The sequence below is a fragment of the Scleropages formosus genome, chromosome 8 (assembly GCF_900964775.1).
Source record: "Scleropages formosus chromosome 8, fSclFor1.1, whole genome shotgun sequence".
In the NCBI taxonomy this organism is placed as follows: domain Eukaryota; kingdom Metazoa; phylum Chordata; class Actinopteri; order Osteoglossiformes; family Osteoglossidae; genus Scleropages; species Scleropages formosus.
In genome coordinates this window covers 24,869,146-25,013,324 of record NC_041813.1, presented here as the reverse complement: position 1 = coordinate 25,013,324, position 144,179 = coordinate 24,869,146, and the positions used below count along the sequence as shown (strand labels likewise).

Here is a 144,179-nt window from a genome sequence, read left to right as displayed (position 1 = left end):
GTTGTAAAACAAGGACTACCTGCATTGTATCCGTAATATTTGCAACTATAAATCTGTGCACATGATAGAGACAGTGAAAGAATTCAGGGAAAAGTGGCAAAGAAATAGCACTCTGTAGTTAAGACTTTGCCAGCTGAGTCTCACACCGAGATGTACCGATCAGGTCGGCGCTGCAGGAAATACTCATTGTTGCAATGCAAAGTTGCTCACTTTATTCACTGGAGGCCCCTGGATCCATGCTGATTTGGTGACAGTGGGGTACAAACACCAGGAAGTGTTGCACACTGAGATGCTCTAGCTGAAGGCTGCTGTAAGATCCTCAAGGGCACTCCCATTTCAAGAACTAATTACCTGAAGTGGCGGAAGAGCACATCTTGTTTATACCAACAGTTCTCAAGTCAAGGGGCTCACTTTTACTATTGTTCGAGTCATATGAAGCACCTCTTTTCAAAAGTTTGTTTGGAATAGAGAAGGGAAGAATAGTGTTCAAGCACAATACAGTAAATTTGTCCTTACAAGTCATTAAAGTATCGAGAAATTAGAAAGAAAAAAAAAAGTAAACATCATCAACAGGTATTCACCCTACTTAGTTGTTGTTTGAACCACTTTTGGAAGCTAGTAGGCTTTTGGGTAAATCTGTATTAATGAGTGGGGGCAATATTTTCTTATACCTCCTTGCAAAAGTGAGGAAATGAGTCAATAAGGAAAAGCGATCGAGGTCTCGCCACACATTTTCAATGAGACTAAGGTCAACAGTCTGTCTGGGTGCACTCAAGGACATCTATCTTTCTTCATTTTAAGCCACTCTGGTACACTTTGGATCATCGTCCTGATGAAAGACACACTTCTTCCCTGGTTTCAGCTTTTTGGAAAAGAATAACGACTTTAATCCAGGATTTATCTGTAACATCCCCTTTTCATCTTCCCATCGATCCAGATGACACTGTCTGTCCCTGCTGCCGAAAACATCCGAATAACATGATGCTGCACTGCCACACGTCACGGTGTGAACAGTGTTAAGAGGCTGGTGTACAGTGTTCATCTCTGCAGTATGTTATAGATGCAGTTTTGCAATTTTTTGGCAGGAAAGTGTGTCTGGGTACAAATCACATTTATAAGTCATACACCCTCAATTATCATAAAAGGAGCACTGGGGGACATGATCCCTCCTTCGCTTTTTGAGAAAAGGTAAGTGGAATAAGTGAGTGTCCTGGGGGTGCTGAAAAGAAAGACAACGCATTCACAAAAGAAAGTGAAAATAATAGTGCAGCAAGAAATTATTAATGTGTGAAATTAGCGAAAAAATACGACAAAGCCCTATTACACAACATGACGTTTGTGCATGTTTATATATCGTTACGACCCATATAATGCATTATAGGAGATTTTCAACGAGTAACAAAGTTGTGTAACAATGAGGTGGTCTGAACAGGACCCTGTCAGAAGTGGAGCACTACCTGTATAGAGACTGAGAGAGAGGTTTTGTGGATTGCTGACTTTCTGAATTGAGACTTTACGTATTTCTTTATCTCCAATAGAATTCAGCCACTAACTTCTGTGCTCATTCTGCACTACAGTTGGCTTCACAGCAGCTTCTCCAAAAAGTGCCCTTTTTGCCCAGCAACCTGATCCAGTGAGCATCTCTGTGCTTTCATGCTCTATACATACACTTCTGTACCATGGACAGCTTAAGCTCCCAGGGCTCCTCAGTGCCTTTGCCAAGGTCTTGTACCCATCCCCAGATCTGTGACTCTCTTTAATAACATCTCTCACTTCTGTAGAATTCTGTTTCATCCTTAGTTTGAATCTTTTCTTTGGAATGTCTGCAACGCTCCAGGACCTCACAGACAGAGGTGTGCTCATGTTTTCAGAAAGAAACAAACAAACTGTCACATCCCACGGGGTCACTGCCCCTCCTGGTCAGAGGCGGCGCCACTCAGTGCCGCTAGCTAACGCTTACCTATCACCTCACAGTCTCGTAGGACATGGAGGTATAAAAGGAGCCAGCGGAGCAGAACTAGTCGCGGATTCTTAATCAGCAGTTCTCTTGTGCTTCGTTGGCGATTGGTAGTCTCTTGTTCCCTCAGTTTGTTTCCTAGGTGTGCATGTTCCAGTCCCGAGTGCCCGTCCCGTCAGTTCCTGCCTCTTGTTCTTCAGTCCTGGTCCATCGTTCCTGTCCGGTATTTCGTCACGTCTCAGGGTTGCGGTCAGACTCACAGATTAGCGTTTCACTGTTCACCGTAGTTCCAACACCGTGTGTGTTTCCTGGTCTCGTGTTTCTTGTTTCACTTCCACCGAGTGTCTTACAATACGCACCGTACACGTCTAACCTCACACTGCACGTGAAGTCATTATATATTTCGTCTGTGTTTGGACGTAATAGCAACGCGCGTCCGTGTCGGACTCCCGTCCGGACGCTACAGAAGAATCCGCCTGCTAATATGACTTCAGCGGAATGGCGTGAGCTGGCGGATCTGACAGAGGCGAACCAAGAACGACTCCTGGTTTGCACAAACGCCGCTAGCCGCCTCACAGATCAGTTCGAGCAGTTGACACGACTCCTCAGTCATGGTGGGCGGGGCGCCGATCCGACCAGTTCGCAAACGCATGATGATTGGCGGACATGTCTTTTTGATCGTCTTTATGCTTCCTCGGGTCCTCGCGCGGAGCCCACGAGCCCTGTGCAGACCAATGGGATCAGCGCTACTGAGCAGCTGTCCGTTCCCTTCCAGGAGGCTTTGCAAGGTAGCAGAGGTGAGAACCAGAATTACACAGAATACTCAATCCCCAGTCCAGCCTCTCTGTTCCCAGGGCCCTACTCTCCTGAGTCACCCCCTAGCCCAGACAGAAAGACAGAGAGACAGTTCTTCCCCAGCACCAGGAGTTTTCAGGTGCGTTCCTGGTCTCCAGTGGAGAAGACATCCAGCCCCCGATTGTCAAGACCACTCTCTCAGGAGTTCTCGCCGGATTACCGGAGCAACTCCGGGTCCAGCCGGACCCCGACGCCGCCAGGGCAGCAGGTGCCCTACAGCCCTGTGGACAGTGAGCCGGCTCAAGCACGCAACCTTGTCAGCTGTGCAGGGCTTGAAGAACAGTGCGTCAGACAGGGAATAATACGACTCAGTAACGGGCGTTTGACAGAGGAGGAAAGGAGGCGCCGTTTTCTGCAACGCTTGTGCTTTTACTGTGGAGCTGCGGATCACGTTCAGGTTTCCTGTCCAGTGCGGCCACCCCGTGGACCCCAACGGACCGACTTACTGGTGAGTGATGTATCTCTCCATACCTCCCTGTTGACATTACCAGTTACAGTATCCTGGGGTTTCCAGCAGCAGCAGACGAAAGCTATGGTAGACAGTGGCGCTGCAGGGAATTTCATGGATCATGATATGGCCGCGTCCTGGGGCTTGCCCTGTGCCCGATGCCCAAAACCCCTGGCTATTAAAGCTATTGATGGCGCTCCAATCGGGTCGGGGCGTGTAGAACAGCGCACAGAGCCCGTTACTATGCAGGTAGGGCCACTCCATAAGGAACAGATATGGTTCTATCTGATTAAGTCCCCTGATAACCCCATTATTTTGGGATATCCATGGTTATGCACCCATGACCCTATTATCTCTTGGAGTGAGGGGAAACTGCTGTCTTGGGGACAGCAGTGTCCCAAACACCTGGAGACGTCTTGTAACTCCACATCCATAGAGAGCCCTAATGCAGATCTGCCCCTGCAGCTTCCAAGGGAGTATGCAGATCTAGTGGCGGTGTTTAGCAAACACAAGGCTGCAGAACTGCCTCCTCATAGACCTTGGGATTGTGCTATAGATCTTTTTTCGGGCACTACACCCCCTAGGGGGCGGGTATACCCTCTTTCTCAACCTGAACATCAGGCAATGGAGGCTTATATAACGGAGGCACTAGAAGCCGGATTCATCCGGCCGTCTACCTCTCCAGCTTCCGCTGGCTTTTTCTTTGTTGAGAAAAAGGACGGGGGTTTGCGCCCCTGTATTGATTATCGGGGGCTAAATGCCATTACTGTGAAGTACCCGCACCCCTTGCCTCTTATCACGTCGGCCCTCGAACAGGTTTCCGGTGCTACCATCTTTACGAAACTGGACCTTAGGAGCGCATATAACCTGATTCGCGTTAGGGAAGGGGATGAGTGGAAGACCGCTTTTAGCACCGCCCTCGGCCATTATGAGTACCTGGTCATGCCTTTTGGCCTGGCGAATGCACCTTCCGTATTCCAGGCTTTTGTTAATGAAGTACTCAGAGAGCTAATTAATCGCTCAGTATTAGTGTATCTGGATGATATCCTGATCTTTTCTCGGTCCCGTGAGGAGCATATTGGACATGTCAGGGAGGTGTTGCAAAAGCTGGCAGCACATAAGCTGTACGTGAAAGGGGAGAAGTGCCAGTTCCATGTGCACTCTGTGGATTTCCTGGGGTACATCCTAACACCCAACGGGGTCACGATGGATCCACAGAAGGTCTCGGCAGTTCTGTCATGGCCCCAGCCAAAGACAGTAAAGGACCTGCAACGGTTCCTAGGTTTTGCGAATTTCTATAGGCGCTTCATAAGGAACTTCAGTTCCGTTGCAGCCCCGTTGACTGCTCTGTTAAAAGGAGCCCCTAGGCGCCTGACCTGGACTCCTGAGGCGAGTCAGGCCTTTGAAGACCTAAAGAAGCGTTTTACTTCTGCCCCAATCCTGAAGCACCCTGATCCCAAACTGCCCTTTATTGTGGAGGTTGATGCTTCTGAGGCCGGGGTAGGGGCAGTGCTCTCACAGCGCCAGGGAAGTCCCCTGAAGCTCTATCCATGTGCGTACTTCTCACACAAGATGTCGCCTACTGAACAGAATTATGATGTAGGAAACAGGGAGCTCTTAGCCATAAAGATGGCCTTGGAAGAGTGGAGACATTGGTTAGAGGGGGCTACGCACCCATTCTTAGTGTTAACTGATCACCGGAACCTGGAGTATCTGCAGAAGGCAAAGAGGCTCAATTCCAGACAGGCGCGGTGGGCCATGTTCTTCACCAGGTTCCGTTTCACGGTGACCTATCGTCCTGGCTCCAAGAACGGCAAGGCCGATGCCCTGTCCCGTTTGTTCGAGGTATCGCCTCAGCTCTCCCCACCAGACACCATCTTGTCCCCGACGCAGTTTGTGGCTCCTATCCGTTGGGCTTTATTGGACGATATCCAAGCAGCCCAACGTCAAGAACCCGGTCCCAACGAGCAGCCCCAAGACAAAGAATACGTCCCGTCCACTGTTCGGTCCGAGCTCCTACACTGGGCCCATGATGGTCCAAGTACAGGACACCCAGGGGTCAACCGAACCTTGAAGCTTCTCGCTGAACGCTTCTGGTGGCCATCCATGAAACAGGACGTACGAGACTTCGTCCTTGCCTGCACCACATGTGCCCAGGCCAAGGTCCCACGGCAGCTGCCAGCAGGGCTTTTAGAGCCACTCCCGATTCCCAACCGTCCATGGTCCCATATAGCGGTGGACTTCCTTACTGATCTTCCGTGTTCTGATGGTAACACCACCATATTGGTCGTCATAGATCGCTTTTCCAAGGCCTGTCGACTGATTCCTCTGAAAGGTCTACCTACAGCCCTGGAGACCGCGGAACTGCTGTTCCAACATGTCTTCCGGCTGTATGGCCTGCCAGAGGATGTCGTCTCGGACAGGGGACCCCAGTTCACCTCAAGGGTCTGGAAGGCCTTCTTTGCCCGCTTAGGAGTCTCAGTCAGCCTCTCCTCTGGTTATCATCCACAGTCTAATGGGCAAGTGGAACGCCTCAACCAGGAGGTTGGACGTTACCTGCGGAGTTACTGTGCTCAGAATCAAGCGGATTGGAGCAGATACCTCCCCTGGGCAGAGTACGCCCAGAACTCCCTGGTCCATTCGTCCACAAACTTAACTCCTTTCCAGTGTGTGCTCGGTTACCAGCCTCCGCTGTTCCCGTGGACGATGGAGACCAGTGGGTTGCCAGCTGTGGACGACTGGTACAAGAGGAGTGAGTCGGTGTGGGAATCCGCACATGTCCGTCTCCAGGAGGTGGTATCCCACCAAAAGGAGAAGGCCGACAAAAGGCGTAGGACTGTATTGTACCAGCCAGGGCAGAGAGTATGGTTGTCCACCCAGGATCTCAAACTGCATTTGCCCTCGAGGAAGCTTGCCCCCCGTTTCATCGGCCCCTTCAAGATCCTGAAGAGGATCAACCCGGTTTCTTACCGTCTTCAGTTGCCCTCGCATTATCGTATCTGTCCCACGTTTCATGTTTCGCGCCTCAAGCCCCATTGTGTTTCCGCCCTGCAGAGCCCAGCAGTTTCTCCACCTCCACCGTTGGATGTGGATGGTTCTCCTGCCTACTCCGTCAGGGCCCTCCTGGACTCCAAACGGAGACGGGGTACGCTGTACTATCTGGTCGACTGGGAGGGCTATGGGCCGGAGGAGCAGTCTTGGGTACCAGCACGGGACATCTTGGACCCAGCTCTTATTGAGGACTTCCATGAGTGTCATCCAGATCGGCCTGCTCCGCGACGGCGGGGGCGACCGCCTACCCGCCGGCGTTCTGCGGCTGGAGCCGCCCCTGGAGGGGGGGGTACTGTCACATCCCACGGGGTCACTGCCCCTCCTGGTCAGAGGCGGCGCCACTCAGTGCCGCTAGCTAACGCTTACCTATCACCTCACAGTCTCGTAGGACATGGAGGTATAAAAGGAGCCAGCGGAGCAGAACTAGTCGCGGATTCTTAATCAGCAGTTCTCTTGTGCTTCGTTGGCGATTGGTAGTCTCTTGTTCCCTCAGTTTGTTTCCTAGGTGTGCATGTTCCAGTCCCGAGTGCCCGTCCCGTCAGTTCCTGCCTCTTGTTCTTCAGTCCTGGTCCATCGTTCCTGTCCGGTATTTCGTCACGTCTCAGGGTTGCGGTCAGACTCACAGATTAGCGTTTCACTGTTCACCGTAGTTCCAACACCGTGTGTGTTTCCTGGTCTCGTGTTTCTTGTTTCACTTCCACCGAGTGTCTTACAATACGCACCGTACACGTCTAACCTCACACTGCACGTGAAGTCATTATATATTTCGTCTGTGTTTGGACGTAATAGCAACGCGCGTCCGTGTCGGACTCCCGTCCGGACGCTACACAAACAGGTGGTCCACAATATTTTCACAGAAGCAGAGACAACTAACATTGTGAATTTTGAGAAACAGATTGAAAGGCTGATTAATTTTAATCAATCTATTAATATTTAAAGACAGCCCAGAAACTGAGAGCTGCATTCTGACTTGATACAAAACTAACAGCACATGTAGTTATAGGGAAATGTTGCTGGATCAAGTTTTGGGAAGCAAGGAATTATGTTACAATTATTTTGTGTCAATACTGAAAAAGCGAATGTGATTTAAAAAGAACCCAATCTATGAATGTATTTATGTCTTGCTTTCAAGTTATTTACGTTTTCTTTCAAACTGCAGAAAATTTAAAAATGTGAATGTACAGTATGTGGTGTGCTTCTGCTTTGTAGCTTATGTGAGTTTACAGGGGACTGTTTTAACACATCTGTCGTATTCAATAGATTACCTATATTAATGGTAGATATACACTGGTGGTTTGGTAGGTAGATTGTTCCTCATTTCTTTTTGTGGATGCTTCCTCCATTCTCTTTCTTCAGGCCTCAACACACATGCTCAGTAACCATGGTCTTTGCACTCCATTATCTCCTTGACAAAAGAGCAGACAGTAAGACAACACGGTCATGTTTGGGAAAGGTGAGCAAGATACAGGGAAGGAAGGAACTTATGAAGTGTGAAAAGGGAGAGGTGGTGAGGGATAAGCAGCAGTTGGGGATGGAGGCGGCAGTGCGGTGGCAGTAAAGAGAGGGGAGGCAGAGAGGATGAAGGGGTGACAGCAGCGAGGATGAGCGAGGTGAGAGGAGCCCCTGTTTGCCCTGTCTCCGTGCCGTTAAGCAGATGAAGACAAATGAGGCTGCGCGGCGGCTGGGCACTGTTCTGTGGATGCACAGCACAGAGTACTTATTTAATTCTAATTATCATTAGCACTGCCAAAGCTGCTCAGCTTCTCCCTTTCAGCCACACTCTTTGCTCTTCATCTTCTCCTCATCATACTTTCCCCACATTACTGCTATCACTCCCTGACCAAGGGAACATGTTAATTCCCTTCAAACAGGAAACGTAAAGGCCTACTGGAATTAGGTTTAAAATTAAATCTGTGGGAACTGACAGAAGTGCTATAACAATTAAACTTGACTGCTCTGAAATATGCCTAGTATCTCAGATACACAGTAGGCTATTCTTTATCTAGAAAAGAAGTTAGAAAATATAATACATACTTGCAAATGTCGAGGAAAAAACTGTTCCAATAAGTGTTGGATGCTGTGAAAAAACTGAATATGAGCATATCTAGGGCAGCACTGACAGTTGTTACTCTATTTGTTTATTACAATACAGAATAAAATTGAGAAACGGGTGTATTTTGGCAACAGGCCTTCATCAGCATGTGCAAACATTACAAAGATATGTAAATAAATAACAACCAAACAAAGCAATGTAACATATAATTACTTGTTTATGTGTATGTATTAGAAAGAATTTCCGTATGAAGAGGCATAGGATAAAAAAAAGTTGAAATTTTAATAATCTTAATATAGCTTTTCCTGAAGTGTAAAACTACAATTAAATTAAATGATTGAAGAGTATAGATTTAGCCTGCAATCACTGACATATAATAGGGAACGGCTATTTAAAGCAAACCGAGCAGAGTTTCAACAAAGTTCTGCTTCTCGAGCAGGACGGGGATTTGTCCTAGATTATGAATTCCACACCAGTATCGATTTCAAATGTCTGGAAGTCCTTAGCTAGAAAACACTGCTCATCAAACAAGCACATGGCATTTGTGAATACTTTTTAATTTTATGATTTGAGCTGCGATCAATTAGTTGGCATAAAAAAATTATGGGAATTCAATATTAGTGTTTTGGGGCTCAAGAAGACATCTAATACATTAATGTGTTGGACAGCAGCTACAATAAAAACAAGGAATATAGACATTCTGACGTGTGCTTGTTTGTGGGACTCTGGATGTCTGGATTCAGTGGTCTTTATGGTGGAACTCTTAAGCTGGGTGAGGTGTCTGGGGAAAAGCATCAAAACTGGTCTAGGGCAAGTCTTCTCTCACTGTCGACCAGGAGCTGAAATAGGGGAGTCATGACACAATGATGTTTGTTACTGGTAAGAAGGTGGTATCGTTATCAGCACGGTAAGCAGCTGTAGCTGTTGAAGTGTGAGCATAATGTTTCACATATAATAATGGTAATACATTAATCAGCTCCATTCTGTATGTGCGTGTTGTGTTCTGGATACTGTATATGTGTGCATACTGTCTTCCCGCATATCGTAGACTTGAACCGAGAAGTATCAAGCTTCAAATCATTACTGCTGTTGTGTCCTTGGTCAAGGTACTTTCCCTAAATTACTGAACCAGTGTAAGCCGCTTTGCATAAAAAGCATTAGGTAAGCAACAAATTAAATGTGTGTCCACAAAGAGTATGTACAAATACATTGTGTTAATATTTCTGATAATTCTCTTCCAGAGGTCCTTGGCTGCACTCGTTCCTCATTGGTCCCAGATATCTCCGGTAATCTTGGTCACGACTACGGTTCGGTGAATAGCATCAAAACTGAAAAAATAACTGTACCTTAGTCAAGAAGCTGTCTGCAAGGTGGAGTCAAGGACAAGATCATCTTAACCTCCAAGCCCATAGGAATACTGCATTGGCATATCTATTTTGGCACTACATTTATTGAATTTGTCTTCAGTTTAAGACATTTGTCTTCAAGATTGAATAGGAAAAGTGGATTTTATTTTGAAAGTTAGCCAAGTGTTGTTAATTACCATTACAAATTAATCCAAGACAAAATTAATCTGAGCATCTTTTGGCCTTCTTTTCCTGAATGCAATGATGTAACAGCTCAAAGGAATGCATTTAGTAAAAGAGGTGTGCTTTTTGGGGAAATGATGGTAATCTAGTCTCTTTTTGCTAAGGATAAAACACTAGCAAAAGAATATTATATTCTGACATTACCAGATGGAAGAAATTAGGCTGCATATTCCCTTTGTGTACCTATGCATGTGTAATAATTGTAATCCTATAAGAACTAATAAACCCTGGATTTGCAGAAGGAGACAACAGATACACAGAAGTATTAAGTCTTTATATTAACGGAGTTTTCTGTAGATTTAAAGATTTCTCTGATAGTTTTCCCCCCTTTTTCTTCAATATTCCTTCAAATTGTGTTTTTATTTTGTAAACTTTCTCTTCTTTTGTTTTCTTTTTATCAAGTGGGTTAGCTGAGGGAAAGACGTAGGCAATCTAGGATCATGGGTGTGGTTGAGTGAGGATTATGCAAAACTCTATAATGGAACATCAAAGCTTTGTTTTTGTCTTATCTACAAATTCTTCATGCAGTCAGAAGGGTAAAATGACTGTGGTAGACCGTCATTTATTACTCTTCTACACTGTTTTGAAATCTTTCTTGGTGACATTCTGACAAATTCCGCTTTGGAATCAAACAGATACACTTTGCAGACTCCTGAAGAAAGTCATCATCTTGTTATCCAAGAAGAATCCCCAGACAGTTACTATGAAAATGTAGGACACATATGGACACATTTCAGCCCAAAAACCCTTCTTAAAAACATCTATTACTAATGGGTTTATAAAAGAATAAATATAGAATGTTCTCTTACTGAAGGCTTCATGAATGTCATGTATGATCAAAATAAATGCATTACATTAAAGTAAATACTGTTTTAACAATTTGCTTCAACGACTTCTGAAAATAAGTTTATTTGTAACATTACATTTACGGTTTAATTTACTAGAAAAAAGTTGATTTTTTTTATCAGAAACTTCAACTGTACTGCAATTTGCAAATCTCTTTTGAATTCTATGTCATACTTTGAATTACTCCACTTTTACTACATATGATATAAACTTTTGCTTTCAATGCACTTCCTGAAATACCTTGAGTACACAGTCTGTCAAAGTTGTATCACAACGATACTTCAAGATCAGCTTGCAGTGTAAGGTGTTGTTTTACACTTATCTGATGCTTTTCTCCAAAGCAACTTACAATATTAAGAAACCTAGAAATACTAACCCTTATACAGCAGGGTAACTCTCACGAGACCAATTTCAAGTAAATACCATACTCAGGGTTACTACAGCTGTGATACAAACCTGCAACATTAGCTCCAAAGGCAGCAGCTCTAACCACTATGCGACCAGCTACCCCTATTGTTTGGTTAATGTACTTTAAGTAATAATTGTACTGCGCAGTCCTTGGAACAAAACATCACTGCACGCAGCACATAATGGACATATGTTTATTGGGGTAGAATAACCCAAAGTACTTAACAGACACAGGAAATTAACTGTCAGTTAGAGAATAATAAACCTTATGTTAAACAGGCTTAATTTCAGTATAATTGCTTGGTTCCTGTAGTGAATGAGGCATATCCAGTGAGAGTGAAATATTTTAAAAATGTAACACATGCAGTGCTGTGCAAGAAAAAAATAGAACTCTCAGTGTAGACACTTTTGTGCATGAGCAAATCATATTTAAAATATCGAACTGAACTCACTTTCATTAACTGCTTGTCAGAATCACTGTCAGGGTCACAGTGATTCAGAGCCTATCCCCGGAATCACTGGGTGCAAGGCTGGGGTGCACCAACTCCCCTGGACAAGATGCCAATTCAATGCAGACTACATGTACTCGGGCATAATTTTTCATATTACTCATCTGAATTATCCGGATATCTGATCAGTACATTTTTGTGAGCAGTTTAAGACTAACTAAATAACTAATTAACAAAAAAACAGATGTGTGGATTTGTGTGTCAGGTTCTTTGAGGGCTATTAAAAAGCAAATTAAAAATTCTAAGTGTGCCTAAGGAGTAGCTTGCTGATCCCTGGCAAAAGAAGCCTTCATTGAAAGAGCCATATCAGCTACTAAATTAAAACACTGTACAGTTATGACCTGTTACAGGGTGAAGGCAGTAACTGTAATCCAATTAAAGTTGCTCATATTAAAAATGCACTTTGGATGAGAAATGCATTTAATTAAGAAATCCATGCAAATAAACTACTGAAGGGCAGAACACTGTAAAGTATAGAGTGGAAGAACTGTAGTAACTGTACTAATTGTTCCTGGATCCTCTGGTTGGTCTCAAAGCACCAGGCTCACCGAGAATATTCCCCAGTATTTCACCCCTCCATGACAGGTGGCAAGCCTCCTACACATTGCTTTTTTTTTTTTATTTTTGCAGGCTCTTTCTCTGTGTCTTTCAAAAAGAGGGTAAAAGGCTTTCTTTAGCTGCACTGTAGACAAAATTATCAAGCAACTCAGTGCGAAACCTAAATTCAGTACTGGAGGGTGGTAACACAAGGTGCAATGTGTACGTACACTGTATGTACCATACAGACACTACACACTGCAGTATGTAGTAAGATTATTATAGAAATTATCTGTTTGTATTCAATAATTGGTTACCAGCAGAAAAGAAGAGAGTACCTAAAAAGTATCAGTGTTCACTTTAATGGAAGACAAACACTCCTGATCCATTTAAGACATTTGTCCTGAAAATAAATGAGATTCTGACATTGTCAGCATATGTTTGTGGAACTGAGATTATTGCTGAATTTCTTATAGTGAACAGTCATTTATCTAGGTACAGTAAAAGAAGGCTAAAAGAAAAAGGGGTTAAAAAAAAATCCCTGACCTTAGTACCTTACTAGCTTTTCATGACCCGGACAAATAGCAGTATTTTGCTAATAGTAACAAGAAATGACTTGTTGGATCCTCATGTATTTAGCCTCTGTCTGCATACAGAACATGTTTCGTTCCTGTGCCAAGAATTCTACTGTTCCCTGTCTAAAATAGGTAAATACTGTTTTTAATTGTGAAACCTTGAAATTGCCGGATTTTAAGATTGCACTCTCATATCTCCTGACATTCTTTGGAGCGTCTAGCACTCCTGTTTCTTGACCGAGTCTTATCTTTCAGACAAAAGGGCCCTTTAGACATCAGAGTAAAAACTCTTCTCCAACATAACCCATCAATAACTGCGCCACACTGTCACTGGTCATTAGTGCCTCCTGCTGGACTGTACTGGTACTGCTTTATATAGCTATGGCTCATCAATAAACTACTAGTCTTTCTGATCTAATTATATTGAATACTGGATGTACATTATATATATAGTACATTGTCATATTTGACAAAACCATGGATGTGTGAATGGTCACGAATGTTTTTGCAAAGTGAAAAATGGTCATGTTAAATATTATTTGGTAAGCATTTAGATGACACAGATCCCTCACGACCTCAGCACAAGCGAATACTACAAACCTCGTAATATTAACAATGAAGAACAACGGGCATCTTAGAGGAGCTTTTACAAACAATGTAAACCCTTGTCATCGAGGTTCAGCTGCAAATGAAGCCAAAAGTTTGTCTTTTTACAGCTAAACCACATCCGAAACGGTCATCACTAAGAAATTAAGCATAAAATAACATTCTTGGGACGTGTGGTCTGTCTGTTTGCCTAATATATTGAAAAGCTTAAACATGTTTTCCCCTACAAGTAAGCAGGCAGATTAGACAGACAGACAGACAGACAGATCTAAACATCTAAATTCCATAATGCTTTACTCAGTTTAAAATACATCAAGATTAATAAGAAAAAGTAAAAAAAAAAACTGGTGTATTAAATTAGTGAAATATTAAGGGATTGAGAAATATTTTTATTTCTCCAGAGTATATTGCATTGCTGTTTTTTTATTTGTTTTATTTACTTCTTTTTTAGGAAAAAAAGCTTGACACAATACATATATATATATATAACACCATCTTTTTCCTTTTCATTTTTTTGTCATTGTCTCGGGGGGTGGCTTTTCATGTGCATGGAAGTGTTCTCATAAACTATTTAAATTGAAGCATTACAGTGTCTTCTGATGTCTGCAACGCCTCAGATACAAGAAAAAAAAAGCAGCTTTAGAAAGAATATTTCTGAGTCCAGGTCAATGACACATGGAACGGGAAAAGAACACATGAACCGCGAAGTAGTGTTACTTGGGAGGTATCCTTCACTCCTATTTGATATCAAGGCACGTGTTTCTTCAAGAAGCTACAGGACCATCATCACAGTGTCACAGATGTCAACTATGTCACAGCAGGGGAAAAAATGCAGAACAGTGTTTTGGAAATCCAATTTTCTTTTTTTTTCCCCCAGTTTTTGTCCCAGTCTTTGTATCTCACCTCTTGGATCTGTCTGTCTGCAATCTCCACTTCACCTTTCCCCGCAAAAACAGCCCCTTTCAATCTTCTCCCTTCTCAATTCTTCTGCGGATAAGAAGGGACTATCTCTCACGTAAGATACCCTGCTGGCAGCAACTGTGTCCGCAGGATCCATCCCTGCTAATCTGTGTGAGGAGAAACAAACAGCTAAGAAATGGATAAATTCTCAAAGCTATTTATTTTCTCAGCAATCCTTCGGAAAGCATTAGCATCTTGTCAATTTAGTGCAAATGCACTGAAACCCATATACACCATTCCCTTGTCCAACATGTTCATACAATGAAATTACACTACAGAGACTGCTGCTTAGCCCTTGCCACCTCTCCCTTTTCACACTTCACACTACAACAGGCTTCTTATTCAGTTCTTAACAGCACAATGCCCATTTAATTTCCAAAACAGGTATTTTACTCACTGCCTACCTGTCTTTCACCTTAGAAAATACACAAATGCTAGGATTTTCCCATATTCCCTGCTATTTAGTACCTACTTCCTGTCACATGACAGTGTGAACCAATCAGAACATCAATTAAAGTAAACCCAACTCACAAGTGAAACAGCAGATTCATTGCTAGATTTTTCCAGTAAACTATCAACATATAAACGTTAGCTCAATTGTTTAAATCATGTAAACAGCAAAACAAAAACCCCTACACTCTCATAAATAAATAGTTTCTCTTGCAGTTTACCAGAACCCAAAGGTGACACTAACAGTCCAGAAATTATTCACTCTCCTGTACTACATTTTCTATGAGATGTACGTTGCTTTGGATAAAAGCGTTTGCTAAATGAATAAATGTAAATGTACCAGTTTTAATAATATAGATAGTATAGATTAGAATTCAGTAATATTAGTTAGGTTGATATGTTAGTCTTATCATTGGTCAATATAAACAATACTATTTAATTTTTCATTTTAGGTAACATATTTTTAATCTTGGAACTGATTATATTTTCCAGTGATTAATAATGATAAACTAACATTGTAATAATTCGAATTATAAATTAATACAAAATTAAAATATAAATTTATATACAGCCACCCCCTGCCAAACGGGGTTTATTTGTTCCATGCACACAGCATTAGGTGAAATCAAAGACTGATGCGTACATTTACACAAAACGGTTCCATTTCCAGTGAGGTACAAGCAAATTTAGGATTTTGCCTTAATTCAGCTTTTGAGAATTTTATTGGTTTGCAAGCATCCAAATAAGCATGTGAGGAGAAAGGACTGTGCGGCTGTGTAGCGTCGGCTGGGGGAGTGTGTTCACCTCCAGTTCTGAGGTCACGCGTCCCTGTTTTCCAGGCTCTGTTAGAGCTCCGCTGCACCCTGCCAAGAAGAATGAAAACACTTCATCCAACAGGTGTCTTTACTACACCCTGAATTATTCACCGGGTACTTTCGCCCGAAAAGGAGTGTCGCAAATCAATTATTAAAAGATCTTGTATTTTTTACTGCGATCTGATATTTAATTATTTAGAGGCAATTTAGGGGTTGGCAAGAGGTTAACAGGGCTTTCTGTGCCTTAGTGCTCGAAGGCGTATTCAGGGGTGCCCGTGGCAGATCAGTGACACAGATCGCCTAAGGAGTCTGAGCACAGCAATGCAAGAACATTGTCGAGTGAGGCGCTAGGAGGGAGGGAAAGAGAATATGGAATATAGAATATGGTCACAAGGAGGGATGATCGGGTTAGCAGTGCAGCCCAGTGGTCTGAGGTGTGTGATTCGCAAAATGTCAAGCACACATTCCTTCCCCACACTACCGTCACATTTGGTTACTCTCCCAGGCCTTTACCGGCTCCACACTCGCGCTTGAACATCGGCGACGTCGTCACAGGTGACTGCAGGAAAGTCCGCACACTTGCATTTGAATCAACCTGGCCAAGTATTACTAGTCATGCTAAGCCTCCCAACAATGTTTCGGACCCCACTCTAATCAGTTCAGTACCATTCTGGACCCCTTCTTAGCTACAAAGCAAATATTCGACGCACTTTTTGTATTTGTGTGTATGAACAAATTTCTACAGTCAGAGCCAAAACGGCAGTGTATTTGATTAGAAAAATACACACCTCATTTCACTTATACCTTATTACTTTTGCAACACCTTAATCAACCCGAATGATCCGGCATGTCAACTTTAAGAAATGCCACAGCGCCCCCTAAAGGGTCAGAGCATCCTTCCATTAGCCAAGGGACTCAATTCTTAAATTTGGGGCTCTGGTGCACCAGTGAACTACAGTATATAGTCATTCCCAGATGCATTTCAGACACATTGAACAGGCTGCCTTTTATAAATAATTTTAGTTCAAAATCCGCTAGGTCCTTGACCACGTCTATACCAAGTCATGAAATATGTATGAATGTAGCTGGCAATCCCTCCTCTAGAAATACGAGGAGAACAAATAAAATCTGGGTTAGGGCTGAATAAAAAAAAAAAAAAAAAAAAAAAATCTAAGCATAATGCTGGGGCTTCTAAGTTGGTCAGTCTCTAAAAAAGCTAATCCCCAGGCCTATAGCCTAGATGTCACTGGTGCCGGTCAGGTCTATGTTAACAGCTCACTGTCACCGGGACTAGTTGAAAACTGCTCTCCGCACTTAACACAATTGGACACATTTTTGAAACAGTTTAGAACACTTGCTTTAGGGGAACAGCAGGACTCCATTGGGGAATTTAATTCAATTCAGTTCAATTCTCCTTTATTGTCATTACACAAATATAAGGAAATTCGGTTTCTGCAACTCCACAAGTGTGACACAGCAAATAAACAGTGTAAAGAACGGCAAAACACAAAAGATATAAATACTACAATAAAAGCAAATGTAAGCAGAGGTTAACTCCAGTATTTACTTGGTCCAAGTCCAGGCCTCCGAGCACTACTCTACCTGCTGCTCTCCTGCATACATTAGAAAACTATCGTGAACATGATTATATAAACTATGAAATAATACGTTGCTGGACTAACTATTATAAAATTTCCCATCGGTATTGTGTGCTTGTAAAACGACATAGGACACTGAGTGTGGTGTGTGAGTATTTCTTTTGTGTGTGTGTACATGCACACACACACAGATATATATATAAAAGTGTGTGGATGCTTGTGTGTTTTTAATTTCATTTTCAAATTAACCTTCAAAGTAACTAAAACCAGAAATGGGCTGGTGTAAAGGCACTTTTAAGTAGTTTATTGAAAGATTTTTTAAGCAACTGTCCTTGCTGAAACAGATAATTGGGGGACCAGATAAATCAAATGCAATCTTGGTTTATTTCTGAACAAATTCATAAGGACACGTGTGAGGTATGCAAGTGAATACACTTAATGTCACTCCATACCCTATCCCCCTTTCCAGTATTAAACAGAAAAAGAAAGGAAGAATGAAGAGGAGAAACAAAATAATGGCTTGGGATAATGTCAAAGAAACAGAGACAATACGCAGAGGCATAGAGACACGTCCGTGTTGATAATCTTCCCTTTTGGAGGAACATAATTTGTCAACATGTTGCTTTTAGCCAGAAGTTCAGGGTTTCCCAAATGGCAGCCAGCTTGTAATTCTGGAATTTCTCAAAGTTAAGTACAACCCTGACCCCTAAACCCAAATATTGGGATGCAGAACATCTGAGAAAGCTGGACACAGTTCAGTGAGCGAAGGCTGCAGTGAAGCCGCTGACAGCTTCCTTCCAACACTTTGCAGAAGACATATCCAGGATGCAGCTACATCCCCACTGGATGGATGAAAATGGCAAACCAGGTCAAGTAAAGCAGCCTGCCTTGCATTTTGAGCATTTTCAGCTAGCAGAGGACAAAATCAATACTACACAAAAAGATACAGGTATAACACACAAGAAAAAAATCAGTGCTTTTTTCTAAACAGAATGGTTAAAAATACATTGTGAACCATAATTTATTAATATTGTTCTGAATATTGCTGTACTACAGTGTTTATAGCTGCTGGAACTTATCTCAAACAGTATGTTGCTTTCCATGCTGCTCCTTTCTTTATGTGGTCTTCTCTGCAAAGCTGCTCATTTTGACAGCTGTTTCTCCCCAGACACCCTCGGTAAACGACAGAATGTGTCAACGTGCATAAAGCGCTGACATGTTTGTTCGATATTTATTTTTTTTAAATTTAAAAGCTTGCTCCATCTGCTGCTCTTACTAATTGGACAGCGCTCCTTGTTGTTTCAGACGGAATTAGGCATAAAATTAAGGCTCATGAATCTGCACAAGAACTGAAGTAACATTTATGGTTTAGTAATGCTTAATTCTCTTATCACAGAGCAGGTCCAGTACAAGCTTAGAAGTTGCTATTAGTTATTATTGCTTATTACTAATGGATCTATGCTGTCAAAAGCAGACTTTTGCTTTTTAGTAAAATTTTATATGAGCTTACAAACATAAGAAAAGTTGCATCATGGAATTCCAGTGAATAATTGTTATTCTTGTTCAATACCTTCTTCCTCAAAGCTATATTTTAGATGACAGATAAAGGGTGAAGGGGACAGTAGATGTCTTAGTGGTTAGAGCTGCCACCCTCTTCTTAAATGATCGTTCTTTGAATCCTTCCACCTGCTGTGGGATCCTTGATCGAGGTACTTACCCAGGAATGGTACAGTAAAAAATTACCCAGAATTTTTTCTGTATAAAAGGGTAAATCACCATATTTAGCTTAATACTGGAAGCCACTTCATAGGGCACACACACACACACAGTCTGAACCCCTTGTCCCATTAGGGGTCGTGGGTAGCCGGAGCCTAACCGGCAACACAGGGCATAAGGCTGGAGGGGGAGGGGATACACCCAGGACAGGATGCCAATCTGTCACAAGGCACCCCAAGCGGGACTCCAACCCCAGACCCACCAGAGAGCAGGACCCGGTACAACCCACTGCGCCACCGCGCCCCCGATTTCATAGGACCTTATCCAATAAACTAATAAATGTAAAAGTGAAGAGGGGCTGAAATGTGGCACTGAAACATTGCCCACATTCCCATTGGCTATGTGAACGTGACACCTTTCAGAAAAGCCCATCATTTCTCTCCATTGCAGTCCATGGCCTTGGCTCTGCTCACCGCTGGAGCCATAAATGGCACCACATTAAATAAAAACGTAGGAAAATGTATGACAAAGTGAATGGCAAAACGTAACTCTCAGATATGTTGTAGGCATGCTTTTACATACAACTTAGCAATTTCTAATCCTCATTTACAACTGTACTAATGGAATAATGAGTTAGTGCTAAAATTCTGGGGCAGCATATGGGGCAACAGGTAGGATCATAAATCCAAAGGAACAGCAGCAGGAGGCAACAGCAAACACGTCTTTTCACTGCTATATAAAAATCATGCGGTGCTATACTATAAAAAATACATACTGGTCCCATATTTTCTTCAAAAACACCATTAATAATGATACAAGAAAAAACATTAAACAAAAAACATAATACATTTTTTGTTGATTTCAAAAAAAAATGTATCCTACTCAAAGACATTTTGCATTCTTCTGAAGTTCTAACACTATGTTTTATAGGTAAAGGTTAAAGATATGATCACAAAGACGGTGTGATGTATCCCGGAAACAATATGTGGGGGGTGTGATTAAGGACACTGTATGACCTTTTGATGCGCTGCATCATTTGAATCTTTGAATAGCGGAAGAAAAGTCATCACCATTCCCAGAGTGCTGGGGTTGATGCATGCAGTCCTGCCATGTTTGTGTTTTATGAGCAGCAGTGTGGCACTTAAGTTATGATGCTACACAAAGGAATCCAGTGGACTCTTATGTGGATTTACACCACATTTCAACATACTGCTTCAAGGATGACTTTAAGCTCTTCTGCAGGCCAGGGTGCTTTAAGAACTTAAGTAGCTTCTGCACACCAGTCAGCATTTCATGTCATTTTTGAAAACATGAAGAGCAAAATCATTTGACAGGCAACATATAGTATGTGGGCATTACAGCTGAACCTGGTCTAGTCTGATATAGCCATACTTTGTGTGTGTGTGAGATAATATGACGTATATATCATGCAGAAACCCTATGACATTCTGCAGCTAAAGGCAGAACAGAAGAGGGCAGGAATTTTGTCATCAAAAAAATGTGAAATAAGTCAGCCATTACACAGAAAGAAATTTTGGAACAAAAAAACTGTTTTGGTTTCATTTATATATTTGTTTGTTTATTATGCACAGTGTAGGGCTATTAAACTTTTTTGCATATGGCACAAAGATAATTTGCAAGATAATCGTAAATGTTTACCAGTAACATGGTATTCCATATTTATTTTGGTAGACGTGTTCAAGAGGTCATCGACAAAATAATTATCTCATCTTTATTAATTAGAAGCGAGCTTGTGCTGATTTAATAATTATGTTTCAAACTGGAGTTTTTACCAGGGTAATTTGAGGGAAAGCACTGACATGCTGCATGACAGTTTGAAATGGAACAATGCACCATGCAGCAGGATGTGCTAGAAATGCACAGGTCCTGTTATGCCTTTGGGAAGAGGATGGCTTCAGGATGCTGTGGAAAAAAAAAAAATATAACACTATAAAGAGAGAAACACATCACTTTTGCATTCTTAGCACAAAGAAAAAAACTCGTCTTCATCAATACTGCAATGATCCAAACCTCGTCGCACTTAAACAGTGCACATTCTGGAAACTATTGTCAATATTTCAGGGGGCAAATGGATTTTTCTCAATATTCTCAACTATTAATCTGATGCTTAGTCAACAATTTTATCCAAAGAAACTACCAGTATTCAGCTGATTTGTATAGTTTGGCTTCTGCAGCGGAGTAGTGTAGTTACCTTGCTCATGGGTAAAACTGCATTAGCAGGGAGGGGGCTTGAGTTGAAAGTTCATGGCCTTCATAACTACCTGCTACCCCCATAATAGCTGAAGTGGTGCTCTAAATGATATATGTGCACTTTCGTGTCCAAAAATGATTGCATCGGCATAGTGAGCTAATGATGGACTGATCTCCTAGTCAGCTTGTATCACGAGTTTTTTACTCCAATTTGAGGAAACCGAAGACAATGAAAAGACCCTATCAGCATTCCATATATGCAGCCAAGCCCTGGACAAACCCATTCAAGCTACAAGAATTCGACTTTACGAGGAGTTTTATTTTACACCTCCACTTTAGCTTACAAGGCACACCTTCACATTTAAAAGCACCACATTTGGATTTGGCACCTCCTAACAGCTGAAAGGTGCAAGACCGAAGCTACCATGTGGTCTTCTTCTATAATTTGCCTTGTGCTGCATTACGCTCTTAAATGCTATTCACCGTCATTTGCTGTTTTCAGCTGCTATAACATGTCATAGTGTACATAATCATGGGCTATCCAAACCATGGCCTTTTTTGTGAGAATGAATTCATTGGCAATGTTTTCATTCATATATTTTGTCTGTACTGTTCATTTTTTTAATTAAAGGTTGATTCTGTCCAACGATTCTGGAACAGGCTCCCGCTCATCACGAGCCTGCTTAGTACAAGCAGTTATTGAAAGTGGAAGGATGGAAGGAAATTAAGGGCTGAAATAATAGACGACATTGAGTATCGTCTATATCTGTGTTTTGTTTTTGTTTGTTAATTACGTCATAGCTACGAAAGAGCTGAAGAAAAAAATGAAGACAGCCATACAGTATTACAGAGTAACAAATGAAAACGAACTGCTTTTTTATATTGTGCTGTGATAACTAGTGTTAACTACTGAAGTAATTGTGTCCGTTGATCATATGGTAAAGAAGCAGGTTATAATCATTATATGTAAAACTAGCAAATATCAGTGTGTTGAAATAATATTTGGAACACTTCAGTACCTTTGATAAAGAGCTGTTATGATGGATTCAGAATATTTATGTGTACAGTTATGTATGAAGTGACAATGGTCAGTAGCAAGGATGGTGCTTCCACGGTACGCTTTTCTTGGGACCATTTTGAATCCAGGCTGCTTCGGTCAACAGTTTTGAACTAGATCCAGGTTTAGCAGCATTACATGAACATGCCATCTAGATTAATAGCTTGTGCTGTTATCATTGTTATTATAAAATGCTGTAATCACATTACTAGTACTGAATCTAACTCTCCCTGAGCTTCAAAGACGAGCCAGAACACATGAGAATTGGACAAGTTGGCCAGGTTACTGAGTGGGACGTGGTGATTGAGAACTATAAGCCCCATTTGCAAAAGGGCACAAGAGGGGCAGCTCAGAGAGGGGAGTGATGAGTGAGTGGGGGGAAATAAATAAATATATAATAGAAGAATAAAAGGAAGGAAACACAGAGAATGACAGAGAGGTGAAGAGCTCCTCTTTTCATTCCCCAGATCAAACACGCTGAATTGAGGGGGTCTATTGTGACTGTGAAAAAAGGAGGGAGGATGCTGATAGAGGCAATGGGGAAAGGTTAAAAAAAAAAAGAAAGAAAAGAAAAAGTGACAACTGAACATATTTGTAAAAATTCTCATTAGTGTCTCATCTCATTAAGAGATGAAGAGCTGGTAATGGATTGGGGAAATGCTGGAACTGATCTTTTTGAGACAATTCTTGGTTTTTCGGTGAGTCACTGGCAAGACACAGTAAAGCATAAAGATATTTTATTTCTTCATTTTCTATTTTTCAATATATTTGTTTCAGCATAGAATTTCCACAGATTTTAACCGTCAAGTAGATCCACACAAAACACTTTGGATGTACATGTATGACAATCTGTTAATACACCCCAAAACTTACTTGTTATAGTTGTGTTTTCCGAACAAAAAGCATTTCAAGTTCTTTCAGTCTCATATCCCTACTGGTTAAAAATTACTAGTTACAGGGATGCTTTGTCTTCATATTTAGAACTTTCAAAGGTAGTGCAGTGTCACATCAATATGGGCATTATAGCAAAATAAATTGGTACAGAAGGAAAGAAATGCATACAATATAAGGAACAATAATAGTCTGGTAATTGGCTATAAATAAAAAAGTACATAATAAAATAATAATAAAAGATGAATAGACTACCAGACAGGAAAAAGGATTTGTAGTCAATGATACATGCAGCATTAGAAATCTCAGCAGTGTCCTTATGCTCCGAATCAGTAGTGTCTACCTAAATGGTGAAGGAGTTCAGCAAAATGTCTTGCTCTCGCTAACTCTTGTGTTCACAGAAATAAAAACAGGACATAGCCCAGTTCATTCACGTCACCTATCTGAGATTCAAGATCTTCGCCAAGCCTCACAACAAGTCAATGGAAAGATTGTCCACCTGTTGAAAGCCAGCTCCCTCTGTTAATATTGCTTCAGTCTCCCACAGGTTCCATTTTTGGATTTAATGGAAATGGGGAAGGGAGGTCGAGACAGAAGGGAGGGAATGTTGGAAGGTGAAAGGATAAACAATTCCACTCAGCATCTCTTTACTGCTTTGGCCCAGACCTCGAGCTTCTGTCTTAGCAGGGAAAACTCGGCACAATTTACAGACTGTCAGACAGCCACCAGCAATGTGAACAATAACAAGAACTAGCTGAACCAGCAAAAACCTGCAAGGAATGTTTCCGGGGAACTTTTAACACCATTTTCAAGGTATGAAATGGTTGAGCCTGTGAGTCACACTGCAACTTCTAGCACTGATGTCTGGGCTTATTGGTCCCTCCAAGAAAACTTGACACTTTGGGGATTGTGGGAGAAGAAGGGGGAGTGATCATTCTTTATACATTCTGTCCATTTGTACAAACACTTAACATCGATGGCCACCCACTTTTCTTGCTTTGTAAAAAGAATTTGCAGACTGTTACAGAGCCTTGGGAAAAAGTAAATCCACAAATTCTTTCCATGTGGGAATGGGGGTAGAGTTTGGTATTGAAGTTTTGGAGGGAAATGCTCATGAGTGTATTTTACATGATAAATTAATTGTTTTCTCTTTTTATTTTGAGCCTGTGTAGCAACAGCACAGGTCATAAGTGTAGATGTGCAAGGAATGCTATAAATGACTGATTGAAATGCTCTGGTCAGTGTAAAGAGAGAACCTTCTTTAAACTCTTTTGTAAACACACTGTGGAAAGCACAGCAGATAAAATGTAGATAGGTCCAAGGGTCCCAAGAGTTTATCTAGGCTTGGTAATTTAAAGCAGGATTTCATGATTATACAATTTATTAATTCATATCTCATTTTCTTGCATGCTAGTGTAAACAATGATGTTTTCTTCGAGAAAAGACATGTCACGTTCCCTTCATTCTTGTGTTTGTCCTCCCAAATACAGACTTTAGTCACAGATGGCACTCAGTCCCAATTTACACAATTCCTCTCATAACAAAGTCTTTCAGGTCTTTAGAATGCATTGTATGCTATCAGTGGCAAGGCTATGTCTGCAAAGTTTGATCCAAACAGCAGTTTGTCATGGACATGGTTAAAATTCAGTGGGGAGAGATAAATTTACATACCTTATTAAACATCCAAAGTGGTGGGGTTCATAAACTGATGAATACCCTAGTCCTTTATTAAAAGAAATGAATGAAATAATATCATTTATTTTGCTTTCTGTAACCAGCATCTGCTTTCAGCATCACATGATAAAGCTTGGCCCACATTTTCTGAAGAAGTTTTCTCATATCAGTTAATGACACCTTCTCCAGAGAGGTTGCAGGGCTATGACTAGAAATGACACCGGCATCCACATCAAAGTCTCTGAAGACGATTGCTGTCCTTTAGCAGCTTGTAGATGATGTCACTGGGTCTCACATCACCGCGGACAAAATCCTGGAAGCCGTGCGGCCGTTCTCCATTTCACCGTGGCTCAGAACAAAAGCAGTGATCCCTGAATGTCTGCATCTTGAATGCTCATTTTCAAATCACTGATCAATCAGAAGTAGTCCTGCCGGGCAGCTTTCTTTTTCGATTACCACATTATTCACTGTCACAGTTTGTAGTTCAGCAGTTTGCTTCTGATGTTCTTCTGTCAGTTTCCTAATGGTCTCTCTCTCATCAAACTCAGTGAGAATTTTAATCTGTTTTTACTAGTAAATTCGGCAACAGCACTGGTTTTTAAATTCTTTACATCTCTTACAAAGGGTAAAAAGGATAAAAGTATATTACACGAACATTGTACTTACCCTGAACTGCTGCAGTGAAAATACCTCATGCTATAAATGGATCTAACACTGTAAACCTTTTAAATAAAATGTTCAGCTAAGCAAAAAACTGTGTTATAATAATAATAATAATAATAATAATTTTATTATGACAATACTGTGTATAATAATATTGACAAAAAAAAAAAACGTTTAATCCAGAAATGCACATTTTGATACCCCAAATGCTACTTTTGCTCTGTTTATGTGAAGTTTGTTTGTTCTCCCTGTGTTCAACCCATGGGTTTTGTTTAGGTAGTTTGGATTCATCCCACAACCTCACTTGCAGACTTCTGTATATACTACTTACTAGATTAGGCTTTATATTGCCACGATCCTAATTTTTTCCAACTCAGGTAAAATATTACTCTTGAAAAACCTATCTATGATATAGAATTTAAATAGAAGTTCTCCAGCACTGTGTTTTCGAGAACACAATATAGTTTTTGCAGCTGAAAGTCAAACTGAAAAAGTGGATTAAAACTGAAGTATATTAATTACAGAGAAAATAGGAGAAACAATCATCTATATTTTACATAGCTTTCTCTATGAAATATTTGGTGTGTCCTGCAGATTTTTATTAGTCTCTGGCTATAACTTGTAAATTTTCAGATTTAAAAAAAAAAAAAATCCTTAGAGAAGTAATAACAGACATGTTACAATACTTTAGCAGCCTGGTATCGCAATGTCATATGCTTTACTTGATTAAATTACACAAGTAAAGAATTATTTGAGAGTGTAGCAAAAGTACAGAAAAACATACATATAAAAATATAAATGGAAGCAAATAGAAGCAGTTCAGAAAGCAACGGAGTAAAGGCTGTTACACTTTCCAGCTGCAGTTTCAGGAAGTGCACACGAGCAGAAGCATGATTAATGCATTTGGTTCATGAAAGCAGACCGCTTGTTAAAGTCAGGAGTCTGGATGTAACTGGAGCCCAACAGTGTCTGACCCACTGTCTCCAGTAGGATCTGAGAGAATCCCTCAGGAGCAGTGCACCAAGAGCAATTCACAGAGTGACAGCTGGCATAATACTGCCAGCTCTTTGCATTACACAGGAACTGGTTACACTGGCCAGATCTGGCACTCGGGCACAGTAGTTGGTGTGCTTTTTAAGAGTTTAAAGCATTGCAGCTTCATCATCATCATCATCATCATCATTATTATTATTATTATTATTATTATTATTATTATTATTATTATTGCAAGTTTGAATCCCACCTCCAGCTGTAGTACTCCTGAGCAATATATTTACCCTAAATTGTTCTAGTAAAAAGGCCCAGCTGTAGAAATGGGTAAATAATTGTAGGTACCTTAACCTTGTAAGCTGCTCTGAAGAAAAGCGCCAACTAAATGAATAAATATATTAGTATTGTTTTTTGTTCATGTTCTTTTAAACTTTAAGGGTATAGATCTGTTCAATGTTTTTTTTGTACAATTTTTAAAAAAAAAAAAAAAACAATAAAGATTCCTATCAAAAAAGTCATTTTGATTATCTTTATATCTTCTATATTACCTATATTATGTCCCTCACTTATATTCAGTTAGTTACTGGGTTTGGTGTGTAACGCTTTAACGAAGAAGACAGCTCAGTTTTGGTTTCCTTGTTAGCACAATATATCAGAGGTATATCTAATATATCCAATGTACACATAAATATTTTATTTTGGTGTTCCCAGATGAGATAATGTTTTTGAGAAGTAGAAGTAGACAGAAATGTGTCTCTTAAAAATATGAAGATGAAAATACATATTTGTTTAGATGATGATGATGATGCTATAATTATTTTACTGGCACCTTTGTCTAAGGCAACTTACAACATTTGGTTTGTTTAAAAAAAAAAAAAAAAACACACACAAATACAATACAGAAGGGTTTAAAGGACTATTATAGCTTGTGATGACAACACACTTGTCAATATTAATGACAATAAAATATAACAAGAGGCAAGGCCCAGGTGACTAGCAACAAAGTCAAGTTTGATGTTCAGTGGATTACTGAAATTGGAATTTTTGGTGTAAACATGTAGTTACCAAATAAGGGAAAATCAACATCTTGAAGATCAGTGATCATCTGAACATCAGACTCAATCACCTCAGCTGCCAAATATATTTCTAATGGCAAGCTTTCACAAAGAAATAGGCCAAGGGACAAGTCGAAGTACTATGGGAAGTAAGATGTTTAGACTGTTCCAAGATGATGAGTGAAGAGTCTTCCAAGAGTGGCAGAACCTCAGAAGACTGGTAGCACACCTGACATTGAGTGGAAGCTCATTCCACAGCCTGGGATTCAGGAAAGGTTCAGATTAAACACTATCTTAAACTGCTGATAAAAATTACTTCTCTCATTCATTCCACTTCTATATTAGTCAAGGAAAACAGGAAGTATTTATATATTTGAAAAGTCTCAATTAGAAAAAGCCAAGCTTTTGGGCTCTCTGTGCTTCATTTTGTACAGCCATCACTGTCCCTGCTGCAGAATGCCTAGAATGAACTTTCCTGAACTGCCCTTTCTCACAATGCATCGGGCATCATCAATGTCTACTTCACTCCTCACAATACACTACTTTGACAGGGTTTAACAATCCCGTCATTGAGCCCTTGCATTTTTTTCTTCTCCGGCTTCAGACTAAAATATTCCTGGTATTTTCCAGGGGAGTGACAAGATTTAATAACATGTAAAAATAATTCAGATTTATTAAAGGCAGGTTAATGAACATTTGGGCTCCTGTCAAGAGGTCTGCCAACTGTACGCTTTTTTCCCCTAGTGTCACAGAATAATAAGCTTTATAACTTAAAAATGTCAATCTTCGTATAATAAATACCTCTATTTTCTGATCCCTATATGGCTGAGTCAAATTATCATGTAGCCACCCTTGATTTCTAATTACTTTGCAGAGGAAGAGTTTTGTATAAAAAAAAATAATACAAACAAATGTTAAAATCAAAAGAGGATTTCTGGTGAAGTTATTAGGCATTGCAGTTATTACTATTATCATTATTATTAAGTACCTAAGAATTTGATGCTAATCTTTTACAGAGATCTGAACTGTCAATTTATTTTGACTGAATTTCAAAATGAGAGCCACGAAAGTCACAGGGATTGCGTCCCAGATTCCTTCTCTCGAAACCAGTTTGGCATAGCGTGTGAACGATGCTGGGATCATGACTTCACATTTTGGGATGGTCCCTTTCTTCCTTTCTCCAGTTTCCTGACAGGATTAGAGGGGCTGCATTTCCCAGGCCCCTATCAGCACATCTTCTTAGTCATCTGGTGGAGAAGGACGTTCTTAAATTGTGCATGCTGTGATGGGAAAAGTCTGCTGTGGATTTCTGGGAAGTGGCGATTTGTGAAATTTAACATTGTTATGAAATAAAATCCTAATTTTTCCTGATAACTGTTAAGGCAATTTAATGGGGGGGGGGGTCTCAAATGCTTTGGCTTCAAGTAAGTTTTGTTTCTCTACCCTGTATTAAAAAAAGAAATCTTGATACAATTATAACATCACTAAGTCCATGAGGCTTAAAAATAAAAAAAAATAAATAAATTTAATTGAATGTTCTGAGAAACAGGAAAATGCTGACATGGCAAGTTTAGGAGCAACAAGAGAAGATTTTCAGCACGTTGTCACCCACAAGGCTCCGATTCTTATACCGCTGTCCAGACGGCAACAATTGGCTCAACCCTTGATCTGTCCACATATCAGCTTTCTGGCAGGAGGGTTAACAAGCTGTGAAGGGTGTTTATATGAGGAGATTTACTATAAACCTGAGCAATAGAAACTTGCCGAATAGACCTTTCTTGGCCAACTGAGGACCGCCAGTGTTTCGTAATTCAGTTGGTATTTGTGTTTTTGAGACTTGTTTTCAGTTTTGCCTTTGTCCCTTCTGTACCCATAACAGTCCAGTCCAACACATGTTTCTAGCCTTGCTCCTTGTTCCTAACCAGCTACGATTAGGAGTGGGTAGTGAACAAAGTGAAGACTGACATTTTAAATTCATATTTATTCATTTAGCTGATGGCTTTCTCCAAACTAAGTTGCAATGTTATTCTACTAACAGTTATTTACCCTTTCAAACAGCAGAGTAATTTTACTGGAGCAACTTGGGTTAAGCACCTTTCAAGGGCACTACAGCAGTAGGTGAGACTCAAACCAGTGAGTTTCGGATCCTAAGGCAGGAGCTGTACTCAATATGTTATGAGCTGAATTTTGATGTCTTTGAGAAGCGATTTGAGTATGAATTATCCTAACTGTTATGAAAATAAACCGGGGTCCGTGAACAACGCAAACAATGCGAAGATCTCAGTATCAGCGGACCTGACGAAGGCCATAGTGTCGGCAACAGCTGATTGACAAAGGAGTGTTGAAAAAATGTGATGTATTGATCTGCTGATATTTAGAAACCTTACCCAAGCAACCCAGCAGACTAACACTCTGTCGGGCATGCATACACACTCCCCCATCATCTCCTTCAATTTACAATTTCTTTTTCAGTTATCAACTCCAGTGCACTTTTAAACACTCAGCACTATTCTGCTGGGCTCGAGCCAGAATCTGCAGTTCATCGAGGGGTCATCACTCACTCAGTGCCTCTCACTCACACTGATTCATTAGTTCTTCAAGAGCCGTCTCTGCGCAAACACCTCACTGGAGCTGAAAATCTGGGGAACACACCGTCATCTAGTGGACAGGAAGCAGTACAAGAACTAAAGAGTCATTTATGGTTCAATTATTTATGAATTAATTTTTAAACCTTTAATTATGATTAAGTATTTTCTCGTTATAATTTAGCAACATAATTTGGTTGAGAAACAAAGCAACTTATGACCCATTTTTCCACTGAGGAGCAAAAGGGTGACTAAGCTCGCAAACAATTAGTTTGATTTTTAATGAGTGACAATCACAGTGCACAGCACCTGCAACTGCCTTGATGGAACAATCAAACAAGTACGGAGTATTGAATTCCAACAGTGCTCAGTGATGGAGATGTAAACAGTGGACCAGAAGGCACCAAACCAAAATGGGGCACTGACTGAAAATGTTAGTAAAAATTTGACTCCTGTTAAGAAGAAAATATTGGTTTCTGTACAAGCATTACCACAACTCAGATTTCTAGGTATAAATTCAATAGATTTCCATATGGATCAGTATTATATGGATTGGGATTAATGGGCTGGCAAAAGGGAAAATTTATAATTTCAGCACTGGAAAACTAAAAATGAATATATGTGTGTGTGTATATATATATATACACACACACACACACACACACACACACACACATATATGAGATACATGGAGTCTGTACTAGTGCAATACTGAGCAACCGTACTGTACAGTTAACTTCCTTAGTTTGCCGATGGTGTCACTGCCTTTTAATTGGAAAGTTGCTCAGCAGAACCTGACAAGTGTGTTTGAGAAGTTGTCAGGAAACGCAGCTGATTAGACATGCTGTACACAGGCGCGGTAGATACGGCCTGACGGCTGCCAGGCATGATGTCCAGCAGTGCATGGCTAACACACACAGTCCAAGATAATGAATGCACATGGATCAGCTGCAGCCAGGTACGCCTGTCCTGCCCAAGTGGACAGTGTGGGTGTTACTGTGGGTGACACTGTGGGTGACACTGTGGGTGTTTTGTCACTTCCCTTTTTTGTTGGCTTGTCATCTTCATGCGACAAGCGTGAAGACGTTGAACTATGGCACCACAACAATGCCTCCGAACGCATACAGTACATATAATCTAGCAGACGCCTAATCTCTGGAAAACAGAATGTATACATAAAAAATGTGTTAGTGATTATATGTATATTCTGGGAAAACTGACAAATTATTAATTTTAGAAAAACCGCAATTCTCATTGAGAAAAAAGTAAAATTTCAAAAAGAAATGTTTCACTCAAATACTGTCAACATCAGGACTAAATATCCCCTTTCCATTAAGGGTAATAAATAAATAAATAAATAACATGTCAGTTCCAACACATATTCTGCATTTTACTAGAATTCAAGCTTAAAGTCATTTAAAGTAACTGATTGAGTAATTTAAAAGGGAAGAATTAAATGACACTGAATGTACACAAACACCTTTGGAAAAAGTGCATTTTAAAAATAAACAACCATTATACTGTAACTGTCAATAATGTTCTACAAATACTTACACCTGATAAAGTAATATAAAATTGTGTATTCCTATGTAAATACTTTAAAATTTAGTGTATCTCACATTTCTCTTTTATACATTGAAAAGAGAAAAAAAACAATGTTTTGTTAATGTCAAAGGGAATATATATTTCCATATCATTCCAGCAAACCTCAAAAGATAAAACTGTCAGAAAGCACAACCTTTCTGATTGGAATTTTCATATTTTTCCAAAACAACAAAAGCCACTGCTCTGATAAATCTGTTAATTAAGAGATGTTTTTTTTTTTTTTTTTTTTTTTTTTACATGTTCTAATTCAGAGTTATCGAAACAAGTTAATGATTTAATACTTTGGCATGTAATTTTGTAAAATAGTATTCATATATTTATAATAACAACAATAACAATATTAACATTGGTAGTAACAGTACACTTTTACATCCAAAATTTGAAAATTCTTTAGACAAAATACTAAGTAGGATATTACTTGGAAATTTAATTGTTGAATTATTGTGATCAAAATAGTGGTCTACATGTTGATGTACAAGGTATATGTTACTTTGGAGAAGCATATCCATCGAAAGCATAGCTGTAAATGTAAAATATGAACGTACTGTTGCAATAACTTACTGGGGTTGAAACACACAGCAGAAAACTGCCATACTTTCATGTATGGTTTCCAGCTGTCACAGTTGGGACTGCAGTTGTATTCTGACTGTGGTAAATTCTATTGATTTAGAAGTATTAATATAATAGGAAAAGTACAATCCCCGCATTAAAAAAAATACTGGATAAAAAGGATAACTCTTTCTTATTCTAAACAACACAAAATGAATGTGAAGAGGCAGGTCTGCGGGGAACCCAGTTTCTATCTCCAGTGGGCACAGCTTTCCTTCATCACTGAGGAGTATTAAAGGTCAGGTTAGTGGGGCACCAGCTCTAATCCTCAGTGAGAGGCCGAAGTCACGACCGTAGGCTTTGATTCAGAAAAGCTCAGCACCTGCATCGCTTTCGGAACCCCCCCTCCCCTGCGATGGGGAAATCAGGGTGAAAAGTTCAGGCACCCGGTTCTCCACTTCCTGTGTTCACACTTAGAGTGTGGGGTCAGGGCATCCCAGGTAACCATTTCCCCATCACCACGAGGAAACAGCTGTGGCCCAGTGGTTTACCAATGGCTCATACATAATGGGTCAGCAGCTCAACGGGTCAGCAATGTACACTGCCCATTTTGGGAGGGTAATTCAGCTAGCTAGAGAGTAGAAGATTCTGGAATGTATGCTTCAAAGCTTCAATTCCCACTTCCAACTTTAATTACTGCTGCTTTACCACTTAGTCAGAATATTTAAAAATATCCTTTTCATGGTCATCCATTAAGTTGTACTCATCGTGGTTGACATGGGCCACTGCAAAAATGGTCTCATGTTGGCAAATGATTACTATCAAGTATTAATGTGTCTAACAGAGACATGGAGACAGAAATGACCTTCTGCTACAGTCTAGAAGTTGTAAAGAAGACATTACAAAACACTGTTTCAAAATACTCTTTTGTCTGTATTAGAGTCAAAAAAGATGAAAAAACAAAAACTGAGTGATATGTACACAAATTCAAGATTGTCTTTAGAAAAATATATCTATAACTACTATAATTAGAAATGAGAATAGAATTTACAAGCCATGTTACTATTATCATTCCATTAATTCCATAAACCGGTAAAAAATGATACACTAGACACAGAAAAAAAAAAAAAAAAAAAAATAAAACATGAGAATTTCATGTGTCAAATAAGAAATAAAAACGACTATAGCTACAGTATATCTAAGGCTGGATAAAATAAATCGCACATGACACTTCACCCAAATATTAAAGTAATTAATTCACAAGTGGAAAAGAAGTTGAATAGATTAGTCATTTAAAATTAAAAACAAATTATCAAAATATGACAGTTATAAAAGTCTACAATCTGAACATGAATACTTCAGCTTCTAAAGCAATGAGGAAACAAAGTTCAAATGGGGCCATAACTGCAGGCACATTAGAAAAACTGCTGTTATGTAGTGTATCAAGAGGAACATATTTGAAATTCATCATAGCATACTATATTAAAAATTGTATCAGAAAAGTTCAGAGCTCAAAACAGAAGTGAGAGGTACACTCCTATATGCCAGCCAGACAGCTATGCTTCTCCACCATGGTGGTCTGACTCAAAAGAGGTCCGAATTAAAAGTCTGAAAGTTCTCCTTTCTGGGTCTGGTGCGGTTGAATGACTCCCACTGTCTCTCAGAACTGCTGAAACCCTCTCAATATTCAAGAAAGGTCTCGAAACACATCTTTTTCAAACTCACATTCCTTTGGTTCTATCTTTTCTGTAAATTTTCACAACATAATGTGTACGTATATTATATGTATCTTTTCATGTAATGTACGCTGCTTTGACGGTGGTATTGGAACTTCTGCATCCATATCTGTTTGTCCAATGGTGAAATGCACTTTTGTTTTCTCTGAGTTGTACATCACTTTGGAGAAAAGCATCTGCTAAATGAATAAATGTAAACATAAAAAAGATTCCTTCTTGAAAAAAAGTATATTATCCCACTAGAAACAGCATCACATGACAATAATGTATAGTGAAATTATTTATCAGACTGATTTATATGTGGGGTGGGTCTGGGGTTCGAGTCCTGCTTTAGGTGCCTTGGGGCACACTGGCGTCCCATCTGGTGTGTGTCCCCTCCCGCATCAGTTTTGTGCCTTGTAACGCCGGGTTGGGCTCCGGCTCACCGCAGTCCCGCTCAGGACAAGCAGTTGTAGACATTGTTTGTGTGTGTGATTTATATGTGGGGCATGACAGTCAAAAAACAGAAAATATTTTAGAAATATATATTTATTTATATGAGGGGGTGCGGTGGCGCAGTGGGTTGGACTGCAGTCCTACTCTCCGGTGGGTCTGGGGTTCGAGTCCCGCTTGGGGTGCCTTGTGATGGACTGGCGTCCCGTCCTGGGTGTATCCCCTTCCCCCTCCGGCCTTACGCCCTCTGTTGCCGGGTAGGCTCCGGTTCCCCGTGACCCCGTCAGGGACAAGCGGTTCTGAAAATGTGTGTGTGTGTGTGTATTTATTTATATATTTTTTTTATATCTAACAGAAAAAAATAACATTAACTTAATGACAAAGCAGCCTGAAATACTATGTAAATGTAGCACGATATATGCATATTACTGTAATAAGAAATTTAACTTTTTAATGCAGTAATGCTTTGTAAACTATAATAATAATCATCATCGTCCTTTATCTTTTTTCTATAATATTATGAAAAAAAACTATATAAATCTATAAACTACGATGAATTAATATTTTTAAATTATTAGCATTGATATCCGGCTTCATGTACTAATATCCTATGTTTAATGAAAGCCCTGAAAAAATGTTAACTTTATTAATGTAACGAACTCTTAAATTCTTATTATACAAGTCACCAATTTTGTTCCAAAACACATTTTCATGGGTGAAAAGAAAAAAAAAACTGATAAAATGTGAATAACTCAAGAAAGTGTTTACATGCACTAACTTAAGATGGTGTTTTGATAAACTTAGTAGATGTTGAGGACAAGTGTAACAGCCACTGTTCTAGCTACACTGAGAGAGCACTGGTAGTTGAATGTACCAAATCAAATTATTTGTATCTATTATGTCTGTTTTTTGTGTCAAATTAAAGGCATACTAATAATTGAAATTTTACGGGGGAGGAAAAAAAAAAAAAAAAAAAAAATCCTACCACCGTCTAGAAAGACCAACCACGATTGTGACATTTTGGCAGAATTAAGCATAACAAAATCAGAAGAGATGTCAAATCCAGTTCAGAATTAAAATAAAATCTTAATCAGTCCTAATTAATTAAACAGAGTCAGTGGCCTCATAGGGCAGAAACAGCAATCACCAGAGCTTATTAATTTAACATACATGTAATTTCTGCCAAATTATCGACTGCACAAATTGCAATTGCAATTAATTTGGCAAGCATGTCAGTGAAATCCCTACTTACCTTCAATGTGGAATTGTCTTTTAAATATTCACACAATTCTCAAATTAACAAGATCTGCTGACAAAGTATTCATTATTAATAAAATAAACAGGTGAAGACACCAGCAAACAGACGTAAAGCTAATGATTTAATGACAGTTAATCTAAAACAAAATGAAAAGTGCATTAAAGTATAATTTCCTAAATTATTGACATATGTTTACATGTTGTCTACGGAACATCAGACAACTATCAGCAATTATCTTCCTTGACTTCAGTTTGTTTTATTCCCTTTCGGGTTTAAAGTTAACACGTTTTTTCTTAATTATTTCAGCAAAGTCCTGAGAACAGAGCAACAAAGATGCCTCTACCAGTTGTGTGTCTGATAAGAGTAAACAAGGTCTTTCTTCCCTCATTATGGATGGAAGTCGCTGTTGAAAGGCCATGGTTTCCAAAGTGCATACTGTCACCCAAGAGCACCACAGTCAAATTAAAAGCTTTGCTAACTGGATTTAATGAGTGATTTAACAACACACCACTTGCATATGAAACAAAACTGCTAATGTGCCTTGTGCTTAATCCCAGGTCAAGGGTTTGTAATGGCAACAGAAGGAAGGACCTCCCTCAAAGATCACCCAAATCCCTCTTCCCTTCCATTCTCCATCAGTTTCTCTGTCAAACCACATTGATGCATGTCACTGTCACCTATCCATATATCTATCCATCCATCCATCACTGCCTTTCCAATCTGTTTCCCAAGCCAACAGTATACCTCTACATGACTGTAACACAAAAGCTTTTTGTATAAAAAAGATCTTTTAAATAAATTATCCATAGGTAAAGGTGCACAGTGACATAATACACATTGAATCTAGTCTAATTTATCTCATGCATTTCACTTTTTGAAATGGTTAATTGAATTATGAAACATCTACATTATTTGAAATTATTATTTAATTGAAAGAATTTTTAGCTTCATTTCCAGAAAGCTGATTGCAAACCTAAAATAGGAAACTGCTTAATCATGATTTTATATTAATCTCAGAGACCAGAAAAACCTCAGAACTATGGAGAGAGGTAGTGCATGGATAGGGAGCTCTTCCATGTCAATTCTGCAATAGAACTTTTTTCCAATGAAAACTTAATACTTCCATTTAAACTGTTTTCAAATTAGTATTTCTAATGTTCATTTACAGATTGAATGTCATGCAAATATATTTTTATACTTTAAAATTACACTTTCAGTAAACAGTAATTCATTAAAAAGATACTAAATAAGCACTGAATCAATACTGCTTCATCACATTAAAAATAACACTGGACTGAAGTTGAACACAAACTGGACTATAGAATTTAATACTGAGACAAGTACTACCCTAGCCAAACATTACTCAGCAAACACTTTAAACATTTTAAACAAAAACCAAAATTTCATGAAGGAATTTTGAAAATATTTATCTGCTAATAATCTAAGAAAAGCTTTCAATTTTTTGTAACTTTTGTCAGCAAAGCAGCAAACAGTATTACCCTGCCAAATGGTTTCTGAATATATTTAAATTACATAGTATTGCTTGAAAATATGTGGATGCCCGGTGTCCTTTATATTTACCACAAAATGGTTACTGAAAGGGGGGCGCAGTGGCGCAGTGGGTTGGACTGGGTCCCACTCTTCAGTGGGTCTGGGGTTTGAGTCCCACTTGGGGTGCCTTGCGACGGACTGGTGTCCCATCCTGGGTGTGTCCCCTCCCCCTCCGGCCTTGCACCCTGAGTTGCCAGGTTAGGCTCTGGTTCCCCGTGACCCCGTATGGGACAAGCGGTTCAGAAGATGTGTGTGTGTGTGTGTGTGTGTGTGCGCGGTTACTGAAAGAGAAGCAGTGTTTCTCATGTGACATAATAGGTGTATAATGACCAATTCCATACTGTAAGTTGGTTTAAAGGAAATCGTGTATAGTAGAGAAATGGAAGTAGTGCAAGTGCAAAAATAAGTGAACCCCCAGTTGCACTGGTTAAACCAAGCAGATACTTAGAATCAGTAAATCAATCATTTATTCATTTTATAACTTTAGGATGTAAACTTTCTAAACTTATTGGTTTATACAATATTGACCATTCATACAGGGTTCACATACCTTCAAGCAGCACTGTATTTACACATACATTTTTACATTTTTGATACCACCATGTCAGAGATCAGTGTTTTGTCTTATTTGTATGTATCTGTTTATGTATTGTGTATTTGTACTGCATGATATTATATATATATATATTATATATATATAAAATAGATACATAAATGAATGATAAGTAGAAAGGCATTGTAGCTGAGTGCCAAAAACTTGATTTCCCAGTTTACGTAGGCATGTCTCATCAATCAGTCACCAGCTTCTGTCAACATAGGGTGCTGGTATCATGGCCAATATATAACTGAGCTATGTTTGCTGTGTGGCAGGTAATTCTTTTGATTAGTTTCACTTGAATTGACAAACTATTATTAATTTCTGTAAAATCCAGTGAAATGAAAATAAGAAAAAGGGCACAGAACCCTTAAATGAGAAGTGCTTAGGTTGATGAGAATTAGTTTTTTTTTCCTTAACTAATTACGTAAGATTTTATTTTGTACAAAATGACCAGTGGAATAAACGAAGGACAACTGCATCCCTGCAGTCTATTTGTCACATTCCTTCCCATTCTCTACTTATTTCGCTAGCAGCGAAGGCCACAGCGTGCCATTACAAACTTGTCTCAGTTTGCCTCCTTCCCTCCCTGCCGCCCCCCCCGCCCGCCCGCCCGCCCCATTTCTGTTCGGTTCAACGGCAGGGCAGTGGGTCATGCCGCGCACTTGATTTTCACACTGTTCCTCCACTGAACGCCACATCAAGTTAATCAGGGTTAACAATTGCGGTGCCTCGTTGAGCACAGCTCCCATCGGCTTAGCACTCGCGCCCACATGCACTGGTGACACAGATGGGGCACTAATCTGGATGCCCACAGGGAGGATGGCAGGGGAGCTAGTGATGGTGCTCCGCCACCGTTAAGAACCAAAAGCCAGGGATACTGTTTGTATTCTAAAAAGGATATTTGTTGCCATGATCTACCATTGTCTGTGGCAGTTGAGCACCTGTCAGCAAGTAGGATAATCCAACAATTTTGTTAAGATAGGATATGGACAGGTCCAATTTTAAAAATAAAAGAACCGGACAGAGCATGTAGCTTTCTTTAATAACAATAAGAGAAATGTTAGTGTTCAAAGTGACAGAAAGAGCTAACAAGAAAACAATATTGTACTGTAGCCTGTAAGCACTATTCCACTGTTCATGCAACGCCTGATATTTTCCATCATTTCGATGAAATTTTAATAGAATCGATCCCTGAATCACGTAACATAGCAAGAAAAACCACCACCAAACCTGCAGCCATCCTGACAAAAACACAGCACAAATCAACAACTCGATTTTCTTTATCTGATATTTCTTATCTCTTATCCTTTTAAAATTACTGAATCTTTCCTTAATTACTTCCTTCACCAATAATTTTTCAAAATCAGATAATCCTTGCAGAAAAATTACAAGTTTTTTTAAATTTATTAATTAAGCTGATGCTTTTGCTCTAAAGCAATGTGAGTCTCAGAATAAACAAAAGCGCATTTAACCAATAGGGAGAGAAATAAAGATGCAGATAGTGACTCTCAAAGTACAGTGAGTTTGTCTGCTATCACCATTTAAACTAGCTTACATTACATGGGTAGCAGCATATAGAGCTGGCAGAGAGAACAGATAGTATTAGTAATAACATTACATGAGCTTAAAAGACTGATAGGAAAAACAAATTAAAGCGATTTCATGAACGATGACAGCCACACCCTTCAAAACAATTTAAAAAAAAAAATTTAATTTTGGAATTCCAGCAATCAAGTGATAATACTGGATAGCACTTAGAGGACAAAGTGTGATCTTATAAGGGTGGGGGGGTGAAATGCTATATTTACCAAAACTCAATGAAGTGAACATAATATAAATTTTGTTGATAGTCGCTATATTTCCACTTTTTTTATCGTTTCCCTTCCCATATGTATTAGATAGCTGAATATTATGTAAAAATGCTAAATCCTCCCAATACAGGGACGTGAGGAAAGCAAAATGGCTGGCAAACGTTGTCGTTGCACAGAAAGTAACATGCTCTGTTCAACAGAAACCATGTCCCAGTCTCCACGAAATTCCCTTGCCATCGCTCTCTGTAGGTCAATCTTCGGGCATGCTACGGGGATGAGCTAGTGAAAAAAACAACAGCAAAAAACAAAATATTGTGTTCCAACAACTCTTACATATTTGGCCTCATTTTAACTCCAGCCCCCCCCAACCGAAAATAATCGAGTTCACAGAAAGTTCACCCGTCCACAATTATACTTTCACGATATTACAATTACAGCTTACGTCTTGTAACCTGGTTTTCGATAAACCCCTCCCATGACTATTACGTCGAATCAAACACGTGACCATTTCCTAAACTTCTGACCCCAAACACGGGGTCATCGCGCGGTCAGACCTCTCCTCCTAGCCACAGCCGGTTCAGTAAAACAGAATAAAAATACCCTATATTGCTGGACTTGTGCCATACTCTCAGCACTCCTGTCTACCCCCTAGCACTGATCGAGTTCACAGAAAGGGCACGCTAATATTTTGTGTTCAACACTCGACATTTTTGTAGCGAAGGGGACTTTAGGAATTAGAACGTCTTTCGTCCCCCATTAGCTCAGTCTGCATCAGGAAGTATTGGAGTCCTTTGGGATTTATATGGATGTGCAACGCCCTCTATTGTTTCAAACAACAAGACTTCGTGAATTAGAAAACCATTTTGTGCATATTACATCTTTTAAATTTAAATTAAAAATTATCTTGTTCACTTAAGGTAGGACGCAAAGTATTTTTGAAACAAATCTATTAAATAAGGCAGTACTGTAGAAGTATTGTAACGGATGCAATTATTTAAAATAACTTGATTTGTTATTTAATACAATTTCCACTAATAAATACCTATATAACATATTATTAAAGTGTTCTATTATTACTAAAAGTCTAGGAATGACCAAAATAAATAAGTAAAATTTTATACTTTAAAAAAGTGACTTCAGCAAACCCATGTTTATTTTGTCAATTATTTTTGCAGTTTGTCTCTATTTTTGGAATAATTATAAAACAAAATCCCGAAAAGGAATGTACAGTTGCGAAAAAGTATTTTCAACTGTAGTAAAATATTGTTAAATAGCCTGAAAAACAAGCACTACATTATATGAGAGCCGTTCGGTTTCAATACGGGTAATATATTTAAGATTTTTCAAAAAAAATTGCTAGAGCCTGCTTACTGATCATAGAAACAAAATTACTTTTTGATGTGAAACTTTTAAGTTAATAGGATACTATATTTTTTTTCCCCTTGAAAATCCATTCAGCAAAACTAAATAAAAAGCAGGGCTAAACTTCTTACAAAATAAATATGGAATGGCATGCTTCAAAAGTTCAGAAAATATTAGCCTACAAAGAGTAAAGTTATAAATTAAAATAAATGTTATAATGCACTGTATTTTAATGTATTTCTCATTACTTCAAAAATGTGATAAATCATGACAAAAACTGAATAAAAATGAAAGAATAAAAAGTTGCAATTATTAATATTCTACTATGACACTGAAAAAGTTTACCCTTTCTGAAAGTTATGTACTAGTTTCAGTTGAAATTTCTTTAAAAAAAATAAAATTGAAAAAATTTTATTGCAGTAGTGAAAGGTAAGACCAAGGCTAATCGCTTAATCTTGGTACATGTGTTACTCTATTTTCGTTAAATATACCATTTTCTGTACATTTAGCATAGTAGAAAAAAAACTACAGGATTTTATTGTAGTCAGGATATTAAAGTATCCTTGTACAAGTATAAATTAGATGTTTGCCACATCGGAATAATATCTTAAACCAAATTTTGTAGGCAAGTTCATAGTTGTGTTATTTGAGTACAGTGTAAGAACTTCTTTATTCTACAGTTAAGACTGGGACATGTCTGTCGCAAATCAACTGGAGAAAAATACTAGAGCATACCGATTTGTGACACCGTTTTTCCTCTGAACACATTTTTTTAGCTTGTTAGATGACAATTATTTCAACATATACACACACACTGAAACAGCTTGTCCCATTTCAACATATGAATAAATAATAAAAGTGATTTAAATGTGAATTATTCCTATGAAATAAAATAGATGCAATAACTTAAGCATTTCATACATTAGTGAATAAATGTGACTTCTGAAAAGATGAGTTTACCGTTTACAAATCAGACCTTCAGTGAAGATACTAGTGCTAAATGTAAGGAAAAAAGCCAATTTGTCTATTTTTAAAATGTTTTTTTCCCCTCATTTTCCAAATTAATTTCACATTTTGAACAAATGTGAATTTTCCTTACATGAATTCATTTAGCTGAAGAGAGGATACTGAAATATTTGACACCATACCCATCACTATTGCTCTTGCTAGCACTATAATAGACATTTTATTTTTATGGTGTCCTGTGCACACAAAGCATTTACTGTAGTAGATAAAGTTCCAGTGCTCCTCACCATATTCTTTAGAGACTTCAAATCTTAAATCTGTTTTCATGTTTTAAAAGAGAACTGTAAAAAACTGTTAACGCGCTAATACATCATGTTACGAGAACTAGTGAGAAGAAAGCGAGATGATGCACTATGTTTCCTATAACAACAGAACAATGGCCCCCTCTTGTGATCAAAGGAAGCACATTAAATACACTTCTAAAAGAACAAAATGAAATTAAGTATGATTTACAGGTTCTTAACTTGGCAGGACATGAGCAATAATTATGCATTTTCTAGGTAGAACACAACTGAACATCATAGTAAAGTTTTAATTAACATTATACTATCCGTGGGAAAATGTGACAGAATAAAATATTCACTGCTTTGCAGTGCAAATTTCTGGTTTGTTGTAGTTGCCACCCCTTACCTTTCTTGCCTTCCGTTTTACCCACAATCCTCTGAAATGTCACCATGCTGTACAATACGTGGTTCTACCAGGCGGTTGTAGGAGAAAAACATCATAACCTGAAACAGAGGCAGGGACAACATCCTATAAATGTATATAAGAAAAACAATAAGCTATTCAGTTTAAAGATAAAGTTTTTCAATTTTAGAAAATGTAAAAGCTTACATTCAGTACACTGACTGCTCAACATATGAACAAGCCACATTCAATAAAAGCTTAACACAGATGGTTTTTGAATTAGGTACTGTAAAAATATTGGACAGTTATAGTACAATTTCTGTATTATTTTCAAGATAAACTAATATAAAATGGGGGCGGACTAAAATGAGATGAGATTATTAAAGTTAAAATAAAACTTGATCACTACAAATCCCAGCTGTTGATGGATTCATTCCATAAAATTTGCCAAACGTTTGCCTCGTAATGTTACCAGCAGTCACAAACAAGACATGAACTGCAAACACTGGAAGCAAGCTGAATTAGATGAGAGTAACCCATACAACACGTCCTTCTAACAGCTCAACGGGAAACACAGCTCATATCTGTTCTCTTCTAAACAGAAGACAAAAAGACAAACTGGAAAATATCTGCAGCTTTGAAAACATGTAGCTTGATTGTTTGAGACACAAGGAGCAAGCGTAGAAAGAAGTCGTACATTGATTCTCTGACATTTCACATAAGGAGAACTTACAGAGAGCAGCGTGAGAAGGCCCATCATGACCCCTAGCATGATGTAAAGGTTCCCTGTAAGGCCCCCAGCCCAAATGGGTCCTAGAATAGTGGCCAGTCCTCCTACAGAGCGACGAATGCCTTGGCTGAACCCTGAAGAAATTAGGTTGATACTACTGTGAAATTTAGTGCCACTGCATTGCCTCACATGACACCAGGATTTCCATGTATACTGTAAAAAAATATTTCATATAGAAAGTTTCTTTAGGCATCTTAAAATGCAGTATAACTACTTAAGACTTTCACATTATGCATACACAAAATTAAGACAGTAGTTTTACATAAATACAAAATACCTAATGCAGATGTCCCTAAATTTATTCATGGCTTAGGTTTCATAAAAACCTTGGATAAGGTTATCATGAATGAAAAGACTTTTTTATTTGTTCTATTTTCATCAACCCCAGAGTTGTGCTCCAGCCTTTACATGAAAACACTGGATGTGAAGCAGGTTCTGTTCATTCTCCACTTTGACTGGTACATCTCTTTAGTCTGTCTGACCGTGTTTTACTGCCAACTAAAGGCTGGGTGCAAGAACAGAAGTTCATTCACTCAAACAAATATTCAAAAATTGGCTAAGGAAAAAATACAACCATAAAATAAATCAACTAAAAAATTTGCCTTTGAGTGTTCATAATACGAGAACACCACATTTTCTGTAGAAAATAGAGGTATTTCATACAGAAGTTAAAAATGTATTTCATATGAAAGTTGGACAGCTTCCAAAAGACAAAGTATTGTATAGAACCCTATATATAGAAGTTCTTATTATCCGCCAAACTGTTGTTAGGGTAGAGCCATGATGGAGTGATGCTGCTCACCTTGGCTCTTCTCTGCAGTTATCTTGGAGAAGAGGGACACCAAGGAAACACTAACAAAGGGCAATCCTAGTACCTGTAAGAACACCCCAATTATGAACTCTGTTAACTGCCATCGGAACCCACCTGGGAGGGAGAGAAAAAAAAAAAAAAAACAAAAAAAAAAGGCTGAAAATGTCAAGTATACCAGTTATGACATAAGAGTAACACCCCCCCACCCATTTTCAAACTGACTGTATGCGGGTACATTTGTCTGGATCACAAAGCTTTTTGTAATATTTAGTCTATTACTTGAAGCTTCTGTTATATTTCATCTATATTATTTCTTCTCTCTCATAATAATAATATATATATATATATATATATATATATATATATATATATATATATATATATATATATATATATATATATATATAAATAATACACACACACAGTCACAATTTGTTCACTTCAACACAAGACAGCAGAACTCACCCTGAGGGTTGGTCAGGAAAATGAGGCACCAGACACAAGAGATGTTGGAGACTATCAGTCCTAAGGCCAGAACTTCACGTTCAGCCATGCGTCCAGTCAGCCAGCGCAGGAAGAAGAACGTGATTATCACCTCCAGTCCACAAATGCAGTACATCACGCTGTTCTCCAGCTCACCAAAGTTGAAGTACTTTTGTGTGAGAGGAGTCACCATGGCCTGTGATTCACAAAGGAAGCCACAACAGTTATCCATGTTTTCATGTCATTGCACACTACAACGCAATAATAAGAGGGAAAATTCTACAATTTTAAAAGATTCCATTTGTCTGACATACTTATATATAAAGCAACTAAACAAAACAAACTATAAAGAGATAAATAAGATGATAAACCTGTTTTTAATAACCTGGGTGAGTGTGGAGTTATATTTAATGGTGAGTCATTATACAAATGGCTACTGCTGCATCAGCCTTGAACAAGGTAATTACCCTGAACTGCTCCAGTAAAAGTGGCCTAGCTTTATAAATAGATAAATAATTGTAAGCAGCTTAACAGTTTAAGTGAAGTGGAAAAAAGTATGAGATAAATAAGCAAATAAAAATGCAAATGAGTACAGTTCACATGGACACAACTCAGAATGATACTACACCTCTAAGGCAGTCTGGTTGAAGAGTGTGATGAACTGGGCCATGAGAAGAACCATTACCTCTTCCCTCAGAAGATCTGTAGAGAGAAAGGTCACTTAGGAGAGCTTCACAATGACATGTCTGAATCTGAGAAAAACCACAGGCTACAATGTCAAGAAGAAGTGAAGAAAGTCATGTGGATATTAAAATTGAAAGGAGGCAAGAAGGGACTCACCCCCACTGGTGCTCACATTCTTGAAGGGGTTCAAACGAATACATAGCGGCAAGGGAGAGGGGGGTGGGGGAAGACTAGGTGAATCAGTGCTGCATCCTGCAGTCGGTTGCAACTGCTCTGAAGAAACGGTGCCGTAAAACCCAGAGTGCTCTTCAGAGCTCATCAGAAGTTTCTCCTCATCGCTCTCGCCCTCCTCCTCCACCTCCCTCACCAAAACATTGCTGTTACTGCCTTCTTGTGGAGGGAGGTCCCAGTACATCAGCAGCACTGCTAGCTCAAGCAACGTCCAGAGCAGGCACATGAACAGCTGGAATGGGAGGGAGTGTTCTTATTTTCACCTGTCCTCAACATCTTATAAATTGGGAAGAAGTTTATTAAAAGAAGCATTGTACAGTCTCTCTCCACCTTACAAAAGGAATTTTTTCCTAAAAAACCCTTTGTATGGTGAATTCTAACTCATAAAAAGTATGAAATGTATAAATACAACTACCCTTAGTTTCAATGGAAAAAGTTATGTATTCCTGAGCCTCAAAAACTGACACCCACATATACTTAAATATCATGAAAACCTATGAGAAATGGACAACACAAATTAACATTAATCACTATAACATAAAAAGGCAGTCTTTCATTAACTACTCTATAATACTGTATGGCTGTCCACCTTTGCTCATTCAGCTCATTTATATATCTGTATATATGCATTTATCCTGCTGAACCCATTTAGAATTTACCCCTAGAATTAATGATGCTTCATTCATTCATAAAACATACTAAACATGATGATACAATTATTTTTGAATTATTTGTAAAAAAAGAGATAAAGACCAATAAACCCAGAATAAGTACCCCCCTAAACATCCATCTGTGAGAACTTCATTGTTACCAGAATTAACTGATTATAAACTAGTACTGCCTCCACAGATATTGCACATTGCAGGCAGACAATTACAACACAGACCAGCAAAGCTGCAAGCAGGAGTCAAATTATACATTACACAATAATGAAGTATGGAATAAGGTTTCCAAAAGATTTGCGGATAATATCATTGATAATTGAATTAAACATTGAAACAGGAACATTTCAGAACCAGTAGCTAACTCAACCATTCTTTGTATGTTGTTCACAGATTTTTTTTTTTTTTTTTTCTTTTCGGTTAAATATGAAATAGCAGAATCAGGCATGTTGACTCCTTACTCCTGGAGCAGTGTACTTGTTCACAACAAATGGACCAAGCTGGAAATCACACAACCTTAGGAAGATGTTCAACCCTGGACCTGTGATTTGAGAGGAATTGAACATATAGAAAAATACATGAGAACAGGGGAAGCGTGTGTGCGCATATTTAAGTAACATTAGGCCTGAATGTCAAACTGCTTAAAGAAGACAGCGAACCAATCAAGAGCCCAGCCTGCCGGGATGCCATCACAGCTGCAAAGACAATAGCACGATCTTCAAGGGCTGTGCTGCGAGTCAGATATCCAAAAATGGATGAGCCAGCACCTGTACCAATACCTATAAATGAATATGCAAAATTTGTTACACTCAAGACATGCAATTTCCTCATTCACTACATATTTACTTATCATACACAGCATTAAGCTTAAAATCTGTCATTTGCTCAAAGTTTTTGTTCAGATTCCCAGAAAGTTTAAATCGTATTAAACATGTTTCTTTACCTGCTACAAAACGACTGGACAACAGCAACCACTTTGAGTAGCCCATGAAATACATAAAGTTCCCTGGGGATTAAAGAAAGAGAGGTGAGCAAGAGTGTTGTCATGTTCATTTACATAGGCAGTATGTGGACCACTCATGACAATTCCAATAAGGAAAACCTGGATTTGGCTACTATGTGGTGGAGAGAACTCCCAGTGTTCTTCAGGACTACTGAATCCCACTCACAATTAAAGCGTGTGAAAGCTTATCTTTCAAGCCCACTTCTCTTCCAATCTCCTAACTGCTCCAAAAACTTAAATCACATCATCTATCACAATCTGCTCCACACTTCCAATCAACTCCATACACGACAGTAACTTCCACTCCAAAATATGCAGGAACACGGGTAAATTGAATTACATCAGTTGGCATGTCAGACTTTAAACTATTCTAATGTTAAACAATGTGATTGATAAATGTCAAGAAAAATTTTTCTCTTCAAGCATCTACAAAGAAAGAATTACATTTTTTAAAATTTAACTTTAAAGTTTTAGTGCAATTAATGTCTCCTTACTTTTTTCTGCCTTTTACATGTTCTCCCTCATTCATAGGCCCTAAAATTTTCATAGGCACTGTCAGAAGCCACAGTTGATGCTCACCCACAATCTCAAAAAGGTTTGCGAACAGAATAATGCCCTTGGTGGAGCGAGTCCTGTCAGACCAGTAGCCAAACAGGGGTCCCGAAAGGAGTCCGCTCAGGCTGAACGCTGACAAGCCAAGACCCAGAAAGTATGGTGCTGCTTCTAGAGTCTGAAGATACCTCCATATGGTTGGCAGGATCACAGCTGAGGGTGAAAATGGGTATCATTTTAATAGCATCACCTGTTTTTTGTTGGTCATACCGACCGACGGATCCTTGTGCCCAGTGACCCCGGGGTAGGCTCCAGACCACCACAACCCAAACAGGATAAGCAGTTAGTGAATGGATAAATATGTGTATAAATATGAATAAAAAAAAATTTGAAAAATAATTTAACCAAATAATAAGAACAATGAGAAGAAGTTTAAAAATCAGGCTTTAACATAAACTCAGTTTAAAGTAGGGATACAGGTAAATAGAACAGAGAACAGTCTAACAAACACCTGTGCATCCAAAAAAAAAAAAAAAAAAAAAAAAATTTCACTAAAAAGAAAATAATTATTCAAAGGTAAGAATCATTATTATTATTCATACGTGCGTGGACACACCCACGGGAGCACACAGATTCCCTGTTCTGTCCTGAACATACTGGAACATTGTAGATGTACTTAAAGTTAAAATATAATAACATTCGAGGACTCTATTCTTAGAATACGCGGGGAAATGGAACAATTTTTTGAAAAAGAGTTCGGAGTGAAAAGAAGCCACTTTTCTCGCTCAAGTAGCGCCCTGCCACACCTTGACACGTAAATCGCCTCAGAAATGGGGTACAGGAGCGCGCGCGTCGCCGCAACGGGCGTCTTAAAACGTCATCGGGACGAAGGCGACTCACCGTACTCGACTCCACTAAGAAGGAAGATTAACAGAATCGTGACAAAGGTCAGCTTCTTCTTCCGTCTATGATCCATCTTTTTTTTTTTTTCTCCTTTTTCAAACGACGCGGTCTAATTTGTACACGGAAAATACGGTTGTGTTCATAAAAACAACACGTGCGTATGAATCCTGCTGAGATTTTATACTTCGCATCCAGACCCCAGCGCTCGCTCCATTTTTCCTTTTTTTTTTTTTTTTTTTTTTTTTCCTTGTCTTATCAAATGAAGGACGAACCGCCGGCAATTAGGAGCAGCACCAGTGCGGGGGCCGGACCGGCAGGGGGCGGTAACGGGGAGGGAACGCCCTGTTGGGGGTCTGCGCGAATAGCCGTGGACGAATAAATTAATATTCCGCCTAGAAACCCAAAGCGTTTTCTTCTGCTAAACTTAGAAATCAAGTTATATCGTCAGAACGGATGTGATTTCCGCTTGTCAGTACTGCTAGCACCCTTTGTTTGCCTGAACAAATTTAAACGCAGAACAAACTTCTTCGCTGTTCAAATCAGCCTTTTTTTTTGGCTTTGTAACAGTGTGGTCACTGTGATTTTTCATTATTATTTTAGACTGTTCATCCATTTTCTACAGCAGAGTATTTCTACTGAGTCTCTTTAATTAATACCCTTGGTATTTACCCCAGAGTAACACACAACTGTAAATATGAAGAACACAACAGCAGGATGGGGCATGCAAACCGGAGACCTTCTGACTGTAAGGTGACAGCCTTCATCGCTGCGTCCGGAACCTCGGTCCGGATGCCATGAATAAAAACATTTTCCGCACAGCAGATGTGCAGTGGAGTGGCATCCTGTGCGGGGAGTGTCCTGTGTTTCTGGGATAGGCTCTGGACCACCATCAGCCAGCCTTAGGATGAGCAATTATTGAATTATTGAATGAGAACTTATAAATTTGTTCAAATTTACAAATATGTAAATAAATGTGTTTATAATAATTATTACATACACACACCATCTGAAACCACTTGTCCCAAACAGGGTCATGGTGAACCGGAGCCTAACCCAGCAGCTCAGGGCGTAAGGCTGGAGGGGACACACCCAGGACAGGACGCCAGTCCATCGCAAGGCACCCCAAGTGGGACTTGAACCCCAGACCCACTGGAGAGCAGGACCCGGTCAAACCCACTGTGCCACCCAACTAATAATTAATTTCATGCAAATTTGTTGTACTCTGTCTCCACATTCCCTTATTTGAAAATATCACAACAGCATCAATTTATCCAAAACACCCAGATTCCTCTTAAAGCTAAAACTAAAAAATTAAAATGTCAGATTTTAGCTGTGCACATACATTTCTGTAATAACTAATGTTTTTTTCCTCTTCCAGTATCATAAGTGTTTTTTTTTTTTTCTTTTCTCCTCTCATTCATAAGAGGTTCATCTCACTGAGGGCCAGAGCCCTGTGACTCTTGTTAAAGCAGAAATACTGAGGGCTGTTGTTCTGCATTCCTCTTCACATTAAATTAAAATATACTCAGTGCTAGCAATACATTTGCTCTGCCATGTGCTAAAGCACTTCAGGTCAGTTAAGTTTTTTTTTTTTTCTTTGTCAGCATTCATGGAAACAAGTGTGTAAGCTACAGACAAGTGGTATTTAGACTTCTACAGGACTGTAAATAGCATTTATGTATATAAAGACTCAGCTTGATACTCAAGTGCTCCACAGTTATGTGTGAGAGTATTGTAATGGTGCAGAACCCATCAAGCATTTATTTTTGTGTGTGTGTGTGTGTGTAGTGATACCACCACTTAGAAATGTAAGCTTGGATCAGTTGAGCTCAAAAGAATTTGGGGGATGAGCAAATCCAGCAGATGATCTACTTCTATTTTACATTGTGTGGCAACAGGGGTACTGACAAATACTGGTTTAGATTTTCTGCAGGTTTACTACAATTTCCTTCAGTTTTTTTTTTTTTTTAAATAATTTCATATAGTTGTGTATTTTGCTAGCACAGTAAAGAGGTTACTTGATCAACATCAAAGAATGAAATGACAATTGAAATAAATTTATTTGTACATAATTACATGGCACTCAGTATCGGACAGCCAGATACAAAGTGATTGTTTTCATTGCACAACACAGACAGTTGTAAATGGGGGAAAATGTGTTATTGGGTAGTTAAAATGTAATAAATGGTTATCAAGAGTGCAGTCTTAGGCCAAACCTATTGTATAGCAATTTCAATGTATGGGAAGGGGGAAAAACTGCATGCATAACACTCTGCGTCATCTACATTTGGCCAATGATACAATAGTAGTAGAAATAGCTAGAATAGTAGTAATAGATACAAAGTTATGAAAATTTATACTTAGTTTTGTCAAATGAACAAACATAAATTCAATACTTATCCATAACTGTACAATACCCATTTCATTTTCTTTCCAGCAGTATACAGTAAGTGCCAACTCAGCATCATAAATAGGATTTTTTTTTGTTTTATCCATTTAAGGTTTGGCCTAAGATTAAATAAAACTAGTGTCACTAAGAGCATTGAGAGATCTGCTTGACCAAGGAACTGAAACATTCACAATCGGTATGAAATTGCCTAGGTTTACTAACCTTCAGTGCGAATCTTTTACATACAGAAAAAATGGTGGTGCGCAAAAATGAAATTCAAGTACAACTGAATCTTGGAATTTAAACTGGTGATTAATACATCAGGTGGAAAAAATATGTAAATATGATTTACACTTGTTTCTTTTTCTTATTATAATGAGCATTTGAAATGGGTCCAGCCCAATGGTGTCTGTAACCTGTACAAACGGAGCAAAGAGGAGGAAGAGGGAGCGGGGGGGGGGGACCACTTGACAATCATGCAATAAATGGCACTCACCACTATAAGCTTTAAAAGATTCAGACCCATTACCAGTAATATAGGGTGAAATGATGGCCCTTAAATAAAAAATAATAAAAAAAAGTACATACTACATACTTCAATAATGATTGTTTAGCTGTTTCACGGTGTGCTGCATATCAGAACCAGATGAGTATACAGAAATTTAGGACCTCAAGTATCTCACATGAATGCAAAATTACAGAACAGCGCAGTTACACATTCCTCCTGCTTTGAGTAATTCCACCGACCGGTAAATAAAGGGGGGGTAAAAATCAGTAGCTTTAGATGCATGCCTTACATGGAGGAGTGACAGCATGACTGTTTTTTTGAGAGCCAGATGGGGATATAAACACGCAGACACCGGAGGAAAGACACCTGGACAATTCATACAAAAACTCCAGAACTTTAAGATTCTGTTACTGAAGTCTCTGGTGCACTTGAGTTCTTGTTGAACTGTGGCCTATACACTAACACTCTTAATGCTACCAGTTCGGAAGAGTAGCTGGCTGTGGGAACCATCAAAATGGAAATGAAGGAAAAAGAAAAAAAAAAAAAAGCAGCTATTTGTTTATATTAACAGTCTTCTGTGTTCAAACCCATGGTACCATCCCTCCTTTTTAACTCCTATACAACAACTTTTGGTGATTTTTTTTTTTTTTTTTTTTTTACAGAAAGGAGGATTAGATTTAGAAATGTGAGGTTTTCAGTGCCTTCCCATTTCAATTATAAGTAACCTTAATAGAGAACTTGTTCGAGAGCCTCTGCTTCACGTTAACTTTGTCAGTCGAGAGTGTCAGCTTCATTTTCCAGTATTTCATTAAAGACTAAATCTAAAATTCTAATTACTGTCAGAATGATAAGCAAGCTTTTAAACACAAACACTAAAAAGTGAGGAGGAGATATAAAATGGGTTCATCATTATCTATGCAGATAACAGCGATTAGTGCTATGTAACAGACCACATTCCTGAATATAATAATACACAGTTAAATCTTATTTACAATTTTAAAGATTCCCTTTGTGAGCATCCTAATTTACTACAAACTGAGTGTGGCTGGTATATTTAAGGCAGCCCAGGTGCTCAGAATTATGTACTGAGGTTGTCGTGGAATGATGACGTCGTTCCAACAAATTCCATGGAGAGGCCCTGGGTGCTCCTGCAGTGTACAGTACCTATACTAAACCAAAACAGTCCAGATTCTCCTAACAAAAGCACTTATTACTCAAGTTAATGCACGGCAACCGAGTCATTTGCATTCCTGCCTACAGATTAAGTAGCTCTTTGCGTCAGTGAGTACTCTTCATTGTACCTTTAGGACTAGTGTACAAATACCAGCTTGTGAGAGTTACAGTACGAGGCAGTAAATGCTGTGTTTGGAAATAATGTAGATAACATAAAAAAAAAAAAAAAGGTAACCCGATACTTAAATTTTAAAACGTAAACACAAATCCCTTCTGGCAAAAAAACTGTTCTCCACTTAATTTAGTGTATTAGGCCTAAATTAAGTACCTATAGTTTTCCAGCGTTTCTGCAAATCAGCATTCATGTAGATGCATATCAGCAAAATGATGAACAGTTTCAAACAATCGCTATGTCTGCCACTAGACCAGGGATCGGTCCTTCTTACATTAATGTACTTTGAAACATTCACTACAGCAGACATTTGACAGGACACGATGGATGGGGTGTGTGTCCTGCCGACGAGGTCTGTCGGGTCAGTCTCTCTCTGCAGCGCGCTGGACGTACTGGGCCTTGGCGTACTCTCATTGCACATCAGTTAAGGCTTAGTTTCTACACAGCAAGTGTTTAAATAGCACTTTCAGCATTCATCTCCTTCACTAAATCTTCACTGTGGGCTCAGAAAGAGAAGCACTGACAGCTTGTGCTCTCACGAGTGGTGCAGAACCGGACAGCAGCACGACGAATGCAGCCCACGCCGACTGTCGACAGTATGTCTCTTAGTAAAGAACTCTGTATACGACCAGCATAGTAATCCCACATCTGGGCACTTCCGTTGTGTTTTTTGGGACAACAAATGGGCCAGTAACTTAGAATAACAAAAGTATACCCTGTTTTGCTCAGGAGTATGTTTTCTGTGCATATTTAAAGGCATTAAAGTTTTAGGAAGACATCTGTACCCCCAGAGCTTCTTAAAATTAAAGAGGTAAGTGTTTCTGTTGTATTCTTTCCTTGTTTAGCTGTTTATTTGTTACAAAAGGCCATAAATGAGAACACAGGCCTGGGTGAAACCCAGGTAAAAGCAGCACATACCTGGGGAGTTGGGGGATGGGGAAAGAACGGACAACACCCTCGTCTTCAAACCACAGGCAAAACCAGTAACCATCTGCCAAAAATCTACAGGATGAGATTCTCTTTTCCCAAGAAAACAGGGTTTTTTGTATGTTCAGATTGTGGACTGAACATTCAGCATTCCACCGTTGGCTTGGTGTCATCCACCGCTTTGAGAGTTTGCTTGCGCCACCTGCGGCGGGCTGCCTTCTGCAGTCTGATGGAGTCCACGCTCACGAACACACCTCAGTTCAGAGCATGCTGCCGGATTGTGTGGAAGATCCAATCCATCTTGGTTGTCCAACCGCCATGGTGGGCGTCATTCATTTGCTTCATGAAGTAGTCCAGAGCTTCTTGCTCTGTCTTGTCCAGTGCCAGAGTTTTCCGGATGTAGGCAATGTCATCAAAGGACTGCAGTTCAGGCATGCCGGAGCCCAGCATCATGGAGAAGAGGTTGATGAAGAGGTTTGCATGCTGTCGGATGGCAAGGTAGGCTTTGTAGCACATCTCTTGGAATCTAGATGGTCCCATATGGGAGAAAAATAATTTGGTTATACAGGCCAGCAATAGACCAATTTCTGCCTATATCATCGAACAGTATGAAAAACTAATAAATACAGTCATACCTTGCTGATTCAACATACTGATTTGAGTTACGCAAACCCAACTACAAAGTTTCATGACAATACGGTCTTTTCTGCAATTGCAAGTTGCTAGTTTCACCCGTTTTAATCTCAGCAAATTAGTGTGCATTTATTTGCATTGTTTTCTTTTGTCTTGACCTATCTTTTGCATTAAAGGTTGGACTCATAATAGTTGAATCTCATGCATATGTACGTTTTGTACATACTAGCTACAAAAGAATGAGCTGCACAGCCATACAATGCTACAGAATAATCATGGAAAACTGCCTAGTTATGTTATGCTATCATAATTTATGTTAACTATTGAAGCAATTGTGTCCATTTTAATGGAATTTGATGGTAGTTTAGCAAAAATGGGTGTCAGCTTTGGGGCTAGGAGCAAATTAAAACTTTGACCGTTGAAACTAATAGTAAATACGTATTATGAGTTATGAGAATTCACCTTACAAAGGGTTTTTCAGGAACACATTACCTACTCAAGGTAGGGGATAACTGCATAGAAAGAAAAATGAATACCTCTCAAATTCTCTGGTTTTAGTGCACTCCTGAGATCCTTTGCTTATCACTATTAAAAAGTCTTGTGTGAGGACAAATGGCACCCGCTCTCGTTTATAGCCAAATTTCTTCTTTTTGTGATCCAGAAAATGGCCAAAATCAATGTGGAACAGCTGTTAAAAGAAATAATACAGAAGGTTAGGTTTTCACTTCCACAAGGTAAGAGCCACCAAAGGGAATAAAGCGATGTCCTACCTGTCCATCATCCTTCACCATGATGTTACTATTATGTCTGTCTCCAATCCCAAGGATAAAGGTAGCCACGCAATATCCGGCACAAGATCGTGTAAACAAATCGATGGCGAGATCGTACCTGACAAAATAGCATGTTCCTTCTGTTAAGATCAGATAAACTATTTCTTCCCGACATTATAGCATAGCTACAAAATATTTAGAGATGACTTACATTTCGCCTTTGTTTTTGTCCTTCAGCCACTGATGAAGTGTGTGACTGTTGAACTGCAGAGCCCCTTTCAGGCCACCTTTGCACTGGATCTGCATGATGGTGTGAGAATTCCTCACCACCTCAATGAGTCCCACGCAGTCTCCAATCGACAGACAACCATACGGAAGCATTCTTTCACAAACAACAACAAAACAAAGAACAGACTGTGACACACTGTGCATTTCGGTTAACCTTATTAAGTGGGATTGTCACTGCATGCATTCATTTGCTATATTTCTGTGAAGGTCTATGATTACCTCAAGTCAAGGCCCTGGTTCTGCCAAATGCTTTCCATTATTCTGATGATTTGGAGAGTAAGCATGTCTTGCCTTAAGTCTGGAGGGTTAAAAAAAAGAGACTACACTGCATACTCAATTTTAAAATGTTTTAAAATAAAATCTAACAATACATTCTTTTAACACTTGGCTTAAAAGAATTATTCATTTTAAAATAACTGTGCATAGTCACTTGTATCAAAATTTGATGTAAAATATTTCAGGACTCACCATCTCCATTCTTGAAAATCATTTCATTGTTCTGGAAAAGAAGCTCTGACATGATATCAGGATTTTCCCAGTTCAGCCACAAAGGCCTTTTGGCAGATGACATGATTCTGCACTCCTCTAGCCTAAGGAAGGGAAAAATGGGAAAAAATAATATAATTGACTTAAATTATTTTTCTTCAAATAAAACAACATCTACAATGCAAAAGAGTTCTTAGGTTTGGAAGGTGGAATTCTAGTAATGTACCGCAGGTTGCCCAGCTGGTGTGCAGGGTTCAGTGGAGATGTGAAGTTTTGTAGGGCATCCATGTAATCAGGTCTTCTCATCTGCTCGACCAGGAACTTCATTTGTACCTACAGAACAAAATGAGTGTTCTCTGAGGAAAAAACATGAGGAATTTTGACCGTAGCAGGTAAAATAGTGGTTAAAACAAGTCTCTAGAGGCTCCAGTTCCAGCAAACTTTTCTAATGTTCTGATGTGAATTGCTTCAGTATTCAGCAACATGAATGGGTAAAATTATTAACTCTTTCAGATAAAATTATTGGCCAAGCAACAAAAAAAATTACCAAAAAACTTTTCTATAGGTCACCAATCACAGGAGGACAAGAACCAATGAAAGGGGAAACGAGATGGGCTTAGTCTATATCTGATATGTCCAACCATGTATTATCCATAACCATTTGTACAGGGCAGGGTTGTGATGGTGCAGGGCCTCTTCCAGGGGCATAGGCCATGAGGTACAATGCACAGTTGCTGTGTGGGTCATCAATTCCCCTGAAGTGCATTTCTGGAGTGTGGAAGAAGCACCCGGACGAAACCCACGCAAACACGGGGAAAGCCAGATTCAAACCCACCACTGAGTACACAGCCCAGGAGCTGTGAGGCACCGGCACTACCAGCAGATTCCCCATCATGCTGTCTGTAACTAATGAGCTCAGTGATTCCACACTAGGGCAGAACATGAGCTGAGCTACAGATAAGTATCCATTCCTTCCCCTGTGCTGCTCATGAGGCTGGCTTACTTTACCTTCTGTGTCTCATCTTTCTTTTCCTGCTTCAGTATATCTGTGAGATTGATGAGCTTCTCCATGGCTTCTACTTGTCTGCTCAGGTGTTTCAGGTACATTCCGCAGGCTCTGCAGTATGACTCCAGCAGCAGGCCAAAGCGCTGGCTTACCGTCTTGTTGTGCATCTCAGACCTAAAACAAAAATATATAGCACTGAACTTATGTACTCTTAAGTCCTTACGGCAGCCAAAATATAGTTACTATAAAATTTCATTATTGGCATTTCAGGTATTCCTGTAACTGTCAAATCAAAACAACACATTCTTTACATTTATTATTATATATTATTTATTTATTCAGTAAGCTAGCACTTTTCTCCAAAGTAACTTACAATGCAAAGCTCCTTACAATGATTACCTGTTTATATAGCTGGGTAAATTTTCCTGGAAATTTAGAGTAAATTCCTTGCTCAAGAGTCTTAAAGCATGAAGGGGGGATTCAAACCTGGACAACAAACTACAGAAATACACTTACTTCAAGTGCCAGAAGAAGAAGTGTCCTATCCTCTGGTTAGTCAAAGCCTTTTTAAGCAGAAAACGAACCAGTGGATTATCTAAGTACTGCTCGTATTTAAGGACCTAAAACAAAATAAACGTGTTTCAGTACAAAAACCGTGCAAGTAATTTAAGTGCAGCTGTAACAATTTTATATCAACATATCTATTTGACAATTATTAATACATCTTGACTTCTGCCACAGGATTTGATATATTATAGCCAATAATTAAAGCCATTAAACACTTTGTTTAAGGGTAAAACAGCAGTGAACTATCTGGAACTCCATGCTGCCCAAGTTTACTGCAATGTCCTTTTCATTCACTCCAGGCAGGCCAAGGAGTTCATTTTTACCCTCTATTAAAAGGTTAGTAAACTTGAGAAATTCATTCTACCTGAACCAGCTGAATGAGGTACTGAGACAGTTTGTCGTCTGTCAAATACTTCTCAAGGCACCTAACAGCAAAATCCCGGATCATTGGATCTGGATAGTTACAGTCCAGCAGCTCCATAGCTTGCTCTGGCTTTATTGCTGGCCACTCCTTCAGAAGGTAATACATCTTTAAAAAAGAAAAAAGTATTATTATGTATTAACAATATTAAAAATATTGTTAATACATAATAGTTATTAATACCAATACTTTTGGTGCTCATGGGTATTGTTATCATATAGGGCCGAAAAAGAACACTTTTGCTACCTGTGCTACTTCATCTCTTGAGTTCCACTTTACTGCAAGGAGAATCTTGGGCAGAATTTCTGGTATATTTACACAATAATGTCTAAGGAACACAATAAAAAAGAACATTTAGTACTTAAGGGTTTTTCTGATGAGTTATGCCCCCAGGAAAAGATAATGCAGGTGTGCACAGTACCTGTGACGCCACAGGAAGTCCTTCTCCTGCTCAGTGATCTCAGAAAGAGGGTCTCTGTTACACACCAGACGGAGTTGCTCCAAGTCACTGTCCATAAGAACATTGTCCCGTGCCAGTCTGTTGCTCTGCAGGAGCACATTTTGTATAGTCATATTAATGTGATTATGCCTACCAAGCAAATGTGTGACTAGTTTCCTGCTAACTGTAGTTACTGCTACATAATGACATTATTACTATTATTCATTCATCTGAAACTTTTGTCCAAAGTGACTTACAATGTTAATCAAAGTCAATAAATTAACTAACTTAATGGAGGAAGCATTTCAATTAAAAAAAAATAAATAAATAAAAATAATAATCACATCCATGATTTACCAGGCCTGACTGAGAATAATTGAATCCCAGCTCTCTGGAAATAATCCAGTTGGCATGATCCTCAATGGTCACCACATCCGGGAATTTTACTGGACAGCTGAAATAATCAAACTCCAGCTCCAGACAAGGAGTTTCCTAAACACAGAGTCGCATGCCATTAGACTGACTCGACGTGTATTAATTTTCATATCGCATCACTCAACTTCTCTTACCTTGTTAGGATTGGAACCTGTGACCCCAATTGGATTAAGCAGGTCTTCAAGCCCATGGGGTACAGGCCAAAGGTTAAGGGCCATTTTCCCAGACACTAGAGTGTGTGTGTAGTCAAACAGATTTACATTCCCCCATGCCAGTGGACAGTGCTCCTAAAAAGGGGGAAAATAAGACACATTTTTAATTTCTTACAAGGTCAATTTAATAATGGTTTTATGACTCTAAGCTACTGACTTTTCTGTCAGTTACATCACCAACTTAACCCAGTCCACAGGTAAGAATCACCATTTTCATACACATAAAATGAAAATAATAAAAAGGTTTTAAGCGGTTTATTGGCACAAATAACAACCACAAAATTAAGTGGAACTGAATACAAGTACTATTTACTGTCCTCAGCTGAAGCTCTTAAGCACCTCCCTCACTAAAGGGACTGCTATTGAAAGAAGAGCAAGTAGAACAATATTCACCTCTTTTGCTCCCTTTCTTCCTTTTACAGAGCAGATGGAGAGGCAAAGGCGAGCAGCACAGGGTATGTCAGGAATGTACATGTCATACTGCAGCCACTCATTCCACCTGCATAGGCAGCACAGGTTTCAGAGCAAGAAATACTAATGAGCTTATTTCAAAGAAATATATAAAGAAATAAATAACCAACATACTGCACTTCTAAAGATGTAGTATGCGGTGTTCCGAGAACACGAATCAAAAACAAGTTTAGAGTATGGACAACTTATTGCAGCTCCTTGTCTGATACCTTGGATTAGAGCATGGCACACGCTGTGTGTTTACATTGTCACACATCTGCTCCCCTCCATGGTATATACCTGTCCGCACATAGATCTGCAGATAGTAAAACGGAGGCAATTCAAAGATATGATATTTACATTATTACAGCATCTTTATGAGAATCAACATATTGCCAGTAAGAATACTACCGTTGACAGTAATGAATTTAACATTACACCTTCATGAGTAAAATACTTTCACTATAAGGTTTAGTAATTTAAACATCTTATTGTATACTTGTCTAAACCTTTGACTATAAATGTCTTTTCAAATTAACAGAAAGAAGAAAAAAGCAGACAATAATAAAAAGTAACTAAAAAAGAGAAAATATGATAAGTACCTTATCTATGTCTCGAATGTTTACATTGACATATGTTGCACACAGTATCCTTATCCTCAAAGTGCCGTTGATGGTCCACAAGGACTTAGTGGAGGCCTCACCATTCATGTATGGTGTGGCGGTGGAAATACGGCGGGCATAGGAGGGCATCGTGAAGTTATCCATGGGTAATTGGGAATACAGACTCTCCTTTGCCATCAGCATCAGGTTCGGCATCCGACCCAGCATAATGCAACTCCTTATGTACTGAGTCAGAAAAAGGCAGCATCCCATAATGTAAAAAAATAATCACTTCCACAATGCTGCAGAGTTTAACGATGAACACAGAAACTTGCAAATAAAGACATCATTAGCATAATACAAATATTTTCACAATTGTTTACATTATTCCAAAGGGGGCATCAGCAATTAGCCACCTATCACCTATAGATACAGGTAATGTGGAAGAAAAATATCTTAAGACTCATGAGAATTCCCCTTACTATGGGTTTTTCTGGAACACATTACCTTCATAAGGTTGGGAAGACTTCATTTCACTCATTCCTTTGTTTCAAGAACAAAATGAACTGACCAAAATGTAAGCGTTTTCCAGTTCCAATAAGTGCAATTATTTCAAACTTTACACCGCTTGCAGACATCACTAATTAGCCCAAAAACAGCTGCACAAACATGAATAAGATGAATAAGAGGTCACACAGTTATGTAACAATGGATCAGCTTCTGTAAAAACAAAAATAAAAAAAACATGGCCTACCTTATATTGACTGAGAGGGTATTTTTCCAGCAGATACTCATCACAGCCACACACTTTGAGGATGTACTTGCCCTGGTACTCCTGAACACACATCTTGAGCTGCTCTGGTGACAGAAGCATGCTCCTGGTCTTCTTACGGATGGCTTCTGCTATCACCTGCTCAGGCACGCAATCATGGTTGATTTTAAGTGTGTACTTCTGTTTGTCATTGTTGGGGCTAACTATTACCCATATGACTACAATTATCTGACCTGAAAATATAACAAAAAATAAAACAAATGTCCTTCAGTGAGAGATGCCATGCTAATACTATGTATTAAATAACAAGTATAACTTAGATTCACTTAATATAAAGATTTTGTGTATTATTTTATATCAATGACATTTTATGTTCTAGCTACAGTTTATTCAAAAGTACATCACAAATGCAATTTTAATTTCAGAAAAGCACTTTTTAATTTAAAATAATAAAACTAATTAAAAACTAAAATGCTCTGCATGCTATTTAACTAACAGGTAATTTGATTTCACAATATTTTATTCATATTTACAACTATGCTTTGTAAGAACCAAGGTTTACTAGCAAAGTACCCTTGTCAAGTTTGCTGTAGATGTGCTTCGGAAGCTCCGGTGATGATTCAACATTGGGAGGATAAACATAAAGCGCCCGACTGTGAGGCCCACCAGCATCTCTGAGGTCCACAGCGTCCTTACATACATTGAGAATGTTTCTCCTGAAGTCCTGCACTTCAGGATCTTTCACCAGGTCAAACTCACACACAGGCATGCCGATAGCAAAACCTGGGACAGGAATGTACAATGTTGTAAATCTCACCAGTGTCCCAGTAATTGTATGAATACTAACAAGTGTTAGTGTTGTTAGTAAGTTTCCATCTTGGAAAAAATGGAAGACAGCCTAAATGTGTGAACATCTCAGATAATTCATATGTAATCACCACTTATTAAAAAAGTAATTATTAAGGACTCCTACCAATTTCTCTGTTGAGAATCTTCTCTTCCCTGTTACCAACTGGTTCAATGACCTTGAGAAATGGCTGAAAAAGCCTGAGGTCACACAGTCTCCTAGTCTCATCATAGAACTCCTCTCTCTCTGCTTCCTGGGTAACACTGACAAAGATGTACGAGGTCTCCTCCTGCAACAAGTGATGTAGGGGGTGCTTTCTCGCTTCCTTGAAGAGTTCATGCTTAATGGTGATGAGCGTGGCCTCGCGGAGGCACTCCAGTGTCAGGATCATTCCATTGGGGAGCAGGCAGTCCACAAAGATCCGTGGAGGCATCAAGTGGATGCCCCATAATTCTCCCGAGGAAGGCCTTGGAGGCATTCTTCACCAATCTTACAGCTTTTTCCAATAAAATGTGCTTTTCTTCTCCTGAGGAAGAAAAAGGATGGGAATCCATAAATAAAAACAATTGTACACACATTATCCACTGACAGACAAAGATTAAGACCAATAAAATCCACAGTAACAAAGAGGTTTGGCACTCTCCTTCTCCAACAATAAAAGAATTGGATTTCAGAAACTGCCTGTTCTAAACGGAAATTGGCAGAACCAGACTGGAAGGCAGGCTTGAGAGCATCCATTTGGGATGAGTCAAAAGTACATAAAACTAAGCTATGTGACACCACCATTATTTTATTTAATGTCCAAGCATTTCTAAGAATAAAGATACAGCTGAAAATTAGTTCATAAATACACTGTTGATAATATTTTGTTTCTATGTACATTACACACACTTAAATTCTTTTCTGTAAATTAAAGAGTGTTTTTCCATGGGAAAACCAATAAAAAGACATTTTAAAGACTGTATCTTGAAACACATATTTCCAGAACCGCTCGTCCCATACGGGGTTGCGGGGAACCGGAGCCAACCCGGTAACACAGGGCGTAAGGCCGGAGGGGGAGGGGACACACCCAGGACGGGACGTCAGTCCGTCGCAAGGCACCCCAAGCGGGACTCGAACCCCAGACCCACCGGAGAGCTTGAAACAATACATGAAATTTGCATTTAGCAAAACAAAACACATGTAACATGCATGAATCATTGCCTAAAGATGTGTAAATGACAAATGCCACTTAATGCTATATCATGGCATCCAACAAGCCTCTAATAGTAGCTTAGAAGATTTAAGACACAACTTTTCACAAACAACAGTACCACAGTTTCTCTGTTCAGAAAAACATGTCAGAACAGCACATTTTTAACCAGTAAAATTTCAAAGACCAACAAAACAACGCAGGAAAAACTCAGCATGAGTTCACATTTATTCACTTAGCTTAAACTTTTCTCTGAAGCAACATAATGATTTACCCATTTATACAGCTGGGTAATTTTACTGGAGCAGTTTAGGATAAGTACCTTGCTCAAGTGTACTGCACTTGAAGGCGGGATCTGAACCTGTGACCTTTGGGTCCAAAGGAGGCAACTTTACTCCACTCCACTATGCTACCTCCATTCTTCTCCAAAGTGACACTTTTCTGACAGTGTTTAACTACTTACAATTATTTCATTTATACAGCAGGGCTTCATTTGTTTGTTTATTGTTTTTACTGAAGACCAACTACAGAACTGTATCAATATTAATAAATACATTTCATAAACTATAGTTAGATAATGTCAGCACAGGGAGAGAAAAAGGAAAAAACAACTCAGTCTGACTAGGGATGTAGAGTCAGTAACATCTAGGAGATGGTTACCAGTAGAGAAAGATGCATCACCCTGTCAATCACAATCAGCTCTCCTGCACCGTCTGGCACCCCGTTGAGTGCTAAAGACAGCTGGCTCAGTAGGAGCGGTATATCTGCGACACAGAACTGTTAAATCTTCTTTTTGTCTGGAAAATTTTTAAAAGAAGCAAGTAATACAGCTCCTTCCATTAAATAATAATAATTTCCAATACTATGCTTTAATTATTACACCGAAATCCAGTGAAACTAGTTACAAGCATGAAACCTAACAGCTGTTCTCTGTAACTGCGCACCATTGTTGGTGTTAAATAATGTGTATTGTATAACAACTTTACAGAAGGAATGGAGTTTAACATTTCTGATTTTGTAAGCATCGAATAAATAATTTGATCATTTCAATTTTTAAAATTTACTGGAAATAAGCTATAAAAAAAGGGAAGTTGACACATGATACTTCGGAAGCTAAGGGGAAAATGATAAACAGATTTAATGTAAACAAAAAAGAAGACAGTGAAAACAAAACCAAAGGAAAATATTTTTGTTCTGTAAATCACTTCAGGGAGCTACTTATGAAGGCACTGTGTAAAACAAAACATATTACGAAAGCAATAAAAGGTTGTTTCAATCCAGACCAATATATTACAAAGTAAACCATATGAAATGTGCACAATCATTTTTTATATATATATATATATATATATATATATATATATATATTATATATATATATATATATATATATATATATATAGTATCAATTTCACTGTGACTTAATTCAAAGTCTATATTGATCTATAAAATGTATGCCGGGACTCCTCTTAAATTCCATTAATGTATCTTCCCAGTTCCCTATCCATATATATTTCAGGGTTTCTGCTCAAATTTTTTCTAAACAAAGGATATTTGTAAAACAATATACAACTCACAAAATGCTTTTCCAACTCACATCAAACCTACTGAGCCCACATTTGCATTTATATGAAATTTCAGCTACAATAAACTGTCAAATATCATTAAATATTTATAAATATATTATTTTTTAAAAAATTGTAGGAAGGTGAGCAGGATTCATCTATCCTGTGTTTTATGCACCTACTTGAGCGATGAACATCGGTGCATAGAGTGGAAAGTAACAAACTAGGTTTACTTAATCACATGTCTGCAGCCATGTCTCCTTCTCTTAATGTAATGCACAAATTGTATTTTCGCTGAGATGTACCTCGCTTTGGAGAAAAGTGTAAATGTAAATATCCTCAATGGCCACAAGAAAATAACTTAAATTGATAATCCGACGTTGGATCACAACTCTTACAAAGGCTTTGTTTTACTTCTAGTTTGGTATAGTCTCTTTTTCTATATAGATTAGGATAATAATGTATTAATCTGTGGAGCGAAACTGACATTCAGCTGCCCAACATGACACCTAACAACAGATATGACACACAGAAAAAAAGTTTTATTCCAAAGCAAACATACCAGAGCACTCACAGTCACAAATACAATAATAAAGTATCAGACTGTTCTGAACAACTTATAAATTAAATGACATGTGAAGAACAGATCATCCACATTTTTACTTCTTTACAGAAATATGATCTCTCTGGGTTTCCAACCACGAACACAGCTGCACAGTCACAAAGCTGCGATCTTGTGTGTTGTAAACATAACAGGTACTTTTAAAGGAACTCTGTATTTACCTTAAATGAGGCAGCTTGGTAGTCTTTTTCAGCGCTAGAAAATTACGTCAATCTTTAAACTAGACACGTCCTACCGTTATCCTCTTTTTTCATTACACAAACTAAAAATCACAGAGTACTGGGTTTACATATATTTCTGTAACCAGCCATCTGAGTTTACTTGGACAGCAAACGATTCAGTTACTTGGAGATGCCACAGGGGGGCATGGTGGTTATGACTTATCTTGCAACCCAAGAGCGCAGGATCCAATTGCCTCCTTCTGCTGTCTCCGACAGTAACTCGTTCTTATTACTTTATTGCACCTTACTCATGTTTCTTCTTAGTGTGAAGAACTTCAAAAATTTTACTTCAAATGTTTTATCACTAGGCATTATTATTTCTATGATCATGATGATCATCATCTGTAGTGTTGTAACAAATCCATTACCCTGCATTAGATTAGTAGAGGAACACCGTGCTGCTGTAAATGCTCCTTGTTTGTAAACTTGTCGTGTAAAGTTGACTATGCCAGCAGCAGTCGCCAAGTTTGAGAAACTCAGTGAGTGATGCGCTATTATTATAAATATAATAACTTGGGTCTCAGTAGCCTAGGAAACGTATAATGGAGCAAACGGACTGGCTCGTGCCGCCGCGTGACACGACATTAACGGCACAATTTTTTTCCACCTCACACTCGCCTGAGAAATTTGACAAATAAATAAATAAATCGAAATCATTTAGCCTAGAGACAAAATGAAACCATCATGATGATGATGACATGAAATGAAAACAGCAAAACCCATGGCATGCGTCCCAGACAATATGCTTTTTGTTTCAGCTTGTCTAAATTAATACTATCTGACAAGCCAGGTGCTGCGATATCAAGACATGTGGACAGATCTAGTAGGTAGGTGAAAAGGTACGTAACGTACGCTGTATCATTTCTACAATTTGTATGTAACCGAACAAGTCATTATTTTAGCAAACCGTCGCTCTAATGTTACACTTAGACGACTACATACAGTATATAAATCTCTCTTGATGTGCGTGTTTTAACATACCTTTTTTTGCCTGTTGCCTGCCCTGTCTCTCCAAGTTGTGACGCTTCTGGCCTCTTCTTCGGCCGCCTCACGGCACTCGAGGCCGAGGCTTTGGCCTACCCCCGACCTGACCGCCTCAGCTTCTCCATAGCAACCACAGCCCTTGTTTTTCTAGCATTGAAATACAAAGGAAAACTATGCTCGATTCTACATTTCAAAGACTGGGTTTTCAGAATAATAAGATTTGTTGTCAGTCTAATATTCCCTTTAATACTGCTTAACTCAACGTCAGCCGCAAATTACTGAAATTAGCTAAGAGTCTAGTAAAGAATTAGAGAAACCGCCGCAAACGAAAATAGTAAACAGACTGGGACAGATTTGTTTGTACCGTATTTCCACCCCTAGAACGAAATCGCGCGGGAACCACGAGGCCGACGAGATTTCCCCTTAAATCCCGCCCATGTTCGCAAGGGCACGAGGGGCCGCGTCGGTACAACTGAATTTACCGGAGCAATGTGGTAGTTTGTTGTTGGCTTTATTATTGCTATGGGGTTGTGTAACTGTTTACGAAAATTAATTCAAAAGCTTTTATCCAAAAGCTTAATGCGCAGTTGCTAATCATGACGACGGTCTCTGGTCAGTGAGTCAGTCAGTGTCAGTACTAAACAGAAAGATTTCAAGTTGACTAAGTAAAAGTAATGTTTTTTATAACTCCAAATATAGTGTTAATTATTTTGAACGACTACAATAATGTTTAACACTGCCCGTCAAATAAATTTTATGCATTTACGACATACGTGGACATTCAGGCCTGTTGTTGAATGCATATTTTGATGATAAGTGTTACATACTCTGACACATAAAAATTCTTGAAAACGAGAAGAGCTAACTAAATGATAAAAACGAACTTTCAGCTGTAGTATTATACAGCATTGATTGACACATATTCATACGGGCTACATGCATGCTAGTGTATGCCAATGATTGCCAATGCAATAGATTTATTACAAAATGTTGTCCAGAGAGCGTTTGTCTTTAAAACCACATCACATGTCACGGTTGTGATGCTTTTTCCTTAGAGCATCGATCGAGGCACTAAATATTCAAAAAAAAAAAAAGATGTATCATGTTTGTTTTACATCGCATAGTGAGCATATAATAATTGTATCACCTGCTGTGTCATCAGCATCTGTGACGGGTTTGCAAATATATATATTAGTGAGAAATATCAATAATCATGCTGTAATTATACTTATCATTACAATAATGACAAAGGAACGCTTTGTACACCTGAAATGTCCACCTGCACATAATACCTATACACGACGTAAGTTCCAGACTGCAGACAGTTTATTAATTAAACTCCAAACTGTAACTTACGCGTATAGTTAAAACACATTGGTTTGAGCGTACTCTACGGAGTTTATATTGAATTTGTATAGACATTTTAAATCTACGTTCTGCATTTTTGCATATACATTTTGTTTCATAGGCGGAGAAGGGCAGTGATTTAAAATAATTGCGCTAGCAGAGCGGTACGTTTGTAAATCTGTCCTGGACAATATTTCTGAAGCTTCTATTATGGGAAATGGAAGATACCAAATCGGAAGGTACGGAGGTTTACGAAATTAGTTGCTGTAGTACGTGAAACATTTTATAAAATCATGTAGTTGTAGTTGTGTCAATAAGCTTTACGTTTTTCAGGCAATAAAATGATTTCCGTTATCGGACCACCCCTATTTTTTTTTCTTTTTTTTCCAGATGGTTTCTTCTATCCCCCCTCCGTGCCCCGCTGACAGTGGACACGCCTGCGTCTCGCTGGACTGAGTTCGCCGAAGATGCGCTGAAGATGGCGATGAACGTGAGGTGTGCGGGCGGTTATTGTGAAGGTGAGGAGCAATGCGGGAGCTACAGCGCGCAGCCCTCAGGTTATGGAGGTAGTGGTGGTGGTGGAGGAGGAGGAGCAGCAGCAGAGGGCGGCGGTAGCCAGGTCCATTATTTCCCGCGGACTGCAGGTAGGACTAGGAGCGCAGTGAGTGAGTGATCATTCAGTCAGTGCCCGCCGCCGGGAGCCCGTCGCTACGCTGCGGGGATGCGAAGCGCTCGGTTCGCTCCTCCGAAAATAAATATAATCAAGTATAGCAATACCAAGCAGATGTTTTATAATAATCCCTCGTCGCGGAAATGCGCATCATCGCGTCGATGTGACATTTTGAGTATGCGGCGAATCTGATTCCTCCTCGCGCTGCCCGCGCGCCATAGTACCGCGTCATTTAAATTGAAATTCGTAACTTAAAAGTGTGACTGAATTTTCACCTTGATTAGTCGTGCCTCGACGACCTTTCATTTCTCAAATGTGTATAATTTAATGCCAGCATATCGTTATTCCGTCGTGTTCCCACAAAATTTCCACTTGAGCATCACAGCATGATCAAAATCAATCAGACAACAACAGCAACAACAATAATAATAATAATAATAATAATAATAATAATGTTACAGTAATTGTGGTGGGAAGGTGGAAAGGTTACCGACTTCCAGTTGCCACATTGTGTTAAATTAATAATAGTGTGTGTTCTGTTTCTTGGTGACATGATTATGTCAACATGAGATGTGAAGCATGTTTAGCACTCCCTCCTGATTTAAAGCCATTTTTAATATTTTTTAGTAATAAAGACAGAATAATCAGTCTCATTTATGTAAGTGTCACGTATTTGCTTGATGCCAGACAGAAGGGGGAAAATGAGGCTGCTTCAGGTATATAGCACATACAGTATTAAAAAAATACCACACAGTCTATACGCGTGGGTAGGAGGGGCAAATAACTTGTGTTTACCCCTAACCAGTACCTGTGTATAATTCTGCTTAGCACTATTAATATCTTTGCTCATCAATACTGCTATGCCACTGATAGGTGGTACAAATGCAGCATATAATATATGCAATATTTAGTGTAAATATATACGCGCACACACACACACACATTTTCTGAACCGCTTGTCCCATACAGGGTCGCGGGGAACCGGAGCCTAACCCGGCAACTCAGGGCGCAAGGCCGGAGGGGGAGGGGACACACCCAGGACGGGACGCCAGTCCGTCACAAGGCACCCCGAGCGGGACTCGAACCCCAGACCAACTGGAGAGCAGGACCTGGTCCGACCCACTGCGCCACCGTGCCCCCCCTAGTGTAAATATATTTAGAGTAAATATATTATGTGAATGAATAAGGGTTTGGACTGTACAGAGTTGAAAAAGCCCCTGAATGTCACACAGACACACTCACTAATGGTAGGCCTGGTTGACTGATGCATCTGCATGGCATTAGACCTCTGGATGGGGGGTGTAACTGGAATATCCAGGGTAAACTTCTTACAGATGGTCCCCAGCGGGACTGAAACAGAAAGAAGAGAAAAACACAATGTGACTGTTTTGTCCATGAGAAATAGCACTATACATACTGTGCATACATTATTAATTAGTAGCTCAGTACCGTATTGTACAATATGGTAGGCCGGTGAATGCAGTGCAGTAGCAGCAGGAGACCACAACAAACGTGTCTGCTCATTCCTGTAACATATGCAGTGCTTTTTACAATTATAACATAGAATATTTAAAAAAAAAAATCTTCTTAAATGTTTGCTGTATGCTCAAATTTTAAGTTAAAATGTGTTCCTCTTTTGATTCAGTGAGGTATTTATTGGGTAATAGCGTTTTATAGTGAGACAGGGTTTCAAGTAAGGAGCAATGTAACCGCAAGGACCCTCTGTACTTCTAAAAGGTACCAGGGGGGTGGCATTTGGACCCACAAATCTGGGGATGTAAGATGAAAATGGTATTGCTCTGATCCGGTATGGCAGGCATTCTATGTACATGAATGTTTATGCTTGTCTATTTCCCTCATATGCTCTTGGTCAACTACAATAATGAAAAATTACTGAAACCGTGGTTTTATTCCTTAGCCAACCAGCGGTTAACTCTTTTGAAAGTCCAGTTTATTTGCATATATAGATGCATACATACATACATGCATAGCAACATAAAGATGACACACAGAAGGATTGCTAATGCATTCACATTACAGTATACATATACAGAATGCAATATACAACGGTCAACGGGGTGGTTAAGTATCACTATCTGAAGTTTGAAACTGTGTCTGAAGGTACAGAATTAGACATTCTGCAAGTCAAATGTTAATTTATTTGAAGCTAAAGTCAGATATTTGGGTCAACCATATATTTACAAAGGGGTATTCTAGGGGCCATCATAACAATAAAATACATTTCTTTGCTAAATAGGAAAGAGGGATTGGCCTGTGTTCTTTAACCTCACGAAATGATTTAAGGTTGGGGTTTAACACATATAAATGCAGTGTATATAGATAAGGGGGGGCGCAGTGGTGCAGTGGGTTGGACCGGGTCCTGCTCTCCGGTGGGTCTGGGGTTCGAATCCCGCTTGGGGTGCCTTGCGACGGACCGGCGTCCCGTCCTGGGTGTGTCCCCTCCCCCTCCGGCCCTACGCCCTGTGTTTCCGGGTAGGCTCCGGTTCCCTGCGACCCCGTATGGGACAAGCGGTTCAGAAACTGTGTGTGTGTGTGTAGATAAATAATACATACTGTAGAGACGAACAGATCAAAGGTTCTGTTAAAGATTTTTTGAATGGTTAAATGAGCACTGTTCCAGATAATCCTTTATTTTTTATACTTCCTCCTAATGAGCAGTTGCTGTTCCATCTCGGTAGCACGTGTTTTATAAAAGTTAAAATGAAGTTTCCAATAAATGCCATGAGTAGTGGGCCTGCAGCCTGCTTTGAGATCCCTTTATGTAGGTCTTTTGCTGCCTATTTTCGGTAACATATCCTCCAGCGAAGTGGTGATTTTTGGTCTTTCGTCTTGTGCTGTGACATTGGGGAAAAAATTACAAAGTTAATTGGACATTATATACGATGGTGGCATATGTAAAAATGTGCAACCTAGTAATTTTCAGCAGTCTCCTAGAGGGTAATTTAGACGTATTTTAAATATGACCTGAGAGTGACCTTGAAAAGGAGCTTTTCAGATAGCTGGAAGGTCTTTGTCAGTCCTGTTTTGTTTTCCACTGTTGTTGTGCCTTCCATTTGCATATGAATGTATCCCTTCTTCAGAACAGGTGGCCTGTTATTTGATTCCAAACGTCAGTTTCCGGTAGGATGTTGCTGCTCTGTATTTTGTGAGTGATAAACAAGATGACACTGCAGGAAATAAAGTTATTACAAATTTCAGAATCTTTGCAATCAGGGATGTAAGATAATGACAGCACAGGGGCACGTACTGTTCAAGACCGCAGGGCAAACAGAAGAAAACGTCCAGAGGGCCCACAGCTGAAGAGACATTAGATCTAATTTAAGAAGTGTTTGAACATCTGAAATTTGCTTGAGGCTTTGTGTAGCACTGAATAATAATTCACATTGTGAGAATTTTTCTGCCAAAGTCTCCAAAACACATTATGAGCTATTTTAATGCTCCGTGTTTTTTTTTTTTTTTTTTTTATTTTTTGAGTTCTAATTGATAGCAGTCATGTTTGAAACTGGTTGTGATCCACTTTCCTTTGTTTTGATCTGTAACCAATATCCATCATCAGGCCGTTGTTCAGTTATTGTGGTTTGATACTGCCCTTTCAGTGTTTTCTGGGCCTTATTCATATGTTCAAAATCTAGTTTCTTGATAACGGCTATGTAGCAGCGTGTAAGTGCTGCGGTTCAAGCTGTCACCTTGTGATCAAAAGACCTGATGTGGTCAACTGTGGTGCACTTTAATGACCATACCATTTTTGGACCATATTCACTAATGTTCACTTTGTGGCCATACTCATCAGTATGTTTTTGTTTATGTCTAGGACCAAACCTGTGCCACCTACTAATAGTATCTGCTTCTGCACAGGCAGTGCTGCTCATTGCTTGCAGGGATGATAGGAATAAATATTCATATTTATTAATTAATTGCAAATATAATCATCAAGGGCCTAAAACATATAACATATACTGAACTTTATATAAAGAAGATAAGGCTTTCCAGATTTTGGTAGAGTGAATAAAATATGGTACAGTAAAATTAATATGGTAAACTAAATATGTAGTACATATATGTTCTGTAGGGGGGCCCGGTAGCTTGGCCAGGTCCTGTTCTCTGGCGGGTCTGGATTCGAGTCCCGCTTAGGGTGCCCTGTGATGGATTGGCGTCCCGTCCTGGATGTGTCTCCTCCCCTTCCAGCCTTATGCCCTGTGTTGCTGGGTTAGGCTCCGGCTCGCTGCGACCCTGCTCGGGACAAGTGGCTTCAGCCACTGTGTGTGTGTGTGTGGGTTATTTGACTTTTTTTGAGCTCAGGAGCATAATGAACCCCCTCTTTTCCAACTGAAACTTTGCCATAGAGAACAAAGGTTTACTCTGGCCTCCTTGTGTTGACTTCCAGGTTCTGACCCTGTACTGAAGTCTCCTCTGAACATGATGTGCCGGCAGCAGCAGGTGCCACCTTTCCAAGCCATGCCGCCATCCCAGCCGTTGGGGCCTCCGATGGTCATGTCCCCGGACCTTCTTCCCTTCTCCCTGTCTGCTCCTCTGTCTGCCAAATCTCCTCCTTACCTCCAGCTGGTGCAGAGACCCCCTGCCCCAGCAGTGCCACCTCCCAGCCCTAAGCCGCAGGAGGAAGAGTGTCAGGCTGGGGGAGTGGAGCAGGATGCCACGCTGGAGGAACTCTGCAAACCTCTGTACTGCAAGCTTTGCAATGTCACACTGAACTCAGCGCAGCAAGCACAGGCCCACTACCAGGTGAGGGGCTCTTGCTTTAGGGTGCTCTGTGTGTTGTCTCTGTTTTTCAGTCATTTGGTGAAAAAGTAGGACCTGTGCGCAAAAAGACTGCTCGTTCAAATCCAGTAGGAACTATTACTGTAGCTTTATACATTTTCCTTGATTCATTTAGCAGAGACTTACAATGAACGCTATGTAGTATTTAGCTGAGATCTTACTTCCTCGATAGTTGAAGAATCTGCCCGCTTTACTTCTTGTGTTGCCTTTTTTCTTAATTACAAAAGTTAGGGTCACTGACTTTAAATATGTTGTTGTTGTGCCGTTCAATGTATCAGAGCTCCAGGCTTGTAAAGTGCTTGGGGAGATCCGGCTCACTATGGGTCCACTTGTTTTGTGGAAAGCTGAAATGAAAGCAGTTATTGGTCCAGTTTACAGCATTTGCAGATACCTTTTTTCTGATCTTTTGATCTATCGAGGGAAATGCACTGATCACTGTTGTGTTCCTGTTTTAGGGTAAAAACCATAGTAAGAAGCTGAGAAATTTTTATGCTGGAAGTCAGCAGCCACCGGCAATCAGAATACCTGAGGTTGTAGAGCCTGTGTCTTTACAGCCTTTCGCAAACACACCAGCAGAAAACTCTACTGCATGCAAGCAGGTACCTGTACTACAAGACCATTGGTTTGTTTAACACGTTGACTGTTTGTTGACCTTTTCCATGAAGCATTTCAGTCTGAATTAAAATATAATGAAACTTTTTTCTTTTTGATTAAAAAAAAAAAAAAAATACAGTTATTGAGGGCAAAGGTAATGTGGTGGTTAGACATAAGAACAATTAGCATTAAACCTGCAGATTAACACCCAGCACTAAATTACTTTGGAAAATAGTGTCAGGTAAACAGAAGGTTATACGGAGTCATTTAAAGTTTTCTTGTCTTACATTTACATTTATTCATTTAGCAGACCCTTTTCTCCAAAGCGACGTACATCTCGTAGAAAATATAATTTGTACATTTTATTAGGAGAAAGGGAGACACAGTTGCAGACGTGTGATTCTTAAGTACAGTTCGTTTCTTTCCACCATATGCACCGATGTTCATCACGTAAGTAGCTGCATAAAACTCAGAATATCAGCGATTCCTGATCACCTTCCTACTAATTTTTTTTTTTCTTTTTTTTCCTCTTGACTGTCCAAGGGTGCCAGGGTGATCCTGGCCACGGAGAACGACTACTGTAAGCTGTGCGATGCTTCCTTCAGCTCCCCCGCTGTGGCGCAGGCACACTACCAGGGCAAAAACCATGCAAAGAGGCTGCGACTAGCCGAGGCCCAGCAGAGCGCCCCGTTCCAGTGAGTCTCCCACTGTTGGTCACAGTGTATCGGAGGCCGATGAAAACCTTATGAACCAAGGGGTCTGAATTTCCTCAGCATCCATAAACAGAAACAGGGAATCTGCAGTGTAATCCAGGTGGCCTTGTGACAAACATTATATGCGACATAAAACCACTAGGACTTTGAGGACTGTCCCATTAACCTTAATTATATCATTTTGGAATCTCAACGTATGGTCTGCTGTGCGATAATATCTCCTGGCCACCGTCTTGTTATTGTTTGCGTCTGTCAATGAACTTTTCATTTGTGTTTCCTTTTGAGCAACTTTTCATTTAAAAATTGCTAGCAAGTGGGGAAAAAAATAAGTTAATTATCCACTAATGGGTACCATACAGTTTTATAGTTAACAGTATTCATAAATAATTATCTGTACTCCATTTATATTCTGTTTTAGTGTGTGCTAGATTTATTTTAACATAATGTGTGAAATTGCAGTAAAAGATATAACAAAGCCCTGTTACACAACATAGCATTAACACGTTTACAGTTATTTTTGGTTTATGTAGTGCAGTATAATGGGATTTTTGACTAATAAAGAAGTATACTTACATTGAGGGTACCACCTGTAAACGGTGACATCAGATGTTTTTAGGATGTTCTCTCCTCGATATAGTCTGCTCTGAGCTTCCATGACAAGGAGTGACCAGCCGCACCGTTTATACTGTGGGGTCTTACTTTAATCTCCACTGTTCATATGGGGGAAAGGGGTGCTTGGAAAATGAAAAGTATTTATTAAAGCAAACAACAGGATTATTCACACATAGCTGCTGCATTATTACACATACTAAACACTAGTTTGGAGTAGTCTCAGGTAATCTATATTGCTTTACTAGAGTGTTGTTATACCTTAATGTGAATTTACAGTATTTTATATAGCAGAACATATCTTTTTATTCCTGTTTATAGGATACAAGACCAGTTTACCAAGGACTTCAACTTGAGCAAAAATTTGGTCACAAGTGCAGTTTCTTGACCACAATACTTGCCTGCAATATGACATTCAGATTATGAATGCCTGGTTTCAAATAACAGTACTAACAGTTGTCAACTACCAAGTTCACTCATTACATAGCAGTTATGGGTGTTAGTATACATGACTAAAACATGTTTTAATTTTTTGGTTTCAGTTCAGGTTTCTATATCAGTATTTGGACATTATCATTAATACATCTGTATAAGTATTCTTATAAAGTTAAGTATTATAAATGCCGTGAAAGCGTAGCAAGATTCAGATCATGATATTTTCATGAGCAGTTTCTACACTTTGGAGTTCATGTGTTCTCTTGTTTGGTAATGCTTTGAACTTTTTTTTTTTTTTTTTTTTTTTTTTGTACAGACTTGTGATCAGTATTTTTTTTAGGTAATTATAAGTCTTAGGCATTTGTTCATTCATTACTCTGTCAATTCCTTTAGTTACATGGGTCTTAGTGATATGAACGTCAAATGCAGATTTCCAGTATCTCATGTAAACAGGCGAGAACTTGCAGAGGTTTTTCTGTGGTAAAGAATTTGTGCACAAGCAGGTAAAATGTTGATAAAATAGGGAAAGGATGAAGTAGTTGCTGTGCCGATACCATCACAACAAATGTGTGTTGTACGGGTCTTGTGTATTGTTGGTGAAGGAAGTAAGTTAAAGGATTGCCAAACAATTAATTGGCAAATGAAATACACAAGTGCCTTTTCTCCATCATGATCAAATGAGGAAAATGGGAATGTCAAAGTATGTACACTAATGTTTGACCACTGTATTTTCAGAGACTCGATGGAATCTAGCCAAAGGCGGCAGAGGAAGGAAGGAAGTGAGTTCAAAATGATTAAGAATCGCAGGAATGTACATGTGCCTCCCAGTGTGCCAGGTACGTGGCAGCCCCTCAGAGAGGCATCCATTTAATCTCTTTGTTCCCCAGTCACTTTCCTATGGGTTTCCAGGAGATCCCCTGTTGAGAAAATAACTAGTGTCTTATTACTGTCTCATAAGGACAAGGCCAGAACCCTACCATTGTGCCACAAGAGGAAGCTCCATTATTCATATTTAAGGCTCTTTCATCCAACAGAGAGAGAACTGAATTATATTGCCCGTCACTGATGGGTTGAACATTGGAAAATACAGCAGTAGGTAGCATAGAGATGTCAACCTGGGACTTGTATCCTGAAAACTGCAGGTTTATTGCTTATCCAAGTAGGGGCCCTGCTGCGTTTTTCTGGGGTAAAGTTTACCTGCATTGCTCCTGGAGAAATGCAGTTACTCGGTGTAAAATTTGAAGTTACTCTGAATAAAAGCGTTTGCTGAGCAATAAAATATAACGCCGTATGATAATAAGGCATATTGTAGATATGTTCTTACATAAGAACTAAGTTTCCTGGAGTGGAGTGGCTTGCGATGAGTACACAGTTTTATTGTACAAAAAAATACTCGTCTTTAATTCAACAAGTAAAAAATTTCCAGAAGTAGAAGTCATTACATATTGTGTAAAATATGGTAGTTAACGGTCCCAAAGTTTATAACTAACCTTTGAGAACTTTTTTAAATTGCTATATAATTAAAAAATGACATACCACATGAAACGGCTGCAAGGACAATGATGGCTGACCTAGAAATGACCGAGTTGGGTCATGATCTGCAGCAGCTGTTCGGGAGATTAAGTGGGTCTATGGATGTTGTTGCCCACTTTGTCAGCTGCTTGGTATCTTCAAATAATTTCACTGTGATAAGCCAAGTCACTGTTGTATGTCAAGAATATAAATAGCAGAACGATGAGTTTCAGTTGCTCATTGTGAAGAGCTGGTTAGAGTGTGGCTTAGATTGTAGATTGGCTTTCATGAGTCAGACTTGAGTGGATTTGAAACAGCTTCGTGTTCTAATTCATCCGAGTTTGCAAAGTATATCATTTCCAGTTTCTAAGACTCCACAATTAACCGTAAACTTGGAAATAACTGCGGTTGTAGTGAAGGTTTGTGAGATTAGAGAAAGGCTAAGGGGTGTGGGAAGCAGGAACGCAAGCAGCGTTTACTCACTGTTCTTCTTGTGATAACAGATTGAAGGGCTCAAGCAGCAGTCACTTGCTCCCTCTCAGGTTGCTGCGGTCCAGTCAGATCCACTCTCTCATGACAGTCTCATTATTAGCCCCTTAGTGTGGTTAGCTCAGCACTGCCACTCCTAGGTGTGTCAGCTCAGAGGTGAGGAGAGATGGGTTCACCAGCGAGCTATCACCAGTTCGTTTTGTTGCTGGACTCTTTAAACGGTAATAATTTCAGTGCTGGCAGATATTCAGCGAGAAATAATGAGCCAAGTAGAATTGAATGCAGTTATATATATTATATATATAACACACACACATTCGGTCCACCTTATAAAGTTAGTTCATGAAAAATTATTCATGAAAAATCCTGAAGGTGCATTCATAACCCACAAATGTAATTACCATTAATTTCAGGTTTCCCTGAACCCCAAAACTGACACCATTTATGCATTTATGCTGCAATAGCACCAGATTGAATTAAAATGGGCACAGTTCAATAGTTACTTGAGTTATAACATACAAGGCTACATAAGGGAGTTTCCCCTAATTAATTACTTAATGACTGTTTTCCTGGACTCATTCAGTCCTTTTGTACCTATTACAAACACACTTAAACTCACTGAAATACTTAAAATCAAAGCAGACTTATATAAATGATATCTGGGATATTTATTTATGTAGTTATTTAAGTTATGAAGTTGATGAATTATAAACTGTCATAAACCCAGTAGTGGGCACCATTTTCCTGAGTGACACTAGGCAGTTATTTTTAGTAGAAAATGAATTGGAAAAAGTGGTTGGTACTATCAATAAATGTTTATATTTACATTGAAGGATATAAGTATATTGTCAAGATTTATTTTCTGTATTCAGATTCTGCATCCTAAAATGACACAGTTATACAGTATATGTACATTTAAATGTCTGCATTTCATATTGCATTTATACCTTTTTTACAAAAATTAGTTGTTCTGTTCAACTAAAACGTACAGTATACTGACTTGTATTTGGCAAAATTCCACTTAGAAACAAGTGGAGTGTGGCATGGGTTCTGTATATAGTACAAACTTTTGAGGACGAAATATTGAGATGTTCACACTCGGTAGACTCTGAGAATAACATGTGAACCCATGTTCCTCTAGGGGCTGATCCCAGTCACCCTGTCATTCTGTTCCCGTGAATCAACACCAGTACAGCCTGGTTCACACAGCCTTATAAATAGATTCACATTTCCTGTTTCCTTGTTCACATTTTGTTTGCTGTGAACATTAACATGTTAACTACTGTAATTGCTTTAACGAGGTACAACTGCAAATTAAGATAAAATAGTAGAGGATGGTACTTAACCCCAGTCCTGTATAGTTCCTAAACTAGTAGCATAATGGTCAGCGCTGCTGCCTTTTGAAGCCACAAGGTTACAGATTCAAATCCTATCCAGATGGGTAAATAATTGTAAGCAGCTTAACGTTCTAAGTTGCTTTGGAGAAAAACATTAGATAAATGAATAAATGTCATAAGTTGCTTTATGACAGGTGATGACACTTTTAATAGGTGCTTTCCTCTTAGCATTTTATGACAACTTTGTAAATGTTAAAATTAATGATTTTTTTCATTACAAGGTAATGTAAATTACAATAGTGTGGGAGAAGGTGTTCGGAAGTTCAATAAGTGTCACTGTTGTTGATTGTGTAATGATTTTTAGGACAAGACTAACTCATTAATGCACTTTGAAATCATAATCTTAAATCCGAAACCTCAAATTATGTGTTTCCAGGTCCATACTACCGGCCTCGGCAAAGAATCCCGCGGGATCTGGCCATGTGTGTGACCCCTAGCGGCCAGTTCTACTGCTCCATGTGCAACTCGGGTGCCGGTGAGGAGGCCGACTTCCGCCTACACCTGGAGAGCAAGCAGCACAAGAGTAAGGTGTCTGAGCAGCGCTACCGCAGTGAGATGGAGCATCTGGGATACACCTAGCGCACATGAGCCATGGGGGCACGTGGCTGTCCTTTGCACCGTGGCCTGTAGGACTGGACAGTCTCCTGGGGACAAAGGGTACGGGGACTTTTTGGAAAGAGGTCCTTGAAACCTGGGGGAATAGTTTGTTTTTATTTTTAATTTTTTCTTTAGATGAAGAAGTATAATGCTGGATATATTTATTTCTGTATTTATTTCAGGACATAACGATTGCACACACTCTTCTCCTGCTGGTAAGATTATGAACATAACCCTCTGTTTGTGTGCCGTTTTTGTTTTTAGCCTGACGTACTGTTTGATGCAAGTAGCGCCTGAGACAATAGCTATTACTTTGAATAAATAGCAGTATACTGTCCCGCAATATCAAGAAAAATGTTACTTGGCAATCTGTGCTTACTGCCCTTTTTTTTTTTTTTGTTGGTGGCTTTCTGGGAATCGTTGCTGATTTGTCAAGTTCAGTGCAAATGCACACTTCCACCTGTGGAACTTGTTGTACTTTGATTGCAATGACAATTTTTGTTGGCTTTGCGTGAATAACTTTGAGCGCAGTTTTGATATTTGCATTTGTGTAATTGCCTATTTTGTCATGCAGAATTTTTGTGCAGTGCATCGACAAAGACAAAGATATGTAAGCAGGCTTTTTTTTTTTTTTTTTTTTTAAAAAAAAAAAAAAAAATTTACTTTGAATTAGTCCAGAGCTTAGTCAGGACTTTTGCTAAGGACCTCTGTAAGAGATGCCTTGATGCTCAGAAACAATTCCAAATAAATAATTACACACACACACACACACACACGCCATTTTTTTCTTCATTTAAAGATTAAGCAGATATTACTGACTCAAACTCATGCATAGTTACTTATTTGTAAGTTAAATACAAGATACAATTACAGATAAAGAATTTCAAGTGGGTAGAATTAAGAAATTCTTTATTGGAGCTACTGTGTTTGTTAGAGTTATTGTACGCCGGGGCTCCAGACCCGTAACAGTCAAATGTGCGGTAGGATGTAAAAATCCATAGTAATTGCATTTTTAGCAATTAACATGTTCAACAGAAAGTTTGCTAGCTAGTTAAACAGTTTTATAGTTGTGGTTTATTTCACCCTCCCACTGTGTAAGTTTGAGAAGAAATGTATGTTGGTACTTAAAACACTGTATTCAATATTGTGCACTCATTTCATTTTTGTATTATTGTGTTATGCAGACCAGTTTGTTTTGCTTTTGATTATGCACTAGTTTAATTGGAACTCAGAGGGTGATCCAAACTTCTGCATGCTTTTATCTTAGCACCTCTGATTTATGACCTGTTACATCCTATGGACAGAAATATCTGCTATGTCTTGTGATTGAACTTAATAATCAGTGAGCATTTTTTTTGTATTTCAGAATGAAGTAATAGTCTATCAGTGTTTTGAGTATGATGTTACATACATGATATTTTCAGAGTACAATTACTTATTTTTACAATAGAGTTTATGCACTGAAGGAATTTGTAGGCATGATGCTTTGGAAATGGACCATATATGAGGTGTATCAGTGTAAATGCAGCCATTTTAGTATGTTGACTTTGAATCATAGTTTTATAGTTCATTTGGGGTAATAGTTATGTTTATTTTTTTCTTTACTTGTAATCCTAAATGTTTACAAAAGGAGCTTCTCATGAGAAGGCGACGAGATTTAATGTTACACCTTATGTTGCTGTAGTTGATGGGGCTTCTTAATTAGCATTGCTGATCCATCTCGGGCATTTTAAATATTTTTGTTGATTGAAACCACTGTTATTATTAAAGTCCAACTGTTAGGGTCCATTGTGCAACCTTTGGAACACAGTAAGTTTTGCATGATTTTTGTTTAAGACTCCGTAAATGACTTTTTCATGAACACCGTAGCGTGAGTTAAAAATATATTTTTGTAAATAACAAAAAGTGTTTATGGTCATCAGTAGAAAGAATTTCTATTTGGAAACTGGTTTCAGTTTTGCTCTAAAATATAAAGTGTTCACTCTGACATAGCAGGGCATTGACATTAGAAAGCCTTACACAAAAAAGTTACAATTTCAGGGAAGTTGTGGCACTTTATTTTGTATGTGATGCATTACTTAAAATGACATAATCACAAATGCTTTATTAAATATCGTTGTGCTCTGCCGTTTAGAAGTTCTGCGTCTGACTAATATGTTACATAATGTGGGGCGTGAGATGCTTTTTCTTGTTAGAGTAAGAAGGTGAATTGGCGGTGCGAGATGTGAGCTTTGCGCACACATCTTGGCAATGAGCCTTTCCAGGTTCACCAGTTCATAGCAACATGCAATTTTCAGTGAACACTGTGCTTACCAGGAAGCGAGTCAGATGTGATTCATAAAATATATGTATAGCGAGAGTGACTCAGGATTTGATGCTCCTTTTGAATTATTTCAGCCATTATTGTTGTTTGTATTACTTTACGTGACGGATTTGTTAGCATGTGGAGACAAATTAATAAAGTTTGGATGAAATATTCAGTATGATTTTGAAAATTTACAGTTTCAAAGGGGCACCTAGTAGCGTAGTGGTTAGGGCTGCTGCCTCTGATCTAAAGGTTGCATGCTCGAATCCCACCTCCAGCTGTACTAACCTTGAGCAAGGTACTTACCCTGAATTGCTCCAGTAAAATTACTCAGCTGTATAAATGAGTAAATAATTGTAGGTAACAATGTTGTCAGTTTCTTTGGAGAAAAAGTGTCACCTAAATAAGTAACTCTACAGTTGGATTGAAAAAAAACACACTTATTGTTAGCAAAAGTAATTTATTTTACAAGACAAAATAATAAATAGTGCCTTTAAAATCTGCCAAATATGTAATATTGCCTCAAAGATACTTGTATTTCAGAGGATACAATAATATGTGTGCTGTTTAGCGCAAAGTAGATGAAGATGACTCAGTTTGGTGAACCCAAGTTCTTAAAACTGCCCTTTTATGTAAACATTAAATAATATGTTCATTGAATTGCTCCTTTTATTGCTTTATTTAAAACGTTACCACTGTGAGCTAACTGCCACCCTACCCGATGTGAGAACAAGATTTCAGTCTCAGCTCCGAAACTAAACAACAGAAGGCCAGAATTTCCAACTCTGCAGGTAAAATGTTTCTTCTGGCTGTTGTACAAAAGCACAGTGTGGCTCAAATTATTAAAACTGTGTTATATAAAATTATTAATAATTTGCTGCTGTTAAATTTAAACTGATGTAGTGTTTTATTTCTGTCTCAGCTGTCAATATTTTAAAGAGGATTAGTAGGAATGACAGAATTCTTGTATTTTTACTATTGGTAGCTAGTTTAAATGGCTAGCTACCTAGATTTCGTAGGTTATTAGCTATAACAGAACTATTGACAAACTCCAGGAGCCAAATACATAAAGCCAGTTGTACATACATTAAATAACATACGTTATTGAAAAAATAACTTAAAAATACTTTGGAACACTTCATCTTATTAGCAAAACTGCATTTTATTTCTATAGAACCGCCTTACTAGGAAATCAGCTTTCATTCATTTGGAAAATGTGAAATGTAATTAAAATGATCATAACAGAAACATGTTTGTCAGTTTGTTTGAGGGATTGCATGTTGCCTAAAACCTACGATTATAATGTCACATTTTGAGGCATGTCAACTAGGTGAGTTGTGGATCCACAATATTATCAAGTTGCCCTTGCAAAAATGTGTAATTGTGCAAATTTGTCCACTAAAGAAGCAAATGTTTAAAATGCAATATGACCAATGTGGAGAATATTTACGCCACTTCTTTTAATTGCATAAGGTTGACTTCCCTCCTTAGAATTTAAATGATCATAAAAATGTTGTGAATGTATAATGAATAACAAATACTGGTACAGAATTTACTGGAAGACCTATTTTGATCATTGTATTACATGTATTGGCTTATCTTTTAATAAAAATACATTGACTTGAAAACTTTGTGTTTATTTGGTCACAATAAATATTTAAATAGTCTGTACAAAAGATACCAGAAAATCTCAAATTCTGATTGAAATATAGTATTTATATATTTATTTGACTTGCTGCATTGTCCAAAAAAGAGATGCTGTTATTGTTGATTTTTGGTTAGTGTGGATTCTAGCCCTTTCGAAGTTTTGAATTCTTGCTCACGCTGTTGTACCATTTGCTAAAAGATACTTACCCTCATTTGTTTGAGAAAAAGTACTCTGCTCTATAAATGATAAATCCCTCTAAAGCTGCTTATCGTTGAATGTCCGTTGGAAAAAGGTGTGGGATCAAAAGATGTTTATAATAAGTGGGTCAATAAAGTGTGATTATTACAATTGTCATTAATATTTAGAGCAGAGGGAACCATATAGCTTTGGAGGACATGTTCAGTCCTAATTCTCCACAATGCTGCTGTTGACAGGATTTCTTTCCTCAGATTTAATTCCATAAATTCAGTGAGTGGTATTTCATGTAAGTCTTTCAAGGGCTTCCTACATTTAAATTTAAACCAGGTAACCTTTTTATTTATGCTCAATCACTGCATTCCAAAAATAAGAAGTAGCTATCTAGAGTGATGCAGCTGTAATTGTGAAATGGAAAATACACACACACACACACACTTTCTGAACCGCTTGTCCCATACGGGGTCACGGAGCCCACCCGGCAACACAGGGCGTAAGGCCAGAGGGGGAGGGGACGCACCCAGGACAGGACGCCAGTCCGTCGCAAGGCACCCCAAGCGGGACTCGAACCCCAGACCCACTGGAAAGCAGGACCCAGTCCAACCCACTGCACCACCGCACCCCCTGCTGAAATGGAAATTATTTTTAGGAGAATACTTTTTTTAATTATTTTTTTTTATTTTAACTGATGTTCTGATGTCATTAACTTATGTTCTGTGTTTAGTGGTAATTTTTTGAAAGCACAAATTCACACATTCATGTCTGTCCTTAGCATTTTTTGCTCACTGTGGTGGCAGCCATGATAATTTATAAAAAATATTTCCAACCTAGGGGGTGCGGTGGCGCAGTGGGTTGGACCACAGTCCTGCTCTCCGGTGGGTCTGGGGTTTGAGTCCCGCTTGGGGTGCCTTGCGATGGACTGGCGTCCCGTCCTGGGTGTTTACCCTCTGGCCTTACGCCCTGTGTTACAGGGTAGGCTCCGCGACCCCGTATGGGACAAGCGGTTCTGAAAGGGTGTGTGTGTATTTCCAATCTCGTCTTTAATGTCATTCTAATGATTATTTTTATTGTTACAGTAACGAGAACCCATGGTTTTGTTGGGGTTACAGACAAAACAGTGAGTACTTTAGTACCACTTATAGCAGTACTATTTCTCAGGCACAAAAATCAAAAGATGAGCTCATTTTGTCTTCATCTTTAATTTTAACTTCTTCACGAGACCTCACGGAAGAATCAAATTATATTTAAACCTTGTCTGTGACTGTGACGCTGACGTGAAACAAATGTACCGGCAGTAAGAAACGTACCCTGACGCCATAATTTTACTTAAAATATTTTTTTCTTTTGTTTTATTACTGAGGGGGGGCACGGTGACGTAGTGGGTTTGGTCTGTGCCTACTCTCTGGTGGGTCTGGGGTTCTAGTCCTGCTTGGGGTGCCTTGTGACAGACTGACGTCTCATCCGGGGTGTGTCCCCTCAGCCCTGCCCCGCTGGGTTAGGCTCCGCCTCTCCGCAACCCCACTCGGGACAAGCAGCTTCAGACTGTGTGTGTAATCCTCTCCAGCTATTGAAGTGCACTTAGAAAGAACAAATATAGAATTATTTTACAAAGCCCCCATTCAATGACTGCGTAACATGGAACGTAAACAGCAGTGCAGTTCTGAAATACTAATATAATATAAAATACAGTATAAACCAGGCCTATGGTTTCTGCTCATTATTAGCAGTCATTAAAAATGCTTAAAAAGTGTTTATGCTTAAAGGCTTTGCCAGATTTTTTCAGTCTTCAGTTTATGATGATCATCTCTTATAATTCCGGGACTCAGTTTTGTGACTTCTTCACCTTTTAATTCTGCTGATTTCTTCACAGAGCAGTGAGAGGTATTGTGTAAGTTTCACCAATGCGATGATGATGGTGCCCCCGATGAACATGATGGTGGGCCACAAAAGTGACCAGAAGACCATCCCACGGCTGTAGAGCTGAGTCAGAAGAACACTGTCCTGATGTTCTGCTCGATCATAATAGCAGCGCACTTGTGGGAGAAGCTTCAAGCGCTCGTAAATATTGGCAATAACTGCGTGCATATCCGCGTAATCCTTCCGACAGTTTGGTACAAAAAAACACTGGAAAGTAAAGAAAGGACGTACTGAAAGACAGCGTCATGTGAAATTCTGCAGAAATTTTCTTTTTAGATGGAAAACTTATTTTACACGTCAACTTTCTCCCTGGACTTACCTCCAGGTTCATGTACCTTGTCTCTTCGTTATAGAAGAGGCGCATGACCTTTCCGGATGCGTTGAGGGTCACAAACACCTGTAGACATGGGTACTTGAGGGATTTTTTGCAGTCGGAGCTATAGCTGTATGTGCAGTTCATTTCACCCGTGATGGTGGAGTTGACCACAGCGCAGCTGGACTCCTCTGTCCACACACTGAATGCGATTGAGGTGAAGGAAGAAAAGGAAATTATGCGTGTTCTCTAAGCAAATTACTGTGCTTGGCAAGTGTACCCAAAACACAATCCATGGAATACCCTGGATCTGACACGACTCATTTAGGGAAATGGAGCCACCTGTACCATGCGTCTTTGACCACAGAATAAAGACATTCTGAAGAAGACTTGGTAACCTTGAAGATGTCTGGGTCTTATTCTCTGCTGATCACGCTGCACAAACCTGCCAGCACTTTTCACATTATAAATGATTATAAATTATAAATAAGGAAGACGTGGAAATGCCATCAGGCGTGAACTGCGATGGCTTTTGCTTAGAAACCTTCTTTCTTCAATCAACCAAACCAGACAATAGCAAAGGCAACCTGTTTTGTCAGCTATGAAGTAACATTAAAACATTAAACTGTGTGATAACAATAGATTCCAGATGGACTGCTTTCAATTTTGTGGCTGTAATTATTCCTTTATAGTGTACTTTTTTGTGCTGCTTAAGTTGCAGACATATTTATCAGATGCTTGTCTCCAAAGTGACTTACAATTGTTTACCCATTTATAGAGGCAGATAATCTTTGTACCAGTGCACTTTCAAGGTAGGAGCCTTGCTCAAGGTTACTATAGCCAGAGGGGGATCAAACCTACAACCTTCGGAGCTAAAGGGTGTAGCTTTAACCTTTATGCTACCAGCTGTCCCCATACATTCTACTTTTTTAAAAGAGTGGTAATGAAGCCAGTTTTCTGCAGCACCCATGAAGTAAAATAATAATAATAATGATAATAATATTAATAATAATAATAGAATATTTTAAAGTAAAGCCAGCCTGGCTGTGTGTTGTTATAAGTCAAAACAGAATATTTCATCTCAGTGAAAAGTAACCATGAACTAATTCATGCCGGTGTCGATATAATCACATTAGCAGTTAATTGAAAACTTCGCAGTGACGTTATAAAATGACAATATGCATATATAACATAATATAGTAAACGAAGCAGCATGAGCACAAAAGGAATTACAGCAGAGCAGTCTGAGCTACAGCTGAAGTGTGAGCTATGCAGCAGGGAAAGTGTAGGAACTTTCTCTTCTTAATAATACAGCATGTGTTAATAATAAAATCACTGTACCTGTCTAAGTAGGAACGCACCACTGTGATACCTGTGATGAAGTACATCATAATAGAGAAGAGGATCATGGTCAGGCCCAAGAGAATAGCCCTGTCCTCCCCTGCCTTCAGAGCAGTCACAGTCTTTTTCTTGTCCAGTGTGTCATACTCCCAGATTTTTTGGTATATTGTCCTGACATGAGGAACACATAAAGAAAAAGTTTTAGCTGAAAATATGCTGTTTCTATGACTCGTGGTCCGGAATCAAAAGAAAGAGGAATTCCCTAAAGAATAAGAGGCATGAAATGAGTTTATCATCCGCAAATTTAGTGCAACAGCTAAATTTCACTAAACTGAATAGATTATTAAACAATTTGACAGACTGGCATCCCATCCTGGGTGTGTCCCCTCCCTCTCCGGCCTCACGCCCTGTGTTGCCAGGTTAGGCTCCGGTTCGCCGAGACCCCACTTGGGACAAACGGTTTCAGTCAGTGTGTGTGTGTGTGTGTGTGTGTGTATAAACAATTCGTCATTACCTAGAGAAATTTAACAGTAACATTAACAAAATAATTTTTGTCTTCCTTCTTAGATCCTGAATATGTAAAATGACTTTGTAAAACAATAATTTTACCCAAAATAGGTACTATAATTTACACACACCCCAACCGAACCGCTTGTCCCATACAGGGTCGCAGGGAGCCGGAGCCTAACCCGGCAACACAGGGCGGAAGGGGACACACCTAGGACAGGACGCCAGTCTATCACAAGGCACCCCAAGGAGGATTCGAACCCAAGACCCACCACAGAGCAGGACCCAGGCCAACCCACTGCGCCACCACACCCCCAACTACTATGCATAATTTAATATCCGTTAAAATATAGCCATAAAATTAAGACTAAAAATTACTTACTCATACTCAGCAAAAACTGAACATTGATAGCATAATTTCCTCTTAATATGGTAAAGTAATGCATCTGGAAAGTGCACTTCACCTTTTCTTGTGCTCTGATTCCGGTGTCCCTTTGCTTCCTGCCCAAAGGAACATCCTCTTGGAAGCCTCACCGTGCCTCCCACCCACTGAGGTGCTCTGAGAGTGGCGTTGGAATGACCTGCAAGATAGATATTTGGTAAACCAAACCTCCCACTTAGTCTTTCGTTGGCTGGGGGGGATTGGGGGCGGTGTGATGCTGGGACTCCTGCTAAGAGCAAAGATGCACAAAGGCTTAGGCCTCTTACCTTGTTAGGCTAAATCCTCTTTAGTAAAGCTGAGAGGACAAGGTGATGGACAGATGAAAAGTACTGTCTTCTCATCACAAAACCCATCATGCATCACGTCTGCTTGATTGGTCCTCAGTTTTCTGCGTGCTCATTTGTTATTTAATTTTTATTGGACAATGTGGGGATAAAATGCACAAAGGGAAAATAAAACTTTGTGATAGAAAACTGGGGAGGCACAGAACTGCTCAAATTATTCAAAACTTACGTAACAGTGCGTTGCTCGGATAATGTGAACTTATGCCAAAACAGCATCGCTGTGCCATAATGTAACCTGACACATTAAAAATATACAGAAATATACATAGAAATATGTATTTTGCAAATAAAGCTTTACATTTTAAGTTTGCCTACAGCCAATGACTTTCTTGCTCACATTGACCGAACGTCATCATTTTGACCTGTACTAATAATAATATCCTTTTCTTTTAGGTTTTTTTTTTTTTTTTTTTTTTTTTTTTGTCTTTTTCACTGTAGATGTATAAATATGAATATAAATATGGACTCTTGAATGCTGGCTTCATTTCAAAATGAGCAAAGTTATGTATGGCTTACTATGAGTTTAAATATGTTACTGTGTCCTCTGTGCCTCATTAACTTCACAGTCCCTATTAATGTGTGATCTTGATTCACATAATTTAACACTCAATAACTTGACTAATGTTACAATAAACTCTACAATTAATTATGTCACATACAGAAAGAGTACAATAATGGTTCTCATGTTAAGGTTGCTATATTTAAGTCCTGACACCCATTGTCAGCAGCATTTTATATCAAAATCAGGAAACCTATAAATTCAATAGCAATGGTTAATAAAATGAAAACCCTTTAAAAGTGCATACAGTCAATCAACATCTTGCTCATACTCCAAGTATACTCATAGTCAACATCATGCCTTCATTACTCCAAGAGTTTTATTGAAATCTGATAGAAAATTAAAGTGAAAAGTAAATTTATTACAATTTTTGTAATGAAAACATAGATTAATATTAACGTCTTATTCGAGAACTAATTTGCTCCCTATCAGTTTTATGTGTAGCTATCCATGTAATGAGCTCCGGCAAAAATTATGGTATTGGACTCAGTGACTATTTTGTGAATAGCGTGTCTGTATCTGTGTCTCTCAGCCTGTTGGTGAAATACACTTTCGTTTACTCTGTTCTGAAGCCATGAGCGACAAGTGCAGCCAGTTAAACCATTTTTAAAAAGTTAAATCTATTAAAAGATGGACTGATGACACTTATTATGTTTTGTGGCATTTGAGTGGGGAATGTTTGCATTGTTTTTTGCTGAAACAATTTTAATTTGTGTTTTTTACTCATTTCATTTTCAAGCATGTAGCTATGTTATTTGATAAGCAGACCACTTTGTTGCAGTATAATGTATTTAGTCAGTTTTATTTTATTCCTCGTTCAACCAATCACTGTGTTTGCTCTTAAATATTTTTGGTTTTAAAATGGCGGTGGTGCAGCGGGGTTGGCCGTGTCCCGCTCTCGGGTGGGTCTGGGGTTCGAGTCCCGCTTGGGGTGCCTTGTGATGGACTGGCGTCTCGTCCAGGGTGTGTCCCTTCCCCCTCCAGCCTCGTGCCCTGTGCTGCTGCGTTAGGCTCTGCCTCGCTGTGACCCTGCTCAGGACAAGCGGTTTCAGACGATGTGGGTGTGTGTTGTAAAATGTTTACGCTCAATGTATTTTTGGCCATCTAAAATTCTTATGCTTCTGTCCTTTACACACACATTGTATGAAACCGCTTGTTCCATACGGGGTCACGGAGCCTATCCCAGCAACACAGGGCGGAAAGCTGGAGGGGACACACCCGGGACAGGACGCCAGTCCGTCACAAGGCACCCAAAGCAGGACTTGAACCCCAGACCCATCGGGGAGAAGGACCCGGTCCAACCCACTGCACCACCGCTCCCCCTTTTGTACTTCATTAATGTAATAATTGCATCAGACTGATTTCAACAGAGAAATGCAAATGGCCTCAACAGAAGTGGCATAATAGCATGCACAGTCAGCTCATTTATCCAACTAATTAATATTAAAGTATGCAAATGCAAAAAGAAACATGAAAATGAGCAAACTTTACCACTACAATATAAAAAAATTAACGTTTTAATTATAAGTTTAACACAATGTAATGTGTGCATTGATTTATAACTGTAATACAAACTTGGTGTCCCTGTTTCGGTAAAAGTCACATTATAGTTTTTTTTTTTTTTAAGAAGATTCAAAATAGCTGAGCAACTTTCCTGCCCCTGAAAAAATAACAAAATAAACATTTGAGCTTCCCTTGTGCTACTCAGATTGTCATTTACAAGCAAATTGAATTGCTTTATAATGGGAGATTTTTAGCTCTATTAAGAGTAGGAACTTTATAATGGAAAGCACACATGCTGCAGCTGTAATGGCAAATTGAAGCTTAGTCCAGTGGGACATCATTAAAAATTCACAATCTGAGGCTTCTGATGGATCAATTTACAATACCATATTTTTTTTTATTTATTTTTTTTTTTTATTTATTTGTAGCAAGTGTCTTTCTTTTCAGGCAGTTTGGATGCATCTTAATGTAACTCAATGAACTCTATATACAATTTAAAAATGTTCACACAGACCATCATCTTGTCACTTCACCTGTGGCAGCTGATAGCATAGCGATCAGAGCTCTTTCCCTTCTGTCTGAATGTTGCTGGTTTGAATTTAACCTAATGCTGTAGTACCCTTGATTAAGGTAATTACCTTGAAATTGCTCCAATAAAATTATAATTATAGAAATGGGTAAATAGTTGCATGGAGGTTAATGTAGTCAGTCACTTTGGAGAGAAGGGTCACATAAATGTATCACTTTACTTAACAATTTGATTAGAACTGAGTTTTGCACCATTTTGTGTGAAACAACCAACCTAGCCAAAAATGTTAGTAAAAAAGGCCCAGTAAGCCTTTCACTTTTTTCATTCAAAGAACAAATCATTCATTGTAAAATGAAGGTTAAAAAAAAGGTTTGGAGACCCTCTCTGTTAATGTAAAAAGCAAAATAAGGCACATTATCTAATAAAAAAAAAAACACACACAAACTGTACAGCTGTAAAATATAGCTGTAAAAGTTGGAAATATAGTCAATTAGACTCTAATAAGGAAAATACTCAGCACAGCACAGAAATTTTGTGCATCGTACATTTCCCATAGAAATGAAAACAGACCAAGAAACAAAAAAAAGTGTGCATTTTAGAAATATCAGTTTTTTTTCCATTATTAGTGTCCAACATGTCAGCCATAACACTAGACAAACTGACAAATAAATAACACACAGGTAAATTATACATATTGTTTAAATATTCAAGGTCAAGAATGAACAAATGATGTGAGCCTGTAGGAAATAAGCTAATTGGAAAGATGGTAATTGGAATGATGGTTTCCTTTCGGCAAGATGACATTCAGGTGAGGATGTTAATCCTACAAGATACTTGTTGAAGCGCAACATGGGCTAATTAAACAAGAGTTCAAGAAGCTGAGGAAGAAGAGTTGTTGATGCTCATGAACCCTGCAGGCGGTCCCAAATAAGTCTTAATTTGCTGATATAATTGCTCTATAGGCGTTCTATATGGACCTGCAGTTTAGCTGTTCGCCACCAGGAACCAGTGGGGTGTCTGTTGGCTGAGATCGAATTTTTCAGACTTGAAACCATTGATTCTATTTGTTAATTGTTATCAGTAAGCACATTTTCCTTAGTAACAGTTTCACAGCTTTACCAAAAAAAGGTTTGAACAAAAAGCAAGCGTTGTGATGTAATTAATTAAAATTTTAAAAAGTACTTTTTCCTCATTTGCCATTAACACCTAAATTACAAGTCTTGGAGGAGGAAGAAGAGGAAGATGAAGTATAAACTTGAACAAATTACTTAATGTTTAAATTTGCATGTAAATATATAGCTAACTGTATCAATCCCTCATGTGGAAAAAATCCAGAAAGATTTTGTACACCTCTGTTCATTCAATCACAGCAGTATGTAAAAAATGGGAATCTGAGCCACAACTGCTGGTCTGATGTGGACTCTATGCTTCATCATCCTTAAAGCCTTAAACTCATCATGTCTTCAAGAGTCTGCATTTCATGACCAAACAGCATTCAAGGTTTGACCTTCTGTGCTTGTAAGTAAACTTTTGCACTCATTTATGATGGTAATATTGAACCTAAATATTTTCATGTACACAACAGTTATAACATTTTGTTGTCTAATGGTTTAACTGTTAAGTATTTTACATGTTGAATGACAAAAAATGAAGTATTAATTTCTTCTGTGAGTGTTATGTCTCAGTAATAAACACTATACTATGTCATTCTGACTTTTGTCAGTATTTAACATTGCTTTGCATTTTGTGACATCAACCCACATTTTTAAGTGGTATTGTAGTATGTTGATGAGCAAATGATATAAATTACAAGAGTTGTAATCCATACATCTGCAGCAAATAGAAACAAAAGCCTTCGCCTTTTACTATAGGTCTTATATATTCATTTTGTATTTATAGATCATATTACCTTTTTGGGCTGTGGGTGAAGCTCTATACAAATATGGGAAGAACATGCAAACTGCACAGAGTGGGCAAGATTGAACCCTCCATCCAAACAGCAGTACTTTTTCTACTTTGCCCATGTCTAATGATATCCCTCATCTCCGGTCTAGAAGCCGTCATTAAGACAGGGTGTGACCTTATAAGTTGTTACCCAGTAATGGGAATTTCAAATATTTAACCACATGCAAGTAACCCTCCTCCAGTCATGATTGCAATCTATGATGAAACTAATGTTCTGTTACATCCTCTGTCCTGTATATGGGGTCAGTGTCCACATGGCTTCCTCCCCTTCAGCAGCAGTTCTTATATAGAACCAAATCCAGACTTGTACATATGGAACTGCTTTACAGTCCTTCACTACAGGATTTGCTCTAATACAAATGCCAAGAATCTGCTAGAATCCTTCTCTAGTTTTTTTTTTTTTTCTTTTTTTCTTTTTTTGAAAAACTAATCATCAGAAAGAATGTTGCATATTGGCCTGTATATGTGCATTAAATTCTGCATTTGAATCCAATTGTCAGTATCTGATCTCCTTAAAAATTCTTCCTTTTAAGGTACTGATGGACAGTAACATTTTCATCATTTTCAAGTTTACTTTGCTTATCTCAATAAGGTTTTCCCTTTGTAATAAAACTGTACAGTACTGGGGTTTTTGTAGTTTTTATAGGAACTATTCTTTTTATAGGAACCTTTTGTCACTGTGAGTAGTCTGAAGAGGGGTGACACTAGTATTTCTAGTGCCTTGGAGTGGAAAAGCTGTGTAAATTTTATTTTTCTTATAGAAGAGCCCCCTTTACAATAAATTGAGTCTGCAGCACCTCAAAATGGTGCTCTAATAGTTTCTTTAAAAATTCTTGTTAGGCACGCAAAAAAAAAATCCGTACTGTGAATTATAGCAAAAGGCTTTGAACCTGTTGCAAGAGCAAACATCTCTGAGTAAACATTGAATCGTATTCTGAGAAAAGGATTATTCATTACATTCAGGAAACATGATACACTGCCGCAGACAGTGTATTTGTAGAAGAGATACACCTGTTGCTTGGGCAGGGCCTGAGTCCTGTCTTTGTAAGATCACCAGTCAAATATTACCATGAAAAGAGTTGTATCAAATATTCACTGCATTATCAACACTGAACTGATTTCTTTGTAGACATTTAGTATTGCGAGGGGGAAAAAAAGGGTTTAAAAAAAAAAATTCCAGTGCTTATAGTATTTGAATACGTTTCAAACGGGTTAATGTGTAGCAATCCCAGTTTGCGTTATACAACTTCTGTTCCAGATTTGTGGATGAAGTCTAGACCAAGCTCATCTTCAGATTTTGCTATACAAAACAACACTAACATGACTTTTGTTTAGAAATGACAAAATGCAGTTTGAAAGCTTTAATTTTGCACAGAAGCAGCAATTTTTTTTTCCTCCTCTAGAGCAGCCCCAAACACTTCACCTTAACATTACATATAAAATAGTGTTATGAAATTTGATGAATACTACATTTCTTGAGCACCAGACACCATATTGGCTTTTTCTATAAATTTGTTAATCTCAGGCTGACCCTGCAGTGCTAGACAAAACATAAGGTTGCACAGCAACGGGACTTGAGGCTTTAAATTTGTCTGTAGTCTGAAATGAAAATGGACTTACTGAAATGAACCATGTTTATTGATTCTTGCGTATGTTTTGTACACCTTGCTTTGTTAGTATTGACTCGTCTGTTCTGTTATGTAACAAATGGCATCGTTCTTCTCTTGTCTAAGTGTATTACTAATGATGCTGTCCCCACTGTAGCAACAAGACAATGTACACACACAGTGTCAACAGAACGTCATCAGCTCTGCCTTTAACACTTCCCCTGAACAGCAAACAATCTATTTCTAACTAGTACTTAAAGCTATAGATACTGCTCAAAGGAACAAAAATGTTTCAGTAAATGCCCATTTAAGTTGGAATTTAAACTTTCCCAGAGATTAAAATATTATATTAAGCAGATTGACCGTACAAACACAAAATGAAACTTATTTCCTATTTGACTTATATACCTTGAAATTTCTTCACATTATATGTCTGTGGAACTGTTTCAAAAGTCAGTATATTCTTCCTATGAAAATACTATTAAATACTTTCTATATTTTAACTTTATATGAATAAATGTATAAACAATTTATAAGCACAGGGGTATAAATATTCATCATACCAAAAATATACTAAACAAAGTTACAGAAACATCAGTTTTCACATTTTTTTAAATACATATTTCTAATGGTGAATCCTGTTACTCACGTCTCTTGGTTTGATCATCCCTCTTATTAAAGAAATGCACAACATAAAGGAAACTGACAACAGAAATGAAGGAAGAGTCCAAACCCAAGCCTACCTGGTGGAAGACTTCATTTCCAGCAGACCCTTGTGATCTCCTGGGTGATGCTGCTTTCCCTGCAGCACAGACTAGATGTGTTTTTTTTTCTGCCTGAAAAGCCACCGAGAGCTATTAAAGGCCTGTTTCTGCAAATTCATAGCTGTGCGGAAGCCTCGCTGGAAGATGTGGCGGAGGCAATTCATGCGCAGTGGGTTTGAGGGTTCCTCCCTTCACTTGTGACTTACAACAGAGCCTCTCGCGATTTACTGTCATTCCAAGCTGACTGGGCAGTACTTAGCACACTGTGACCCCGAGACAATGATCTGTGCCCGGTTCAATCATCGAGACAGCGCACTATGTGTCCAGAAATCCTGTCAATAGCTCTCCAGTAACAAGCATGTGAAAATGCTAATTATGGCGGATACTCAGTGCCCGTTCTAGTGTTGACAGAAAGCAATTAAAAAAAGTAGCAGTGACACTAAGTGACAAGCTAGACATTGCTTAGTTTTTTCTTTTTTCTTCCCCCCTCATTGACTTTATGTACACTTCTTTTCTACCATTATTATTTCAGTATTTCTCTTAGACTGTCTATTGCAGGAATACTGTGAAGATGAAATGATTGTTCCATCCCATTCAGTGTAATCTAATTAAATTGCACAAGGGCAATTCAGGATAAATACCTTGCTTAAGGGTACTACAACAGGAGTGGGATTCAAACCAATTTCTTTGAAGTTTTTTTTTTTTTTTTTTTTTTAGAGTTAAGATATTAACATGTAAATGTTTACTTAATATTTACTATTTATTTATATTATCACATGATGGGTAAACAGACCCAGGAGTTCACGCCAGAGTGCTGGTATTGAGACTTCCCAGGCTGACTCTCATGCACTCGCACTGCCAACAGCTGAAGCCAAAAACATTGTTGCATACATTTACAATTAGATTGTTTTAAAGCATTATAAAATTAATTAATGTCCAACTCAGAGAAACAAGTATATTACATTAACAGAGATGGACATGCAATTCTTGAAATAGTCAAATATTACCGTTTAACCAGCATACATTGACTTAGTGGGGGAGTACTTATTATTTTTATTTATTTATTGTGCCGCATTGTTATTCCACCACATTGCAGCCAAAACTGAGAGTCATCAGGCTTTTGATTTTGAGCAACTTATGCCAAGGACCACCAAGCAGCCAATGGTGAAGGAGCATAACAGTTTGGTTGGGATGTAGCGTGTGATCACGTCCTGAAGGTATCAAGAAGCAGATCCCTCGATGATCATGTGAGACATAAATAGTATGTTGTACTTCATATAGCTAGCTACAGGAAGCCAGTGGAGAAACACGATGAGGGGAGATGCATGATCCCACATTGGCAGGTGAAACACGACTTGTGCAGCTGCATTCTGCATCATTCTCTATGGCACCAATGAACAAGTGCGATTCACCTTACCTGGAGTTCCACATGCTGTCCCATAGAATCACTGTTTTGTTACAAATAGCTTTTCTAACCAAAAAAGGCCCACTGACTAAGAGAATAACAAATATGCTGCCTTTTGGGCAGTCCAGCCAACCGCTAGTATTGTACAGCAGATTGAGTGGTCCTCATCACGTCTTATAACCAAATATAAGAACTTGAAATGGTCATCTTAACTCAGGGTCTTTGTAAGTGAAGGATTGCTTGTAAAGGGGGGAAAAAAAAAATTCATTATGGACTGTACTATAGATGCCGTCAAAATAAGATGAACTTAGTTATTGGGTGGCGAAGCTGAAACTGCTCATACCCAGGAAAACATTGCTTTTGACCATGCCAACATTTTAGGGCTAATTCTTCTCCCGAATAAACATGGAGTATACCGACAATCGTGTGTAAATGAGTGCGTAGATAAAAGCACAAGGCAGGATGTGACTGGGGTGAAGCAGAGTCCCTCTTTCTTTAATTTTTTTTTTTTTTTTTTTTAATGAAGACTTTGAGCACAGTGGTAGATGTCACCAGTTAATTTCTAAAAAAAAAAAAAAAAAAACAATTGTATTGGAAGTCAGAGAAGCTGGGATGTTCTCCATCCAAGTAGACAGCACACAGGATAACCCTTCCAAGGAGCAGTTTGGTCATCCTTAGACATGTTCTAAAGACAAAGAGTATGGAAAAGTTTTCATTTGTCAACATATTCCTGAGGAAATGAGTTGTGGAGTCTTGGCTCACACTGTCATTTCACTTTTTTTTTCGGTTCATACTTCGTGTTTCACACAGCATCTCAAAATTCCAAATAATACAAGGTCAAATCTCCGCAGTGTTTGCAAAAATGGTTCACTAAAATTAGAGCATAGAAAAACTGTGCTCAAAAGTCACTATTCATCGCCTATTATAATTCGCAATAATTTGAGACCTGAACAGCAGCATGAACCATAGCACAAGAAATGATTTCAAGCAAAGCGCATAACGCAGGGCAAGAAGTGTCATAGGATATGTCACAAATTACCAGACGACAGCTGCACCTTCAGCCACTGTTTGCTCGTCGAAATGATAGCCTTGTGATATGACGTCAATGCTCTGCCCACTGGAAGCAGTACAAGATAATTACGGTCATCTTTTGTATCTCATTCAGATTTAGGTGGAAACAGTATGTGTGATTATTTGTCTTTACTGTTAACTAAAATTGTTCCTCTGCTTTCCACTAAAAGGTCACTTTCAATGTAAGGAAGTCATTATCACAGATATATGCAGATTAATAAATAGACTGACAAACAAAGGAACTAAATGTCATTTTTTGCTTATTATATTTTTCATTTTAAGCACATTCTGAGACGGCAGCTGTTTTTTTTTTTTATTTTTTCTGCCATGTATTTTGAAAATACTATGCTGCAATATGGCATTTATGGAAAACAAGTCAATAGTTTAGGGAAAACAAGTGAATATAAATAGCAAAGGTAATTAACTAGCAATTCGATCAATTAATCCGAGGGAATGGCATGATATCAAAACAAGACTACGCACGGCCTGCTGGTAATTGAGTTTGATACCCCTGCTTTATAGGATGCTGAGAATTTCATTTCAGGAGAAGCCAGCAGTGAATTTGATCACCATGGTTCAGATCTCAGGATTAGCAATGTTGACCATATTTACATTTGTATTTATTCATTGAGTGGACACTTTTTTTTTTTTTTTTTTTTCTCCCCAGCCAGGCAAATTCAAACCTTTCTCGTATCGATACTGTACTGAACATCACTTACAGCTCATTTGCATCATCAGTGAATATACACTGCGCGTTAATGTTACCAGCATTGAAAGCATTGTTCTGTCCCCTGGGTGTACAGTGCTAATGGGCTACAGTGCTTTCATTGTGCTGGAGTCTGTTGTAAGACGCTGAAAATAGAACATCCCTCACAGGGATCGAGTTGTCCTGCTAGACAGGCTGAAGGTTACTGAGTATTGTGTGGGTCAGGAGGTCAGTCCTGACTGAAGCAAAACAACATCTTAATTTTTCTGTGTGTGTGTATATATGTATATGTATAATTTAATTTGGCTAAAAAAAAGTCATCAAAGTATGCTTTTATGAATTCTTGAATAACTCCCCCTCCAGGGAAAAAAAGCATTGGTTACTCTTTTAGACTATAGGTTGTTTACATTACTTTTAGGGTAGGAAGAAATGCAAGTGCTGAGATTTAATGAAAGAACCCCAAAAAAGCTCGACGCGAGACGAATACTGAAAACACGCACACACAATTTTCTAGCTACAGACTGACGTGAGACATATTTTCTTGTCACTGATTTTCATCTGAATTGCTAATTGCCCTGACGATAAATTAAGGGTTTTGCTCTTCCAGGAATATCATCACAATTCCTGAAATTGTGAAGCTGCTGCAACTGTGTATTTATTTAATATGAATCTTCAGCAGTTTTTTTTCTTCTATCAAGCGGTTGTTGACAATGGATGGACGAATGGATAATATTAAAAATGAATGAATAAACTGTACATGGCAGTGGAGTCAATATGATATGGATCTTTGCATAGAACTTACCTTTAGTTGGGATGATCAATAAGCTGTGTCAAAGTAGAGTGTGATCAGTTGTACATTTTCTGCAGATGTCTTACTGGTTGGGATGACTTTTAGAGGCAGACATAAGTAAGTCTTGCTGACTTCAGCTCAACATCTGACAGCATCTGGTACGACAGTGATAAGCATGCTTAATCAAAACGAGTCAAGTAGTGTGTGTGTGTGTGTGTGTGTGTGATTTGTAAAAGAAATAATATAAACTTCTGTGAAGCTCTTTTAAACTTCTGATGAACATGGATGGTTAATCATAACACTGTTGTGCTCACAGCAGCATGCATCCTTGGGAAATTATTGACCTGACCCATTGCATGCTTATTTTAAAATTAAATAGCGGAAGTATGCACTGTAATTAGGTCCTGGATATATTCTATCCTGCCGAAGTCTGTTTGCCTAAAATAATAAATAACATAGAACTTTGGATGGAAATATTCTTCTGTAAGCTGATAGAGGAAGTGTTTGCATCTTGGACCTGGGCTGATATTCCTGGAAGACAAGCATCAACCTTCAGGATGAAACATAAAGTTGAGAATTAAAGTAACTGAAATGAAGAGATTCTTAAAACTGACACCTTCATGTACACAGGCACAATCTATGTATGAGTGGCCTCCTCCAAATGGACTGGAGGAATCAGAATGGCTCTTTCAATAGTTAGACTAATAGACAGGGGTCAACATTAAATACTGAATATAAAATATTAATTTCAATCCCTATAAACTTATAAAAATGATTCTGAAACATAATTCAATCCTACATAGTGTGTTTGATGTAACACTCTTGTAATCATCTTTTCGACAATGTCGTGCGCAGTCTGTGCAATTTAATACTGTTGTAATTTAATGGTGGCCCACTTGATGTCTCTGTTTCCATAAGATCCAAGCATTCGCTTTCTATTCTTCCGGGGTTTGCTGCTGTTCTGGCAAAACCGACCCCTTTAGTTACTGTTCGTGCTCTCCTTCTTTCCATCATATCAAGCCTTTTCTCAACAGGACAGGTTAATGGAAAGTGTTGTCGTGTAGTTGTGCTGAAAGGAACCAGCATCAATACCAGCGTGAAAAGATAAAATGACAAATTAAAGAGATTGAAGGGATTAAGAAGAAGGTCAACCTTACGAGACCTCAAATAGGAAAGGATTTAATATTATTTCTCTGCGATCACCTTTCTTGCAAAGCGCGGTGGCAGAGAAAGATCAAGATTTGGTCATTTCCAAGTGAAAGACCACATTTAAAAATATTGCATTTTATTCACGCACTTGACCACTCAAACTTATTGAATTGTTCAATCTATGACACCTTCCTCAAGTGAATTACTTTTATTACTGTAATTTTAAATAAGCATGCAGTGTTTCACTGCAGTTCAGGTTAGGTGTTTTGAGCCCTTGGAGATGAATTCTTGGTTGCTGAAGCTGCAGGTCCTTCTCTTGCTGCTAATAGGATACTTGCTGTTGGTTGTCAGTTTGTATTATTTATTACTTGCATGCAGACGGGGGGCTGACAGAGAAATAAAAATAGCCTGACATTTTTCAGAGCTTACACAAGAGTGTCAAGCGCATAATGAAACCCAATTAATAGGTAGATCTTCGCACCTGTTCTGGATGCGTCTCTGCCAAGAACACCGTTTGTTTTTGGGGGGAGCACAAAAGGATTTTACAGCCTGATTGTGGTTTCTGTTTTCCCCTCATGCTGAAATGATGAGAGCCTGAGAATACTTAAAAAAAAAAAAAAAAAAAAAAGGAATCGGTACTCTGTATCCTTCATTGATGGTGTAGAAAGTTACGAAATGCTGGGAAAAGACGTGACGGTTAAGGCTGGGTGGTGCCTGAAGTAAGTTCCCGAAAAAGGGGGGCTGCAGTAAGATGTGCTTCCTTTACAAATGGGTGCCCTACATACTGATGGGCCTGTAGTGATGAGCTCTATTTATGCTACCATGCTTTTCCCCCCAAAATAATAATCAGCTATAATGCTTTCCCCAAAATAGCTTTGTGGAAAACTATATTTTAACTCCTTTGTCCTCATCCCTTTATTACCCTATGAGGAATATTTACTGGCTCACATGCAACATTGAGCTGTGTTTGTTGATGGTCCGGAATTTTTGAAATGATGTCCTTTGTTAGATATTCACATCAGAAACATTAAGAATCCATAATACATTATTGCAAATTGATAATAATAAAAATGCGTATTAGAAATTAGAAAAGGTACTTGGCAGATAGGGGGCGTGATGGCGCAGCAGGTTGGACCGTGTCCTGCTCTCCAGTGGGTCTGGGGTTCGAGTCCCACTTGGGATGCCTTGCGACGGACTGGCGTCCCGTCCTGGGTGTGTCCCCTCCCCCTCCGGCCTTCCGCCCTGTGTTGCCGGGTTAGGCTCCGGTTCCCCGTGACCCCGTATGGGACAAGCGGTTCAGAAAATGTGTGTGTGTGTGTACTTGGCATATATTTCCAAAGCAGGAATCTCCTTATTTTCATGAATGCCTATTCATGCTTGACACAACCCAGGTAATTCATTGTAATCCTTTGTGATATATGGGTATATGGCATAAAACAAGGCCTCAGAAAGGCAGATGACAGGATAAAAAATGAAAGTAAACTGCTGTGCTATCATAATAACTATTGCCGTTAGAAATGGTTTAATATACAAAGAGGGTTTGTAGTGAATCTGCATTCTTCTTTCCTTATCACAATTTGTCTTTTTCACCAAGGTGAGTCTTACAGATGTATTATTCTCTTATGTGCTCAAAGTAAGAATTGAAAACATCTAGTTGCTTACAAGTGATTTTTTTTTATGCTTGAAGGTTGGCATTTCAGTGCTTTTTTTTTTTTCTCTTCTTTTTTTTTTGCTCCAGTTGGCATGACAACAAGCCCTAGCTTGTGTTGTTTTCAAAACAGGCCCATTGGAGTATTATGCGTATGTTTGTGTGCGAGTGTGAGACTGAGAAGGAGGGAGTGGGAGGGTGAGAAAAAGGCAGAGCAACCATAAATTCCATATTGCTTCATGCATTCTGGCCATTTTCCATCCTACTCTAAGCAAATTATGGCATGCATTTATTCCAGAGATGAAAGACAAAAATGTATGTAATATGATCAAGCTCCTACAAGAAGGAAACACAGAAAGGTGATTGGAGGACAAATTTTGCTTAATCCGTGGGGTGGGGGGCAGGAACAGGGCAAATTGACACAGATGCGTTAAAATGTACATAATGTAAAATATGCCCAGAATGGCACAGAATAAACATTTTTGCTAACATGAGTTTAATTTCTGTCCAGTTATCACAGATTAATTAACCTCTTACTAAATAGGTAAGTTGAATATACTCTCTATATATGCGTGTGTGTATGTGTGTGTGTGTGTGTGTGTGTGTGTGTGTATATATATATATACACACACACACACACGCGTGCATATATAGAGAGTATGTGTGTGCCTTTATCTATATATATATATATATAGACACACACACCCAGGAAAACCCCAGTTCCTCGTATGTTTTACACCCCACAACTTTAAAACCCTTGTAACCCTGCTTATATTCAACCAAGCAGCAAAGTATCCGCTGCTGAAATTACTCCAGACTGTCAATAAGCCCTGCAGCAACCCCCTCCCCCCCCAACTACATGGTCTCACTCACAATTGTCTGGGTGCTTGCTGGGTCCTACCCTCCAGGGCATACTTTCCTGAACTTTATCCCCACTGAGCTTGCAGTGGTACAACAAGAGATGCTATCGAAAGTGACACTGTCCTCAAGTACTGGAAGAGAAAGCAACCAGGTGGTGTTTTGTGTTGTTCTGGGAATAATTACAGATCAGAACCTCATCAGTTGTTTTCCATGGTGTTAGATAATCGACACCTGCGATGTCTTTTGTAACGTTTAATTATAGGTATCCCACACTCATTGTGAGTCATTAACAGATTGTTTTATTTTTTAATAAGCTGCGAATCTTTAGTGAAAAGGCAGTAGCGCAGAAATAGTTCATAACTTTGTTTTTGTACTCCGCTTGAAGCCATGTGGGAGCTCAGGTTTCAAAGGCCACAAGTAATGTACCATCCTCATTTATTCCGAAAGCAGATCTGTTGACCAGTTTGTTATTCTCTGAGTGGGTTTGCATTTGAAACTCCACTTGTCTTCTCCGTATGAGAAATGAAATGGTTGCATGTATTAATAAAGTGCGAGTTCTTTACAATTGAAAATAATTACCACAGTACAATATAGAGAGACTGTATAAAGACTCAGCTTCTACATCAAGACCTCTGTGTTGTACTCAGGGTCATCTTATATGCTATAAGCCCCATCTCCTCGTAATAGCATATTTAGAACAAGACTAAATGTCATGGCCATACAGTGCGCAGAATAATATACTGTAAATACGCACTAAAAAAAATCATACATGTAGACATTCATTTGACACATGTATCCAAAAACAGATGCATAAATATATATTTCACACTCCTAATTGCTCTCAAGAATTTCCAACACATTTCAATAGCACTGCATGACAATATATTCCCCAAGAAGGGTGGGCACTTCCCATGATGCCCTATAAAGTCAGTCCAAAGGATTTACTTCTGTTTGATGGTGAGGAAACAATACCGACGGGCCAAAGGGTTAGTGTGTTTTCGTACTACAAATATGCATGACTGTTAAAGCAATCAAACTTTTACCTGAAACGCCGAATAATGGAATAACTGAATCCGTTAACAGTAGCAACATGGTATAACGTTGTGTTTGTATGTTCACCCACAAACACAACGTCGCTCTTGCGTTGCCACTATGGTGAGAATGGTTGTGTAATTTTAGAAGGGTCTGTAAGGGGTCATAGTCACTGAGACAGTTTAGTCTGTCACAGGTACCTTGCTGAGGTGTAATACAGTAGGGTACTACATGTTGCTTGCTTCTGGGAAAAATAAATTTACATTTCAAATGTAGGATTTTCCAAGTATGCCTGTTTACACAAACACCTCATGTATACTTGAACTGCCCCATATAGGGGGTTCTTGATATAATCCTTGTTATAATTTGTATATCTCACTAATGTGTGCTTCTATGACTAAATGCAAACAAAAATATTTCTAACTTAGAACCTGAACTTTTCTCTCAAGCTCACAGCCTGGTAGGGTTTTTTTTTTTAAATAACTGCTGGTTCATTTGAATGACTTAGCCAGAGGTAAACAAAAATCATAGTTTGTTGGAAATTGAAGATGGTGAAAATGAGTCCAAGCTGTGTATTAAGCGTGTCACATATGAATTATTCATACACATTAGTTGAAACAGCAGTTATTCTGCTGTCAAATTATTGTTTTGAAATAATTTCAAAACACTCGATACTTGAAGTTCATATGCAGATGTAATGTTTTATGACTTGCAGAATTAGCTTTTTAGCGTGCAATATGTAGTCACCCATAAAGCGGGTCAATAGTTTATTGCAAGCAGTAAAAGAAAAATCATAAAGTAGGATGCTTTTATTTCATCCTGAGCATACAGTATGTATGATTGCTTCCATTATGCTTAGTGAGTAGTGATTTCAGACATCACAGGTACTATTTCACCAATACTAACATTTGAAATAATCACTTAACACTCCCCAATAACCGAAAATGTAGTAACAGTAGTAAGAACAATATGATAAAAATATAACTAATAATAATAATTGAACCCTAATGCAATTGCTGTCCTTCAGCACAAAGCTGACAGATCTATGCAATTGATTTACATGCGTGTTTCTCAGTTCTTGCTTACATTAATGATTCACTGAAGCCTGCAATTGATGAAATGAAGAAAAAAGAAAAATAATAAATATAACATTGTCATAAGCTTTAAGTGCTCTGAAAATCTGAATCTGTCCTGTAGACTTTATTCTTCAGCTTCGCTCTACATAAATAAATCCATTAAAAGGATGAAGATGGCGCTTACTGTGTGATTACTTACTCTAAGTTTATAATCTGTATGGAAAACAAACCTTTTTCAGCGTCTGAATGGTCTGTTTAAAATCCGTGTGTCAACTGGATAATCTTCATAACACCTACACAAATGTTGTTTGAATAGAAATGAGTATCGAGGGGCATCATCACAAAAAAAACACCAACATAGCTCTGAAAATCCAACAAAATATAAAAAAAACATTTTCACATGTAAGTTGTAACTGAACATCATGATGTTTTGCCTGTCGCTCGGCCAAAATCCATTTTCTGAGGGCTTACAGGAACTTGTCCAACGCTGGACTGTGTTAACCTTGGAGGCTGTCAAAAATGATGCTCACATAAAATCTGTTCTTCCTTTATTCCTTTTAAAATATATTGTGGAAGATTTTTGTTGGACATTTGCAGATGCCTCAACCAAAAAAGACTGAAATGTAATCAAATCTGAGGCTGAGGAAGTGTATTTATAAAATCATCAATTAATAGTGTAAACATGAGCCGATAGTAAATCTGAAATCCAAATTAAGACACGACTCATACGCTTTTAATTTACAGATGAAACCTTATGGATGAACCTCTTCTGTGTGGGTGGCCTGAATAGAGCCCTGAAGTAGCTCAATTAAATGTGATAGTGGAAAGATGTCCTAATATTCTGACTCAGTCTAATATACATATTCCGAGTGCTATAAAAAAACATCTCTGGATAAAGTCATTTCCCAGGAAAGACACAAGGACTGCGTGTGGAATGGTAATAACTTCATGATGCATTTCTCTATTATACCTTCCCAAAGAGTCCTAGAACAAAACGGACCGGTGAAAGCGTGCTTTCCATTGCTCGTCTCATTTAATCAGTAATTACTGATAACTTTCCGAGGCTGTTGTAAAAGCGGAGCATTTTTATATAACACTTACAGTCCAGCCAGGCAATGAAAAAAAATGTAAGCTGAATCACTGCCCCCTGGAGGGGTCCCAGAATGAGAGATGTGTCACATTGTGTTACCTGACTTATGCTAATAGCCCCATGGTGCTGTCACACTAGGGGTGCTATGATACTCTCCACTGGGTCTACATTGCAGAAGAACAGTGTCACTTCACCCAACCAGGGGGAATTGCTGAATTAATTAGCACTCAGGCGTCTCCTTGCCGTGACTTTCTGAGCAGACACCATAAGTGAGGTGTTCTAGGTGTTTCGTGAACCTGTTCCAGAGACGAAGTTGGGTACGGGCAAGTGAGGATCCTCGCTGGGGTTTGTGTTCAACCTGGTGTATCAGCCAGAGCTAGAGCTTCTGAAGAGTGCAGCATTTGTGCTGTGGAAGAGTAAACAGGAAAAAAAAAAAAACAACTAAAATATTGTAGTAGTAGTAGTAATATCTTGCAATGGACTGTCATCCTGTCCAGGGTGTAACCCCTTAGCCTTGCACCCAGCGATTCTGGATTGACCCAGACCCCCGAGACCCTGACAAGTAGTTAATTGAAATGAAAGGATGGAGTAACAATAACTGTGATAATAAGAATGTATGAATAAAAACACCAGTACAACATCGGTTTACCGTTATGCTTGAATGTGACAGTGTTTTCAAAGCCTGACCCTTATTTAGCTTTTACCTTCTCTGATTGGTGTTCAACAAGCAGCCCAGAACATCATGGATAAGAGGCTGGACTTAGAACTACTAGGCCACAAATCCCAGGAAGAACTTTGCTACCTTAGGGAAAATGATGGTTTTTACCGTCACCTTTCAAACTGTAAAAGCGATTTGTACTTCTAGTAAAACCATATGCTGTTGATCTCTCCCAAGCAACTAAAATGTACATTTTCTAACTTTAACCACCCTGTTGTTTAATTTTACACTTTCATTTAATTTATACACACACACAGACATTGGCTCAACATCCCAGGGTTAAACTGTATACAGCGTCATGTGTTATTTTAACCTTGGGACAGCAGGCCTTGTAATTCATCTAGTTTGGAATTTACTTTGTTTGTCTATTACCTGAAACCTCCATGTCAGCAGGCATGAAAAGGTACTGTGGTCTTTTTATAGATCTCTATTATAGTCCAAGGACAAGGAAGCACAAGGTATGTGTGGCCGAGGCTTTGACCAGAATAAGACGGACAGAGTAAGGCTGATGTTTGTGAACATGTGTATTTACTGGTAGTTACGGGACCTGAGCATTCGATAAATACCTGTTTGGTATTTATGCAGATGGTGCATTCACTGTTACAGAGGTGGACTGAAAAAATGTATACTGATTAAGTGTAAGTGAAGGGTCTTCGTCAAAGAAACGTGTGTGTGTCATATATATTGCATTGTAATTGGTCATCACTGTCAAAATATGTGGTTTTATTTCTTCATTCAAAGTTTATTAAAAGTGCAACAAAACGTGTGTTTGAGAAAGGGGTTCACAGTTCTAAGATGTAGAACTCCCCTACATTTACAGTCACATGGTTCTTCATATTTCAAAATATTTCCCCAGAATGGCCTGCAGTGTGTTTATCCATCTTCAGTCTGCCTGTTTTTCAACAAGCAAATGAACAAATAAAATCATAATGCAACCACACATTGGCAGATATAGACTGCCTGATATTTTCCTTGTTTTGATAATGTATAACAAATCAGATGTGCTGTGAATTCAGGACATGTGATTATAGGTGCACTTTGCAGCGCTGTACCCATGTTTATTGGGTCAGCGACTGCGGGTGTAATATTAGGACACGTCAGCCATCTGACAACATAATTAAATGACAGCGTAACTGCCAGCAACCCAGAAGGAAGTGTGAAAAAGTTACCCTGCGAAACCCTGTTCCTCATCCAAGATTAAAATTGTCTTTCCTGTATGAACACTGTTTCGTTTAGCTTCATCACTTTCTCTCAGGACAGTTATTTTTTTTTTATTTTTATTTTTTTGCGTGTGCCTTCTAATCAGTTGCGAGAAGCAATTCTAATACATACAAAGGGAATTAAAGATCCGCTAACGTATTGAATTAAGCTGGTGTTTGCAAACTGTATCCTCCCTTATCCTCTGCCTTGGAGACTGAAGGTGCCTCCTTTTTAGTCTGTGAAGCCAATGGGTCCCTTTTCCGTGATTTACAGCAAAGTTTCTCAGGGAAATATCATCTTGTAACATCTTAAATCCAGTCATGATGCAAAATAAGAAAAAGAATCGGAAACCTTTGTATAGGGATTTGTGTCACTTCTGATCACACAATACTGCAGTATTCTCTGTTTGGTAGACAGGATGAAATGCATGAATTGAATGTTTAAATTACTGTATCTATTTAATGGGCTGGGAATTGAATGGTATAAAACTTGATGCAACTAAACCAGTCAGTTACAAGCAGAGCTACAATCATACATCATACTCCTCAATATTAATTAACAGTTTGATCAGTTGAAGTATTACAGTATATAGAGGACACTCAATATGTAAATTGATAAAGAACTGGAAACTGAAAAATGTTACGTAAAATTATCAACGAACTGAAAGAACTCCTTTGTAACCCAGTCTCGGTGATATCTGTAATTAATGAACTTTATGAAGTTCACATTTGTGTTTCCGCTGCCGTTCATTAGCCAGTTCTTTTTAAGGTCAATGAATAAAAAATCAATAACCTTCTGTTCTTTAAAAAAAACTGTGTGCCCCTGTTATCTACTGTCAAAGGGTATTATACAAACGGTAAGTATAAATGGGAAAGTTCATTGCTGGGGAAACTTGTAGTGAAGTGGTTTTCGTTAATTTTGAGAATGGTGCATTGAAATATATATATATATATATATATATATAAAGATCACAATATTTTTGAATGAACCTTTTATCAGGTTTTCCAGTATAACTTGTATGTAGATCAACATTTTCACTGGTTCAGGTTTGTCATGATACCACTTTTTGTTGTAAATGGTTCAGTCCTTCCTACAAGAAGGAAGAGAGGCTATTTAAAGGATTCATTTTCTCTCCTGCTAGAGGGTGGTCAAGGTGCACACATGTCAAGTGCAGTGTATTTCTGTAAATATTACATATGGTTCCCAGCCTCCATGGCTCCGAGTCCATCTTAATCTCTGTTGATTTAGTATGTTCTCGCCAAGATTGATAGTTTTGTGTGTCTATGTCAAAATGAAAGGTGAACTGAGATTTGTAGAAAACACAGAACAGTGTCTGGTATCATCAGCACATTTAATCCTACTACTCTGAGAAGTCACGTCAACTGTTATTTAGCAGTAACTGCCTTGTCTACCACAATTTCAGAATCACTCATTCATGTTGTGACATTTCAGTTGCTGATAAAATCCCCCCTGGGATTTTATCTGTTTAAAGGGACCACTTCAACTTTGACCTTTGAGACTGTCTGAGCCTTTTATCTTTACATGGAGTGACCGATGAAGAGTGGCAGGAATGTGTTGTTTCCAAGGGTCTTGAACTGTCAATAATTCAAAATTCAGTGGAACTGCGCTCATGTATAATAAAACAATTAAAATTGTACAAAGGGTTGTGAATGTGAAATAGATTATTTCAGCTTCAGTATTATAATTTTCATTATTGATAAGGCTAAACTGAAGACTGCAAATTTAGCTTGCAAATACTGGTTTGGAATGAAAACATGCTGCAAACTACAGTAAAGCAAGACACTGATTTTATGTTGGTGTTTATGGCGATATTTCATTTTCAGTATTTTCCATATGTACATCTAGCAGCTGTGGGTGTGATGTGTTCCTCCATAATAGCTGTCATATTGCTGTGACCCCCGGTGGTTGGAAAAAGACAGAAAGAGCTATAGCTTTATTGCCACGTTAGGTGCAGGAAAATAATGGCATTGAAAGAGTTTCCTTCATGGAATAAAATCTCACGCACACATGCACACGGTCTGAAACCGCTTATCCCAAGCGGGGGTCACAACGAGCTGGAGCCTAACAGTCCGTCGCAAGGCACCCCAAGCAGGACTTGAACCCCAGACCCACTGGAGAGCAGGCCCTGTCCAAACCCACTGCGTCACCACACCCCCCATAAAACCTTAATAACATGATGCAGTCTGTGAAAGTAGGTTCAGCTTTAAGATCGTCTACACAATTGTCGGTACGTTTGAATGGAATTCGTACATATCACCGCTGTGGTGAATGTATAGACCTATGCATCTGTGATGTCCAAGTTCAGATTTAGCAATATAAATGCAAATCGTTTTCCAATGAAGCAAAGGCTTAGCAAATGGATTCTTGTTCAGCTAAAGAGAAATGATGAGACAGACTTAAATTCTGACAGACACAGGGGAGCAGGCGGCTAAATTGTTTTTTTAATAATTCTATAAGTAAACATTAAATATGCATATAGAAATACTTTTCCACTTTAAACCCAAAGGATTTCATTTAAATTGAGCTTTTACAGTTCTTTTTCTTTCCTAATGGAAAGGAGAAAAAAATGCAGTTAAACTGAAAAATATTTGTATATTTGGTCATTTAACTCAAATATTTATACGGCACATATACCATTAATTAAGAATGCATATCGTAGATATTAACTTTGGTAGAGATGTATAACATTAGGCTTGGTTTATGGCAGTTTTTTTTTTTATTTTTAACCTGAAACTTTTTACTTAAATATATTTCTTAAAAGTAACTACTTTGACTATACTGAGTACTGTTTAGCTGCTCAAGCCGCTATGGTTTCAGGAAGTATGGGTTTAAAAGATTTTAAGACTGGACCCCACAACACAGCAATGCAAGAAATAATGAGGGGTGAGGGTACGCTATATTTTGTGCCTAACTCATCAAAAGCTTAGTAATTATTTTCAATATGGTCACTTCTGTTGTTATATTATTAAGCTTGGACATTAAGTCAGGGGCCATTTAAATTTATAGTAGTGTGAAACTAATTAACTGAATAAATTAATGATTACTTAAAAGCTACTAACCCTGAGCAATTAAGTGCTTGAATTATTGATTAATTTTTAATTACTTGATTTCTAATGTCACAGGCTTTCAGTCCCAAACTGGTTCCAGCACACATTTAATTGTATTTATATAGTATGTTGACTGCTGAGAAACAGAAAACCCTCAGCTGAGTGTTCCTGGTTTAAGTAGCATATCCAGTAGAGGGGAAACTTTTGTTTCACAAGTTCTCAGATGACAGGCGTCCTGGCGCTTGTATCGTTTGACACGAAATCCAACTGGGCTGTAATTACACAAGAAAATCGTTTATATTAGGACTATTAGCTAATCAGCAAACTATTAAGTTTTGTTTCTTTTTCCAGGTTTTTTTCCCCCCTTCATTGCTAGAGATGCCATACAGCTCTATGACAATGGCAGTTATTAATTTTATTAATAGGTTTACTAATCATCAGGTTGTAGCGTGACAATTTTTTTCTTCATCTTTTATGTAAATCAGTAGTTTATCTCATTAATCTTAATATGGTAAAAGGCTGTTATGTTTAATTTATGCCATTTCCTCAGTAGCACACCATCCAATTGGGCTAACCTGAGACAGTATGTAGTTTGAACAAAACTCTTTCTGTGTACACACGGATTTTTTGTTTGTTTGTTCTTGCTGTCACTTGTTTCCTCCAACTCTATCACACTGATCTGTAATCCATTGTGAATTGATTTTTTTTTTTTCCCGCCTCCCCTGCTCTCACCTGGCATTTCTGTCGGAAGATGCGGTGGATATAAATAGTCTGCAAACATTTCTAATGGCTTTTGCCTGCAGCGGCGATTACATTTATTTTGAGTACATTTGGGATTTATTTTCTCTTTAAGACAGCAATGAATAACAATTAATTGCGAAATGGTCTTACTATGTTTGTCGATTGTATTTTCACGTGTACATATTTAGCTTATTTGGAGAAAATCCAAAGCAACTTATATTTCTGAGCTTCTTACAATGATTGAAAGACCCCTTTTGTAGAATGGTCATTTTTGCTGGAGCGATGCAGAGTGAGCACGTTGAATTTGAATCTGGTTCCTTTGAGTGTAAGGTATCAACACTAACTGCTGCTCCACCTGCTGCATTTATTTATGTATGTGTGTATTCGAACCCCAGACCCACTGGAGAGCAGGACCCAGTCCAACCCACTGCGCCACCACGCCCCCCTAATTTATAGAATAAAAATGGGTAAATTTTTGTAAAGATCCACTTCCTTAATCCTCATTCTGCTTGACATGTCTACTGCATTTGACTCTGCCAACCACCAGATCCTACCTCTCTAGAACAGATTGGAATCCAGACTGGAAGAGACTGAAAGGGTGATCAATGAAATGGTTTGAGTCTTACCTACAGGATAGATCCTATCCTACTAGGTGGTCTGGTGTGTTTTCCTCTCTTTCCCTTTCAACTGGTGTTCTCCAGGGCTTAATACTTGGTCCCTTACTCTTCTCCCGTCCTGGGTGTGTCCCCTCCCCCTCCGGCCTTACGCCCTGTGTTACCGGGTTAGGCTCCGGTTCCCCGTGACCTCGTATGGGACAAGCGGTTCTGAAAATGTGTGTGTGTGTTTTTGGTTGGTAGGCTGGTTAAAATAAACAACCAACCCAGTTTTATTAAGCATAGAGGGTCAGTGTAGTGTTTTGACCATGCTGTTATGAGCAAGGCTAAGGAAAAATATTGTTGGGATAGATATGTAAATGGAACCACTGTAATTATACAGATGTATAAAAATTTAAAGTCAATTGCACAATGCATGTATTAGTTTTGGTACAAGAACTTGAATGTCCTTTATTTGGACTGCTGAAAATAGAAAATAGCACTTTATTTAGCCACATGGAGGAACTCATGGCTATCGCAGGGCCGGACACTGAATATAGTCAGGATTGTTTGTGTGTCTGAAAATGTTGACTTGAAAGCTCACGAGTCAAGGACACGCTGTACAAATGTTACTTGTCCTTCCAGGTTTTATTCATTCATGTGAAGAAGAGTTGTCCCATGGGGAGAGGGGGAAAATTAAAAAGGGAAAAAAAACTGCTCTTCTGAATGTTTTACGAAATAATTTAAATATGAATTAATTTTTGTAAGAATGGAAGGATTATACTGAGGATGGAATCTATAATGATTTTTAAGTCGTATGTAATTCTTCAAATTAAATTCCCAGAAATACACAGGGCTACACTTTGTATAATTTAATTCATACATAAAACTGTGCAGTACATATCGGAGAATAATTCTCAGCATCTTTGTTAATACTGCTGACGTAATGCATTCATATTTTTCTGAGATCTATGTCGCTTTTGAAGAAAAACGTCTGCTAAATGAATAAATGTAAATATAATACTTGTTCACAGCCAAGAAACCTGTGAAGAAAGCAGAACCGAGAATGACTTGCTCCTTACTCTAGATCCGCTTAATTCTAGAACAATTGTTAGCTCTCATTTTTAGCTACGCTTGCTACACTGTATAATTATAACATGTTTTATGACACGAAGCATACTCAGTCGTAGAAGTTCGGCATTAAAGTAATTTTAGCATTAGCACAATTTTTGTCAGTAGCTGGCAGCTACGGATGAATTCCAACCAAGAGCTCAAACTTAGGTGCAACCATTCCAATATGCATAAGCTTCAGAAAGGTGAGCAACGCAAGAGAGATTCACACCGTCTCAGGAGTAATTTTTCTACAGCCTGCAGTTCAAACAACCCAGACGCAAGGGCATTCTTCTGTGAGCCCAGGGCTTTTATTTTTGACTAGGCTGCTAAGCCACTTCTATGGAATTTCCTGTTTTTATACGTCTCTTGTCCTCGCTACATTTTGATTCATACTTTCTTGTGACAGTTTATTATTAATTTTGCCGAACCAGTGCCTCGAAATGGAAAATAGATGTACCAGATCTCGTGTCCTATTTTTGTACCCACCTTAAGGAACGGCTGCTTGGAATAACAATATAAAACACCAAGCCCATAATCTGCCGGGACAGAACGGCCTCAGATAACCCCGAGATTCTGCCAGCTTTCATTATGAAACTTCACTGAGCACAAAGAGCTCGCTTAATAAACTGTCTGTCTCCCTTGTTTCCTCACATTGTTATTGGTTCACCTCTTTTCACATTAACAACTGCTGCCATATTAAACTATAAACAACACAAACATTTTTTTTTTTTTGTTTGCGAACCCCCATTGGAGTTTATTTCTTAGTGCAGCTTTATGTGGTTTTGTCATTTCATTGTTTAAGAGCAAGCAAACTATTACTTGTTCCTCAAAGCAAAGCACAAGTTCTTCAAAATGCATGTTATGTATTACTTTAGTGATAATAAAACTGACAAGGAGAAGGTACTATTTTTTTTAAAAAAAAAATTCAGATTTACATGTGAACAATGAGTAATTATGACCGTCAATGCTTTAACTGGAAAAAGGGGGTGCGGTGGTGTAGCAAGTTTGGCCGGGTCCTGCTCTTTGGTGGGTCTGGGGTTCAAGTCCCGCTTGGGGTGCCCTGTGATGGACTGGCGTCCCCTCTTGGGTGTGTCCTCCCCCTCCAGCCTTACGCTCTGTGTTGCTGGGTTAGGCTCCGTTTTGCAGTGACCCCGCATGGGACAAACAGTTTCAGCCAATGTGCGTGTACTTTAACTGGAACTGTGCAGAGTAGTAAAACTGATTATTAAATGTTAAAAGCCAAGTAGATCATTGCCACTTACAAATGTTAATTAATGCTTGAACAACAGAAAAAAATGCTTACCGCATTTTTTTTTTTTTCTATTTACAAACTACAGAAAGACTTCAGTCTCACTTCCTGCACCATTCAAGTACAAGCAGAAAAGCAAAGTAAACATAATGAAGATGCCAGAATGTCATGTTAATGCTTTAAAGGTGTTGATATTTCATATTTGGACTTCAGTGCCGTTCATTTGTTCAGGGATCTTCTATATAGATAACATATAACAACAACATTGCTACTTTGGCATTTGGCAAAAGGCGCTAAGGTCAAAAATAGTCGATTGTAGTCTTGCATGGTACACAGGGAATACAGCTTGGGTGCAAAACTAACAGAATTACAGCTATGTTCATATATGCTAACAAATTTTATCTGGGTATGAATTACAGATCAGGTGAAGGTAAAAAATAACCAAGAATGTAAAGCTGCTACTATGTTCATCTCATATAGAGAAAAGGAAAATGATTTATGGCTGTTGCTGCGGTAATTAAAATCAGGAATCCCACACATGTTTAAACATTGTTTGCGGAATTTGTTGCTGCGCACTGCAATGGAGCAGAGCTTGTTGTCCCTGGGGGAAGATTTGTTTAAATATGGTAAGATAGTGAGAAGATAGCGAGTGTATGGGTGTGTGTGTGTGTATTTGGTTAAATAGAAGAGTGTAAAAACATGTCTCAGAATGTACGGACTTATCAAGCCCTGAAGTGAATGGGTTACAGCAGCGGAAGACCATGCTACTCCTGATCCAGCAAATCTTTGTTTCTGGTACCACATACTCATGACAGGAATTTGGCATGAACAACATGAATCTCTAAATCACCCTGCCAGGTGTCAATGGTGGTGTCGTAGTGGGGAACGATTTCTTGACACGCGTTAGACTGCGTAATACCACCTACTTTATTTAACACGGAGACTTCGTTGGGACAGAGCTGGGATCAAATCCAGTGCGTCGCCACCGTCATCACCTCAATTCTTTTTGCTCTGCATCACATTGTACTTGTTCAATTATTCGCTTTTCTGGTCTTTTAAGTTATGACATACAGTATAATAAAAGTATGACACACACATTTTTGAAACAAAAAGCATTTAAAACAATCTGAATTTAGTTAATATTTTAATCTGAACATGAATTCATCACTGATCGCCGCCAAATTAATCAGCTGACACGTGTCCTTCTCGGACTGAATGAATGGGAGGTTTCGGGCGTTCTGTCTGCGTTCCTCGCGTTTCTCAGGAGTAAAGGACACTTTCAAAGCTTCAGCCTGCAGAATTTGGAAGGTATTACTGATGTGTGTTTGCATGAATACAGAATGCTTCGTACAAGGTCAGCAAACACCAGTTATTGTGTGCCCTTTAATCAGAACATGTGAACTGCCTGCTGTTTAACTTTCATTGTGTTGTGCTTCATGGGGCATTTTATGCATAATTTGATGGAACCAAGGAAGTTCTGCGCAACTTTTAATTTGCATTTTCATCTGGAGTCTTGCCAAAAGCCCTTAATCATTGTCAGTTTAAATCGCCGCTGACAAGGCCAAATATTCAAATTTACTCTCTACTTATGCACAATGTTTGTCTTGTTCCCTCCCCATTAAGGATATAAAACCATTGTTGAAAATGAGCAGAATGAGTTGGATTATATGACTGATACCGTGTGGATTATACAGATAGGAGACACTTGCAACTGAAACTGAATTTAATATACACAGATATTTTAAAAGTAATATTTACATGAAGGAATGAATTGTATGACTTTTTTTTTTCCGTAGAAAATATACAGAAAATTTGTTTTGACCATGTGTAAAGAATGAAAATAATTCGCATATCTTCAGAAAAACTTTTTTTTTCTGCAGTTAATGTTATGTCTTATAAAGTTCAGTGTCTGAAACAAAAATTCCTGTAAATGGCTAAATAAAGCATAATTTGAAATCTTACATTTGTTCTTTCACCGTTGGATTTAAAAGAAAAAAAAAAACAATATTTATTTCTAGCTGTCACTAGACATTCTAACCAGTGATGAAGTAAAACGGTCTTTTTCTTTCTGTGTACAGTAGACTGCAATGCCAATAGCTTGTGAAAAAAAAAATATCTTGGGAGTTTGATTCCTTCCAACATCATCCCAGAATTATGTTTTTATATTGTTACATTTACCTCTCCTCCTGATACATTGAAAGTGGTCATTCATTACCTATAAAGGTTTCTTTAAATGCCTAAGCATGTTTCATTCACCATGCTATTATTAGAAGGTAATTGTGCAGATCAGATGTTTCATTGGGGGGAGATGAATGGTCCTGTTTGAATATTTAACGCTAATGAAGAGACCGAATAGTTTCTATTTATAGGACGAAGAGAGATGTGGCTTTTACAAGCACTGTAGAACGCTGGGGTGACAATCCCAAATGAGGCATGCCAAATTGACGCAATTAACATTAACACAGTAGCCTATTTAAACTTAATTTCAATATTCCTGTGTATGCAGTGAGAGTGAAACGGCAGCATGTATGTTTGCTGTGTTAGTGTTATTGCTTTAACTGTAATTACTGTTGATGGAAAAGTTTGTGAACCTTTTGGAATGATTTGTGTCCCTGTATCGGTTTCTCCTAAAATGTAATGTTATCTTCAACTACATCATAATAATAAATGTATGTTTCAGTAAATAACACAAACTATTGTACTTTTCGTGTCTTTTTTAACTACGCTGTGCATACACGCACTTTCCGCACTGAAAAATGGGATGTGAACCTTTTAAATTCATTACATTTTTCTTAAGAAGGCAAAAAATCCTGTCATTGCTCATCAGTCCTTCCTGTCCATTTAGGGGAATTTTGGCCTATTCCTCTTTACAGAATTCTTTCAGTTCACTGCCATTTCGGGATGTCTTGCATAAAGCGCTCGCAAAAGCATTTCAAATAGGGTTGAAGTCGGCCATCCAAAACAACTACTTTGTGGAAATATATAAACATAAACATTTAATTTTTATCAGGTGAGATTAGTGCAAAAACAAGTTTTGGTCAGGATGTTGGCTTAATGTGAAACAGTGACAACTCCAATCAGGGATTTTGGACAAATGTTTCGGAACCAGTATAAAGTATAAGAGTACAAGAGGTCCTCTTAAGGTCTTTAACTGCTTTTAAGGACATAAATTATCTTAAGCTGCCAGATTTAGGAGTGGATTCCCAGTAAAGCCAAACTGTACTTTACAGTGTCTTGACATTGAACTAAAACCGAGCTACAGATGCAGCAGAGAAATTAACAATTTATGAAGAAATCCGTGCATCTCGATGAACACAAGGCAGTAGCATAGATTCATCACCATGTTTATTTGGGCAGTTCAGGCTACGTTCTGGTCTTTTCCCCATATTGCACTTTCGCTTAGAAGTGTGTATGTAAGGTGTTTTGATATTCCTGCCACATTGCAGTTGCACTGAGAACAGTTTTTTCCACTGTGGGCTTTGAATGGGAGGGCAAATACAGTAGCGGAGTGAATAGAGCTCAAGCTTCTGCATGCAGAAGTTGCACGTTTAAATTCCAACTATTGCTGAATTTCTGCAAGTGATGGAAAATGAAAGTTCAGTTATATTTATTTTTCTACAGCACACTCCTTATACTGGAGTGACACATCCCTGAATAAAGTTCCTTAAAGCACAACGTAAAGATCAGTTAGGTATAAGACATATATATGTATTTAAATAGGTTTTAGTCAGCCAACTGGCAACTGAGGAAAGGAAAACAAAAAATCTTCCAGATAATGGGAGAAAATAAATGTTTAAAGTAGATAAAAGTAAGAACAGTCCCTGAATACATATTGGCAGAACCCTGTTCTGAGCGTGCGGAGGCGGTGCATTTAAGGACATTGGTAAGCCAGACGACAGCAGGCTCCCCAGCGCACTCGTGTGCTGTGAAGGATTGCTGCACTGCCAGCTCAGGGCTGGGGCTGAGCCTTGCAGAAATGTGGGTGAAAGGCTGTGTCCCTGAGCTCCGCTCCCAGAATAGCTCACCTCAGGGATGGGTCTGCTGAGCAGCAAGCAGTCCAGAGCTGCTGCGTACTAAGTCGCCAGCTGAGATGGCTCAGTGCTTCTGCCAGTTTATCTTAGAAGCCCATATGCATTACAAGGGCATTTGGACTGATCTGGGAATTCTAAGGCAGCACGACATGGGTACTAAAATGAGTAAAGACCATATGCTCAAGTCTCATGTTTATGCGCCTGTCTAGGACATTTTATTAATGCAAACACTGTCAAAATCGTTTCATCGCTGTGCACTGTTTACACTCAGTGTATTTCATTTTTTGTTTTCCACACACACACACACACACACACACACATTTTCAGAACCGCTTGTGTGTTTTTGTTTTCCATGATGACAAAATGTGTCAGTCTGGACAAGTGCATCAGCTACAGAATAATGCAATTTAAATGTAAATGCAAATGTTTCTGCCTGTGCAGGGGGAGGTGGGCGGGTCTGCAGATTCTTCTGGAACATCAGGCGTAGTTGAACCGCGTTCGTGCAAATGAGCCAGAGCCAGCTGTGACTGCAGTGAAAACTGTGTCCTTTCCATCAGCGGGTGGCTTGAACACTGGGGCAGGAGAGGAAACCTGTGTAAGTGACAGAGCTGGGGAAGGGTGATGCGCCAAGCACGTAACCTGGAAAGCAAAAGAGGAAAGTCATTTCAGGCATTAGAAATGAATTTACTTATTTTGCATTTACTGGTTTCCTTTATTATTTTGCATGCGGAAGAAAGGTGGAAATGAATGGTCTTTTGTAAAGAGGTTTGCATATTGTAAAAATAAACCCCAGCCACCTGACATTTCACCGGTTCAGTATCACTATGTCTTGACAACAACATCAGGTCATGGTTGGCACATGACACAAACTAATTTAACACTAAAACTATCCAACTATTTTTTTTCCCCTGCAAGTGCCTCACAGTTGTGTTAGGAATTGAGATTATTTAGCAATTTATCTCATTTCTTTAGTTTTCCTTCGTAATGGAATGGATGCAGACCGTACTAGGAAAATTTTAACGGCACCTCCGACTGTTTTTCCACTTTGTCCAGAAATCAGTTCTGCAAGAACACTGTGAACATGTTTGTTCGCTTTCACACTGCCGACATTTCTCTCCAAACACAAACAGCACAGGAAGTGTTTCATGAACAATGTCCAAGGCCAGTTTAAGCTTTGAAAATGATTTACTCTATATGATCTTCCAGCTATTGCACTCAAAAGTACCCACAAGGTGAGGCCACATCTCAAGTGCAGTCAGTCCTTTTCAATTTATTTGTAAAATAACAGAATTGACAACAATAAATATTTGCTAAAATGATGTTCGGGTACACTTACTTTTGTTGGTCTTAGCAAAGTGTTTCGTTCTAAGTGTGTGATCAGAAATCTATCAGTCTATAAATGAGTTCCCAATGAGTGGATTATTTCCTTATCAATATTAAGTCAGTTTCTAAAAAGAATGAATTAAAGGCTTTGCTGCCATGTATTGACATCTGGAAAAAATGTATATCAAAAATTTGCCATGAAAATACTGTATGGTCGTGACCTTTATTATGGCAGACTATTATAATGTATTTAAGTGCAAGTTTAGTTTTTTTTTTTTCCATGTTCAATGCTGAACAAGGTCCATAATCTGCTGGATTGGATTTTTAAATTGTTCTTTCCTTTTAAGTACCATTACTGCTATGAATTTCATTTCATGCTCTTGAAAGTAATTTTGAAAACTCTTTCTGTGTTCAGTAATAGCGAACCCTGCTGCTGCTGCTCTCTACACAGTCCTGGGTTTCCCTTCCACTGGCATTTGGCCACGTAAACTAACTTCTTGACGCCGAGGAGTGTGTTTCCATTTTCCGAGGTGCTGTTGCTGTTTTTCATTCTTTGGAAGGGCTTGGGTAGGCTAGCGTGTGTTGGTGTGTGTGCCTTTGGCTTAATGTGTGTTGGAGGCATGGATTCAGAAAAAAGGCAGTAGTCTTGGGTAACGAAAATACTGCTCTGCAATAAATCAAGCCACTTTGGAGAATTGCTCTTTCCATCGCCACTATTCCCTTTTTATGTTTCATATCATCTTTATATTTTGAAAAGATGCATGCTGTGAGAGTTTCTATGCAGCAACCGAAATTAAAATAACCTGCTGAGAGTATCATAGCCTATTTATTATTTCTAACTTTCATTGCTTTAGGTACTTAAAATATTTTTCAAGAATTTATTTTTAGATGGTTGGATAATTTTAATATTTTAGGAACAGTTCTTCAGTTGATATTCTTGAGTGTGTGTGTGTGTGTGTGTGTGTGTGTGTGTGTGTGTGTGTGTGTGTGTATATACAAGTTGCTTCATTTAGGACAAGCACTGATACTGTTGCTAGGGAAACAACGGTGGTTTTTATTGGCTCAGCTGTTTCCAGGCAGTTAAACAAAGCTATGTTAATGTTGAGCTGTGTTACTGTTATGTTTAAATCCTTAGCAACTTACACACAAATTTTAACTCGAGTAATGGGGATACACAAGTAGACATTTTATATCTAATTTGATCAACCTCCAAATGTACAACTGTAATGTGTTTTTTATGGATTTATATGTGTGTGTGTGTGTGTGTGTGCGCACGTTCAGACAATGTGACTGCTGTGTAAAAGAACAAATTATTATGCAAGGTATTTTATTTCATTTTGAAGTATTCAGTGGTGTTCCCATGTTTGATGGTGTTCCAGTGACCTGCTGGTTTATTTTTCCGTTATGATAATATGATAGCACAAAAATGTTGGGGCTTTTTGGGTTGCATTTTTATGGTGTGTTAAATGGAAACTCACAGCCTATAAAATGATCCGACTGCTGACTATGCAGTGGGGAATTCGGCAAGGGTAGCTTTTGAGTGAAATTTTACCTTGCATAAGTCTGCGCTGACTGCAATGCACGAATTTATCTGTCATTGAGCCTGCTGATGACGAATTCTGCCTTGAAGCAAGAATAGTTTATTAATATTTGAAGCGGGCTGGCTACAATCTGTGCTACAAATACCAATATGAGCTGTAGCTGCCTGGCACACAAGAGATGAATCTGATAGATGAGACAGATAAGGCTGTTAAAAGGAAATGTATTATTACTGAAATACATGCACTGATGAGAGGTACCATAACAACTAGGGAGTGAGTTCTTATGAGTTGCAGGACACAGTTCTTCAAGGTTAATGTTTACATCGCACATTTTTGATATAGTACACACATGTTCGGTAAGGTTGTGTGTTTACAACCTTTATAACCTTGTAAGTTATTTCAGTACTTCTAATATTGAAGTAACTAGGCATATACTGTATATACAGTATATGTGTGTATATATACATGGACAGTGTATAGAAAAATATACTCTATATACATACACAGTATATATAATTTTTTTAATGGCTGGTACCTTTGTCCAAGGTGCCATATAATGTGAGACTTGTACAACAAGCTAAAATTATTTAAACAATAAGGTAGTCTTAGAGAGAAATTCTGGATAATTTTCCTTGCTCTGTACTCCACTGAGGTTTTACTTCAAGGATGACTGAGTATCACTTAGACCCCTGTAGACTTTATGTGTTAAGAGTGCATCGTGGGCTACTTAGAGCTTAATTGTTTAAACAGCAGGTCTCAAATATAAATTACCCGCATCAATCTAGCACACTTGTGTACATACTTATGTTCCATTAATATGTAAGCACAATGAATAGAAAAAGGCAGGAAGAAAATAACAAAAAGGACCCTAACTGAGTGCACTGGCTCTTCCACTTATGGACACAATGAGAATAACTGAGTTATGGACTCGATTTGTTCATATTTTCAAAGGCACTTTTAGCACTCAGTCGCTATCAATAAAAGGACATAATACCAATGTCCCTCCATTTATTTATGGATCAGGTTCTGCAAAAAAGTGAGATAAATCAATAATAAACAGTATTTTGTAATACATCTAGGATTGCTGTGATCCAGAGCCTATCCCAGAAGCAGAGCACTGCAAAGCAAAGTACACCCTATACAGGACACCATTGCATCTCAGTGCAGTTGATTTATAATTTTTTTCTTGGCTAGATCAAAATAAAAACTCCTGAACTGTTCAGGCATAAGTTTAAATCCAGCTCAGTCTGTGTGGAGTTTGCATGCTCACTTTGTGACTGTATGGGTTTCCTCTAGCTGCTCTGGTTTCCTCCCATGGTCCAAAGATGTGTGTTTCACATGAATTGGTGACACAGGATTGCCCATAGTGTGTGTGTGTGTGTGTGTGTGTGTGTGTGTGTGTGTGTGTGTGTGTGCCCACCCTGCAATGAACTGGCATCCTGTCCAGGATGTACTCCTCCTAGCCTGACAAGACCCAAACAAATTTCAGTTGCTGAATTGCTCCAGTGCAAATTACCCAATTCTACAAAAGGGTAAATTATTGTAAGTACCTTTGGAGAAAAGCATCAATTAAATACGAATATATGGTGCTCTCTTCATCTAGCTTCATGATTTTTGTACTCCCCTTGGAGAATGGATGAAAAATAAAGGTTTTCAGTGGAATGTAGTGCTTTTTATATTCTTCCGAACATTTAAATGTGTGAACTCTTAAAAATTCCAGTGGCCATATTCAACCTGAAGAAGAGGATCAGAGTCATAAATGGGTCAAAATGTTTTTTATTACATGCACTTACATCTAAGAGGTGAATTATAGTAATAATTCTTTGCTACTCTGTCATGGTTTCTGAGAGGCATACGTGTATTTTAGAAAGCTTTGGACTGCAGAAACCCTGATAATCTCTGATCCTATAAGCTGTCGGGGTAAAGCACATTCAGATCAGGGGCATGAAGAATAATGTTGGTTACCTTTGGAAAATTCATCTCAGATGCGTATCATCGCTGGAGTGCCTTCCATAACGGATGGAGCTTTGCTTTTATTTAGCCTGTTTGGCTCATTCACTTTTATGTGTTTTGCATATATTATAGTGCCCTTTGCTACCTGGCTTTGATTTGACTTCCTCTTTTGCTTCAAAGAAATAGACCCCGAAGTTAACGTTAATATTCTACCACAGGGGGAAAAATGGGTACCAGCCATGCCGAAAAAAGATGCTGTCACGAAGAAAAAGGGTTTCTCTCGTTTACATTTCCCTCTTCACAACTCTTTTGTGTGTATGTGTCTTTAATAGACCAATAACTTGACAAGTTGTAGCCCTGATACTATGGTACAACCAAGGCACTGATAAGGTATACATCCAGCTGAAAATGTTATATTTATAAAGAAAACTTTATTTTATTTTTTTCCCACTTGTGAATAGATGTCAGTGCTTTGACTCTCTAGATGCCTGGATGTTATATGTCATCTTTGTGTTTGCAAGGAAATGCTACACTTTTTGAGTTTTGTTTGTGTAATGTTTCCTGTGATGCCCTGTCCTTCTTCTACATGTGCTTGCTCAAGTCTTTGAAACCCCTTAGGGAAATATAACTAGCCTTGGCAGTCTCACTGAAATTGTCAAAGAGATTTTAGGTAAAAAGTCTTAAATTTGGCTGGTCTCAATTTACACAAATTTTGTAATCTCCGTGCTCATGCTGCCCATATTTTTCAGCCATCGATTTGACATATTAAAGACACATTCGTTCAAGATGTTTTATAACGCAACTTAAATTTGTTCTTCAAAGCAGCTGTTACTCTGAAGTCGTTAAAAAGGATTTGTTGGGGTGGACAAAACAACAGACGCATGGAAAATGACTAACTTAGAAATAACTAAATCACAATTACAAACGCAGCTGCAAAGGTGAATCTTATCAGGTTGATTGTCAATTAGCAGTATATGTCAGCTATGAGAAGTCTGACAATTAACGTTTTGATATGAGTTTTCAAATCAACATGAAGCAACAAAGAGTGTTCTAAAGAGGCCAATGCTAGGTGTATCAGTGACAAAAACAACTATAATATTTAATGTGTGAAGGGGAATAGTGTGAAAACTAATGACAGCACATCCCAAACATGGACAAACTGGATCCGCAAAGAGAAACTGGGATCACAAGCCCAGGCTTACCAACATGTTAAAACAGACACTTCACTGGGTAGTTGCTAAATGCCTCAAAAGTATAGCCTCAAAAATTACAAGAGAATTGAATCAGCGCCTCTGTGACTCACTCTCAACAAAAACTGTATGTCATGAGCTTCACAGAGCTGGACTTTATGTAAAACATGGTAGGGGATCCAGAACAGTGCGAGTCATTCGGTCCAATGATTGCTCTGCACGTTGGTGTAACTGCCGAGGAATATGAGGCTATTTTCCTCGACCAGGTGCGCCCTCCTGTGCAAACACTATTCCCTCGTAATGTTCCCATATTCCAGGACGAAAATGCCCCCATGTTCACAAAAACAAATTCAACACCCTCTATAGCCCTTCCAGTCACCAGATCAAAACATCATTGGACCTTTATAGAAACTGCTGGAGCACAGAGTGTGAAGCAGGTTTCCACCTCCCTCATCCCACAAAAAACTGGAGGGTTCTCTTCTTGAAGAATGGTGCAATATCCCATTACACTATTGGAATTCCACAAAGAACTGAATCTGGTCTGAAGGCAAAGGGTGGCCCTGCTACTTATTTGACCCTTATTAGTATGCTGTATTTTTGGGTGTTTCATTTATTTTGTCCACTCCCGTTATAAAATGTGTCCAAAATTATTCTTAAGTAAATTTCGGACTGTATAGCTATGTTATGTATGTATATGTATGTATGTTAAAAGTTTGCGGATATTAAAAATAAAGTATCAATTCATTAAGTATAAGATGACGTTCTGCTATTAGTCATTCTGGCAAGCGTAATATTTTTGAGAGAAACCCTTTGTCGGAAATCCTCATAAGCACAACGTAGTAAAGATTTGACCTTCATTTTAGCGGTGGAATGGATTTGACACTTTACTCAGCCATAGGTGTTTCCCCATTTCTCTTGCATGAAGAGGAACCAAACCAGCAAGTCCAAACAGAAAGTCACTAAATCACCTCCTCCTCCCCCACCTCCTCCTCCTCCTCCTCTTCTGTCTGTTTTTGTCTTCCTCGCTCTCCCTTGTGCTTTCTCTCCCAGCAGCCCTTCCCCCAGTCCCACTGTGTACACTGCACGCCCGCTTCCTTCATTTCAATCAGAGCTTTTATGGAGTGCGCAAGGATCTCCTGGCTGCCTGCCACAATCTGATTTAAGGTCACCTCAGAGATTCTCATTTCCCTTCCTTGGAACCAACTCCTCACAAAAGACAGCAGGGAAAAAAAAAAAATACTTTAAAAAAAAATTTCTGTAATGGCCTCAGAGTAAAACATTTTACTTATTTATTCATAGCGTTTAATAGCATAATTTTTCTGTTATTGTAAAAGGAGAACATGCAGTACGAGTGGTGTACAGTTTATTGCATTGCTGAACATTGCCTTTGCACTTCTGAAAGTGTCTATCATGGGAGGGTTGTATACAGTATCTGTTGTGTTTGTTCAGGGAGGGGCTTGGCTGGAGTAAAGAGTAATATGCATTACAATAAATTTATGGTTATGTTCAATGTACTAAAAAAGTCTTAAGTTTTCACCTTTCCAAATAGGTTACAACCACACAATTGAAAAGACTGAAACTTTAAATGTGTATGCATTAATTAGGGTTCATTTCTTTTATTCTATTACAATACCTGATGCTTTAAAAGCTTTCAATTGCAGCTAGTAAAGTGAGATAATTCTGCCTTTATCTGTTTTTAAAAATAAAAATTTCCACTATTACTGAAATTACTGTGGACTGGTATACATTTACATTTTTTTAATTAATTTATTTATTTATTTAGCTGATGCTTTTCTCCAAAGCAACTTCCAATGAACTCTATGTAGTGTTATGAGCCCACACACCTTATTCACCGCGGTGACTTACACCGCTAGATACACTGCTTACAATGGGTCACTCATCCATACGTCAGTGAAACACACACACTCTATACCAAAGCCAGGCTAGAGGAAACTGTCATCACAATATGCAGAATAAATTTCATTGTGCTTTTTTGACATAGCACTTCAAGCAAATATTTCCACAGTTATTCAGCTAGTGCTGCTTGAAATTATGTGAACCCGGCAGGGATGGTCACAGGGAGACATCATACTGTTACGTCAGTGAGTTCCGGCATTAATGGACTTTGAAAGTTGCCGTGTTTAATTGCATCAGCACAAAATAAAGTTGTTAGGGGACTTCAGGCTGGAGAAGAGTATCAAATGTACGGCAACAACGTTTTAAGTCCACTTGAAACTGAAAAAATATAGCACAATCAAGAAAACAGCATGATGAGACCTTCCTACCAAACTCAGTAACTGGATCATAAGGGCAAATGGCAGTGAACTGGCCAAATAAATGCCACATTATGGAATTAATTGATTAAAATTGTTTGTGTTTGTGAGCCAGGGTTGCATATGCACAGGGTACGCGAGATGTTAAAATGAGAGCGACGAGCAAAGCCAACAACCTTAGTTTTGTGTAACAGCCTAAAGCTGCCCAGTGGGTGAGAAATAAATCGGAAATGAGTCAGGAATAAATCTCATTTTACTGCACGTAAACATGCCAGAAAAACACACAGGTATGAAGTATAATTCTGAGAAGTCCTTTGCCGGTCCGGATCTGTAATTTGCTATTTTTGTCTTGGAGGGAGGCTTCAGAGTGCAGCGAATACTCATTAGCAATGATGCAGATCAGCTTGGAAATTAAAACATTCAAAGGACCGTTTCAGGCTGCAGAATGAGCAGTCGACAATATTAGGCCGAGACTGGGCGTGCAATAACCTGCGCTTGTGAGGAAAGCATTCCAGATGAATTATGCTGAATCAAAATGCATGCTTAGCAGTCTGGAAATGCAGAATGAACTCTAGTCCGGAGGATATCCCTGACTCATTGTATTTGATATCGTAAATGAAGGACATAGCAGTGCTTATTAAGATCTATGGATAGATGTGCATTGGCACCTAACGTTCGGGTCTCCCGCCAACCTCTCTGGCTCCAAGAGGTGACCTTTTGTGCAGCTGGCATCGAGAGAGACACTGCAGTTAATTCCAGTAATGGGGCCATACTGACTCTGACTCCAGATTCGCCTCTGCAGCCCTCTCGAGAAAAAGACTCAGTCCTGCTGTGTTGAAACATCCCTGCATTAATCCTGAAACTTTTACAGGAGAGATGTTAAAAAATGTTTAAATGAAAAAACATACATAGTTGCGTTTGGCAGCGTGGAGGTCCCAGTTACGTATTTATAGGTGTGTATTACTCTCGAAATTGAAATTACGATGCGGTTACAGATCAATATTTCATTTCCATGTTCTGGACATATAATTGACAGAGCAGTAGGCAGCACAATGGTTTCAGCTGTCGTCTTGAAACTGAGAGACACGGTTCCCTCCATTCTGCTGTAGTACCCTTGAAATGATACGGTAAAAATTACCCAGCTCTATAAATGGGTATCTCACTGTAAAGAGATAAGTGCACACATCGAATATTGTGATTTGCTTAGAATGGTAGTGCCGGCTACCTACATAAGAAATAATGCGCAACAAGAAACACTTACATTCATATAGATCCACTTTGTATGTTTATTTTTGAGTATCACCATGCAAAATTTTTATTTTGGGTTTTCAAATCTTTTACTTCATATTTTTAAATACATTTAAATTTTCGTGATGAAGCATTTTAAGTGGGTATTTAAAATTTTTCATTCTGTTATAATTCCTAGATGCTGTTGGAAGTAGAATTACTGAATATATTGTATATCATTGTATTTTGTAAAAACGATTGTAAATTTTTTCCATGTCCATATGCGTAGAACCGCTACAAAGGCAAAATATTGGTTTGTCCACCAAGAAAGCTAAAATGATATGGTAAGAAATGTTATAGATGAAAAATATGAAAGATTTGTTTTAGTAAAGGAAGTTTAGCCAGTATATGAAAGCAATAAAAGGAAAACCTCAGAAAACAATTTGAAGAAATTAGAAAATAAACCATAATGATTTTATGTAACGACAAAGTTATGTATTTTAGACAGATACTTCCTACCTACCCTTGACAAAAAAAGTGAAAAAGAGACATTGTTGTGGCTCTTGTGATGTGCACCCTTTCTCTGATTGCACTTGTACCAACATGTTTCTCTATAAATCTTGGCCGGTTAAAGTAAGGCACACAGATATTTACTGCATGCAATATAAGAAAGGTCAGTGTCGTAAAAATGTGAAATACATTCATGCTGAATTGTTATGCAGGCGGTGCTGCTGAGGCTGTTGCTACAGAACCACGGTAATTTACGGCTGCAGCCCAAAGTGAAAGTGGCTGAAACTCGAGGCCTTTCTCTTTCTTTCTTATTCTTTCTTCCTGCACATTTCCATAGAAATTTCTTTCTTTCTTTCTGCATGGAACTCTTAAGTCTCCATGTGTTGATTTATCATTGATATTTTAAATTTTACATTAAAAAGTAACATTTTTATGGTACATGTGTTAAATGTATGTTGTACTTACAGTACAATTGTGCTATGAATTTAAGGTTGTATTGAATCTGAAAAGACTGAATGTGTTTGATACCTGATGTACTGGATTGTCTCGCTCTGTGTTTCGCAAGACATTTTTGCTGATTTTCTTGACTTTCTTTACGGTGTCTCTGTATTGAATCCTTTGAGGACAAAACGTTAGGGATACTCCACACAACCTTTTTCTCCATTGAATACCCTTCTTCTTGATGCCGCAGAATCATTGGGACAAATTCAAAAAGTATATTTGTTCAGGGGCAGCTGCTCGTGTAGTGGTTAGAACTGCTGTCTTTGGATCTGAAGGTTGTAGGTTCAATCCCCACCTCTAGCAGTAGTACCCTTGAGCAAAATACTTACTCTAAAATTACTCCAGTAAGAATTACCCAGCTGTGTAAATGGGTAACTAACTGTGTAAGTAGCTTAAGACTTTCCATTGCTTTGGAGAGAAGTGTTGGGTAAATGTTAATTAAATTACAGAAATTGTGTCACTGACATAATGTGGAAATTCCGTTTTAAAGGTATTTCCATTCTCTTTTGTGATTTCAGCTGTAATTATTATAATGAACAAGATACTACTATATTGTTATTGAAGAGTCATCTTATTTTTTTCTTTTTTTTTTTTTTTTTTTACATGCAATGAGAAACCTAGTATCTGTAAATTATTTCCAGATACTCATTTTAAGCATTATGGCAGTATTTTAGTCACTATAAATACTTAAGGACGCTTTGCAGTAGTTCACTCTGAAGACAGCTTTGAGAGAAATAATATATTGATGAGCAAAAGCATTTACATTATTATGAGACATATCTTCCCTGTAATATATTTTAATGATGGGTAATATTATGTGTTGTTCATGGCAGAGTGACCTATTCCTCAGCATGCACCAGGTGGATGGGGTGTATGTGATCATAAATGTGCCTCTACTGTTTTTTTTTTTTTTTTACTCTTCATTTTTTACAGTTTTGTCTATTTTCTTCCAGGTCCAACCATTCACACTTAACAGCACTGGTGAAATTCTTTTTTTTGTGTGTGACATTTCCTCTTCTTGTAAGTTTCAAAAATAAATGAGGCACAGTGTGAAAGAAAGGTGACGGCATCAGAGCAGAGGCTCACTGAAAAGATTAGTGCGGGTGATAAAATAAAAATGGGAATCATGGGTATGTCTCTGTGACAGGAATGAGTTATGAATGAAGTTTAAAAAAGAAGCCCTGATGTTTCTTGAGCATTTGAAGTCTTCTATATGTGTTTCTTTCAATATCTTCAGTTGTTTCTATTCCCACATATATGCAAACATATGTGACACCAGACACTTGACAGTTAGAAGAAAAACTACATCTCTCAGCAGATATTTAAACACATTATTAGACACAGCAGTTTACTATGTGATCTTTGCTTTAAAAAGACTTGACAAAAAATATTTCAATGATTCAAAATGATCAAAAGATCTTCTGTCCGTGTATGTTCTGATACAGCAAATTGCAGGGCAAATTTATTAATGTTTCCCTACATTTTTCACTTTGCGAGCAATAAATATTTACCGCCACATTCCTGTCATTTCACAAAGCTTCTTCAGGGACTGAGGCTTGTTGAAGCACGGATCCAATCACTGAGATTGCCTTTCATGATAAAGTAACCCATTGGGCTGGAATACACATTAACTGCACTGGGAAAAATGTAGCAGACAGGAAAGCACTATAGCAGCAAAGATTTACATAATAAAGGAATGAAATATTTTATAATCAGTTTTATGCCTACCATGATGAGTAAATAATACTGTTATGAACTTTATTATGGTAAATTGCATATGTTATTAAATGTTTAAATTCTGACTATGATTTTACAATTTGCAATGAATTACTTTTTTGCTCAAATGGCAATGGAGTCTTTAAATGTTGTCTTATGTAACCATATCAGCTGCACAGAGAGTCAATAGATGCATAACACAAAGCCATGGTGTGCTGTTAATGAAATGACTCAACAAGGAGAACATTCAGGAATTTCAGAAATTGTTCTGCTGTCACTTATTACGATAAATATTGCAACTCATCTATTGAAGCTGATAACTATTTTGAAAATCTATAGGCAGACATGGGAGGAAGTCCAAAAAGAAAATTAAGGAGATGTTAGTATTTGTCTGCCAAAGCATTTCCAAGTATCTTCCTCGTCTCTCTCCGTTGGCTGCCTGTATCAAGTTTAAGAGTCAAGTTCTGGCCCTCAAGACCATCAACAGTTCTTGATTCTGGCTCTATTGTAGTGGAATGATGTCTCTCTCATTCAGCTGCTGAATTCCTCTCACATCTCTTTCAGACTCAATTCTCTCTGGATCTCCTATGAATGCCGCACATTTTCGTTACATTAGCTGTCACAATTACCTTTGTATTTCATATCAGTTCTATGTGCAGTTACCAATGTAATGTAACCTTCTTTAAATGGCATTAGAAAAACTTACTGTACCCTGAGAATCACATGTCCGCACCTATTTCTCCCATTTTTTGGTTAAACTGGCACTTTGTTTACTTTTGAGTTGTATGTGGCTTCGGAAAAAAAGTGACTGCTAGATGAATAAATGTAAAGGTCAATGATTGTGTGATTGAGCGAATGGGTATACTTTCCATCTTGGCTTAGAGCCCATCGGGGGGCTCGCACCTGCTGCCTACCCCCCTTTTCGAGACACGTTGGCACAAAAGAGAGGTGGAGGTTGGGTAGTAATGGGTTTGCAGAGAACAGCACATGTGGGAGTGTAAAGGTTAGTCTCCATTTATATACTCTGTACATGATTTGCTGATCGTGGCCAAGGGTTTGGTCTTATGCTTTCTTCCGAAAAAGTATGTTTTACAAAACTGTTATAACAGGTATGTGCACCTGCAGTCAAAAATGAGCACTTCACCAAAATATCAAATGCAAGTCAAAAGGATTTGTGTGCTATGGCTTTGAGAAAGGACTGAGAAATGTGAGAAGGAAAATAAAGGGCAGCAGAAGGAAAATAAAAGCCCAGAGCCCTAACTCAAATTAGCTCAGAGATAACAGGGCATAAAAACGCATTGCAGAATGTAATAATATATCTCTGCAGTGCATAAAACCCCAGAGGATAGCTCATGAGATTGTCTTTTTTTTGCCTCCTTATTCAATATCTAGTTTTCTTGCCAGAAGGCCTGCCTCGTCTCATGAATGCCTGAGCAGTGCAAATTTGCTAAATATGGCCTGGGCTGTAAATTCAAGCAGTTTCTGGATTTGATGCAGATATATTAAGCATAAAAATGTCAAGATGTTTCTTGGCCCCAATATACCTCATATTTAGCAGGATGGTCTCAAGTACAGTGATATTCTTGAGTAAAGTGTTTTCTCTGATTGCTCTTATGAAACTTAACTGTATTACTGGTTTGCAAAGTGTGTAATGGTTCAACTGTAAACACTTCAGGATATTGGATGGTAGCTGCCATCTATTAATAATCTCTGCCATGTATTTGTGCATATCATAGTCATGCAAACTGCTGTACTAAGTCGTGACCGATATTTTTAAAATTTATTATATTATTATTATGCTTTACTTTTTAAATATTCTTTATTATGCTATTCAATATACGGTCTTTGAAAGCTTTTCCTCATGTCTGTGACATGGCCTGCTGCGGAATTTTCCGCTTGGTAAACCATTACAGTGGTGTTTATGTTTGGATAAATATAAACAGTTTGCGGAAGTATGGTGTATGCTTTTAGTGCACTGGATTAACACATTAAAGTGATATCTCATTTAAAAAAATAAATAAATAAATTGTGCATTAGCGTATAAATTAAATTTGCCCTAAAAACTTTCGTGACAGTCCAGATGATTCAGGGTCTAATGCTGATTCTGAATTGCATGTTCATCTAAATAACATGAATTCCTTTTTTTGCAATACTAATAAAGTTAGAAAATTTTAATTCAGATGTTTAAGATGATGGCTGTACACCTGTATACCACGTGGTTTTCTCTAACGCCATTTATAAAGGGTTCCATACTCCCAGGATACTTACAGAATATAATCATGTCGGACAAAATGTCTTTAGACTTATATGTATCAAGGTTTCAGCTATTTTTAAAGCACACTGTCCTTGGGAAAAATACCACTCTAAGAATTATAGAAAAAAAAAAACCTCATGATGCTACAGTAGAGCTATACTGTCCTACAGTAAGCTGGAACATCTGAGTAGACACTTGCCAATACATCACAGCCCTCCCTCTTGGGTTTCCTTCCTATTCTATTTTTTACATCATGGCCAAGCCTGGAAGTGACAGTCTGGCCACTCTTACATTTCCTATATGTGTCAAAGGCCTGAATCCAAAACATTTTTTTCCTTTTATATGACGTACAGTATAGTTTTATGACTGATCGGTATAAAATAACTTACTAAAATGACTGTCTGTTATGCTGAAATATACTCCACTTCTGTGAGCAATCCATGCTAAGCTGCCTTTTGGCAGGTTTTCAATGTGAACAAGAGGTACATTCTTGGCTGCTGAAAAAAGGGAACTGCAAATAGCGATGTGTTGATTCACTTATGTCTTCCGTGACATTGTTTTATCGCAGCCTGTTTTTTTCGTCTTGTAACCTACATTTCTTGGCTATGCAAGAAAGTGAATTCAATGTGAAACCCTGCTGTGACAAATCCTGTAGCTTGTTTGTTGCTATGATAGGCATTTCAGGTTACTAGGATCCAATCAAACAAACACAGTGGCAAAAAAAAAGTACTGAAGATGCAGTGTCCCCATGTACAAGTTATTTTTGTGTATTTTCAGATGTGTAGAAATGTTACATTTTTTTAGTAGGGTGTATTAATTTAAGGGGGGCGCAGTGGCGCAGTGGGTTGGACCACAGTCCTGCTCTCTAGTGGGTTTGGGGTTCGAGTCCCGCTTCGGGTGTCTTGCGACGGACTGGCATCCCGTCCTGGGTGTGTCCCTCTCCGGCCTTACGCCCTGTGTTGCCGGGTAGGCTCTGGTTCCCCGTGACACTGTATGGGACAAGCGGTTCAGAAAGTGTGTGTATTAATTTATTTGGCTGGCATGTTTTTTTCCAAAAGAGACTCAGAATGTTAAGCTATTTAGAACAATTTAACCATTGATACAGCAGGGTCATTTTTACTGTGGTAACTGAAGGCAAATACCTTAATCAAGGAAACTACAGCAGGTGGTGGTATTTGAACATGGGTCCTTGGACTATAAGGTTACAGCTTAAACCACTATATTACCTGCTGCCTCCAGGAAAGAAAGAAGTAATAAAATAATGGTATGATATTACAAAAGCTTTTTTCTTCATAAATTAAATATAAGAATACAGTTTCCATTCTTACCTTTTCTTCCAAAAAGAAAAGGTAAGAACTGAAATATTTTCTTCACCAAGTATTGTGTCGATCTCAAGACTTTTATTGTCTGATTGTTGTTGGGGACTTTCTATGCTCTAACACACACACACACCCACTCTCACACACTGGCAGATGCTTAAAATAGTGGCCATGTTTGCAAACACTTTGCCTCTGGCTTCTGCTCATTCTTGGTCCTTGTAGCCGCATTTTAGGTAACGTTCCAAGTGCAATTAAATTAGAACCAGAAATATGAATCTTGGTAATCATAAGGCCATTGAATAAAAAGAGCTTTTCCCTTCCCATAATAACCCAAACTGTTAAACTTGTCAGCTGATTGACCTCCTGAAAAAAATGGTACCTCTGTGACCCTTATTTAAAATCTATTAAAGTGACACATATACAGATTGTATGATTTTTTTTTTTAAAGTTTATGAGCAATCAGTCTTAAAATGAGTATTAAAAAAATATATATTCGTGCAGATAGTACACTCAGAACAGTGTTTGAACTGTACCTTATGTACTTTTATAACTGAGTATTTCACTATGTAATATTCCAGTATAAAGTGCGGGTGAACATTACTAGTAGTAAATTAAAACATATGACAATAGTTCTTTTAAACAACATTGTGTCTTTTAACGCATCTTGCAGATATTTTGGCAACATTTTGACACTTGCAAATTTTGTCCTTAATGGCAGAATTGGTAGGGCCAGATTTGGTTCTGCCTGTCAGCTAAAATTCATGGCCTGTAACTCAGAATTATGATAATTTTCCACTTAGTGCTTCAGATTCCATATTAGACAGCTGTTTGCAGAAGGATCTCTTGGAGGTGTAAGAAAAACCAGCATGTAGTTTCACATTTCTCTGCTGCACCAGCCATGGGTGATTAAGTCTTTTTTTTGTGTGAAAATTGCATAGGGAAGAGCTTTCTCTGCTTGTCATTACTATTTATGAACGACACTGCAGTCAGTCCACAGCTGAAATAGGGTACAGATGCTGGGAGTGTGCTGAAAGTTAGAAGAGCTATGATTTTACTGTCATTATGAATGTGGTTTGAAGTACAAATATTTGGACTGAAGAGGGTATCCTGCTCTGTACCCATATATGCGCAGTGGCCACTTTATTAGGTATATCGAGCTAGTAGTAGGTATGACCCATTTGGCTGTCAGAGGAGCCTTCATTCTTACTGGTGTGGGTTCAACAAGATGCTGGAAATGTTCCACAATGTGCCCTGGTCCATGTTGACTTATTAGTGTCAAATTGTTCCTGTAGCACATTTGTTGTATGGTGTTCTGTTAGGTTGACATATGGGGAATACATCCAAATGTAAACAGGGTATATTACTTAATATTACAACGTGTACATCACACGTTATATTACTTAATTTTCATTGTGACTTTCTATTCGAATAGTTTATTATGTTCATAAATATATCAGAAACTACATTTTAAGGAAATTCTATACATATTTTGATGTAAGACTCAGTCAACCATTATTTTTCTTAATGCATACCAGCTACGCTATCAAAATGTACAAAGGGGCTTTGCTGTTTATCATTCAGTTTGGCCTGTAGCTGCAAGACTGGACAATTTTTGCATTTTTCAATCAGCTTTACAGTGTAAATTGTTCTCCGTTTATATTTACTTTTTATCTAATAATAGCGAGAACTCTCCACCTGCACATACTGCTGTCCACAATGTTCCAGAATGGGAATTTATTCCCACAGGTAGAATAAAAGGTGCATGTGCAGTTAGGACTGTCAAAGCAACTGAAAAATTCTTTAAAAAAGAAGGCCAAACTTGTGTGTGACTCGCATTTACTCAGCAGTGGTGACCCAAAGGTTAAGTTCTAATATGATCCATGAACTGCTACTGAACTGATATATAATTTCTCACTAGATGTATGCTTGACAGAAAAATCTTGTGTAGCATACTAGAAAAAAACTGACATATTAACTGTTTCGGTTATTACTTCCAAATTTAAAAAGTATCATTTACAACCTTCTAACATCCTCTGTGAAATAGTGTATTTAAATGCATATTCCATCGTCTGAATTCACTTCTCTTTTGAAATACTGTAAATCCAAATCTTAATGCCTTTTACCTTTTCAGAAAACATGAGCTCACATCCTTGGAATTAAAAAAAAAAGACATTTGCATCAATACTCTCTATTTGGAAGCCATGTGGGAGTTTAAATTCCTTCAGCTCAGTTTAAACTGGGTCACTGTAGAGAAGCCATCTGTTTACTTTTAAACATAAACTGAGGCAATGCAAAGGAGTATAATGACAAACTGTAAAAACTGGTGATTTCTTGCTGTTATAGGCAATTTGCATGAAGACTCCACCTCCAGCCCCAAAAGTAGAGGAACAATTCCAGAAAATATTCAAAAGTTTGTGTACAAACTTTTCAATATTTTCTGGAATTGTGCGTATCTAAATATATATAAATTGTGTGTATATATATAAATATATACAAATGTTTCAACAAAAATTACTTTAAGGACTAGAATAAATTATGTATTATATTTTGTAATATAAGATTAAATTGTTTTTATCGTGTCTTTTTATGATGTATATTGATTCGTTATCAGTAACAGACAGAGTCATGGTGGTCCACATTGTGACCCGGAAGTGGGTTGTAAGACGAGGTATACCCCGGAGGGAGAAATTCTGATAATATAATAAGCACCTGTGAGCCAGATAAAGAAAGAGGGGTCACAAGATCACTACCTTTGTTTTTCGCACTGGAAAGCATGTGGACACTGTGCCATTAGAGCCTCTGACCTGGTTCCCTGCCTGGACACTCCTTGGACCCGACACACGCCGGTGCTGGTGTGTCACAACGTATTGTACTGGTGGGATGTGAGCCCCCTACCATGGCTCAGTATTTTATGCTTTGTGTAATTTTTGCGCCACCTTCTCTCCACGAGATTAAAGGTGTAGTAGTGGTACCATATGATAATTAGTACTTTTTTGATTTTGAATTCAGTCGTATCTATATTTGGTGCTCTGTGTTTTTGTCTCATTTTGTTTCCGGGAGACCAGATGCCTTCCGTCTGATTATTTTTGTGAATAAGGTACCTTCAGTTGCTTTTCTGCATTTCTACAACACACATAAACTAAACCACTACGTAGTGTTTATACACAAATACTGTATACTTTTGCATTGATTGCATCATGCAGCCTGACATATTTAGAATTCTGCTTTCTAATTTCTACTTTCCCATGCAAGCCCATATTTACATATGCCTGCTACTGAAAGATATTACTTTATTAGACTTTTTCTGTATTTGTTCCTTTTCTAGCACAACTTCAACAGTCTAATCTGTGTATATAAATGCTTCTCTAACTGCCAACCTGAAGAATGCAAACCATAGCTTGTCAAAGTCACCGAGCCATGAAATTACAGTTATTTCACCCAGCAGCATACTAGCAATGTATTAAAAATGCAGAACTCAATCATACAGCAAAATCATTGAAAATAAAGAAAAAATCCAGCAATTCCCACCATCATTTAAAAAAAAAAAAAAAAAAAAAAAAGGTACATTGCTCTAATAATTTGTTTTACTCACATCAGGATGGATGACTGTAATGTACAAAAAAAGAAGTGCATAAACAATACTGAAACATTCTGATGCACTCAACATTCGGTAGTAATCAGCACATAGCAGGCAGACAGTAACTCAGAGTAGTGTTGCAACTGAACTATACACTACTACTCTGTCATACATTTTTGTATAGTTGAGAAATAACCTGCTCATTTAAGCATACACACACACACACCTTCAGAACCGCTTGTCCCATATGGGGTCGCGGGGAACCAGAGCCTACCCGGTAACACAGGGCGTAAGGCCGGAGGGGGAGGGGACACACCCAGGACGGGACGCCAGTCCTTCACAAGGCACCCCAAGCAGGACTTGAACCTCAGACCCACCGGAGAGCAGGACTGTGGTCCAACCCACTGCGCCACCGCACCCTTAAGCATTATAAATTAATGAAAAAAATATGGTATAATAATGCTTTAAACTGAATGCATCATAAGAATGCTGCACTTTTTCTTTCCCCATGTTGTCTCGTTCTCTGTGTACATATGAGTTTGTGCGTTAGGATACAGAGGCATGGAAGTGTGCGTCTTCTCGGTTCTGTTTATGCTCTGTTTTTCTGTTCCACTGCCTTGGCTCAGTGGCAGGTAGCCAACCGCCTGCTGCCTTTCATTTTCCATCCCCCAGCCTGACCAGCCGCGTGGGGAGTCGACCTCTTGCCCTGCTGAGAGCACATGGGACGGGAGGGAATGAGAAGAATCCATGCTCCCTTGCTACATCCTCTCATTCAGAGCAATCCTATTTTCCCTGCCATGTGACAAATTGAAATTATTACTCCACCACCCAGAACCCTGACACTAATTTTCCAGATTAAAGTAACTTCACAACATCTGCTTTCTTTGAAAAGTAGGAAGGGCTGTTCTTCTGTTGCAGGCCTTAGTCGACTGTTTTAGATGTGAGTAGCTTGCAAAACACACACGTTGTGATTTCAGTGCATTATTTCATTCCATACAAAGAGCAGGAAGATTCTGCCCTTACATAAAAGATTTCCTTCTGAATTAGAGGCATAAGTATATTTATATCAGTGTATCTTGCTATACAATAGTTGAAATGAAATGGTGGTAGTATGAACATTTTCACTTCTATATATGTATTGATATATATATATATATATATGGTTGTAGTACAAACATTTTCACACACATAGAAACAGATAGCCAGATAGAAATAGCTTTAAATATTCTAGGCAATGTATTGTGTGTTTTTCAATTCAATGTGGGCTACTATGAACACAAGCATAGTCAGAGGTTAATATAAGGTAATCTAGAATGTATGTTAAGCATAATGTAATTATGAGCCTATTTATGTAATCTTCCATGATAGCGCAGAATTATCCTACTTAGTGTTGTCCGCACATGCTTTGCACAAGTAACTTAAGATACAGTGCAGATGAAAATGATTTGGCCTTCCGGTACAGCTCTATAAAGGTCACATTTGTACCGCGAAATTCTTGTTCAATCAAAATCGGTCCTTTTTCGGAAAGAATTTTTCTATCAGCAGGTTCTGAATGTTAGATGCATTAGTGAATTAAGACAATTGTTGGAATAAAAATTATCAGCGCGCATGAAAAAAACTCAACTCCAAGGCACATTAATTCACCAAACAATATACTTAAGAAAAAATTTTTGCTCCAAGTCAACCAAAGAATAAGAATAATTCCAGAACAAAATCTAAGCAATTCTCACATGTATAAGCAAAGAAGCTTCATCAGTTTTAAGGTTTACTCCATAGTATAAAAAAAAGTGTAACACACCATGACATGTACTCAAACCAGCCCAAAGGATAATGGAGCTATAATTGCTTTTTTAAAACAATATATCTAAGTAATGGAGGTCACATTATCAATAATATTTCAGTTATTTGTTTTCTTAGATATCTAGATTGCAGCGTGTGATTATTATCATTATATTCAATGACATTTGTAACATTTACCCATTGGACATCTGACCTAACAGTGATTGATCAGGGTCTAGCAGCTTAACTCCACAAGATTGTTTCCCATTTGCGTCTTGCTATTTAAACACATGATTGTGTTATGGACAGGAATAAAAACAATGACAAGCACTACGGATTACAGCTCATTTTGTTTTACCTCATGCTAAGATCTGTACCTTAAAGCAGGGTATTTCCAAGCCAGATTGGTCAATTTTTATATCGTTGTACTACAGTAAATTGTTGTATGTTGAATGTTGAAGTTTTACAACGTTAGAAGGTGAACCTGAAAGACACAAAGAGCAAGTGTATTCCTGGAGTCTCACTTCTTTATTGAAGAAGAAATGGAACGACAGCGTTTCGCTCGGACAATTATTCTTCCCACCCCTCATATTGTTGGACTGATTGTTACTGATTGTTATAGAAATAAAAATCCAAAAGTGCTTGATGCCCAGATATATATAACATTTCATATTTATATGTATACTAAATTTACATTTACTAATTTAGCTAGTGTTCATCTCCAAAGCATCTTATGATGATTTTTACCATTCACACCAGTCCAATTTTAGCGTTTGAGTGATTTTCTGCTGATATAAGGATCACTTGTCAGGCAGGAAAGTGATGTGGTGAATCCTGAAATTTGTTCCTTATATTCGTTCAAATCCCCCAAAGTGGTGTCCCCTTGTCTTTTATTCTTTTACTGGTTATGATTTTTATTGAGGAAGGCATCAGTTTCCAGTTTTAACATCACCCTTGATGGCTTTTATATTCCTTTGTGTCGCAATCTCACTTCAAAGTGAGATTTTCACTCTATGCCCCTTACATAACAATATTCCAAATTCAGCTGCCAAAAAAAAAGTGTCATGGCCTCTTTTCCTTCCAGTTGTTCTTTGCGTACAGTTTCTGCTGCCCTTCACTTCTATCACATCAAGTCAGTTTTTCCCAAACAAAAGTGGCCCTTTCTTGGAAGACTGTGGGTATCTTGTGGGCAGCGGTGTAATATAGAACCCAATGATGATGTCAGCTTGTTATTGACTTTCCAGGTCTGAATGACTGAGCACAGGGTGGGGGAGGGTTGGAATTAATCTATTGCAGGCAGTGGCGAACCAGGCGAAAATGGGTCCACAGGCTTCTGTGGGGGATGGGTGGGATCCTACGGTTACCGCTCATGGCAGACATAATCTTTTTAAAGAGCCGCAGTCTCACTGCCCCTTTACTGACGGGAACAAACGAAATCGGCTTTTTAACAGCCGAGCAACATTTCTGACGCTACGCAAATGAAGGGGCCAGCTGGTGCGGTTTTCAAAATCCCTCTGGAAAAGGCAGAGTCGATTGTCGATATGTGAAAAATGTGCTGTCGGAGTGCGTGTTTTTGCCTCCAAATTTAATCTTGCATAACAGGTCATGCAGGAAACGCGGCTCGGTCACTGCCGAAGCCACAGTCTCGTCTCAGACAGGAAAACAGGCGGAAAAAAGCTCCCGAAGATTTTATCTGCTCCCCTTCCTGTTACCACATGGCCGACATTCACCATAATCACCCCGGCATACCAAGGAGCCTGGAAAATCAAGGTCATCTGCCTGGCAGTATCTTTCTCATTTTTATACATCACAAGGGTGTATATTACTGAATGAGAGGTTTTTTTATGCAGGGTTCTTCGGTCCATCTGTTCCCTGCTTTCCCACATCCACATCACTGCCTTCAGTTAGTACAGCCTGGTTGCCACCAGTGATACATGACTGCAGTGTATTCATTTAAATATCAATGTTTTGATTTATGAAAACAAAATAACCACAGTCAGGATTTATAGACGTTTATTGCCTATTTAAGAACACGGGCATTTAAAGATATTAAATATTATAAATACTGCAGCTGTATAGAGATATAATGAAATATCCTAAATAGATAAATGGACACAGTTCAAAAATGAACAGAAGGTATTTTTAGGGAGTAATTGCATGGCCTTTCTGGGACATCTCCTGTCTGGAATGTAATTATCTACACTTATGTACAACAATTAGAAAAGGTACACATTATTAATGCTAATGGAATATTTTATGCACAGTCAGCAATGACATTTTGCAAGCCACTGGTAAAATACAGTTTTTGAAGAATTGTATGTATTGTACATGCATACACACACACACACACACACACACACGTATATAGCATGATGACTTTCCATATGTATTTAAACATTAAATATTAGTATCACATGGAGTATCTGCCTTACTGCTTTTTATGCTTGACCAAAAAAGTAGATGATTAATTTGTTGCATCTCACATTGTGGACTGTGGTATTACATAGAGTTGTACCATGTAGACTATACCACTTCAAAACTAAATGTGTAAAAACACAAACAGTAGCCTTTCATCTGGACTGTGTACTGCATTTGGAGAGAGCTTTTACACTTCAATAATAACCCAGGATTCACTTACAAAAAAAAAAAAAAAAAAAACTTTTAAAAGAGTTGCTGCCATATTCTGGCAACTATATGTTTAAATGTCAAAGGATTATGTAGGGTTTTAAAGTGTTCACGTAATACTGTTCTGAGTGGCTGAGTGGTAAATTAGTATTTTTAAATAAATTGAAAAAAATAAGTTTCAAAAGATGTGACTGCACATCACACCTTTTACTACAGCTATCCACAGCTGGAGCAGTGGCGTGTTGCTCACTGCTGGAATCCTGCAATATTGCCATTGACGTCCCACCGCTGCGAGCTGCCAATTGTTGTTGGCAGACGGCAAAACCCATATCACTCATTTACATTTATTTATTTAGCGATAAGCAACATACAATGACTTACCACTTTATACTGCATGCTACTTTTTGCTGTATCAGATTTCGGGTCAGTACCTTGCTCAAACGTACTTCAGCAGGGGTAGGGATTAAAACCCAGGTCCCTCAAGCAGAAAGTAGGTCTAACTACTGCCCTACCTGCTGTCCCACTCACAGTTCAGATTTGTCCTGAATTGTATGGAGAAGGGTGTTTTTCTGAATGAAGACCCGGACGGATGCTTTTCTAACAGATGACTCTACATTGGGAATAATGGCACCATTTCCCCTGGGGATGAAATTTTCTATCTGCCACACTGCTTTGCTACTTCTTTTGTCTTCCATCATTTTTGGCAGGTCTGGTGGCATTGGGGTTCAGAGACAAATTTGGAAGTAGAGAGACTTTGGCAAAGAACATGGCAAATCAAAGTTACATAATATCTAGGTTTGTGTTTCACTTGTCTAAAGTGCACAAATAAGTATTTTGCCTTCTACAAAAGTGACTCAATCTGACAGAACAGAAGTTTTCATTTGTCGGTTTAAATTGCTTCCAGTTGTCAATGTAAAATATTAGGTTTCCTCATTGTCCTGAATTATGTAAATATATTATTTTGAACATCTATTCAACACTATAAAATCACATAACACTGCAGTCTTAACTGGCATAAAGTCTCAACACTGTTTATCAAGATTGGACACAGTAAAGAAAAATGTTGCAATGTAGCAGGATGACATGATAAACGAGATTCTGCAAGTCCAGCTACAGATAACACTCTCCCATTACAGGACTTGTAAATATACCTTAAAAGTATATTTTAAACACCTTAAAATTTACCTACATATCTAAAATAGCTATGTGGACCTGAGTGTTTTGGTATCTCTGAGAATTTGTTCTTAGTGTTATGCGTACATATTCGATAAACTTAAATAACACGCAATATGCCAAA

At 38.5% G+C, this 144,179-nt stretch overlaps 4 protein-coding genes across 8 annotated transcripts; 1 reads left to right on the top strand and 3 right to left on the bottom strand.

Annotated features, from left to right (window-relative positions):
• Nucleotides 1–39,515: 39,515 nt before the first annotated feature.
• Nucleotides 39,516–49,169, bottom strand: LOC108937260 (major facilitator superfamily domain-containing protein 8-like). The gene is made up of 12 exons (XM_018757070.2): nt 48,771–49,169; nt 47,898–48,083; nt 47,259–47,321; nt 46,975–47,094; nt 46,777–46,856; nt 45,579–45,885; nt 45,367–45,440; nt 44,721–44,934; nt 44,247–44,369; nt 43,388–43,518; nt 42,658–42,755; nt 39,516–39,918 (listed from the first exon to the last, which is right to left on the bottom strand). Exons 1-11 carry the CDS (start codon nt 48,844–48,846, stop codon nt 42,675–42,677), a joined length of 1,455 nt encoding a protein of 484 aa, XP_018612586.2. The 5' UTR covers nt 48,847–49,169; the 3' UTR covers nt 39,516–39,918; nt 42,658–42,674.
• Nucleotides 49,170–52,306: 3,137 nt separating this feature from the next.
• pik3ca (phosphatidylinositol-4,5-bisphosphate 3-kinase, catalytic subunit alpha) lies at nt 52,307–66,815 on the bottom strand. Its single transcript, XM_018757267.2, has 21 exons — nt 66,452–66,815; nt 61,997–62,396; nt 61,597–61,806; nt 61,006–61,256; nt 60,252–60,497; nt 59,880–59,965; nt 59,593–59,698; nt 59,122–59,274; nt 58,910–59,044; nt 58,535–58,659; nt 58,360–58,441; nt 58,057–58,221; nt 57,642–57,745; nt 57,128–57,299; nt 56,346–56,452; nt 56,102–56,223; nt 55,853–55,931; nt 55,557–55,727; nt 55,346–55,463; nt 55,112–55,263; nt 52,307–54,468 (listed from the first exon to the last, which is right to left on the bottom strand). The coding sequence occupies exons 2-21, from the start codon at nt 62,346–62,348 to the stop codon at nt 54,198–54,200; spliced, it is 3,207 nt and encodes a 1,068-aa protein (XP_018612783.1). The 5' UTR covers nt 62,349–62,396; nt 66,452–66,815; the 3' UTR covers nt 52,307–54,197.
• Nucleotides 66,816–66,882: 67 nt separating this feature from the next.
• Nucleotides 66,883–82,192, top strand: zmat3 (zinc finger, matrin-type 3). 5 transcript variants are annotated; one of them, XR_001966342.2, is made up of 9 exons: nt 66,883–66,948; nt 67,923–68,040; nt 68,192–68,319; nt 72,877–73,232; nt 73,724–73,867; nt 74,406–74,557; nt 76,355–76,455; nt 79,394–79,674; nt 79,797–82,192. XR_001966342.2 is itself a non-coding variant. In XM_018757268.2 (8 exons), the coding sequence occupies exons 2-8, from the start codon at nt 68,012–68,014 to the stop codon at nt 79,594–79,596; spliced, it is 1,113 nt and encodes a 370-aa protein (XP_018612784.1). In that variant the 5' UTR covers nt 66,883–66,948; nt 67,923–68,011; the 3' UTR covers nt 79,597–82,192. The 5 variants fall into 5 exon arrangements, 4 of the variants coding, with proteins under 4 accessions (XP_018612784.1, XP_018612788.1, XP_018612785.1 ...); XM_018757268.2 differs by having other exon boundaries at nt 79,394–82,192; XM_018757269.2 differs by lacking the exon at nt 66,883–66,948 and adding an exon at nt 66,955–67,066 and having other exon boundaries at nt 79,394–82,192.
• A 3,409-nt stretch (nt 82,193–85,601) lies between these two features.
• Nucleotides 85,602–88,435, bottom strand: LOC108937310 (calcium-activated potassium channel subunit beta-2-like). The gene is made up of 4 exons (XM_018757139.2): nt 88,305–88,435; nt 87,334–87,504; nt 85,999–86,194; nt 85,602–85,886 (listed from the first exon to the last, which is right to left on the bottom strand). Exons 1-4 carry the CDS (start codon nt 88,355–88,357, stop codon nt 85,602–85,604), a joined length of 705 nt encoding a protein of 234 aa, XP_018612655.1. The 5' UTR covers nt 88,358–88,435.
• Between the last annotated feature and the right edge of the window lie 55,744 nt (nt 88,436–144,179).

Bases quoted from the DNA above. Each gene is read 5' to 3' on its own strand.
- LOC108937260 (XM_018757070.2), bottom strand. From the start codon at position 48,846: ATGGATCATAGACGGAAGAAGAAGCTGACCTTTGTCACGATTCTGTTA. The intron at 47,322-47,897 runs GTGAGCATCAAC...TTTAATCCCCAG, and splicing joins AAACCTTTTTGAGATTGTGG to GGAACTTTATGTATTTCATG. The intron at 44,935-45,366 runs GTGTAGTATCAT...TGTGAATCACAG, and splicing joins TCAACCAGACTGCCTTAGAG to GCCATGGTGACTCCTCTCAC.
- pik3ca (XM_018757267.2), bottom strand. From the start codon at position 62,348: ATGCCTCCAAGGCCTTCCTCGGGAGAATTATGGGGCATCCACTTGATG. The intron at 61,257-61,596 runs GTACTTTGCTAG...TTATATTTTCAG, and splicing joins CTACAGCAAACTTGACAAGG to GTCAGATAATTGTAGTCATA. The intron at 56,224-56,345 runs GTACATTACTAG...TCCCTTCCTTAG, and splicing joins CACCAGCTGGGCAACCTGCG to GCTAGAGGAGTGCAGAATCA.
- zmat3 (XM_018757268.2), top strand. From the start codon at position 68,012: ATGGGAAATGGAAGATACCAAATCGGAAG. The intron at 68,041-68,191 runs GTACGGAGGTTT...TTTTTTTTCCAG, and splicing joins GGAAGATACCAAATCGGAAG to ATGGTTTCTTCTATCCCCCC. The intron at 73,868-74,405 runs GTACCTGTACTA...TGACTGTCCAAG, and splicing joins ACTCTACTGCATGCAAGCAG to GGTGCCAGGGTGATCCTGGC.
- LOC108937310 (XM_018757139.2), bottom strand. From the start codon at position 88,357: ATGTTCCTTTGGGCAGGAAGCAAAGGGACACCGGAATCAGAGCACAAG. The intron at 86,195-87,333 runs GTACAGTGATTT...AATCGCATTCAG, and splicing joins GTGCGTTCCTACTTAGACAG to TGTGTGGACAGAGGAGTCCA. The intron at 85,887-85,998 runs GTAAGTCCAGGG...TTTACTTTCCAG, and splicing joins CAAGGTACATGAACCTGGAG to TGTTTTTTTGTACCAAACTG.